Source organism: Eucyclogobius newberryi, unplaced genomic scaffold (assembly GCF_026437365.1).
Source record: "Eucyclogobius newberryi isolate DKJ021-1_F unplaced genomic scaffold, fEucNew1.0.hap1 SCAF_29, whole genome shotgun sequence".
Classification (NCBI taxonomy): domain Eukaryota; kingdom Metazoa; phylum Chordata; class Actinopteri; order Gobiiformes; family Gobiidae; genus Eucyclogobius; species Eucyclogobius newberryi.
In genome coordinates, this window is record NW_027315934.1 from 857,005 (window position 1) to 978,471 (window position 121,467).

The 121,467-nt window shown below is 49.6% G+C and overlaps 23 non-coding genes across 23 annotated transcripts; 20 read left to right on the plus strand and 3 right to left on the minus strand.

The window, feature by feature from the left end:
* Positions 1-12,082: 12,082 nt before the first annotated feature.
* Positions 12,083-12,155, plus strand: trnaf-gaa (transfer RNA phenylalanine (anticodon GAA)). Its single transcript has one exon. It is a non-coding gene; the product is annotated as a tRNA-Phe (tRNA).
* Positions 12,156-14,300: 2,145 nt separating this feature from the next.
* trnaf-gaa (transfer RNA phenylalanine (anticodon GAA)) lies at positions 14,301-14,373 on the plus strand. The gene has a single exon. It is a non-coding gene; the product is annotated as a tRNA-Phe (tRNA).
* A 2,023-nt stretch (positions 14,374-16,396) lies between these two features.
* Positions 16,397-16,469, plus strand: trnaf-gaa (transfer RNA phenylalanine (anticodon GAA)). Its single transcript has one exon. It is a non-coding gene; the product is annotated as a tRNA-Phe (tRNA).
* Positions 16,470-18,494: 2,025 nt separating this feature from the next.
* trnaf-gaa (transfer RNA phenylalanine (anticodon GAA)) lies at positions 18,495-18,567 on the plus strand. The gene has a single exon. It is a non-coding gene; the product is annotated as a tRNA-Phe (tRNA).
* Positions 18,568-20,590: 2,023 nt separating this feature from the next.
* trnaf-gaa (transfer RNA phenylalanine (anticodon GAA)) lies at positions 20,591-20,662 on the plus strand. Its single transcript has one exon. It is a non-coding gene; the product is annotated as a tRNA-Phe (tRNA).
* Positions 20,663-22,686: 2,024 nt separating this feature from the next.
* Positions 22,687-22,759, plus strand: trnaf-gaa (transfer RNA phenylalanine (anticodon GAA)). The gene has a single exon. It is a non-coding gene; the product is annotated as a tRNA-Phe (tRNA).
* A 2,025-nt stretch (positions 22,760-24,784) lies between these two features.
* Positions 24,785-24,857, plus strand: trnaf-gaa (transfer RNA phenylalanine (anticodon GAA)). The gene has a single exon. It is a non-coding gene; the product is annotated as a tRNA-Phe (tRNA).
* A 2,025-nt stretch (positions 24,858-26,882) lies between these two features.
* trnaf-gaa (transfer RNA phenylalanine (anticodon GAA)) lies at positions 26,883-26,955 on the plus strand. Its single transcript has one exon. It is a non-coding gene; the product is annotated as a tRNA-Phe (tRNA).
* Positions 26,956-29,086: 2,131 nt separating this feature from the next.
* trnaf-gaa (transfer RNA phenylalanine (anticodon GAA)) lies at positions 29,087-29,159 on the plus strand. The gene has a single exon. It is a non-coding gene; the product is annotated as a tRNA-Phe (tRNA).
* A 2,023-nt stretch (positions 29,160-31,182) lies between these two features.
* trnaf-gaa (transfer RNA phenylalanine (anticodon GAA)) lies at positions 31,183-31,255 on the plus strand. The gene has a single exon. It is a non-coding gene; the product is annotated as a tRNA-Phe (tRNA).
* Positions 31,256-31,698: 443 nt separating this feature from the next.
* trnan-guu (transfer RNA asparagine (anticodon GUU)) lies at positions 31,699-31,772 on the plus strand. Its single transcript has one exon. It is a non-coding gene; the product is annotated as a tRNA-Asn (tRNA).
* A 359-nt stretch (positions 31,773-32,131) lies between these two features.
* Positions 32,132-32,203, plus strand: trnaq-cug (transfer RNA glutamine (anticodon CUG)). The gene has a single exon. It is a non-coding gene; the product is annotated as a tRNA-Gln (tRNA).
* A 10,146-nt stretch (positions 32,204-42,349) lies between these two features.
* trnak-cuu (transfer RNA lysine (anticodon CUU)) lies at positions 42,350-42,422 on the plus strand. Its single transcript has one exon. It is a non-coding gene; the product is annotated as a tRNA-Lys (tRNA).
* A 17,070-nt stretch (positions 42,423-59,492) lies between these two features.
* Positions 59,493-59,583, minus strand: trnar-ucu (transfer RNA arginine (anticodon UCU)). The gene is given in 2 exon segments: positions 59,493-59,528; positions 59,547-59,583. It is a non-coding gene; the product is annotated as a tRNA-Arg (tRNA).
* Positions 59,584-69,163: 9,580 nt separating this feature from the next.
* On the plus strand, positions 69,164-69,237 carry trnat-agu (transfer RNA threonine (anticodon AGU)). Its single transcript has one exon. It is a non-coding gene; the product is annotated as a tRNA-Thr (tRNA).
* Positions 69,238-74,727: 5,490 nt separating this feature from the next.
* Positions 74,728-74,799, minus strand: trnaa-agc (transfer RNA alanine (anticodon AGC)). Its single transcript has one exon. It is a non-coding gene; the product is annotated as a tRNA-Ala (tRNA).
* A 6,094-nt stretch (positions 74,800-80,893) lies between these two features.
* On the minus strand, positions 80,894-80,976 carry trnal-caa (transfer RNA leucine (anticodon CAA)). Its single transcript has one exon. It is a non-coding gene; the product is annotated as a tRNA-Leu (tRNA).
* A 2,961-nt stretch (positions 80,977-83,937) lies between these two features.
* On the plus strand, positions 83,938-84,047 carry trnal-caa (transfer RNA leucine (anticodon CAA)). Its single transcript has 2 exons — positions 83,938-83,975; positions 84,002-84,047. It is a non-coding gene; the product is annotated as a tRNA-Leu (tRNA).
* A 325-nt stretch (positions 84,048-84,372) lies between these two features.
* trnak-cuu (transfer RNA lysine (anticodon CUU)) lies at positions 84,373-84,445 on the plus strand. Its single transcript has one exon. It is a non-coding gene; the product is annotated as a tRNA-Lys (tRNA).
* A 2,193-nt stretch (positions 84,446-86,638) lies between these two features.
* Positions 86,639-86,748, plus strand: trnal-caa (transfer RNA leucine (anticodon CAA)). Its single transcript has 2 exons — positions 86,639-86,676; positions 86,703-86,748. It is a non-coding gene; the product is annotated as a tRNA-Leu (tRNA).
* A 331-nt stretch (positions 86,749-87,079) lies between these two features.
* trnak-cuu (transfer RNA lysine (anticodon CUU)) lies at positions 87,080-87,152 on the plus strand. The gene has a single exon. It is a non-coding gene; the product is annotated as a tRNA-Lys (tRNA).
* A 3,750-nt stretch (positions 87,153-90,902) lies between these two features.
* On the plus strand, positions 90,903-90,993 carry trnar-ucu (transfer RNA arginine (anticodon UCU)). Its single transcript is given in 2 exon segments — positions 90,903-90,939; positions 90,958-90,993. It is a non-coding gene; the product is annotated as a tRNA-Arg (tRNA).
* Positions 90,994-91,566: 573 nt separating this feature from the next.
* trnat-agu (transfer RNA threonine (anticodon AGU)) lies at positions 91,567-91,640 on the plus strand. Its single transcript has one exon. It is a non-coding gene; the product is annotated as a tRNA-Thr (tRNA).
* The last annotated feature ends 29,827 nt before the right edge of the window (positions 91,641-121,467 follow it).

The following is a 121,467-nucleotide window of genomic DNA, read 5'->3' on the forward strand; positions in this document are numbered from 1 at the left end:
GCCCGAAGGAGCGCGGAGCGCGGGGCTACATTCAGAGGCTCCGTGATCCGCCTTACAACCAGCTCTCACCTCCGCGTACAGCCCGTGGTCAGCGTGACAACGTGCTCTGCCCCGAGCAATCAGAGCAAACAGGAAGCTTCTGGAAGTGCCCGGGAGTCTGGTAAAATCAAGCCGAAAATAGACCCTCTCATGCAGGGTCTGAGCGGCGCTTAGAGCCCGGAGGAGCGCGGAGCGCGGGGCTCCATTCAGAGGCTCCGTGATCCGACGCTCACCTCCGCACCTCCGAACCATGACTTGACATTACGGCTGTGAAGGAGCCTTGGAAGCTGGATAAAACCAGAACGGGGCCCATCGATCGCGGTTCTCGTGTGCCCGTCAAACGAGCTCCTTGCCCGGTAGCCGCACAACCAGGAAATGTACCTGTTTCGATTGCGAAAAACGTCATTCTCAAAAACCGCCCGCCCCTCCCTCCCAGCATTAGCATTTTGCACATTCCGCGTGAGAGCTGCGTAAGAATTTCTCGGGAGCAGCGTGATTTAGCCCGGGAATCTTGAGCTGAACGCTTATTCCCACGAGCCCAAAAAACGACTAAGTCCAACGGTATATAGTGTACTATTGCCGAAAAACGACAGAGTCGCTCGGGTATAGTGTACTATTGCCGAAAAATGACAGAGTCTTTTCAGGTATAGTGTACTATTTCGGTTTTTACTCTAAGTCCCTCAGGGGCATATGGTGCTATACTCTGATGGTCAGATCACCTCCAGGCCCCAGGGGAGTGCTTTTCTGGGGGCAAACAGTGCACTGATGATGGGGGATTATTTCATTTTGCTCATTTTGGTGTTTTTTCACATTTTAACCCATTTTCACCCCTTTTGCTCACAACTTCATACTACGGCCCGGAAAAACGACAGAGTCCCTCGGGTATAGTGTACTATTGCCGAAAAACGACAGAGTCTTTTCAGGCATAGTGTACTATTTCGTTTTTTACTCTAAGTCCCTCAGGGGCATATGGTGCTATACTCTGATGGTCAGATCACCTCCAGGCCCCAGGGGAGTGCTTTTCTGGGGGCAAACAGTGCACTGATGATGGGGGATTATTTCATTTTGCTCATTTTGGTGTTTTTTCACATTTTAACCCATTTTCACCCCTTTTGCTCACAACTTCATACTACGGCCCGGAAAAACGACAGAGTCCCTCGGGTATAGTGTACTATTGCCGAAAAACGACAGAGTCTTATCAGGCATAGTGTACTATTTCGGTTTTTACTCTAAGTCCCTCAGGGGCATATGGTGCTATACTCTGATGGTCAGATCACCTCCAGGCCCCAGGGGAGTGCTTTTCTGGGGGCAAACAGTGCACTGATGATGGGGGATTATTTCATTTTGCTCATTTTGGTGTTTTTTCACATTTTAACCCATTTTCACCCCTTTTGCTCACAACTTCATACTACGGCCCGGAAAAACGACAGAGTCCCTCGGGTATAGTGTACTATTGCCGAAAAACGACAGAGTCTTTTCAGGCATAGTGTACTATTTCGGTTTTTACTCTAAGTCCCTCAGGGGCATATGGTGCTATACTCTGATGGTCAGATCACCTCCAGGCCCCAGGGGAGTGCTTTTCTGGGGGCAAACAGTGCACTGATGATGGGGGATTATTTCATTTTGCTCATTTTGGTGTTTTTTCACATTTTAACCCATTTTCACCCCTTTTGCTCACAACTTCATACTACGGCCCGGAAAAACGACAGAGTCGCTCGGGTATAGTGTACTATTGCCGAAAAACGACAGAGTCCCTCGGGTATAGTGTACTATCTCGTTTTTTACTCTAAGTCCCTCAGGGGCATATGGTGCTATACTCTGATGGTCAGATCACCTCCAGGCCCCAGGGGAGTGCTTTTCTGGGGGCAAACAGTGCACTGATGATGGGGGATTATTTCATTTTGCTCATTTTGGTGTTTTTTCACATTTTAACCCATTTTCACCCCTTTTGCTCACAACTTCATACTACGGCCCGGAAAAACGACAGAGTCCCTCGGGTATAGTGTACTATTGCCGAAAAACGACAGAGTCTTTTCAGGCATAGTGTACTATTTCGGTTTTTACTCTAAGTCCCTCAGGGGCATATGGTGCTATACTCTGATGGTCAGATCACCTCCAGGCCCCAGGGGAGTGCTTTTCTGGGGGCAAACAGTGCACTGATGATGGGGGATTATTTCATTTTGCTCATTTTGGTGTTTTTTCACATTTTAACCCATTTTCACCCCTTTTGCTCACAACTTCATACTACGGCCCGGAAAAACGACAGAGTCGCTCGGGTATAGTGTACTATTGCCGAAAAACGACAGAGTCCCTCGGGTATAGTGTACTATTTCGTTTTTTACTCTAAGTCCCTCAGGGGCATATGGTGCTATACTCTGATGGTCAGATCACCTCCAGGCCCCAGGGGAGTGCTTTTCTGGGGGCAAACAGTGCACTGATGATGGGGGATTATTTCATTTTGCTCATTTTGGTGTTTTTTCACATTTTAACCCATTTTCACCCCTTTTGCTCACAACTTCATACTACGGCCCGGAAAAACGACAGAGTCCCTCGGGTATAGTGTACTATTGCCGAAAAACGACAGAGTCTTTTCAGGCATAGTGTACTATTTCGGTTTTTACTCTAAGTCCCTCAGGGGCATATGGTGCTATACTCTGATGGTCAGATCACCTCCAGGCCCCAGGGGAGTGCTTTTCTGGGGGCAAACAGTGCACTGATGATGGGGGATTATTTCATTTTGCTCATTTTGGTGTTTTTTCACATTTTAACCCATTTTCACCCCTTTTGCTCACAACTTCATACTACGGCCCGGAAAAACGACAGAGTCCCTCGGGTATAGTGTACTATTGCCGAAAAACGACAGAGTCTTTTCAGGCATAGTGTACTATTTCGGTTTTTACTCTAAGTCCCTCAGGGGCATATGGTGCTATACTCTGATGGTCAGATCACCTCCAGGCCCCAGGGGAGTGCTTTTCTGGGGGCAAACAGTGCACTGATGATGGGGGATTATTTCATTTTGCTCATTTTGGTGTTTTTTCACATTTTAACCCATTTTCACCCCTTTTGCTCACAACTTCATACTACGGCCCGGAAAAACGACAGAGTCCCTCGGGTATAGTGTACTATTGCCGAAAAACGACAAAGTCTTTTCAGGCATAGTGTACTATTTCGGTTTTTACTCTAAGTCCCTCAGGGGCATATGGTGCTATACTCTGATGGTCAGATCACCTCCAGGCCCCAGGGGAGTGCTTTTCTGGGGGCAAACAGTGCACTGATGATGGGGGATTATTTCATTTTGCTCATTTTGGTGTTTTTTCACATTTTAACCCATTTTCACCCCTTTTGCTCACAACTTCATACTACGGCCCGGAAAAACGACAGAGTCCCTCGGGTATAGTGTACTATTGCCGAAAAACGACAGAGTCTTTTCAGGCATAGTGTACTATTTCGGTTTTTACTCTAAGTCCCTCAGGGGCATATGGTGCTATACTCTGATGGTCAGATCACCTCCAGGCCCCAGGGGAGTGCTTTTCTGGGGGCAAACAGTGCACTGATGATGGGGGATTATTTCATTTTGCTCATTTTGGTGTTTTTTCACATTTTAACCCATTTTCACCCCTTTTGCTCACAACTTCATACTACGGCCCGGAAAAACGACAGAGTCGCTCGGGTATAGTGTACTATTGCCGAAAAACGACAGAGTCCCTCGGGTATAGTGTACTATTTCGTTTTTTACTCTAAGTCCCTCAGGGGCATATGGTGCTATACTCTGATGGTCAGATCACCTCCAGGCCCCAGGGGAGTGCTTTTCTGGGGGCAAACAGTGCACTGATGATGGGGGATTATTTCATTTTGCTCATTTTGGTGTTTTTTCACATTTTAACCCATTTTCACCCCTTTTGCTCACAACTTCATACTACGGCCCGGAAAAACGACAGAGTCCCTCGGGTATAGTGTACTATTGCCGAAAAACGACAGAGTCTTTTCAGGCATAGTGTACTATTTCGGTTTTTACTCTAAGTCCCTCAGGGGCATATGGTGCTATACTCTGATGGTCAGATCACCTCCAGGCCCCAGGGGAGTGCTTTTCTGGGGGCAAACAGTGCACTGATGATGGGGGATTATTTCATTTTGCTCATTTTGGTGTTTTTTCACATTTTAACCCATTTTCACCCCTTTTGCTCACAACTTCATACTACGGCCCGGAAAAACGACAGAGTCGCTCGGGTATAGTGTACTATTGCCGAAAAACGACAGAGTCCCTCGGGTATAGTGTACTATTTCGTTTTTTACTCTAAGTCCCTCAGGGGCATATGGTGCTATACTCTGATGGTCAGATCACCTCCAGGCCCCAGGGGAGTGCTTTTCTGGGGGCAAACAGTGCACTGATGATGGGGGATTATTTCATTTTGCTCATTTTGGTGTTTTTTCACATTTTAACCCATTTTCACCCCTTTTGCTCACAACTTCATACTACGGTCCGGAAAAACGACAGAGTCCCTCGGGTATAGTGTACTATTGCCGAAAAACGACAGAGTCTTTTCAGGCATAGTGTACTATTTCGGTTTTTACTCTAAGTCCCTCAGGGGCATATGGTGCTATACTCTGATGGTCAGATCACCTCCAGGCCCCAGGGGAGTGCTTTTCTGGGGGCAAACAGTGCACTGATGATGGGGGATTATTTCATTTTGCTCATTTTGGTGTTTTTTCACATTTTAACCCATTTTCACCCCTTTTGCTCACAACTTCATACTACGGCCCGGAAAAACGACAGAGTCCCTCGGGTATAGTGTACTATTGCCGAAAAACGACAGAGTCCCTCGGGTATAGTGTACTATTTCGGTTTTTACTCTAAGTCCCTCAGGGGCATATGGTGCTATACTCTGATCGTCAGATCACCTCCAGGCCCCAGGGGAGTGCTTTTCTGGGGGCAAACAGTGCACTGATGATGGGGGATTATTTCATTTTGCTCATTTTGGTGTTTTTTCACATTTTAACCCATTTTCACCCCTTTTGCTCACAACTTCATACTACGGCCCGGAAAAACGACAGAGTCCCTCGGGTATAGTGTACTATTGCCGAAAAACGACAGAGTCCCTCGGGTATAGTGTACTATTTCGGTTTTTACTCTAAGTCCCTCAGGGGCATATGGTGCTATACTCTGATGGTCAGATCACCTCCAGGCCCCAGGGGAGTGCTTTTCTGGGGGCAAACAGTGCACTGATGATGGGGGATTATTTCATTTTGCTCATTTTGGTGTTTTTTCACATTTTAACCCATTTTCACCCCTTTTGCTCACAACTTCATACTACGGCCCGGAAAAACGACAGAGTCCCTCGGGTATAGTGTACTATTGCCGAAAAACGACAGAGTCTTTTCAGGCATAGTGTACTATTTCGGTTTTTACTCTAAGTCCCTCAGGGGCATATGGTGCTATACTCTGATGGTCAGATCACCTCCAGGCCCCAGGGGAGTGCTTTTCTGGGGGCAAACAGTGCACTGATGATGGGGGATTATTTCATTTTGCTCATTTTGGTGTTTTTTCACATTTTAACCCATTTTCACCCCTTTTGCTCACAACTTCATACTACGGCCCGGAAAAACGACAGAGTCGCTCGGGTATAGTGTACTATTGCCGAAAAACGACAGAGTCCCTCGGGTATAGTGTACTATTTCGTTTTTTACTCTAAGTCCCTCAGGGGCATATGGTGCTATACTCTGATGGTCAGATCACCTCCAGGCCCCAGGGGAGTGCTTTTCTGGGGGCAAACAGTGCACTGATGATGGGGGATTATTTCATTTTGCTCATTTTGGTGTTTTTTCACATTTTAACCCATTTTCACCCCTTTTGCTCACAACTTCATACTACGGCCCGGAAAAACGACAGAGTCCCTCGGGTATAGTGTACTATTGCCGAAAAACGACAGAGTCTTTTCAGGCATAGTGTACTATTTCGGTTTTTACTCTAAGTCCCTCAGGGGCATATGGTGCTATACTCTGATGGTCAGATCACCTCCAGGCCCCAGGGGAGTGCTTTTCTGGGGGCAAACAGTGCACTGATGATGGGGGATTATTTCATTTTGCTCATTTTGGTGTTTTTTCACATTTTAACCCATTTTCACCCCTTTTGCTCACAACTTCATACTACGGCCCGGAAAAACGACAGAGTCGCTCGGGTATAGTGTACTATTGCCGAAAAACGACAGAGTCCCTCGGGTATAGTGTACTATTTCGTTTTTTACTCTAAGTCCCTCAGGGGCATATGGTGCTATACTCTGATGGTCAGATCACCTCCAGGCCCCAGGGGAGTGCTTTTCTGGGGGCAAACAGTGCACTGATGATGGGGGATTATTTCATTTTGCTCATTTTGGTGTTTTTTCACATTTTAACCCATTTTCACCCCTTTTGCTCACAACTTCATACTACGGCCCGGAAAAACGACAGAGTCCCTCGGGTATAGTGTACTATTGCCGAAAAACGACAGAGTCTTTTCAGGCATAGTGTACTATTTCGGTTTTTACTCTAAGTCCCTCAGGGGCATATGGTGCTATACTCTGATGGTCAGATCACCTCCAGGCCCCAGGGGAGTGCTTTTCTGGGGGCAAACAGTGCACTGATGATGGGGGATTATTTCATTTTGCTCATTTTGGTGTTTTTTCACATTTTAACCCATTTTCACCCCTTTTGCTCACAACTTCATACTACGGCCCGGAAAAACGACAGAGTCGCTCGGGTATAGTGTACTATTGCCGAAAAACGACAGAGTCCCTCGGGTATAGTGTACTATTTCGTTTTTTACTCTAAGTCCCTCAGGGGCATATGGTGCTATACTCTGATGGTCAGATCACCTCCAGGCCCCAGGGGAGTGCTTTTCTGGGGGCAAACAGTGCACTGATGATGGGGGATTATTTCATTTTGCTCATTTTGGTGTTTTTTCACATTTTAACCCATTTTCACCCCTTTTGCTCACAACTTCATACTACGGCCCGGAAAAACGACAGAGTCCCTCGGGTATAGTGTACTATTGCCGAAAAACGACAGAGTCTTTTCAGGCATAGTGTACTATTTCGGTTTTTACTCTAAGTCCCTCAGGGGCATATGGTGCTATACTCTGATGGTCAGATCACCTCCAGGCCCCAGGGGAGTGCTTTTCTGGGGGCAAACAGTGCACTGATGATGGGGGATTATTTCATTTTGCTCATTTTGGTGTTTTTTCACATTTTAACCCATTTTCACCCCTTTTGCTCACAACTTCATACTACGGCCCGGAAAAACGACAGAGTCGCTCGGGTATAGTGTACTATTGCCGAAAAACGACAGAGTCCCTCGGGTATAGTGTACTATTTCGTTTTTTACTCTAAGTCCCTCAGGGGCATATGGTGCTATACTCTGATGGTCAGATCACCTCCAGGCCCCAGGGGAGTGCTTTTCTGGGGGCAAACAGTGCACTGATGATGGGGGATTATTTCATTTTGCTCATTTTGGTGTTTTTTCACATTTTAACCCATTTTCACCCCTTTTGCTCACAACTTCATACTACGGTCCGGAAAAACGACAGAGTCCCTCGGGTATAGTGTACTATTGCCGAAAAACGACAGAGTCTTTTCAGGCATAGTGTACTATTTCGGTTTTTACTCTAAGTCCCTCAGGGGCATATGGTGCTATACTCTGATGGTCAGATCACCTCCAGGCCCCAGGGGAGTGCTTTTCTGGGGGCAAACAGTGCACTGATGATGGGGGATTATTTCATTTTGCTCATTTTGGTGTTTTTTCACATTTTAACCCATTTTCACCCCTTTTGCTCACAACTTCATACTACGGCCCGGAAAAACGACAGAGTCGCTCGGGTATAGTGTACTATTGCCGAAAAACGACAGAGTCCCTCGGGTATAGTGTACTATTTCGTTTTTTACTCTAAGTCCCTCAGGGGCATATGGTGCTATACTCTGATGGTCAGATCACCTCCAGGCCCCAGGGGAGTGCTTTTCTGGGGGCAAACAGTGCACTGATGATGGGGGATTATTTCATTTTGCTCATTTTGGTGTTTTTTCACATTTTAACCCATTTTCACCCCTTTTGCTCACAACTTCATACTACGGTCCGGAAAAACGACAGAGTCCCTCGGGTATAGTGTACTATTGCCGAAAAACGACAGAGTCTTTTCAGGCATAGTGTACTATTTCGGTTTTTACTCTAAGTCCCTCAGGGGCATATGGTGCTATACTCTGATGGTCAGATCACCTCCAGGCCCCAGGGGAGTGCTTTTCTGGGGGCAAACAGTGCACTGATGATGGGGGATTATTTCATTTTGCTCATTTTGGTGTTTTTTCACATTTTAACCCATTTTCACCCCTTTTGCTCACAACTTCATACTACGGCCCGGAAAAACGACAGAGTCCCTCGGGTATAGTGTACTATTGCCGAAAAACGACAGAGTCCCTCGGGTATAGTGTACTATTTCGGTTTTTACTCTAAGTCCCTCAGGGGCATATGGTGCTATACTCTGATCGTCAGATCACCTCCAGGCCCCAGGGGAGTGCTTTTCTGGGGGCAAACAGTGCACTGATGATGGGGGATTATTTCATTTTGCTCATTTTGGTGTTTTTTCACATTTTAACCCATTTTCACCCCTTTTGCTCACAACTTCATACTACGGCCCGGAAAAACGACAGAGTCCCTCGGGTATAGTGTACTATTGCCGAAAAACGACAGAGTCCCTCGGGTATAGTGTACTATTTCGGTTTTTACTCTAAGTCCCTCAGGGGCATATGGTGCTATACTCTGATGGTCAGATCACCTCCAGGCCCCAGGGGAGTGCTTTTCTGGGGGCAAACAGTGCACTGATGATGGGGGATTATTTCATTTTGCTCATTTTGGTGTTTTTTCACATTTTAACCCATTTTCACCCCTTTTGCTCACAACTTCATACTACGGCCCGGAAAAACGACAGAGTCCCTCGGGTATAGTGTACTATTGCCGAAAAACGACAGAGTCTTTTCAGGCATAGTGTACTATTTCGGTTTTTACTCTAAGTCCCTCAGGGGCATATGGTGCTATACTCTGATGGTCAGATCACCTCCAGGCCCCAGGGGAGTGCTTTTCTGGGGGCAAACAGTGCACTGATGATGGGGGATTATTTCATTTTGCTCATTTTGGTGTTTTTTCACATTTTAACCCATTTTCACCCCTTTTGCTCACAACTTCATACTACGGCCCGGAAAAACGACAGAGTCCCTCGGGTATAGTGTACTATTGCCGAAAAACGACAGAGTCCCTCGGGTATAGTGTACTATTGCCGAAAAACGACAGAGTCCCTCGGGTATAGTGTACTATTGCCGAAAAACGACAGAGTCCCTCGGGTATAGTGTACTATTGCCGAAAAACGACAGAGTCCCTCGGGTATAGTGTACTATTGCCGAAAAACGACAGAGTCCCTCGGGTATAGTGTACTATTGCCGAAAAACGACAGAGTCCCTCGGGTATAGTGTACTATTGGCTGGAAGCTCGGTTTTTTTTCTAAGTCCAGCAGGGGTATATGGTACTATATTCTGGTGGTCAGATCACCTCCAGGCCCCAGGGGAGTGCTTTTCTGGGGGCAAACTGTGCACTGATGATGGGGGATTATTTCATTTTGCTCATTTTGGTGTTTTTTCACATTTTAACCCATTTTCACCCCTTTTGCTCACATCTTCAAACTCGGGCCCTGATTACAAGTTCTGACCAAATGATGACAAACACGGTATTTATTATGTATTTTTTTTTTCATTTTTTTATTTTTCCAACTTATACATCCATCATTGGTGCCAGGCAGGTTGTGGAGAAAGCAGTGAAGAAAGGAGAGAGCCATCACAGAAAAGATGTCCATCCAGGGTCAAGGTACCCTGCACTTTTACATATCCAAATGACAGCATTTAAAGTTTTTTAGCGTATGGTATCTCTCTTTGCATGGAACCGCACAGAGGCCAACGCCACACTGACGGCACCTGTACTTTGTTTGCCGCCTGCCTTTGGTACGAGAGCGGTCAGAGCACACGGCGCAGTCTGGACGTCCCTCTGCTTGACAAAGCCAATGACGCTCTGTGAGTCTCTGTGGCATTTCACCCTCCGGTCTTGAGCGCCTTTCTTGTTTTTTGGAGTGATCAGCCAGTAATGCATCAATAATGTTCTGAATGTAAACCTTTAAAGGTTTGTGTGGGCCTGGAGTGGATTTGGTGTATATGATGTGTGAGTTGACAATACTTATGCTTATAATGGCATTGAATATGCGATGATACCATTTCCGGGACCTGTGTGGAAAGAGGTATGTCTTCATCCTCTGGTCAGCAGTGTCCACTCCACCCATGTAGGCGTTGTACTGGTCGACACATACAGGTCTTTTGATGTCACGGAAGCCAGTGTCATCTGTCTTGGATCGGATCCTCCTCTGAACACAATCATTTCCATGGACTGTGGACAACATGGTGAGACGTTTAGTATCGTGCCAAGCACAAGCCAGGAGTTTTCCCTTTCTGCAAAAAACTGGGTCATCTCCTTTTTTCAGCTGTAAGACACTTTTACCAAGGCATTTTGGCATCCCCAACCTGGTAATCCTTACCGTCCCACACAGTCCAGTTTCCAAATCTGCTAATTCATTTGCAATTACAGGCGAGGTATAGTAACTGTCCATGTAAATCTCGTGTCCTTTGCCCGTAAAGGGAGAAACCAACTCACGGACAACTGCGTGTGTTGCACTGATGTTGCTTGCATTATTTTTGTACTGTCCAGTGTGCATTGACCAGCGCAAAACATACCCTGAACAGCTTTCACTCAGGGCATACACTCTATAGCCATATTTGTCAGGTTTATTCGGAGAGTAACATTTTAGTGAAGATCTCCCCTTGAAAGCTATTGTCATTTCATCTAAAGAAAGCTCCTTGATTGGACTGTAAACTGCTGCAAATTTGGGAATAATCAAATCTATTATTGGGCGGACTTTGAACAGTTTATCATGCCCGGGCTCGCCTGTTCTCACATAATCATTATTGTTGACAAAATGAAAGAACGAAAGAATGATTTCAAATCTGTTTCTTGACATTACATTTCCAAATCCAGGCGTTTGTGTAAGCCAAAATGTTCCCCAGTAATCCTCGATTTCAGGTTTCTCAACAAGGCCCATGGAGAGATGCAAAGCGAAGAAAGCTTTCATTTCGGTGACTGATACATCATACCACTCAAGAAATCTTGAATGTGGCTTCAGAATCATAGGTGCCATACACTGATGTGCATATCTATTTGTCTCATCAGTAATGAAAGTCCAAAACTGATCGGTCAGAAAGAGTGACAGAATATCAAATGGATTAGCATCCGTCAGATCCATCTCTCCTGTGTAGCCAACTGGGTCTTCAAAAGGTTTGATCCATGCCTCAAATACCTCGACCTCTCTCAGCATGTCCCAGCTCTCATCCACCGGGCAAGTTTTACTGCAGCCACTGGTTCCACTGGTTCCTCGCCTCCGTCTGTCCTTTGCACCTGTCCGTTGTTTCGAAGTCCCTTCATCTCCACTTGGAAATCCATAGTCACTCTCGGGGAGATAATTTCCTTCAGAGTCAGAATCTGCTGTAAATTGCATGCCACGTGTACTTCCTCCAGCCATTTTTTTCCTTACCGGATCTGCCCTGGATCATACCTGGCTAATAAAGGGAAGTTGCACCGAACCGACCAATGACTGAAGTGATTCATTTTCTACTATTATTTCATTAATTTCCTTGTACGGTAAAGTTGCATTTCTGCGACTTTGGCGCTTAAAGGGTTAGTTTGGATAAGCACTAATTTGATCGACTTTGGACCAAGTAGGACCCCTATTTTCATTTAAATGTGATTTTGTTTTTATTTTATGTTCAGTGCTATTTATGTTCTTTTTATTTCGATTTTTGCTCCCTGGTCGTGTCCTGTATTGTTTTATGTTTCATCGAAAGAAAAGAAAAAAGGACACACAGAACTAGTTCATTTTCTCGCTACGTTATGCCACACGTTTCGCTCCCTTGCCTAATTTGCTGAAAAAGTAGCCGAAATAGCTCAGTAGGGAGAGCGTTAGACTGAAGATCTAAAGGTCCCTGGTTCAATCCCGGGTTTCGGCAGGTGTACCTGAATGTTAGTCTTTGCTCAAAAATACAATGAATAGGAATGCTGGGTCTATTGGATATTTTGCGAGATCAGGACATAAATGGCCTGGAAAGGATCTATAAAACATAAACAGCATGCTTTCGTTGGAACATTGTTAGCATGAACATGTTTGGTAACATGTTTGGTTTTGCTGAATGTTGTACCCAAGACCTTCTGCGTGTAGGGCAGATGTGATGACCACCACACAATGAAACCATGAAGCAGAAGTTTGCCTACTTCAATGCTGCTCTCTTTGATATAGCCCAATGATCAAATGTCATACTTATTTTCAAAACAGGACATCCTGTAGAAAGGTGTGGTTCAACAGTATAGCGGTTAGCGCTCTGAATCCAGAGTTTTTCTTCATTTCTAATTGCAATTAGAGGGGTAACCCTTTTACGGGTATGTCAAGATTCTCGCCTCTGTGGCGCAATCGGCTAGCGCGTTCTGCTGGTAGGCGAAAAGTTGGTGGTTAGAGCCCACCCAGGGACGACTGCTCACCTTGCCAGAGCAAGCAAGAAATACAATCCCACAAGTAACCACAGTATGTAATTATGTAAGGAAACCAGGAAATCATTACGGCGCTGGGGCTTCCTTGGTCAAAGGGCCTGTTTAGTTAACAGGAAATGCCTACTTTTTGTCTATGAAAAAGATTTACAAGGACAGTAAAGCCCACAAGAAGAGCCCTCAAACCCATACCTTTCTCCCTCAAGTTCACTGCTGCTACACTTTGCATTAAGAGAGGGAAAAGTATTGCTGCACATCAAGATTCTTTGCACTGTTTGCACTCCTTGTTTCTCATTTTTTGGGCAAGGGATGATTGATGTAAAGACTTGTAGCTTTGGATCACCGTTATCCTTCCAAGGAGCAGTCTGCGGTTCCATGGTGTAATGGTTAGCACACTTTGAATCCAGCGATCCGAGTTCAAATCTCAGTGGAACCTTGAGTGCCCCGAGAGTAGCGTTACTCTTTTGAAAAAGTGCAGAAACATGAAGAATCTTTGGGTAAAATCTGTGCTTACCCCCTGAAAGGAGCTAACCAAAGCATACAAACTAAACAAAGCTGTTAAAATCTGGAGCTGGTTTTCTTATGACCAAGCTTATGATTCAACGCCTGGATTACAAAAGGCGTAAACGTTTCACCGCATTGCAAAAGAAACTCAAATGAAAAGCATTGATGTGTTGAAGGAATCCTTTGACTTGGAGAGACAGGACTTTAATAGGACTTATTATAAGCAAGAAATGAAACAAAGAAATGACCACTATAATCCTCTGACAGTAATCTTCGTTGAAGCCAATCAATCAGAACTTGCGAGGGGAATCATTTCTAAATGATCTCAATGCATTGGTAATCTGGACAACGTTCTGCTAAGTATATTCTAAACCAATGGGAACGAGAAGTGAACCTGGTTTTGTCTGACCAAGAGTGTGGAAATGTAGGAACAGCCCTGAGGAAGACCACAAAATCACATGCCTGAAGGGGAAAAATATGTTTTTTTCACCACACCATGTCAAAGTGCCCATTATTCACAAGGAAATGCTAACTGCTGGAGAACCCAGCAGGCAAACCACTATCAGGTGTTTTGGGGCTGTGCTGTTGCTCAAAAATAATGGACTGAAATTCACAGGGCACTGCAGACTGTTTTTGACTTTGCCATCCCACTCAAATTTAAAACTATGTACTTGGGCCTCAACACTCCTGCCATGGACACAATAAATGGATACCCTTGGAACATACTTTTGGCTGTAGAGAAAAAGGCCATCACAAAGAAATGCTCGACACCAACCACGCCAACGATCAAAGACTTGACTGACATAGTAACAGACATTAGACATTGGATGAATGGAAAACAGTGACATTCAGGCTTAATTTGGATAAGCACTAATTTGATCGACTTTGGACCAAGTAGGACCCCTATTTTCATTTAAATGTGATTTTGTTTTTATTTTATGTTTAGTGCTATTTATGTTCTTTTTATTTCGATTTTTGCTCCCTGGTCGCGTCCTGTATTGTTTTATGTTTAATCAAAAGAAAAGAAAAAAGGACACACGGAACTAGTTCATTTTCTCGCTACGTTATGCCACACGTTTCGCTCCCTTGCCTAATTTGCTGAAAAAGTAGCCGAAATAGCTCAGTTGGGAGAGCGTTAGACTGAAGATCTAAAGGTCCCTGGTTCAATCCCAGGTTTCGGCAGGTGTACATGATTGTTAGTCTTTGCTCAAAAATACAATGAATAGGAATCCTGGGTCTATTGGATATTTTGCGAGATCAGGACATAAATGGCCTGGAAAGGATCTATAAAACATAAACAGCATGCTTTCGTTGGAACATTGTTAGCATGAACATGTTTGGTAACATGTTTGGTTTTGCTGAATGTTGTACCCAAGACCTTCTGCGTGTAGGGCAGATGTGATGACCACCACACAATGAAACCATGAAGCAGAAGTTTGCCTACTTCAATGCTGCTCTCTTTGATATAGCCCAATGATCAAATGTCATACTTATTTTCAAAACAGGACATCCTGTAGAAAGGTGTGGTTCAACGGTATAGCGGTTAGCGCTCTGAATCCAGAGTTTTTCTTCATTTCTAATTGCAATTAGAGGGGTAACCCTTTTATGGGTATGTCAAGATTCTCGCCTCTGTGGCGCAATCGGCTAGTGCGTTCTGCTGGTAGGCGAAAGGTTGGTGGTTCGTTTAGGGCCTGTTTAGTAAAAAGGAAATGCCTACTCTATTGTCCATGAAAAATATTTACAAGGACAGTAAAGCCCACAAGAAGAGCCCTCAAACCCATACCTTTCTCCCTCAAGTTTACTGCTGCTACACTTTGCATTAAGAGAGGGAAAAGTATTGCTGCACATCAAGATTGTTTGCACTGTTTGCACAGCCTTGTTTCTCATTTTTTGGGCAAGGGATGATTGATGTAAAGACTTGTAGCTTTGGATCACCGTTATCCTTCCAAGGAGCAGTCTGCGGTTCCATGGTGTAATGGTTAGCACACTTTGAATCCAGCGATCCGAGTTCAAATCTCAGTGGAACCTTGAGTGCCCCGAGAGTAGCGTTACTCTTTTGAAAAAGTGCAGAAACATGAAGAATCTTTGGGTAAAATCTGTGCTTACCCCCTGAAAGGAGCTAACCAAAGCATACAAACTAAACAAAGCTGTTAAAATCTGGAGCTGGTTTTCTTATGACCAAGCTTATGATTCAACGCCTGGATTACAAAAGGCGTAAACGTTTCACCGCATTGCAAAAGAAAATCAAATGAAAAGCATTGACGTTTTGAAGGAATCCTTTGACTTGGAGAGACAGGACTTTTATAGGACTTATTATGAGCAAGAAATGAAACAAAGAAATGACCACTATAATCCTCTGACAGTAATCTTCGTTGAAACCAATCAATCAGAACTTGCGAGGGGAATCATTTCTAAATGATCTCAATGCATTGGTAATCTGGACGACGTTCTGCTAATTATATTCTAAACCAATGGGAACGAGAAGTGAACCTGGTTTAGTCTGACCAAGAGTGTGGAAATGTAGGAACAGCCCTGAGGAAGACCACAAAATCACATGCCTGAAGGGGAAAAATATGTTTTTTTCACCACACCATGTCAAAGTGCCCATTATTCACAAGGAAATGCTAACTGCTGGAGAACCCAGCAGGCAAACCACTATCAGGTGTTTTGGGGCTGTGCTGTTGCTCAAAAATAATGGACTGAAATTCACAGGGCACTGCAGACTGTTTTTGACTTTGCCATCCCACTCAAATTTAAAACTATGTACTTGGGCCTCAACACTCCTGCCATGGACACAATAAATGGATACCCTTGGAACATACTTTTGGCTGTAGAGAAAAAGGCCATCACAAAGAAATGCTCGACACCAACCACGCCAACGATCAAAGACTTGACTGACATAGTAACAGACATTAGACATTGGATGAATGGAAAACAGTGACATTCAGACTTAATTTGGATAAGCACTAATTTGATCGACTTTGGACCAAGTAGGACCCCTATTTTCATTTAAATGTGATTTTGTTTTTATTTTATGTTTAGTGCTATTTATGTTCTTTTTATTTCGATTTTTGCTCCCTGGTCGCGTCCTGTATTGTTTTATGTTTAATCAAAAGAAAAGAAAAAAGGACACACAGAACTAGTTCATTTTCTCGCTACGTTATGCCACACGTTTCCCTCCCTTGCCTAATTTGCTGAAAAAGTAGCCGAAATAGCTCAGTTGGGAGAGCGTTAGACTGAAGGTCTAAAGGTCCCTGGTTCAATCCCGGGTTTCGGCAGGTGTACATGATTGTTAGTCTTTGCTCAAAAATACAATGAATAGGAATGCTGGGTCTATTAGATATTTTGCGAGATCAGGACATAAATGGCCTGGAAAGGATCTATAAAACATAAACAGCATGCTTTCGTTGGAACATTGTTAGCATGAACATGTTTGGTAACATGTTTGGTTTTGCTGAATGTTGTACCCAAGACCTTCTGCGTGTAGGGCAGATGTGATGACCACCACACAATGAAACCATGAAGCAGAAGTTTGCCTACTTCAATGCTGCTCTCTTTGATATAGCCCAATGATCAAATGTCATACTTATTTTCAAAACAGGACATCCTGTAGAAAGGTGTGGTTCAACGGTATAGCGGTTAGCGCTCTGAATCCAGAGTTTTTCTTCATTTCTAATTGCAATTAGAGGGGTAACCCTTTTATGGGTATGTCAAGATTCTCGCCTCCGTGGCGCAATCGGCTAGCGCGTTCTGCTGGTAGGCGAAAGGTTGGTGGTTCGTTTAGGGCCTGTTTAGTAAAAAGGAAATGCCTACTCTATTGTCTATGAAAAAGATTTACAAGGACAGTAAAGCCCACAAGAAGAGCCCTCAAACCCATACCTTTCTCCCTCAAGTTTACTGCTGCTACACTTTGCATTAAGAGAGGGAAAAGTATTGCTGCACATCAAGATTGTTTGCACTGTTTGCACAGCCTTGTTTCTCATTTTTTGGGCAAGGGATGATTGATGTAAAGACTTGTAGCTTTGGATCACCGTTATCCTTCCAAGGAGCAGTCTGCGGTTCCATGGTGTAATGGTTAGCACACTTTGAATCCAGCGATCCAAGTTCAAATCTCAGTGGAACCTTGAGTGCCCCGAGAGTAGCGTTACTCTTTTGAAAAAGTGCAGAAACAAGAAGAATCTTTGGGTAAAATCTGTGCTTACGCCCTGAAAGGAGCTAACCAAAGCATACAAACTAAACAAAGCTGTTAAAATCTGGAGCTGGTTTTCTTATGACCAAGCTTATGATTCAACGCCTGGATTACAAAAGGCGTAAACGTTTCACCGCATTGCAAAAGAAAATCAAATGAAAAGCATTGACGTTTTGAAGGAATCCTTTGACTTGGAGAGACAGGACTTTTATAGGACTTATTATGAGCAAGAAATGAAACAAAGAAATGACCACTATAATCCTCTGACAGTAATCTTCGTTGAAACCAATCAATCAGAACTTGCGAGGGGAATCATTTCTAAATGATCTCAATGCATTGGTAATCTGGACAACGTTCTGCTAATTATATTCTAAACCAATGGGAACGAGAAGTGAACCTGGTTTAGTCTGACCAAGAGTGTGGAAATGTAGGAACAGCCCTGAGGAAGACCACAAAATCACATGCCTGAAGGGGAAAAATATGTTTTTTTCACCACACCATGTCAAAGTGCCCATTATTCACAAGGAAATGCTAACTGCTGGAGAACCCAGCAGGCAAACCACTATCAGGTGTTTTGGGGCTATGCTGTTGCTCAAAAATAATGGACTGAAATTCACAGGGCACTGCAGACTGTTTTTGACTTTGCCATCCCACTCAAATTTAAAACTATGTACTTGGGCCTCAACACTCCTGCCATGGACACAATAAATGGATACCCTTGGAACATACTTTTGGCTATAGAGAAAAAGGCCATCACAAAGAAATGCTCGACACCAACCACGCCAACGATCAAAGACTTGACTGACATAGTAACAGACATTAGACATTGGATGAATGGAAAACAGTGACATTCAGACTTAATTTGGTTAAGCACTAATTTGATCGACTTTGGACCAAGTAGGACCCCTATTTTCATTTAAATGTGATTTTGTTTTTATTTTATGTTTAGTGCTATTTATGTTCTTTTTATTTCGATTTTTGCTCCCTGGTCGTGTCCTGTATTGTTTTATGTTTAATCGAAAGAAAAGAAAAAAGGACACACAGAACTAGTTCATTTTCTCGCTACGTTATGCCACACGTTTCGCCGCTCCCTTGCCTAATTCACTAAAAAGTAGCCGAAATAGCTCAGTTGGGAGAGCGTTAGACTGAAGGTCTAAAGGTCCCTGGTTCAATCCCGGGTTTCGGCAGGTGTACATGATTGTTAGTCTTTGCTCAAAAATACAATGAATAGGAATGCTGGGTCTATTGGATATTTTGCGAGATCAGGACATAAATGGCCTGGAAAGGATCTATAAAACATAAACAGCATGCTTTCGTTGGAACATTGTTAGCATGAACATGTTTGGTAACATGTTTGGTTTTGCTGAATGTTGTACCCAAGACCTTCTGCGTGTAGGGCAGATGTGATGACCACCACACAATGAAACCATGAAGCAGAAGTTTGCCTACTTCAATGCTGCTCTCTTTGATATAGCCCAATGATCAAATGTCATACTTATTTTCAAAACAGGACATCCTGTAGAAAGGTGTGGTTCAACGGTATAGCGGTTAGCGCTCTGAATCCAGAGTTTTTCTTCATTTCTAATTGCAATTAGAGGGGTAACCCTTTTATGGGTATGTCAAGATTCTCGCCTCTGTGGCGCAATCGGCTAGCGCGTTCTGCATGTAGGCGAAAGGTTTGTGGTTCGTTTAGGGCCTGTTTAGTAAAAAGGAAATGCCTACTCTATTGTCTATGAAAAAGATTTACAAGGACAGTAAAGCCCACAAGAAGAGCCCTCAAACCCATACCTTTCTCCCTCAAGTTCACTGCTGCTACACTTTGCATTAAGAGAGGGAAAAGTATTGCTGCACATCAAGATTGTTTGCACTGTTTGCACAGCCTTGTTTCTCATTTTTTGGGCAAGGGATGATTGATGTAAAGACTTGTAGCTTTGGATCACCGTTATCCTTCCAAGGAGCAGTCTGCGGTTCCATGGTGTAATGGTTAGCACACTTTGAATCCAGCGATCCAAGTTCAAATCTCAGTGGAACCTTGAGTGCCCCGAGAGTAGCGTTACTCTTTTGAAAAAGTGCAGAAACAAGAAGAATCTTTGGGTAAAATCTGTGCTTACCCCCTGAAAGGAGCTAACCAAAGCATACAAACTAAACAAAGCTGTTAAAATCTGGAGCTGGTTTTCTTATGACCAAGCTTATGATTCAACGCCTGGATTACAAAAGGCGTAAACGTTTCACCGCATTGCAAAAGAAAATCAAATGAAAAGCATTGACGTTTTGAAGGAATCCTTTGACTTGGAGAGACAGGACTTTTATAGGACTTATTATGAGCAAGAAATGAAACAAAGAAATGACCACTATAATCCTCTGACAGTAATCTTCGTTGAAACCAATCAATCAGAACTTGCGAGGGGAATCATTTCTAAATGATCTCAATGCATTGGTAATCTGGACGACGTTCTGCTAATTATATTCTAAACCAATGGGAACGAGAAGTGAACCTGGTTTAGTCTGACCAAGAGTGTGGAAATGTAGGAACAGCCCTGAGGAAGACCACAAAATCACATGCCTGAAGGGGAAAAATATGTTTTTTTCACCACACCATGTCAAAGTGCCCATTATTCACAAGGAAATGCTAACTGCTGGAGAACCCAGCAGGCAAACCACTATCAGGTGTTTTGGGGCTGTGCTGTTGCTCAAAAATAATGGACTGAAATTCACAGGGCACTGCAGACTGTTTTTGACTTTGCCATCCCACTCAAATTTAAAACTATGTACTTGGGCCTCAACACTCCTGCCATGGACACAATAAATGGATACCCTTGGAACATACTTTTGGCTGTAGAGAAAAAGGCCATCACAAAGAAATGCTCGACACCAACCACGCCAACGATCAAAGACTTGACTGACATAGTAACAGACATTAGACATTGGATGAATGGAAAACAGTGACATTCAGACTTAATTTGGATAAGCACTAATTTGATCGACTTTGGACCAAGTAGGACCCCTATTTTCATTTAAATGTGATTTTGTTTTTATTTTATGTTTAGTGCTATTTATGTTCTTTTTATTTCGATTTTTGCTCCCTGGTCGCGTCCTGTATTGTTTTATGTTTAATCAAAAGAAAAGAAAAAAGGACACACAGAACTAGTTCATTTTCTCGCTACGTTATGCCACACGTTTCCCTCCCTTGCCTAATTTGCTGAAAAAGTAGCCGAAATAGCTCAGTTGGGAGAGCGTTAGACTGAAGATCTAAAGGTCCCTGGTTCAATCTGGGTTTCGGCAGGTGTACATGATTGTTAGTCTTTGCTCAAAAATACAATGAATAGGAATGCTGGGTCTATTGGATATTTTGCGAGATCAGGACATAAATGGCCTGGAAAGGATCTATAAAACATAAACAGCATGCTTTCGTTGGAACATTGTTAGCATGAACATGTTTGGTAACATGTTTGGTTTTGCTGAATGTTGTACCCAAGACCTTCTGCGTGTAGGGCAGATGTGATGACCACCACACAATGAAACCATGAAGCAGAAGTTTGCCTACTTCAATGCTGCTCTCTTTGATATAGCCCAATGATCAAATGTCATACTTATTTTCAAAACAGGACATCCTGTAGAAAGGTGTGGTTCAACGGTATAGCGGTTAGCGCTCTGAATCCAGAGTTTTTCTTCATTTCTAATTGCAATTAGAGGGGTAACCCTTTTATGGGTATGTCAAGATTCTCGCCTCTGTGGCGCAATCGGCTAGCGCGTTCTGCTGGTAGGCGAAAGGTTGGTGGTTCGTTTAGGGCCTGTTTAGTAAAAAGGAAATGCCTACTCTATTGTCTATGAAAAAGATTTACAAGGACAGTAAAGCCCACAAGAAGAGCCCTCAAACCCATACCTTTCTCCCTCAAGTTTACTGCTGCTACACTTTGCATTAAGAGAGGGAAAAGTATTGCTGCACATCAAGATTGTTTGCACTGTTTGCACAGCCTTGTTTCTCATTTTTTGGGCAAGGGATGATTGATGTAAAGACTTGTAGCTTTGGATCACCGTTATCCTTCCAAGGAGCAGTCTGCGGTTCCATGGTGTAATGGTTAGCACACTTTGAATCCAGCGATCCGAGTTCAAATCTCAGTGGAACCTTGAGTGCCCCGAGAGTAGCGTTACTCTTTTGAAAAAGTGCAGAAACATGAAGAATCTTTGGGTAAAATCTGTGCTTACCCCCTGAAAGGAGCTAACCAAAGCATACAAACTAAACAAAGCTGTTAAAATCTGGAGCTGGTTTTCTTATGACCAAGCTTATGATTCAACGCCTGGATTACAAAAGGCGTAAACGTTTCACCGCATTGCAAAAGAAAATCAAATGAAAAGCATTGACGTTTTGAAGGAATCCTTTGACTTGGAGAGACAGGACTTTTATAGGACTTATTATGAGCAAGAAATGAAACAAAGAAATGACCACTATAATCCTCTGACAGTAATCTTCGTTGAAACCAATCAATCAGAACTTGCGAGGGGAATCATTTCTAAATGATCTCAATGCATTGGTAATCTGGACAACGTTCTGCTAATTATATTCTAAACCAATGGGAACGAGAAGTGAACCTGGTTTAGTCTGACCAAGAGTGTGGAAATGTAGGAACAGCCCTGAGGAAGACCACAAAATCACATGCCTGAAGGGGAAAAATATGTTTTTTTTCACCACACCATGTCAAAGTGCCCATTATTCACAAGGAAATGCTAACTGCTGGAGAACCCAGCAGGCAAACCACTATCAGGTGTTTTGGGGCTGTGCTGTTGCTCAAAAATAATGGACTGAAATTCACAGGGCACTGCAGACTGTTTTTGACTTTGCCATCCCACTCAAATTTAAAACTATGTACTTGGGCCTCAACACTCCTGCCATGGACACAATAAATGGATACCCTTGGAACATACTTTTGGCTGTAGAGAAAAAGGCCATCACAAAGAAATGCTCGACACCAACCACGCCAACGATCAAAGACTTGACTGACATAGTAACAGACATTAGACATTGGATGAATGGAAAACAGTGACATTCAGGCTTAATTTGGATAAGCACTAATTTGATCGACTTTGGACCAAGTAGGACCCCTATTTTCATTTAAATGTGATTTTGTTTTTATTTTATGTTTAGTGCTATTTATGTTCTTTTTATTTCGATTTTTGCTCCCTGGTCGCGTCCTGTATTGTTTTATGTTTAATCAAAAGAAAAGAAAAAAGGACATACAGAACTAGTTCATTTTCTCGCTACGTTATGCCACACGTTTCCCTCCCTTGCCTAATTTGCTGAAAAAGTAGCCGAAATAGCTCAGTTGGGAGAGCGTTAGACTGAAGGTCTAAAGGTCCCTGGTTCAATCCCGGGTTTTGGCAGGTGTACATGATTGTTAGTCTTTGCTCAAAAATACAATGAATAGGAATGCTGGGTCTATTGGATATTTTGCGAGATCAGGACATAAATGGCCTGGAAAGGATCTATAAAACATAAACAGCATGCTTTCGTTGGAACATTGTTAGCATGAACATGTTTGGAAACATGTTTGGTTTTGCTGAATGTTGTACCCAAGACCTTCTGCGTGTAGGGCAGATGTGATGACCACCACACAATGAAACCATGAAGCAGAAGTTTGCCTACTTCAATGCTGCTCTCTTTGATATAGCCCAATGATCAAATGTCATACTTATTTTCAAAACAGGACATCCTGTAGAAAGGTGTGGTTCAACGGTATAGCGGTTAGCGCTCTGAATCCAGAGTTTTTCTTCATTTCTAATTGCAATTAGAGGGGTAACCCTTTTATGGGTATGTCAAGATTCTCGCCTCTGTGGCGCAATCGGCTAGCGCGTTCAGCTGGTAGGTGAAAGGTTGGTGGTTCGTTTAGGGCCTGTTTAGTAAAAAGGAAATGCCTACTCTATTGTCTATGAAAAAGATTTACAAGGACAGTAAAGCCCACAAGAAGAGCCCTCAAACCCATACCTTTCTCCCTCAAGTTTACTGCTGCTACACTTTGCATTAAGAGAGGGAAAAGTATTGCTGCACATCAAGATTGTTTGCACTGTTTGCACAGCCTTGTTTCTCATTTTTTGGGCAAGGGATGATTGATGTAAAGACTTGTAGCTTTGGATCACCGTTATCCTTCCAAGGAGCAGTCTGCGGTTCCATGGTGTAATGGTTAGCACACTTTGAATCCAGCGATCCAAGTTCAAATCTCAGTGGAACCTTGAGTGCCCCGAGAGTAGCGTTACTCTTTTGAAAAAGTGCAGAAACAAGAAGAATCTTTGGGTAAAATCTGTGCTTACCCCCTGAAAGGAGCTAACCAAAGCATACAAACTAAACAAAGCTGTTAAAATCTGGAGCTGGTTTTCTTATGACCAAGCTTATGATTCAACGCCTGGATTACAAAAGGCGTAAACGTTTCACCGCATTGCAAAAGAAAATCAAATGAAAAGCATTGACGTTTTGAAGGAATCCTTTGACTTGGAGAGACAGGACTTTTATAGGACTTATTATGAGCAAGAAATGAAACAAAGAAATGACCACTATAATCCTCTGACAGTAATCTTCGTTGAAACCAATCAATCAGAACTTGCGAGGGGAATCATTTCTAAATGATCTCAATGCATTGGTAATCTGGACAACGTTCTGCTAATTATATTCTAAACCAATGGGAACGAGAAGTGAACCTGGTTTAGTCTGACCAAGAGTGTGGAAATGTAGGAACAGCCCTGAGGAAGACCACAAAATCACATGCCTGAAGGGGAAAAATATGTTTTTTTCACCACACCATGTCAAAGTGCCCATTATTCACAAGGAAATGCTAACTGCTGGAGAACCCAGCAGGCAAACCACTATCAGGTGTTTTGGGGCTATGCTGTTGCTCAAAAATAATGGACTGAAATTCACAGGGCACTGCAGACTGTTTTTGACTTTGCCATCCCACTCAAATTTAAAACTATGTACTTGGGCCTCAACACTCCTGCCATGGACACAATAAATGGATACCCTTGGAACATACTTTTGGCTATAGAGAAAAAGGCCATCACAAAGAAATGCTCGACACCAACCACGCCAACGATCAAAGACTTGACTGACATAGTAACAGACATTAGACATTGGATGAATGGAAAACAGTGACATTCAGACTTAATTTGGTTAAGCACTAATTTGATCGACTTTGGACCAAGTAGGACCCCTATTTTCATTTAAATGTGATTTTGTTTTTATTTTATGTTTAGTGCTATTTATGTTCTTTTTATTTCGATTTTTGCTCCCTGGTCGTGTCCTGTATTGTTTTATGTTTAATCGAAAGAAAAGAAAAAAGGACACACAGAACTAGTTCATTTTCTCGCTACGTTATGCCACACGTTTCGCCGCTCCCTTGCCTAATTCACTAAAAAGTAGCCGAAATAGCTCAGTTGGGAGAGCGTTAGACTGAAGGTCTAAAGGTCCCTGGTTCAATCCCGGGTTTCGGCAGGTGTACATGATTGTTAGTCTTTGCTCAAAAATACAATGAATAGGAATGCTGGGTCTATTGGATATTTTGCGAGATCAGGACATAAATGGCCTGGAAAGGATCTATAAAACATAAACAGCATGCTTTCGTTGGAACATTGTTAGCATGAACATGTTTGGTAACATGTTTGGTTTTGCTGAATGTTGTACCCAAGACCTTCTGCGTGTAGGGCAGATGTGATGACCACCACACAATGAAACCATGAAGCAGCAGAAGTTTGCCTACTTCAATGCTGCTCTCTTTGATATAGCCCAATGATCAAATGTCATACTTATTTTCAAAACAGGACATCCTGTAGAAAGGTGTGGTTCAACGGTATAGCGGTTAGCGCTCTGAATCCAGAGTTTTTCTTCATTTCTAATTGCAATTAGAGGGGTAACCCTTTTATGGGTATGTCAAGATTCTCGCCTCTGTGGCGCAATCGGCTAGCGCGTTCTGCTGGTAGGCGAAAGGTTTGTGGTTCGTTTAGGGCCTGTTTAGTAAAAAGGAAATGCCTACTCTATTGTCTATGAAAAAGATTTACAAGGACAGTAAAGCCCACAAGAAGAGCCCTCAAACCCATACCTTTCTCCCTCAAGTTTACTGCTGCTACACTTTGCATTAAGAGAGGGAAAAGTATTGCTGCACATCAAGATTGTTTGCACTGTTTGCACAGCCTTGTTTCTCATTTTTTGGGCAAGGGATGATTGATGTAAAGACTTGTAGCTTTGGATCACCGTTATCCTTCCAAGGAGCAGTCTGCGGTTCCATGGTGTAATGGTTAGCACACTTTGAATCCAGCGATCCAAGTTCAAATCTCAGTGGAACCTTGAGTGCCCCGAGAGTAGCGTTACTCTTTTGAAAAAGTGCAGAAACAAGAAGAATCTTTGGGTAAAATCTGTGCTTACCCCCTGAAAGGAGCTAACCAAAGCATACAAACTAAACAAAGCTGTTAAAATCTGGAGCTGGTTTTCTTATGACCAAGCTTATGATTCAACGCCTGGATTACAAAAGGCGTAAACGTTTCACCGCATTGCAAAAGAAAATCAAATGAAAAGCATTGACGTTTTGAAGGAATCCTTTGACTTGGAGAGACAGGACTTTTATAGGACTTATTATGAGCAAGAAATGAAACAAAGAAATGACCACTATAATCCTCTGACAGTAATCTTCGTTGAAACCAATCAATCAGAACTTGCGAGGGGAATCATTTCTAAATGATCTCAATGCATTGGTAATCTGGACAACGTTCTGCTAATTATATTCTAAACCAATGGGAACGAGAAGTGAACCTGGTTTAGTCTGACCAAGAGTGTGGAAATGTAGGAACAGCCCTGAGGAAGACCACAAAATCACATGCCTGAAGGGGAAAAATATGTTTTTTTCACCACACCATGTCAAAGTGCCCATTATTCACAAGGAAATGCTAACTGCTGGAGAACCCAGCAGGCAAACCACTATCAGGTGTTTTGGGGCTGTGCTGTTGCTCAAAAATAATGGACTGAAATTCACAGGGCACTGCAGACTGTTTTTGACTTTGCCATCCCACTCAAATTTAAAACTATGTACTTGGGCCTCAACACTCCTGCCATGGACACAATAAATGGATACCCTTGGAACATACTTTTGGCTATAGAGAAAAAGGCCATCACAAAGAAATGCTCGACACCAACCACGCCAACGATCAAAGACTTGACTGACATAGTAACAGACATTAGACATTGGATGAATGGAAAACAGTGACATTCAGACTTAATTTGGTTAAGCACTAATTTGATCGACTTTGGACCAAGTAGGACCCCTATTTTCATTTAAATGTGATTTTGTTTTTATTTTATGTTTAGTGCTATTTATGTTCTTTTTATTTCGATTTTTGCTCCCTGGTCGTGTCCTGTATTGTTTTATGTTTAATCGAAAGAAAAGAAAAAAGGACACACAGAACTAGTTCATTTTCTCGCTACGTTATGCCACACGTTTCGCTCCCTTGCCTAATTCACTAAAAAGTAGCCGAAATAGGTCATTTGGGAGAGCGTTAGACTGAAGATCTAAAGGTCCCTGGTTCAATCCCGGGTTTCGGCAGGTGTACCTGAATGTTAGTCTTTGCTCAAAAATACAATGAATAGGAATGCTGGGTCTATTGGATATTTTGCGAGATCAGGACATAAATGGCCTGGAAAGGATCTATAAAACATAAACAGCATGCTTTCGTTGGAACATTGTTAGCATGAACATGTTTGGTAACATGTTTGGTTTTGCTGAATGTTGTACCCAAGACCTTCTGCGTGTAGGGCAGATGTGATGACCACCACACAATGAAACCATGAAGCAGAAGTTTGCCTACTTCAATGCTGCTCTCTTTGATATAGCCCAATGATCAAATGTCATACTTATTTTCAAAACAGGACATCCTGTAGAAAGGTGTGGTTCAACGGTATAGCGGTTAGCGCTCTGAATCCAGAGTTTTTCTTCATTTATAATTGCAACCTTTTTACGAGTATGTCAAGATTCTCGCCTCTGTGGCGCAATCGGCTAGCGCGTTCTGCTGGTAGGCGAAAAGTTGGTGGTTCGAGCCCACCCAGGGACGACTGCTCACCTTGCCAGAGCAAGCAAGAAATACAATCCCAGAAGTAACCACTGAATGTAATTATGTAAGGAAACCAGGAAAGCATTACGGCGCTGGGGCTTCCTTGGTCAAAGGGCCTGTTTAGTTAACAGGAAATGCCTACTTTTTGTCTATGAAAAAGATTTACAAGGACAGTAAAGCCCACAAGAAGAGCCCTCAAACCCATACCTTTCTCCCTCAAGTTTACTGCTGCTACACTTTGCATTAAGAGAGGGAAAAGTATTGCTGCACATCAAGATTATTTGCACTGTTTGCACTCCTTGTTTCTCATTTTTTGGGCAAGGGATGATTGATGTAAGACTTGTAGCTTTGGATCACTGTTATCCTTCCAAGGAGCAGTCTGCGGTTCCATGGTGTAATGGTTAGCACACTTTGAATCCAGCGATCCGAGTTCAAATCTCAGTGGAACCTTGAGTGCCCCGAGAGTAGCGTTACTCTTTTGAAAAAGTGCAGAAACATGAAGAATCTTTGGGTAAAATCTGTGCTTACCCCCTGAAAGGAGCTAACCAAAGCATACAAACTAAACAAAGCTGTTAAAATCTGGAGCTGGTTTTCTTATGACCAAGCTTATGATTCAACGCCTGGATTACAAAAGGCGTAAACGTTTCACCGCATTGCAAAAGAAAATCAAATGAAAAGCATTGATGTGTTGAAGGAATCCTTTGACTTGGAGAGACAGGACTTTTATGGGACTTATTATAAGCAAGAAATGAAACAAAGAAATGACCACTATAATCCTCTGACAGTAATCTTCGTTGAAGCCAATCAATCAGAACTTGCGAGGGGAATCATTTCTAAATGATCTCAATGCATTGGTAATCTGGACAACGTTCTGCTAAGTATATTCTAAACCAATGGGAACGAGAAGTGAACCTGGTTTAGTCTGACCAAGAGTGTGGAAATGTAGGAACAGCCCTGAGGAAGACCACAAAATCACATGCCTGAAGGGGAAAAATATGTTTTTTTCACCACACCATGTCAAAGTGCCCATTATTCACAAGGAAATGCTAACTGCTGGAGAACCCAGCAGGCAAACCACTATTAGGTGTTGTGGGGCTGTGCTGTTGCTCAAAAATAATGGACTGAAATTCACAGGGCACTGCAGACTGTTTTTGACTTTGCCATCCCACTCAAATTTAAAACTATGTACTTGGGCCTCAACACTCCTGCCATGGACACAATAAATGGATACCCTTGGAACATACTTTTGGCTATAGAGAAAAAGGCCATCACAAAGAAATGCTCGACACCAACCACGCCAACGATCAAAGACTTGACTGACATAGTAACAGACATTAGACATTGGATGAATGGAAAACAGTGACATTCAGGCTTAATTTGGATAAGCACTAATTTGATCAACTTTGGACCAAGTAGGACCCCTATTTTCATTTAAATGTGATTTTGTTTTTATTTTATGTTTAGTGCTATTTATGTTCTTTTTATTTCGATTTTTGCTCCCTGGTCGTGTCCTGTATTGTTTTATGTTTAATCGAAAGAAAAGAAAAAAGGACACACAGAACTAGTTCATTTTCTCGCTACGTTATGCCACACGTTTCGCTCCCTTGCCTAATTGACTAAAAAGTAGCCGAAATAGCTCAGTTGGGAGAGCGTTAGACTGAAGATCTAAAGGTCCCTGGTTCAATCCCGGGTTTCGGCAGGTGTACCTGAATGTTAGTCTTTGCTCAAAAATACAATGAATAGGAATGCTGGGTCTATTGGATATTTTGCGAGATCAGGACATAAATGGCCTGGAAAGGATCTATAAAACATAAACAGCATGCTTTCGTTGGAACATTGTTAGCATGAACATGTTTGGTAACATGTTTGGTTTTGCTGAATGTTGTACCCAAGACCTTCTGCGTGTAGGGCAGATGTGATGACCACCACACAATGAAACCATGAAGCAGAAGTTTGCCTACTTCAATGCTGCTCTCTTTGATATAGCCCAATGATCAAATGTCATACTTATTTTCAAAACAGGACATCCTGTAGAAAGGTGTGGTTCAACGGTATAGCGGTTAGCGCTCTGAATCCAGAGTTTTTCTTCATTTCTAATTGCAATTAGAGGGGTAACCCTTTTATGGGTATGTCAAGATTCTCGCCTCTGTGGCGCAATCGGCTAGCGCGTTCTGCTGGTAGGCGAAAGGTTGGTGGTTCGTTTAGGGCCTGTTTAGTAAAAAGGAAATGCCTACTCTATTGTCTATGAAAAAGATTTACAAGGACAGTAAAGCCCACAAGAAGAGCCCTCAAACCCATACCTTTCTCCCTCAAGTTTACTGCTGCTACACTTTGCATTAAGAGAGGGAAAAGTATTGCTGCACATCAAGATTGTTTGCACTGTTTGCACAGCCTTGTTTCTCATTTTTTGGGCAAGGGATGATTGATGTAAAGACTTGTAGCTTTGGATCACCGTTATCCTTCCAAGGAGCAGTCTGCGGTTCCATGGTGTAATGGTTAGCACACTTTGAATCCAGCGATCCGAGTTCAAATCTCAGTGGAACCTTGAGTGCCCCGAGAGTAGCGTTACTCTTTTGAAAAAGTGCAGAAACATGAAGAATCTTTGGGTAAAATCTGTGCTTACCCCCTGAAAGGAGCTAACCAAAGCATACAAACTAAACAAAGCTGTTAAAATCTGGAGCTGGTTTTCTTATGACCAAGCTTATGATTCAACGCCTGGATTACAAAAGGCGTAAACGTTTCACCGCATTGCAAAAGAAAATCAAATGAAAAGCATTGATGTGTTGAAGGAATCCTTTGACTTGGAGAGACAGGACTTTTATAGGACTTATTATAAGCAAGAAATGAAACAAAGAAATGACCACTATAATCCTCTGACAGTAATCTTCGTTGAAGCCAATCAATCAGAACTTGCGAGGGGAATCATTTCTAAATGATCTCAATGCATTGGTAATCTGGACAACGTTCTGCTAAGTATATTCTAAACCAATGGGAACGAGAAGTGAACCTGGTTTTGTCTGACCAAGAGTGTGGAAATGTAGGAACAGCCCTGAGGAAGACCACAAAATCACATGCCTGAAGGGGAAAAATATGTTTTTTTCACCACACCATGTCAAAGTGCCCATTATTCACAAGGAAATGCTAACTGCTGGAGAACCCAGCAGGCAAACCACTATTAGGTGTTGTGGGGCTGTGCTGTTGCTCAAAAATAATGGACTGAAATTCACAGGGCACTGCAGACTGTTTTTGACTTTGCCATCCCACTCAAATTTAAAACTATGTACTTGGGCCTCAACACTCCTGCCATGGACACAATAAATGGATACCCTTGGAACATACTTTTGGCTGTAGAGAAAAAGGCCATCACAAAGAAATGCTCGACACCAACCACGCCAACGATCAAAGACTTGACTGACATAGTAACAGACATTAGACATTGGATGAATGGAAAACAGTGACATTCAGGCTTAATTTGGATAAGCACTAATTTGATCGACTTTGGACCAAGTAGGACCCCTATTTTCATTTAAATGTGATTTTGTTTTTATTTTATGTTTAGTGCTATTTATGTTCTTTTTATTTCGATTTTTGCTCCCTGGTCGCGTCCTGTATTGTTTTATGTTTAATCAAAAGAAAAGAAAAAAGGACACACAGAACTAGTTCATTTTCTCGCTACGTTATGCCACACGTTTCACTCCCTTGCCTAATTTGCTGGAAAAGTAGCCGAAATAGCTCAGTTGGGAGAGCGTTAGACTGAAGATCTAAAGGTCCCTGGTTCAATCCCGGGTTTCGGCAGGTGTACCTGAATGTTAGTCTTTGCTCAAAAATACAATGAATAGGAATGCTGGGTCTATTGGTTATTTTGCGAGATCAGGACATAAATGGCCTGGAAAGGATCTATAAAACATAAACAGCATGCTTTCGTTGGAACATTGTTAGCATGAACATGTTTGGTAACATGTTTGGTTTTGCTGAATGTTGTACCCAAGACCTTCTGCGTGTAGGGCAGATGTGATGACCACCACACAATGAAACCATGAAGCAGAAGTTTGCCTACTTCAATGCTGCTCTCTTTGATATAGCCCAATGATCAAATGTCATACTTATTTTCAAAACAGGACATCCTGTAGAAAGGTGTGGTTCAACGGTATAGCGGTTAGCGCTCTGAATCCAGAGTTTTTCTTCATTTCTTATTGCAATTAGATGTACAAGTCTTTTATGGATAAGCCTAGATTCTCGTCTCTGTGGCGCAATCGGCTAGCGCGTTCGGCTGTTAACCGAAAGGTTGGTGGTTCGAGCCCACCCAGGGACGACTGCTCACCTTGCCAGAGCAAGCAAGAAATACAATCCCAAAAGTAACCACTGTATGTAATTGTATAAGGAAACCAGGAAATCGTTATGGCGCTGCGGCTTCCTTGGTCAAAGGGCCTGTTTAGTAAACAGGGAATGCCTACTCTTTTGTCTATGAAAAATATTTACAAGGACAGAAAAGCCCACAAGAAGAGCCCTCAAACCCATACCTTTCTCCCTCAAGTTTACTGCTGCTACACTTTGTATTAAGAGAGGGAAAAGTATTGCTGCACATCAAGATTATTTGCACTGTTTGCACTCCTTGTTTCTCATTTTTTAGGCAAGGGATGATTGATGTAAAGACTCCAATGAGGAGTCTGCGGTTCCATGGTGTAATGGTTAGCACTCTGGACTCTGAATCCAGCGATCCAAGTTCAAATCTCGGGGGAACCTTGAGTGCCCTAAGAGCAGCGCTACTCTTTTGAAAAAGTGCAGAAACAAGAAGAATCTTTGGGTAAAATCTGTGCTTACCCTCTGAAAGGAGCCAACCAAAGCATACAAACTAAACAAAGCTGTTAAAATCTGGAGCTGGTTTTCTTATGACCAAGCTTATGATTCAACGCCTGGATTACAAAAGGCGTAAACGTTTCACCGCATTGCAAAAGAAAATCAAATGAAAAGCATTGATGTGTTGAAGGAATCCTTTGACTTGGAGAGACAGGACTTTTATAGGACTTATTATAAGCAAGAAATGAAACAAAGAAATGACCACTATAATCCTCTGACAGTAATCTTTGTTGAAACCAATCAATCAGAACTTGCGAGGGGAATCATTTCTAAATGATCTCAATGCATTGGTGATCTGGACAACGTTCTGCTAAGTATATTCTAAACCAATGGGAACGAGAAGTGAACCTGGTTTTGTCTGACCAAGAGTGTGGAAATGTAGGAACAGCCCTGAGGAAGACCACAAAATCACATGCCTGAAGGGGAAAAATATGTTTTTTTCACCACACCATGTCAAAGTGCCCATTATTCACAAGGAAATGCTAACTGCTGGAGAACCCAGCAGGCAAACCACTATCAGGTGTTTTGGGGCTGTGCTGTTGCTCAAAAATAATGGACTGAAATTCACAGGGCACTGCAGACTGTTTTTGACTTTGCCATCCCACTCAAATTTAAAACTATGTACTTGGGCCTCAACACTCCTGCCATGGACACAATAAATGGATACCCTTGGAACATACTTTTGGCTGTAGAGAAAAAGGCCATCACAAAGAAATGCTCGACACCAACCACGCCAACGATCAAAGACTTGACTGACATAGTAACAGACATTAGACATTAGATGAATGGAAAACAGTGACATTCAGGCTTAACTTGGATAAGCACTAATTTGATTGACTTGGACCAAGTAGGACCCTTATTTTCATTTAAATGTGATTTTGTTTTATTTTATTTTATGTTATGTTTTATGTAACTATTAAGTTCTTTTAATTACGATTTTTTCTCCCTGGTCGTGTCCTGTATTGTTTTATGTTTAATCAAAAGAAAAGAAAAAAGGACACACAGAACTAGTTCATTTTCTCGCTACGTTATTCCTGGTTCAATCACGGGTTTCGGCATGTGTACCTGAATGTTAGTCTTTGCTCAAAAATACAATGAATAGGAATGCTGGGTCTATTGGATATTTTTGCGAGATCAGGACATAAATGGCCTGGAAAGGATCTATAAAACATAAACAGCATGCTTTCGTTGGAACATTGTTAGCATGAACATGTTTGGTAACATGTTTGGTTTTGCTGAATGTTGTACCCAAGACCTTCTGCGTGTAGGGCAGATGTGATGACCACCACACAATGAAACCATGAAGCAGAAGTTTGCCTCCTTCAATGCTGCTCTCTTTGATATAGCCCAATGATCAAATGTCATACTTATTTTCAAAACAGGACATCCTGTAGAAAGGTGTGGTTCAACGGTATAGCCGTTAGCGCTCTGAATCCAGAGTTTTTCTTCATTTCTTATTGCAATTAGAGGCACAAGTCTTTTATGGATACGCCTATATTCTCGTCTCTGTGGCGCAATCGGCTAGCGCCTTCGGCTGTTCGAGCCCACCCAGGGACGACTGCTCACCTTGCCAGAGCAAGCAAGAAATACAATCCCAGAAGTAACCACTGTGTGTAATTATGTAAGGAAACCAGGAAATCGTTATCGGCATGAGAGGGTCTATTTTCGGCTTGATTTTACCAGACTCCCGGGCACTTCCAGAAGCTTGCTGTTTGCTCTGATTGCTCGGGGCAGAGCACAGTGTCACGCTGACCACGGGCTGTACGCGGAGGTGAGAGCTGGTTGTAAGGCGGATCACGGAGCCTCTGAATGGAGCCCCGCGCTCCGCGCTCCTCCGGGCTCTAAGCGCCGCTCAGACCCGGCATGAGAGGGTCTATTTTCGGCTTGATTTTACCAGACTCCCGGGCACTTCCAGAAGCTTGCTGTTTGCTCTGATTGCTCGGGGCAGAGCACAGTGTCACGCTGACCACAGGCTGTACGCGGAGGTGACCCGCTCCGTGATCTTAGCGCCGCCCAGACCCAGGGCCATCCACCCCGCACACGGCCAGACTTTGCCCGGCCAGGGAGCACCTTCTGCGGGTCGGAGGCTCCGGGTCGGAGCCCCTGGAGCCTGGAGCCCTCACCGGGCCCCGAACTCGGCTGCCGGAGGCAGTGCAGTGCCTCATGGATAAAAGTGCACCCAGCCGGTCTCGAACTCGCGTGAGGCGGAGCAGGGATCCATGAATCAACCATGAAAATGGTACAAATCATGGTTCTATGTATACCAGACAAGGAGCTTGGTCTATTGGCACTCAAGACCCGCCATCGTAGGGCCCCGTTCTGGTTTTATCCAGCTTCGAAGGCTCCTGCGCACTGCGGGTTTGTTTACATTTTGCGGCTGTGGTTTGCTCCGGCTAACCTCACGCCGGACACGTTGGAAGCGAGGCCGAGACAGAGGTCCCACCAGGCGCGGGGCGTCAGTCTGACTGGCTTCCCCCGCGCCTGGCCCCTCGTCTCCGGAGATGGGACCGTCACTCACCCCCGCACTGAAGGACGCGCGGCTTGAAGGATGATGGCTGCGCTTAGCCCCTGTGCCAGGGGCTCTGAGCCAGTCCCCTTCAGCCTCAACGCGTCCAGTGGGAACACAGTCCGGGTCCATTGTCACTCACCCCTGCGCAGAAGGACGCGCGGCTTGGAGGATGATGGCTGCGCTTAGCCCCTGGCACAGGGGCTCTGCACCAGTCCCCTTCAGCCTCAACGCGTCCGGTGGAACAACAGTCCAGGCCCTCTGTCACTCACCCCCGCACTGAAGGACGCGCGGCTTGAAGGATGATGGCTGTGCTTAGCCCCTGTGCCAGGGGCTCTGAGCCAGTCCCCTTCAGCCTCAACGCGTCCGGTGGGAACACAGTCCGGGTCCACTGTCACTCACCCCTGCGCAGAAGGATGCGCGGCTTGGAGGATGATGGCTGCGCTTAGCCCCTGGCACAGGGGCTCTGCACCAGTCCCCTTCAGCCTCAACGCGTCCGGTGGAACAACAGTCCAGGCCCACTGTCACTCACCCCCGCACTGAAGGACGCGCGGCTTGGAGGATGATGGCTGCGCTTAGCCCCTGTTACAGGGGCTCTGCGCCAGTCTCCTTCAGCCTCAACGCGTCCGACGGAACCACAGTCCGAGCCCATTGTCACTCACCCCCGCGCAGCAGGAGGCGCGGCTTGAAGGATGATGGCTGCGCTTAGCCCCTGGGCCCAAGGGCTCTGCGCCAGTCCCCTTCAGCCTCAACGTGTCCGATGGCTCTGCGCGGGGCGGGGGGCAGGGCCGGCGCATATTTTTGGTCCGACTCCGGTCCCTTCCTCGTCTCTGAGTTTGTCAAATGCAGCGCCTGTCCAGGGCTCACTTTGCTATCAACTGGCTGGTCACCGCCATCGTAGGGCCCCGTTCTGGTTTCATCCAGCTTCGAAGGCTCCTGCGCACTGCGGGGTTGTTGGCATTTGTGGTCCTGATTTGCGCTGGCTCACCCTCACGCTGGACACAGCGCCAGATGATATATTTGGTCCGACTCCGGTCCCTTCCTCGTCTCTGAGTTTGTCAAATGCAGCGCCTGTCCAGGGCTCACTTTGCTATCAACTGGCTGGTCACCGCCATCGTAGGGCCCCGTTCTGGTTTCATCCAGCTTCGAAGGCTCCTGCGCACTGCGGGGTTGTTGGCATTGGTGGTCCAGAGCCCCGGCTCTAAATTAAACCTGTTACCCTAGTAGGCCGGCCTCCGGGTCCCCCTCTCTTCTTCGGTTATGGAGTACATTGGGCGCGGGGGCAGCCAGTGGAGGGCAAGGAATCTGCCTCCAAGTGTGATGTAGGGGACAGGGGAGCCAGGGCCTTGGGGTCCTGGTGCTTTTTATCTTTTAAAGTGGCTCAGAGTACCAAGGGCACGGACTTCCAGGGGGCTGCACCAAGGGTGTGTAGCTCGTGTGGGGGTGCTTAAGTGTGGGTACCCGGGGACGAAAGGTGGGCCGGCGCGAGCCTCTGTGGTGAGTGCTGGGCCGTTCCCTTGGTACTCCAGTCAGAGTACCAAGGGCACGGACCTCCAGGGGGCTGAACCAAGGGTGTGTAGCCCGTGTGGGGGTGCTTAAGTGTGGGTCCCCGGGTTCGAAGGGAGGGCCTGGTCCCCGGTGGTCATCCCCGGAGTCCCAGAGCCTGCAACCCGGGGAAGAGTGGCCCGTCCCCAGACTGAGTTTGGGGGAATGCGGGGTGGCTCTGGAGGTGCTCCGTGGGTTCCAGGGGGTGTTCAGTGGAGGCCATGCCCAGCCAGAGTGGCCCGTCCCCAGACTGAGTTTGGGGGAATGTGGGGTGGCTCTGGAGGGGCTCCAGGGGTTCCAGGGGGTGCTCGGCGGAGGCCATGCCCAGCCAGAGTGGCCCTTCCCCGGGCAGAATCTGGGGAGAGTGGGGGGTGGCTCTGGAGGTGCTCCGGGGGCTCCAGGGGTTCCAGGGGGTGTTCAGTTGAGGCAATGCCCAGCCAGAGTGGCCCGTCCCCAGACTGAGTTTGGGGGAATGCGGGGTGGCTCTGGAGGGGCTCCAGGGGTTCCAGGGGGTGCTCGGCGGAGGCCATGCCCAGCCAGAGTGGCCCTTCCCCGGTTAGAATCTGGGGAGAGTGGGGGGGTGGCTCTGGAGGTGCTCCGGGGGCTCCAGGGCGTGCTCAGTGGAGGCCATGCCCAGCCAGAGTGGCCCTTCCCCGGGCAGAATCTGGGGAGAGTGGGGGGTGGCTCTGGAGGTGCTCCGGGGGCTCCAGGGGTTCCAGGGGGTGCTCAGTGGGGGCCATGCCCAGCCAGAGTGGCCCTTCCCCGGGGTGAGTCTGGAGGAGTGGGGGGTGGCTCTGGAGGGGCTCCAGGGGTTCCAGGGGGTGCTCGGCGGAGGCCATGCCCAGCCAGAGTGGCCCTTCCCCGGGCAGAGTCTGGGGAGAGTGGGGGGTGGCTCTGGAGGTGCTCCGGGGGCTCCAGGGGGTGCTCAGTGGAGGCCATGCCCAGCCAGAGTGGCCCTTCCCCGGGCAGAATCTGGGGAGAGTGGGGGGTGGCTCTGGAGGTGCTCCGGGGGCTCCAGGGGTTCCAGGGGGTGCTCAGTGGGGGCCATGCCCAGCCAGAGTGGCCCTTCCCCGGGGTGAGTCTGGAGGAGTGGGGGGTGGCTCTGGAGGGGCTCCAGGGGTTCCAGGGGGTGCTCGGCGGAGGCCATGCCCAGCCAGAGTGGCCCTTACCCGGGCAGAGTCTGGGGAGAGTGGGGGGTGGCTCTGGAGGTGCTCCGGGGGCTCCAGGGGGTGCTCAGTGGAGGCCATGCCCAGCCAGAGTGTCCCTTCCCCGGGCAGAGTCTGGAGGAGTGGGGGGTGGCTCTGGAGGTGCTCCGGGGGCTCCAGGGGTTCCAGGGGGTGCTCAGCGGAGGCCATGCCCAGCCAGAGTGGCCCTTCCCCGGGGTGAGTCTGGGGAGAGTGGGGGGTGGCTCTGGAGGTGCTCCGGGGGCTCCAGGGGTTGCTCAGTGGAGGCCATGCCCAGCCAGAGTGTCCCTTCCCCGGGGTGAGTCTGGGGAGAGTGGGGGGTGGCTCTGGAGGGGCTCCGGGGGTTCCAGGGGTTCCAGGGGGTGCTCAGCGGAGGCCATGCCCGGCCAGAGTGGCCCGTCCCCAGACTGAGTTTGGGGGAATGCGGGGTGGCTCTGGAGGGGCTCCAGGGGTTCCAGGGGGTGCTCGGCGGAGGCCATGCCCAGCCAGAGTGGCCCTTCCCCGGGCAGAATCTGGGGAGAGTGGGGGGGTGGCTCTGGAGGTGCTCCGGGGGCTCCAGGGGTTCCAGGGGGTGCTCAGTGGGGGCCATGCCCAGCCAGAGTGGCCCTTCCCCGGGGTGAGTCTGGGGAGAGTGGGGGGTGGCTCTGGAGGGGCTCCGGGGGTTCCAGGGGGTGCTCAGTGGAGGCCATGCCCAGCCAGAGTGGCCCTTCCCCGGGCAGAATCTGGGGAGAGTGGGGGGTGGCTCTGGAGGTGCTCCGGGGGCTCCAGGGGTTCCAGGGGGTGCTCAGTGGGGGCCATGCCCAGCCAGAGTGGCCCTTCCCCGGGGTGAGTCTGGAGGAGTGGGGGGTGGCTCTGGAGGGGCTCCAGGGGTTCCAGGGGGTGCTCAGCGGAGGCCATGCCCAGCCAGAGTGGCCCTTCCCCGGGCAGAGTCTGGGGAGAGTGGGGGGTGGCTCTGGAGGTGCTCCGAGGGCTCCAGGGGGTGCTCAGTTGAGGCCATGCCCAGCCAGAGTGGCCCTTCCCCGGGCAGAATCTGGAGGAGTGGGGGGTGGCTCTGGAGGTGCTCCGGGGGCTCCAGGGGTTCCAGGTGGTGCTCGGCGGAGGCCATGCCCAGCCAGAGTGGCCCTTCCCCGGGCAGAGTCTGGGGAGAGTGGGGGGTGGCTCTGGAGGTGCTCCGGGGGCTCCAGGGGGTGCTCAGTGGAGGCCATGCCCAGCCAGAGTGTCCCTTCCCCGGGCAGAGTCTGTAGGAGTGGGGGGTGGCTCTGGAGGTGCTCCGGGGGCTCCAGGGGTTCCAGGGGGTGCTCAGCGGAGGCCATGCCCAGCCAGTGTGGCCCTTCCCCGGGCAGAATCTGGGGAGAGTGGGGGGGTGGCTCTGGAGGTGCTCTGGGGGCTCCAGGGGTTCCAGGGGGTGCTCAGTGGGGGCCATGCCCAGCCAGAGTGGCCCTTCCCCGGGGTGAGTCTGGGGAGAGTGGGGGGTGGCTCTGGAGGGGCTCCGGGGGTTCCAGGGGTTCCAGGGGGTGCTCAGCGGAGGCCATGCCCGGCCAGAGTGGCCCTTCCCCGGGCAGAGTCTGGGGAGAGTGGGGGGTGGCTCTGGAGGTGCTCCGGGGGCTCCAGGGGTTCCAGGGGGTGCTCAGTGGGGGCCATGCCCAGCCAGAGTGGCCCTTCCCCGGGGTGAGTCTGGGGAGAGTGGGGGGTGGCTCTGGAGGTGCTCCGGGGGCTCCAGGGGGTGCTCAGTGGAGGCCATGCCCAGCCAGAGTGGCCCTTCCCCGGGGTGAGTCTGGAGGAGTGGGGGGTGGCTCTGGAGGGGCTCCAGGGGTTCCAGGGGGTGCTCGGCGGAGGCCATGCCCAGCCAGAGTGGCCCTTCCCCGGGCAGAGTCTGGGGAGAGTGGGGGGTGGCTCTGGAGGTGCTCCGGGGGCTCCAGGGGGTGCTCAGTGGAGGCCATGCCCAGCCAGAGTGTCCCTTCCCCGGGCAGAGTCTGGAGGAGTGGGGGGTGGCTCTGGAGGTGCTCCGGGGGCTCCAGGGGTTCCAGGGGGTGCTCAGCGGAGGCCATGCCCAGCCAGAGTGGCCCTTCCCCGTGGTGAGTCTGGGGAGAGTGGGGGGTGGCTCTGGAGGTGCTCCGGGGGCTCCAGGGGGTGCTCAGTGGAGGCCATGCCCAGCCAGAGTGTCCCTTCCCCGGGGTGAGTCTGGGGAGAGTGGGGGGTGGCTCTGGAGGGGCTCCGGGGGTTCCAGGGGTTCCAGGGGGTGCTCAGCGGAGGCCATGCCCAGCCAGAGTGGCCCTTCCCCGGGCAGAGTCTGGGGAGAGTGGGGGGTGGCTCTGGAGGTGCTCCGGGGGCTCCAGGGGTTCCAGGGGGTGTTCAGTGGAGGCCATGCCCAGCCAGAGTGGCCCGTCCCCAGACTGAGTTTGGGGGAATGCGGGGTGGCTCTGGAGGAGCTCCAGGGGTTCCAGGGGTTCCAGGGGGTGCTCAGTGGGGGCCATGACCAGCCAGAGTGGCCCTTCCCCGGGGTGAGTCTGGAGGAGTGGGGGGTGGCTCTGGAGGGGCTCCAGGGGTTCCAGGGGGTGCTCGGCGGAGGCCATGCCCAGCCAGAGTGGCCCTTCCCCGGGCAGAGTCTGGGTAGAGTGGGGGGTGGCTCTGGAGGTGCTCCGGGGGCTCCAGGGGGTGCTCAGTCGAGGCCATGCCCAGCCAGAGTGGCCCTTCCCCGGGCAGAATCTGGGGAGAGTGGGGGGTGGCTCTGGAGGTGCTCCGGGGGCTCCAGGGGTTCCAGGGGGTGCTCAGTGGGGGCCATGCCCAGCCAGAGTGGCCCTTCCCCGGGCAAAGTCTGGCCGTGTGCGGGGTGGATGATCCCTGCTCCGCCTCACGCGAGTTCGAGACCGGCTGGGTGCCCTTTTATCCATGAGGCACTGCACTGCCTCCGGCAGCCGAGTTCGGGGCCCGGTGAGGGCTCCAGGCTCCAGGGGCTCCGACCCGGAGCCTCCGACCCGCAGAAGGTGCTCCCTGGCCGGGCAAAGTCTGGCCGTGTGCGGGGTGGATGATCCCTGCTCCGCCTCACGCGAGTTCGAGACCGGCTGGGTGCCCTTTTATCCATGAGGCACTGCACTGCCTCCGGCAGCCGAGTTCGGGGCCCGGTGAGGGCTCCAGGCTCCAGGGGCTCCGACCCGGAGCCTCCGACCCGCAGAAGGTACTCCCTGGCCGGGCAAAGTCTGGCCGTGTGCGGGGTGGATGATCCCTGCTCCGCCTCACGCGAGTTCGAGACCGGCTGGCTGCCCTTTTATCCATGAGGCACTGCACTGCCTCCGGTAGCCGAGTTCGGGGACCGGTGAGGGCTCCAGGCTCCAGGGGCTCCGACCCGGAGCCTCCGACCCGCAGAAGGTGCTCCCTGGCCGGGCAAAGTCTGGCCGTGTGCGGGGTGGATGATCCCTGCTCCGCCTCACGTGAGTTCGAGACCGGCTGGGTGCCCTTTTATCCATGAGGCACTGCACTGCCTCCGGCAGCCGAGTTCAGGGCCCGGTGAGGGCTCCAGGCTCCAGGGGCTCCGACCCGGAGCCTCCGACCCGCAGAAGGTGCTCCCTGGCCGGGCAAAGTCTGGCCGTGTGCGGGGTGGATGATCCCTGCTCCGCCTCACGCGAGTTCGAGACCGGCTGGGTGCCCTTTTATCCATGAGGCACTGCACTGCCTCCGGCAGCCGAGTTCGGGGCCCGGTGAGGGCTCCAGGCTCCAGGGGCTCCGACCCGGAGCCTCCGACCCGCAGAAGGTGCTCCCTGGCCGGGCAAAGTCTGGCCGTGTGCGGGGTGGATGATCCCTGCTCCGCCTCACGCGAGTTCGAGACCGGCTGGGTGCCCTTTTATCCATGAGGCACTGCACTGCCTCCGGCAGCCGAGTTCGGGGCCCGGTGAGGGCTCCAGGCTCCAGGGGCTCCGACCCGGAGCCTCCAACCCGCAGAAGGTGCTCCCTGGCCGGGCATAGTCTGGCCTTGTGCGGGGTGGATGATCCCTGCTCCGCCTCACGCGAGTTCGAGACCGGCTGGGTGCCCTTTTATCCATGAGGCACTGCACTGCCTCCGGCAGCCGAGTTCGGGGCCCGGTGAGGGCTCCAGGCTCCAGGGGCTCCGACCCGGACCCTCCGATCCGCAGAAGGTGCTCCCTGGCCGGGCAAAGTCTGGCCGTGTGCGGGGTGGATGATCCCTGCTCCGCCTCACGCGAGTTCGAGACCGGCTGAGTGCCCTTTTATCCATGAGGCACTGCACTGCCTCCGGCAGCCGAGTTCGGGGCCCGGTGAGGGCTCCAGGCTCCAGGGGCTCCGACCCGGAGCCTCCGACCCGCAGAAGGTGCTCCCTGGCCGGGCAAAGTCTGGCCGTGTGCGGGGTGGATGATCCCTGCTCCGCCTCACGCGAGTTCGAGACCGGCTGGGTGCCCTTTTATCCAAGAATCAACTGGAGTGTGGAGCTTCTACGGGCCTCCAGGGGCACTGCCGACCCAGAGCTGTGCCCCGTCTTCAGTTCTCTGTATCTCAGGAAGTTTTTTATTTATACATTTATTTCATCCATAATCTCTGGCGCCTAAAGGGTTAAGATTTCAAATGAAGTGTTACTTCCAATGATGAATTGTGATGTGATGGCCAATCTACTACGTAGATGCTGTACTGTCAAAGCATTGAGTACATTCAGAGTGAACTGTATCATATGTCTTATACTGTAATTGTGACCACTCACTGAGAAATTAAAGTGACAGATTAATTTACCAGACTTAGAACTGAAAAATTCTGGGTTTTCATGATGACCTTTTCTTGACTTTTGGACAGCCAGCCTGGCTAGCTCAGTCGGTAGAGCATGAGACTCTTAATCTCAGGGTCGTGGGTTCGAGGCCCACATTGGGGGGAGTTGATTTTAAGCTTTATGGACTGCTTGCCATTACAACCCGTGAAATCTTGGTCATAAATTTTCTTCTGTTGGAACCGAAAGAAGAATAATTAAACCCTCTGTAACAATGAGATTTCAACTATTTCACTCAATTCTCATCACCTGTTAAAGTCATCTCTTTATATGGACTGTACATAATTGGAAAGACTTCATCTAGTGTAAGGTTGCCAAAGCATTTACTTTGTACTGATTTTTGTAACGTTATCTTCGAGATAAGGGAGCTCAATGTCAGCATCGCTGAAATGTCCAAGGTGTCAGGGTCAAGGTAAACTCCTACCTAAGCGTAAGCAAATTTGGTCACCAAGTGGAGGAATGGGTTCTAATCCCACTCCTGACAATGGGTTTGTCCTATATTTGAACTCATTGCAAGTGTAGGGGAATGGAGATGGACATTCCACGGCCAGATAACGGAAAATCTCTCTTTGAACATTGGGGGGTTTTCTTTCTCCCTCTCTCCCTCACCGCAGGGAGCCGCTGTGACTTTGGCGATAACAGACCTTCTCCCCCACAGTCTTACAGGAGGACGCCCCGATGAAAACTATGTTTTATGTGATTATGCCATGAATGTTTGTCCGAATCAACTCCGTACACCGCATGTTTCACCTTGTGTTACGTATTTTCCCACTGTTTAAGGTTTTATATTCCCAATGCTTTAACTCGAGTGCCCATCACAGGTGAAAGAAGATGTAAAATGTATCTACCTCAAGAAATAATGTGCACAAACTGCCAAAAGTGTTTAACGTGTCGTCGCAGTAGCGCCCGCCCCTTTCGCTCCCAGCGTGCCCTGCTGCGCTAGGTGACAAAAAGACGCTCCGAGCTTGGAACGCTCTCTTCTCCTCTCTTCTCTTCTTGCTCTCTTCTTCTTTTTTTTTTGTTCAAGCCTTTGTCTATCTCTTTGAAGCCGTCTCCACGGACGAGCCTGTTTTCTTTTCCTTTGTCTCAACAAAGCGTCCGCCACGTGGGTCGACAAGACTTGGCCAGCCTCATCGCCCTCCTGAACTCTGAAAACACCTGGAAACACCTGGAACTAAGCTTAAGCGCTAAACCGGACAGAGACTTTTAGGCCATAGGCTGTAGCCTGTATCGTTCAAGTTCGCTACACCTGTCACAAGACTAAAAAAATACTTCAAATATAAAATTATCATTGTACCATTAGCTCATGACCAAAAGTTCTCCACTCGGATCGCGCCAGTTTTTTTACGGCGATAACTTAAATGCGGAACTATATTCTCAGCATGATAGCGCAATATCCCTACGCCTGAATCATTCCGCCTCTGAATCAGCCAATCAGGTGAGAGTTACAACAACAACATAAAAGATGGCTGCTCACGTGTACCGGCATGTTGTCACTCGAGCCGATAGAAAACACTATGAAAATATGGATAACACGTGCATCACACACATTTCAGCGGTAGAAAAAGAACAAACACAGCCACTGACTGATGACTTGTGCTCAGAAGTGGATAGAAATCGATGGAATAGACCGCGCGTTAGCGGCAGCTGTTTGTGTACACAATGATGACTTCGCCAAACAAAACTATCCTACGTCTTCTGTGGCTTCTTCGGACGGAAATCTTTCAAATTTTCTGGAAAGTAACAAGCCAGGCTTTCACCCTACATGCTATAGACGTTTCACCCTACATGCTATAGACGTTTCACCCTACATGCTATAGACGTTTCACCCTACATGCTATAGACGTTTCACCCTACATGCTATAGACGTTTCACCCTACATGCTATAGACGTTTCACATCAACTCTGCCACCTTCTCCCAAACCACTGAGATCTACCACAGATGTAAAGACAAAATCATCTAAAAAGTCAAGCGATGTACTTCCTGCAGTTTGCATCATTTGCAGAAGGTTGATCGCTGTATCAAAGAGGCTCACAAGACAAAGAAAGATAAATTGGTCCAAGCTGAAACTTTAACTGCTGGTGAGTAGATTATATATTGATTCTTGCATGTGTGTTTTCTCTTGCTCGTGGTAAATAGGACTAATCACAGTGAAATAAGTTGGCCAAAATATACATAGATAAGATAAGATAAGATAATCCTTTATTGTCCCACATGGGGAAATTTCATTGATGCAACGCAGGAAGATCCAGAGGTAGATACAGAAGAAAAGAACAGATCACTATAGGAATATGTGCCTAGTTTATTACATGTAGGTGTAGATGTAATGTACGTAAGACTGTATGATGATGTGAGTTGAATAAAAAGGCAATACAACTTTTGCGATTGTTTACTGATTGTGCTCACCCTTGATTGAAATTCTTTTACTTATCCTTTACTAGGAAGTTTGGTCAAAGCAGCTGAATCAAGAGCAGATGAATCCATCCTGATGTGTACCAGAGGTAAAGATTGTGTTGCCATTGAAGGCACCTCTATCACAAGAGGTGTTACAAAGAATTCACAAGCTTTCTGACAAAGAAGACAAGTGATGAAAGGTAACATTTTGGTAATCAAATAAAATATATATATTTCCATATATTTAGATAAATTCATAATTTAATTGAAAATTATTGTAATGACTACACGATAATTTTAAAGACGTTTGAATCAAAGCAAATTTCTGTTTGTAGTGAGCTAGTATATTTCAATCACTGACCAATCACTGCATTTCCTTGCTTTATACAGGTGACCTAAAGTCTGGGAGTATGGTGATGCATATACAGCATTCTGTGACACAGTCATCCGGACACGACTGATTGAAAATCAGGAAATCCTCAGAATGAAGAAGCTCTTGTCCCTGTTCCAGAAATTCATCAAAAAACACCCTGGTCATGGAAGTTACCGGTAATTAAATTATTCTTATTGTTTATGAAAGAAAACAATAGAAGATCGGATAAACATCACAGCTATGTTTATTCATGAAATTTCATTCAAGATCAGACCAATCCAGTTAGCTACAAGAGTCTACATATTTCCATTCATTTTGTTTATTTATACAGGGAAAACCCAGTGAGAAAAGTGGTTACCCTGTTAAAACACAACCCAAAATAAACAACAAACATAGGATACTAAAACACAAATAAAATAATAATTCTAAAACTAAAACACAAATAAAATAGTAATCTATCAATACTTATGAATTTCTATTCCTTGTCTAATTTTTACAGATCCGATCTTCTGAAGAAGAGATTACAGCGAGACTTCCCACAGCTGAATTTTCACAAACCACCAAGAAGAAACCTGAGTGAAATGGTTTCCACAGAGACGACAGGACTTCTCCACCAGGATTTTTCAACTGAAACTGATATGTCAGTTTCTGAGATGTCATGTAGTGATGGAGAAATGGTGCCAGAAAGTGGTAAAGATGCAGCACTTCGAGAGCTCTCAAGGACAGTTTACAGTGCAGGTGTATTACTGAAACAAGCGGTCAAAAGTGCCCCTAGTATGGATGAAACAAGCGGTCAAAAGTGCCCCTAGTATGGATGAAACAAGCGGTCAAAAGTGCCCCTAGTATGGATGAAACAAGCGGTCAAGAGTGCCCCTAGTATCACTGAAACAAGCGGTCAAGAGTGCCCCTAGTATGGATGTAAATTGGCCTCCTACATCAGAGGATCTAAATGTTTCCTCTGCCAGAAAGATTGTGCCAATTGAACTTTATAACTTACTAGCTTGGTGTGTAGGTGCTAGTGATAAATTGACATTGTCTAACATGGTAAATGTATCCGAGGAGGTTGATCTTTGTTTACTGTCAATTTGCCAAGATATATATTTGTCCTCAAAAGGTAAAAATCAAACCAGTTGTACTTACACATTTTGACATCAATCATACTTATATCATTCCTCTGTTTGTATGTATATCTTATTCTGCAGAAAGTTTGCCTTATACTAGATCGAAAGATACACATGTTAATTAGCCTGTTCATCACGATGTAAATACTGCTTTTATGATTGTAATTATTCATATTGTTCATATTGTAAATACATTACATAAAATTATATCCGTTCTATAGAATAAAACCTTTACCAATAGCCTATGTTTTCTTTCTTCAAATGGGCAACTGGTGTTGAAAGGGTTAAAATACTACTTTTAGATTATGTTTTTATAGTGTAGTATTAATCAAGACTAGAGAATTTGTAATTGTTGAAGCATTCAGTTGAATACTAAATGTGGAGTAAGAGTTTAAGTGCGTAACGATAACATGCAAAATTGTTAAAACTGTTTTTTTAACTTACATTTTCACATAAACTAAAGCACCCAGAGTCTCACCACTTTACATCCTTCAAGAAAGTAGTTATGTCTCTGAGAATCTGAATTTCTGAAGTAATCAATCAAAGAATGAAAAAAATAAGAAGGTATGAAGATGGGTGTACAGCCCAATTTGTCACATATTTGGGTAAACTGGCAACTTCAACACCTATTTTCTCAAATACTGGCAGAAATCATGCGGAGAACTTTTTCCCCCAGCTCAAGTACATCTTTGAGATTGGAAAACCACTTTTGAAAAGTAGTCTTGATGTGGTGGAGCGAAATTCATTTTCTAGCCACATTCTGAGTTACAGCCTATGGCCTATTTCTTTTCTACTTCGCTTCTCCTATTTTTGAAGTAATCTACGCCGTTTACGTGGATCAGCGCTACGTTCTCATCTGAGTAAAGGCCGCGTGAGGAGCTAACACGCCGCTAAAGCGTTCTACCGCCAGACTCAAGGTAAACTCCTTCCTCGCCACAGGGGATTCTGGTCTCTGAATGGAGGCGTGGGTTCAAATCCCACTCCTGACAAAAAAAAAATATTTCCTTTGGAAAGGAAGCCATTTGTACACCCTAAATTACAAGCACATATGTGTGACATATGTGCGGCACGCACCGCCACGAGCCGCACGCGGCACCGCTTCTCCTCCGCTGCACCGGCGTTTCCACGTCCAATCACCGGCTCCACCACGAGCGGCAAGCACCGCCACGAGCCGCACGCGGCTCCGCTTCTCCTCCGCTGCACCGGCGTTTCCAAGCCCGAACACCGGCTCCGCGCTCCCGCACCCGCCGCCCCGGAGGTCTGTACCTGGGCGAAGGTGTGGCCCCAGCCCGCCACAGGAGCAGACACGGAGAGCGGGGCACCGGCTCTACCCGGAGAAAAGCAGCCCCATACAACCAAGGTACAGCCCCGTTTCTCTGCTTTCCCCGCTCCACAGACGGGGCGATCTGGTCACAAAACTGGACTCAAATGCGTCTTGATTGGGCTAGAGCAACGCCGGCGTCTGGTATGTGGACTGCCGCTTCTGTCCTAACGTCTTTGTTTTGTTAGTCGTTTCCATTGTTTTGTTTTGTTCCCGCGTCTCTGTGTTGTGTTCTGTCTACATCCCTCTTCCTTAACTTCATCGGACATTACTGCACCGTCCATCACTCATCTCCTCCCTCACTCCTGGACTATCTACTGCCCTAGCCGCCAGCTAACAGCTGGCTTAACACCTGCTGAGGTCCGTCATGGTATCGCGGGGCCTCCCTGCCGTGCAGACAAGGTCTGGGGCAACCAACGCCACTCACTCCACCAGCTTCAACACCCGGTCCACTGCTGCTTTTTCACAACTCTCTGCCCACCAGCTTCTAGTTAACCAGCTTCTAGCCACCGCCAACATACTAACTGGATTACTCTCATCTGCTGCTACGTTCCATCTCCTCCTCGGACTTTCACTCCCGTGCCTCCAGGCCACCGCTCCACCAACTTCTCGCCTACTCACCTACACCGCTGCTGACCTTCACCTCCTCAACCATAACCACCGTCTCCCAGCTGCTGCTGCCTCTGCAGCTAGCTCAGCTGGGATCCTTCGCCGGCCCCGCTACATCCACCGGGGCTCTGGTCTCTCCCATAACCAACACTCCAACGACGGCTCACCTATCCCCTCACTCTGGACTAGTTTTCGCCCCCCCCGTCACCCCCACCTGCCGCACTGCCAACCTCAGCAACCTCCGCCCCCCCACCCCTGCGCCCCCATCCATCTCCGCTTCCCCATCCATCTCCGCGCCCCCATCCATCTCCCTTGCACTGCTGAACTGCCGCTCCCTCTCCAACAAATCACCTGTTATATCTGAACTGCTGCTGGACAATAACATTGATCTGCTTCTCCTCTGTGAAACATGGCAACAGCCCCTGGACTTCTATGCTCTCAACCAAGCCACTCCCTCCAACTACACTTACACTGCCAAACCCCGCCTCTCCGGGCGTGGGGGAGGTCTTGCTGTTATTCATAAAAAATCTACATCCATCACTGAACTGAACCTCAACCTTCCATCCATCTCATCATTTGAATACCTCGCCTTCTCCCTCCCCAACTCTATCACCGCTATCCTGATCTATTGTCCCCCAAAGCCCCACCCCTCTTTCCTCACTGAATTGTCTGAACTCCTCACCATCGCATCCTCTCTCTCTGCCCGCCTCCTACTCACTGGTGACTTCAACATCCACATTGACTGCCCCAACGCCCCACTGACATCCGACTTCCTCTCTCTCCTGGACTGCTTCCATCTCACCCAACACATTGACTTCCCCACCCATACCAAAGGCCACACTCTGGACTTAGTCTGTTCCTCTCTCCTACCCATATCTAAGCCCCACCCCCTCCCTTTCCCTCTCTCTGATCATCTCTGCATCCTTTTCTCCGCCCCCCTACCCTCGCCCCACAACCCCAAAAAACGCACCATCACCTACCGCAATATCAAGTCAGTCAACCCCCTCACGCTCTCCCAGCTCATATCCTCTGCTTTCCCCCCTGACTCCCCCCCCTCTTCCCCCGACGACTATGCTGTCATGCTCAACACCACCCTCTCCGACTCCCTTGACTCCCTAGCCCCCTGGAAAACCTCCTCCGTCTCATACATCAACCCCGCCCCCTGGTACACCTCTGAACTCCGCACCATGAAGCAGACTGGCCGCCAACTCGAACGACTCCTCAAAAGAACCCGCCTCACCGTCCACGCCGAAGCTTTCAAATTACACATCTCCTCCTACCGTGACGCTCTCCAAGCCGCCAAATCTGCCCACCTCTCCACCCTCATCAACAGCTCCCACCGGAGCCCCTGCACCCTGTTCTCCACCTCTCCACCCTCATCAACAGCTCCCACCGGAGCCCTCGCACCCTGTTCTCCACCGTCAACAAGCTGCTCCAGCCACCGGACATCACTCCACCCTCCTCCCCTGACCTCTGCAACTCTTTCCTCCTTGCCTTCAATGACAAAATTTCCAAAATCAACAGCTCCATGACTGCCGTCTCCATTAACTCCATCACCCCCCCCCCCCCCCCCTGCCCCCCCCCCTCTCCCTGACCACCCACCCTTCCCTCCCCTCACCACCTTCCCCTCTGTTAACTCCTCTCATATCATAGACCTCATCACCGCTTACAAAACCACCACCTGCTCTCTCGACCCCCTCCCAACGACTCTAACCAAGGCTTGCCTCCCTGCTCTCATCCCCCATCTCACCACCCTCTTCAACCAGTCTTTATCCCTTGGCCATGTTCCTTCCATCTACAAACTGGCCTCCATCACCCCCATCCTCAAAAAACCCACCCTAGACTCCGCCAACCTCTCCAACTACCGCCCCATCTCCAACCTGCCGTTCCTCTCAAAAACGCTGGAACGCATCGTCGCCGCCCAACTTCACACCCACCTCCAGTCAAACAACCTCTATGAACCCCTCCAATCTGGCTTCCGCCCACTTCACAGCACTGAAACAGCCCTGGTCAAAGTACTCAACGATCTCCTCACCTCTGCAGACTCCGGGGCCCTCAACATCCTGTTACTACTAGACCTCAGCGCAGCCTTTGACACTATAAACCATTCCATCCTCCTACAAAGGCTGCGCCAACTGGGTGTTGAGGGCTCTGCACTTGACTGGCTTACATCCTACCTCACCAACAGGCAAGAGTTCATTTCCCTCTCCGGTCACTCATCCACCCTCTCCCCAGTAACGCAGGGGGTCCCCCAGGGCTCAGTCCTCGGCCCCCTCCTCTTCATCTGCTACATCTTCCCCCTTGGTCACATCCTCCGCCAACTCAACCTGGACTTTCACTGCTACGCTGACGACACCCAGATATACCGCACCACCAAATCCACCCAAACCCCTCCCCTCAGCCACATCGAAACCTGCATCTCTACAATAAAATCATGGCTCACTCTCAACTTCCTCAAACTGAACAGTGACAAAACAGAGCTCCTCCTCATTGGCACCAAATCCACTCTCAATAAAACTGGTCCCTTTTCACTCAGCATCGACACCTCGACCATCGCCCCCTCTACCCTGGTACGCAATCTCGGTGTCATCATGGACCCCACCCTCTCCTTCACTCCCCATGTCAGCCACATCGTCAAGACCTCATACTTCCACCTCCGCCGCATCGCCAAAATCCGACACTGCCTCACCCTCCCCGCTGCTGAATCCCTCATCCATGTCTTCATCTCCTCCCGCCTTGACTACTGCAACTCCCTCCTCACTGGCATCTCCTCCCATTCCCTCCATAGACTCCAAATGGTCCAAAACTCCGCTGCCCGCCTCCTCACCCACACCCGGTCCCGTGATCACATCACTCCCGTTCTCCGCTCTCTCCATTGGCTCCCAATCAAGCAGCGCATAAACTTTAAAATACTCCTCCTCACCTTCAAAGCTCTTCACCACCTTGCCCCCCCCTACCTGTCTGACCTCCTCATCCCCCACCGCCCCTCCCGAGCTCTCCGATCCTCCTCCTCTCTCACCCTGACTGCACCAACATCCCGACTCAAAACATTTGGCGACAGAGCATTCTCCCGAACAGCACCCCGACTCTGGAACTCCCTCCCCCAACCTGTCCGCCACTCTCCCTCACTCACAACATTCAAATCCCGCCTAAAAACATACCTCTTCACCCAAGCTTATGACCTCCCCTACCCCTAGCCTCCTCTACCCCATTGCCTACTCTTCTACCCCCTGTTACATCCCCATCTTTTTCTCTCTGCTTCTTCTGTCTTGTTCATTTTATCTGTATATTAATGTGTATTGTACGTGTTGTCCCCCCCTGTCTGTAAATACCCCCCCCCCTTTTTTATATACGTGACTCGCCACAGCAATTGTCGGACCATGTCGGCCTCGGTGAAACTGAGAAAAACAGCATTTTACTTTTTTCCCCCCAAATTTGTGATTTTCGTTTTTTTGCAGAATGTGCTAGTTGAAGTTATGAATAAGCCCTGTGTGCTTCAGATAACACTATTGGTTGTCTTAAACGTATACATTAAGCTGTTAAAAATGTGGAGTTTTCGGGTCTTTTTCCTGCTCTCCTGGGGGGTGTCACCTTTTTCTAGCCAACGTGTTGTTTACATTTTCCACCAATCAGCTGTGATCCGCATGGCTACAGCTGCGTGATCTGCGTGCTTTCCGTGTTTTTCTCTCATTACTCCAGACCGTCTGCAGAGCACAGTCTTCAGAGCTTACATTTCCTGGACTACATTGCAACGGAACTGTTTACTCAGGTACACTTTTACTTTACTACTAAATTATTGCTTTAACGCTGTGTTTTAAGGCAGTCTCGTGATCACTTTAGAATCTTACTTGTCTGCTCCGGTGGAGCTAATGCTAAGCTAACATGTTGCTTCAGTGCACTCTGCAATACGGGCTTAATGTGACTACTTGCTGTTATCACCATGTTATCGGGTTATTTTTCGGCGTGGGTTAGCCCGTGGGTTGTGTGGGTCGTGCTTTGTGTCTGTTTTATCGTGCTAAACCGGTTGTTACCCCCACAGCCCGGAGCTAAACGCAGCTATTCGGAGCTAAGTTGTAAGCTAAACTTTGCTATGTTATCGGGTTATTTTTCGGCGCGGGTTGGCCCGTGGGTTGTGTGGGTCGTGCTTTGTGTGTGTTTTATGGTGCTAAACCGGCTGTTGGCGCCACAGCCTGGAGCTAAACGCAGCTTTTCGGAGCTAAGTTGTAAGCTAAACTTTGCTATATTATCTGGTTATTTTTCGACGAGGGAAGAGAAAAAAACTACAACTCCCGATACCACTTCTGGTCACGTGGCTTACGTAAGTTGCACGTCACGCACGCACTGCGTCACTCGAACCAATCACGCGCTTGCCTGGCCATTATCAGCTTCCTGTGTGTCTCTCTGTGCACTGTGTTGGAAGAGACAACAGGACGGCTGAACCAGTGAAGCTTTGCGACTAAAACACCCGCTTTTAATCACTTTAATGTGCGCCGGTTTTAAAGTCAAGTTTATGTTTCTGGTGTGCTGTTCTGCAAGTGTTTTGCTTTTACGAGCAGTGTTATCTCAAGTGAGCTAGCTAGCATCGCTAGCCGAGGGCAGATGTCCCAATATCTCCGCGTTTTGCATCTTAAATACACCGTTAACGTCACAATGTGAACTGTTATCTGTGAAGCGTGTTATTCCCATATTACTGTTAACCCTAATCCTTTTATCCCCCTTTTCAGAATTGGCAAAGACACCCTGACTGACATGACCTGTCTCTACGTGAAGTCTGCTAAGGAGCGTGGTAAGTGTAAAACATTATTTTGGTGATTTTCGTGTTTTAATGATTAGAGTATAATTAACCATAAGCAACATCTGTTTTTCAGGTGAGCCTGCAGTTTGTACATCAAGCTTCAGATCACTGTGGAAACAGCTTCTCCCACACATCAGAAGCTGCAGGCCACGCACAGATCTCTACAACAGAATCTAATGTGCTGTCTTTCGGACCCTCACCGCCAGCAAGCAAAGACATCAGGATGCATTACAGCTTTGACTTTGCACAGCAGGTACTAATGATAGTGCAAATGCAGAATAGCAATTATAGAGACATATACGTCTTAATCAAATGTCATATGTATTAATCTAATCTCCTTTTCTCTCTCTGTCTACTACCCTCTGCAGACGGGGCCAAGCTTCACTACACAATGGACATCCACTTCCTCATTGCTGGCCACACCAAATTCTCCCCTGATTGCGGCTTTGGACTTATCAAGCGAGCATACATGAAGACCAGGGTTGACACTTTGGAAGACATCGCTGAGGTTAGTTTTTATTATTTGACTACTTTAATGTGTAAACATTAGCCTGGCAAAACTTCAGTGCTGCTCTCTGCTTAAGATATGTTTCTTCTGTTCTCATTTTTTTACATTGTCGCCCTTGTCATCAGGTAGCGGAAAACAGCTCTCCTGAGTCTCACCTCAATATCCCACAGCTTGTTGGAACGGCGGATGGCAAAGTGTTTGTCAAGAACTTGGACTGGCAGAAGCATCTGAGTCCCTTCTTCAGACGGCTTCCAAAGATCAAGAGTTATCAGCACTTCAGGTATTTATATTGAAACTCTCACATTGTGTTAAAAAAAAAAAAAATAGTTAATGAGTGTTTTATGTGAAATAGTTAGCCATTTCTTAAATGTCCTGTTATTTGTTTACAGCTTTGATGCCAAGAGCCGAGAGTCACAGCACAGAAGAGTGCACAGACGAAGAAGAGGATGAGGATGTGATCTCTGATGTAATTGGACTCTGGTGGTGTACATATCATATCTATTATCTCATATCTCATATATTCAAAGCCATGAACCCGTTGCAGTTCGTATACCTGGCCCTGGCATCTGTTTATAAGAGTTCTTCTATTAAGAGTGTTTTTTAAACTTCCTATAAGTTACTGTCTAGGGATGAGCCCCAGGTGCAGGTGCAGAGCAGCAGTTCAAGACGCTCCTCTGTCGCTGAACTCTCGCCCGTTCTGTTACATGTGAAGTGTTCAGATTCAAGACAGATAGAGACTGTGTGTGTTCCTCGTGTTCCTCGTACAAATAATGCCAAAAAGTCACATCTCAGAAAAAATATTTCAGGCGTCAGACCAAATAACTTAAGGAAAATAACAATCACAAATGACACAAATATACAACATTAGAGCAATTTCCTCCAAATCGCTCTTAGTTAATGAATTAATTAGTGACTATAATATAGATCTTCTAGCTCTAACTGAAACGTGGCTTCAACAAGACGACTACGTCAGACTAAATGAGTCCACCCCACCCACCCATGTTAACTTTCAGACTGCCAGGAGCACAGGCCGAGGTGGTGGCGTGGCAGTGATCTCCCACTCAAGCCTACTCATGAGCCCTAAAACTAACAATGCATTTCACTCATTTGAAAGCCTTATGCTGTCGATCACATGTCCAAATATGAAAAACCTAAAAGGAGTTTTGTTCATAGTTATCTACCGACCTCCTGGTCCCTACTCAGAGTTTTTAACAGAGTTTTCTGACTTTATATCAAACTTAGTGTTAGCCTGGGATAAAATAGTTATAGCTGGAGACTTTAATATCCACGTGAACATGAGTGATGACGCTCTCAGTAATGCCTTCAGCGCCTTGTTAGACAGCATTGGTTTCACTCAGAATGTAAATAAACCGACTCACACCCACAAGAACACTCTGGATCTTATCCTAACGTATGGAACAGAGATTAGTGACCTCATTGTCCTCCCTCAAAACCCTATATTGTCAGACCATTTCCTTATTACCTTTCAGTTTATTCTTAAAGATCATCCAGTCCCACAAAATAAAGTTACAATGAAAAGGACAATATCTGAAAAATCTATCTCAAAATTCAAATAAATAATAGAGCCAATATTCAGTGACATGTCATGTGATCCTGCTGAGAACAGCTTTAGTCCCAGTTTAAGTGATCAATTTGTCGACTTGACCATGAATTCTCTGAAGTCTGCTCTTGACGTTGTCGCGCCGTTAAAACAGAAGGTCATTAGGCCAAAGCGCGCCTCCCCATGGTACAACCAAGAACTGCGTTCACATAAACAAAGAGTTAGAAAGTTAGAGGGATTATTTCGTCGCTCTCGCACCGAAGAATCCCTAAAAGCATGGAAAAGTTGCCTGCTGTCCTATAAGCAGGCTCTGCGTAAGGCCCAAACCAGATATTATTCAAATCTAATAGAAGTCAACAAAAGTAACACTAAATTCCTTTTCAGCACTGTAGCTAGGCTAACAAACTGTCACAGTGCAGTAGAGCCCTCACTCCCAGCTACACTTAGCTCTGATGATTTCCTCCTATTTTTTAACAATAAAATAAAAACAATCAGAGACAAATTAGATGAAATTACCCCCGCTATTAGCCCTGAACTAGCCCAAAATGTAAATCTAACGTCCCATATAAATCCAGCTGTAAACTTAGAAAGGTTCACAGCTGTTGATCAAGCAGAGATAACTTCAGCCATTATGTCCTCTAAAAGCTCAACTTGTGTCCTAGACCCCATTCCAATCAGACTCCTCAAAGACATTCTCCCCCTAATTATAGACCCTATTATTAATATAATAAATACTTCACTCGAAAGTGGCTATGTTCCACAGTCCTTCAAACATGCAGTCATTAAACCTCTTCTGAAAAAGCCTAATCTAGATCCCGACCTATTGGTAAACTACAGACCTATTTCAAATCTTCCCTTCGTCTCTAAAATCCTTGAAAAAGTCGTAGTAAAACAGCTTTGTCGCCACCTGCAGGACAATAACTTATTTGAAGTTTTCCAGTCAGGGTTCAGAGCCCACCACAGCACTGAAACTGCACTAGTTAAAGTCACAAATGATTTGTTATTAGCCGCTGACGATGGACTGGTCTCAGTCCTGGTTCTGTTGGACCTCAGCGCAGCGTTTGACACCATTGACCACAACATTCTACTGCAGAGGTTAGAATGTGATGTAGGTGTTGGAGGAACAGCCCTCAGCTGGTTTAAATGCTGGTTTAAATCCTATCTATCTGATAGGTTCCAATTTGTTAATGTAAACCAGAGCTCCTCACCTTGCTCTAAAGTAATTTACGGTGTGCCACAGGGTTCGGTACTCGGTCCAATTCTGTTTACTCTTTATATGCTGCCATTAGGCAACATTATCAGAAAGCATGACATTAACTTCCACTGCTATGCAGACGACACTCAGCTGTATTTATCAATGAAACCTGATCAGAGCGATCAAGTAGACAGACTTAGTACTTGTGTGAAGGAGATAAAAACCTGGATGACACTAAACTACCTGCTTCTTAACCCTGAAAAAACCGAGGTCATTGTGCTTGGCCCTAAGCATCTACAAGATGCTCTATCTGAGCAGATAGTCACACTGGACAATGTCAGTGTAGCCTCCAGTTCTACTGTAAGAAACCTTGGAGTCTTATTTGACCAGGAGCTCTCATTTAAAGCTCATATAAATCAAGCTTGTAAAACAGCCTATTTCCATTTGCGCAACATCGCCAAAATCAGAAGAATCCTGCCTAAAAGTGATGCCGAAAAACTTATCCATGCATTTGTAACGACTAGATTAGACTACTGTAACTCCCTGCTTGCAGCGTGTCCTAAAAGCTCCATAAAAAGCTTTCAACTGGTTCAAAATGCAGCAGCAAGATTACTAACAGGAACAAAAAGAAGAGAGCACATTACGCCAGTGCTGAAGTCTCTTCACTGGCTCCCTGTCGAGTTTAGAATTAAATTCAAAATTCTACTCTTGACCTACAAAGCCATAAATGACGTGGCCCCATCCTACCTCAAAGATGCTATAGAACCATATCATCCAAACAGAGCTCTTCGCTCTCAGAATGCCGGCCTTCTGGTGGTGCCAAGAGTCTCTAAAAGTACTGTAGGAGGTAGCGCGTTTAGCTACCAAGCTCCTGTGTTATGGAATCAGCTCCCGACCCATGTTAAATATGCTGACACAGTCTCTTCATTTAAGTCCAGGCTTAAAACGTTCCTCTTCGAAATCGCTTATGGTCAGACTAGTTAGGAACAGAAACATAAACCCACAGCTTTAGCTACGCTGCCCTAGGAGTAACTATGCTGGGGGAAGTATGACAGCTTGAGCACTATCCTCTTCTTCTTCTGACTACTTATGCTATCAAACAATATTTATTTTTTGATTCCACTTGCAAACTGTTAACCGCCTTATTTTTCTTTCTCTCACTCCTGAGGACCTGTGGACCCAGATGCCCCTCCCCTGGTGAAGTGGTCCCTGCCCTGTGTGGACGGTCCCTCATCTGCCTGAGGGGTGGGTCCAGCTCGCCCCCGACGGTCCCTCATCTGCCTGACGAGTGGGTCCAGCTCGCCTCCGACGGTCCCTCATCTGCCTGAAGAGTGGGTCCAGTTCGCCTCAGTCGGTCCCTCAGCTGCCTGAAGAGTGGGTCCAGTTCGCCTCAGTCGGTCCCTCATCTGCCTGAAGAGTGGGTCCAGTTCGCCTCAGTCGGTCCCTCATCTGCCTGAAGAGTGGGTCCAGTTCGCCTCAGTCGGTCCCTCATCTGCCTGAAGAGTGGGTCCAGTTTGCCTCAGTCGGTCCCTCATCTGCCTGAAGAGTGGGTCCAGCTCCAGTCTCCTCGTGTCCGTCTGTCTGTCTGTGAGAGTCGGATCTTTCCTTCACTGGAACTCCTCCAAGTTTCTACGCTTTTTTTCCAAAGAGGTTTTTTTTGTAGTTTTTCCTGGCCGAGAAGGAGAGTCTAAGGACAGAGGACCCTGGGACATCGTCCCTCGCCACCACAGACATTGTCTGACTCCCTCGCCACCACAGACATTGTCTGACTTCATCGCCACCACAGACATTGTTGATTCATTTCTCCCTGTGGTCCTCAGAGGCAACTGTTGTTGTGATTTTGGGCCTTACAAAAATAAATTTATTTGATTTGATTTGATGTAGTGGAACTCAGACTTGTGGTGATCTCTTGGACACTTTTGTCAGCCACAAATGCAAAATGGGTTAACTCCAGTTGTCTAGCTGGCTGCGTGCTTGTTATCTGCAAATAATGGTATTTTTAATGTTCTGAACTGAGTCTTGCAAAGAAGACTGCAAACTCATTGCACCTGGAGAAATACAGAAACCATCAGACAAAGTAACATTTACCACACTGTAATTTGAAATATTAACCCGCTTTGTCATTAGCAGGTCCAGAGTGTGCCCTTTGCCCTTGGTGGGGCCACTCAGGTGCTGAGTAAGACCAAAGCTTCTGAGGACAGCGCCAAGCTCTTTAGAAGAAGACGAGGTTGAGCGGGGCGTGAAGGAAGGAAGGAACAGTCACTAACGTACGGGAAACTCCTACCAAGCAGTGGCCAGCCTATAGCACACTGGGATTCTGTGGTAATTGAACCAAGTTTACCAGTTCCTTTCATCAGTTAATAACACAAGCAGGCTTTCCTATTTACCAATGTAGATAACAGGGGTTACAACAGTAACTCTGGTGGGTCTCGAACTCACAGCCTTTGAATGCCTTTGCAACTTTTGTCTGATTCCCCTTTTTCACAAAAGCAAAACAGTCATCCGAAAACGGTCTACATTAATCAATCAATCAATCAATCAATCAATCCTTACCATCAAACTGAGAAACAAGGAGTGAAAAGAGTGCATTTACTCTGTTTAATCAGGGATACTTTTCAATCTCTAATTGCAAAATGTAAAAGAGCTCTTTCGGGTGATAAGTTTTTCTGTACATGTAAACAACTGATTTGCTTGAAAGGCTATCATGAAGGCACTGTTAGGATTTGAACCCAGGATCTCCTGTTTCAGGTAGATATTCAGTGACCAATGTTACCTCATAGATTTTGCCTGCGATATCTCTTTCAATCGTCCCTGGGTGGGCTCGAACTACCAACCTCCAGGTTAACAGCAGAGCGCGCTGGCCAATTGCGCCACAGAGCCAAACAGCCCGCTCCATTAAATATTGGCGACTCGACAAGCCGCAATATCTTTTTTTTTAAAGCGAGCCAGCAACATTCGAAAGTTCAGCCCCTGTCCAATCAACTGTGTTTAATGGAGAGCGAGGGCATCAATCTTTCTACCTTTGAGCTAAATCCCCTGTACCAATGTAGCTATAAAAAAACTGGAAGTCTTTCAATCAATCGACTCTCGCCAATTTATTGCGCACTCAATATACTGCAGTTAATCTGGATATTGAGGAAAAATTGCAAGATAATGTTATTTGACATAATGCCGATGTATTTGCTTACTTTTTCAAGCACACTTGGCAATTGAACCTCGTTCAGCAGTGCCTTTCATCAGATAGTAAAGCGAGCAGATTTTCCATTGTAAAAAACTAATATGTTCTCTCACCATTAGCGACTCTGGTGGGACTCGAGCCCACAACCTTTGAATGCCCTTGCAATTTATGCTTAGAAGTCCAAAGCGCTATCCATTGCGCCACAGAGTCCATGCATCCTTCCATGGTGCTCATTTCCACAAACGCAAAACACGTTTTTCATCCAAAATGAGTCCACATCAGTCATTCCTTGCCAACAAACTGAGAATCAAAAAGTGAAAAGAGTGCAGTTAATCTGTGTGTGCAGGGATACTTTTCCATCTTATTCCAATTTGTAACAGCAGCGCATTTTCTGTCGTTGTAAATAATTTGCATGCTTGAATGGACAACTGAGTAGTAGTAGGTTTGAGATGGGCCAGTAATTATTTAGCACTGTGGCATCAAGACTGCTCTTCTTTAAGAGAGGCTTAATGACTGCAGTTTTAAGGATCTTGGGAAAATTCCAGATCCAAGCAACATGTTGACTTTTTGATTGATTGGAGCCAACAGACTGCTCACCATAGACTTTAAAAATCTAGTCGGCAATGCATAAAGACAGCATGTAGTGGAACTCAGACTTGTGGTGATCTCTTGGACACTTTTGTCAGCCACAAATGCAAAATGGGTTAACTCCAGTTGTCTAGCTGGCTGCGTGCTTGTTATCTGCAAATAATGGTATTTTTAATGTTCTGAACTGAGTCTTGGAAAGAAGACTGCAAACTCATTGCACCTGGAGAAATACAGAAACCATCAGACAAAGTAACATTTACCAGACTGGAATTTGAAATATTAACCCGCTTTGTCATTAGCAGGTCCAGAGTGTGCCCTTTGCCCTTGGTGGGGCCACTCAGGTGCTGAGTAAGACCAAAGCTTCTGAGGACAGTGCCAAACTCTTTAGAAGAAGACGAGGTTAAGCGGGGCGTGAAGGAAGGAAGGAACAGTCACTCACGTACGGGAAACTCCTACCAAGCAGTGGCCAGCCTATAGCACACTGGGATTCTGTGGTAATTGAACCAAGTTTAGCAGTTCCTTTCATCAGTTAATAACACAAGCAGGCTTTCCTATTTACCAATGTAGATAACAGGGGTTACAACAGTGACTCTGGTGGGTCTCGAACTCACAGCCTTTGAATGCCTTTGCAACTTTTGTCTGATTACCCTTTTTCACAAAAGCAAAACAGTCATCCGAAAACGGTCTACATCAATCAATCAATCAATCCTTACCATCAAACTGAGAAACAAGGAGTGAAAAGAGTGCATTTACTCTGTTTATTCAGGGATACTTTTCAATCTCTAATTGCAAAATGTAAGAGCCCTTTCGGGTGATAATTTTGTCTTTACATATAAACAACTGATTTGCTTGAACGGCTATCATCAAGGCACTGCTGGGATTTGAACCCTGTTTACTAGACAGGCACTTGGACCATCTAAGCCACAGCGCCTCTTAAATGCTACTTTAACCTGTTTCAGCTAGATATTCAGTGACCAATGTTACCTCATAGATTTTGCCTGCGATAGCTCTTTCAATGTTCCCTGGGTGGGCTCGAACCACCAACCTCCCGGTTAACAGCAGAGCGCGCTGGCCAATTGCGCCACAGAGACAAACAGCCCGCTCAATTAAATATTTGCGACTCGACAAGCCGCAATATCTTTTTTTCTAACCCTTTAAGCGCCAAAGTCGCAGAAATGCAACTTTACCGTACAAGGAAATTAATGAAATAATAGTAGAAAATGAATCACTTCAGTCATTGGTCGGTTCCGTGCAACTTCCCTTTATTAGCCAGGTATGATCCAGGGCAGATTCGGTAAGGAAAAAAATGGCTGGAGGAAGTACACGTGGCATGCAATTTACAGCAGATTCTGACTCTGAAGGGTATTATCTCCCCGAGAGTGACGATGGATTTCCAAGTGGAGATGAAGGGACTTCGAAACAACGGACAGGTGCAAAGGACAGACGGAGGCGAGGAACCAGTGGAACCAGTGGCTGCAGTAAAACTTGCCCGGTGGATGAGAGCTGGGACATGCTGAGAGAGGTCGAGGTATTTGAGGCATGGATCAAACCTTTTGAAGACCCAGTTGGCTACACAGGAGAGATGGATCTGACGGATGCTAATCCATTTGATATTCTGTCACTCTTTCTGACCGATCAGTTTTGGACTTTCATTACTGATGAGACAAATAGATATGCACATCAGTGTATGGCACCTATGATTCTGAAGCCACATTCAAGATTTCTTGAGTGGTATGATGTATCAGTCACCGAAATGAAAGCTTTTTTCGCTTTGCATCTCTCCATGGGCCTTGTTGAGAAACCTGAAATCGAGGATTACTGGGGAACATTTTGGCCTACACAAACGCCTGGATTTGGAAATGTAATGTCAAGAAACAGATTTGAAATCATTCTTTCGTTCTTTCATTTTGTCAACAATAATGATTATGTGAGAACAGGCGAGCCCGGGCACGATAAACTGTTCAAAGTCCGCCCAATAATAGATTTGATTATTCCCAAATTTGCAGCAGTTTACAGTCCAATCAAGGAGCTTTCTTTAGATGAAATGACAATAGCTTTCAAGGGGAGATCTTCACTAAAATGTTACTCTCCGAATAAACCTGACAAATATGGCTATAGAGTGTATGCCCTGAGTGAAAGCTGTTCAGGGTATGTTTTGCGCTGGTCAATGCACACTGGACAGTACAAAAATAATGCAAGCAACATCAGTGCAACACACGCAGTTGTCCGTGAGTTGGTTTCTCCCTTTACGGGCAAAGGACACGAGATTTACATGGACAGTTACTATACCTCGCCTGTAATTGCAAATGAATTAGCAGATTTGGAAACTGGACTGTGTGGGACGGTAAGGATTACCAGGTTGGGGATGCCAACCAGTGATACATAATCAAACATGCCAGCAACGCCAAGCTCCTCGGCGTTGGCCTCTGTGCGGTTCCATGCAACGAGAGATACGCTAAAAAACTTTAAATGCTGTCATTTGGATATGTAAAAGTGCAGGGTACCTTGACCCTGGATGGACATCTTTTCTGTGATGGCTCTCTCCTTTCTTCACTGCTTTCTCCACAACCTGCCTGGCACCAATGATGGATGTATAAGTTGGAAAAATAAAAAAAATGAAAAAAATACATAATAAATACCGTGTTTGTCATCATTTGGTCAGAACTTGTAATCAGGGCCCGAGTTTGAAGATGTGAGCAAAAGGGGTGAAAATGGGTTAAAATGTGAAAAAACACCAAAATGAGCAAAATGAAATAATCCCCCATCATCAGTGCACAGTTTGCCCCCAGAAAAGCACTCCCCTGGTGCCTGGAGGTGATCTGACCACCAGAATATAGTACCATATACCCCTGCTGGACTAAGAAAAAAAAACGAGCTTCCAGCCAATAGTACACTATACCCGAGGGACTCTGTCGTTTTTCGGCAATAGTACACTATACCCGAGGGACTCTGTCGTTTTTCGGCAATAGTACACAATACCTGAAAAGACTCTGTCATTTTTCGGCAATAGTACACTATATACCGTTGGACTTAGTCGTTTTTTGGGCTCGTGGGAATAAGCGTTCAGCTCAAGAATCCCGGGCTAAATCACGCTGCTCCCGAGAAATTCTTACGCTGCTCTCACGCGGAATATGCAAAATGGTAATGCTGGGAGGGACGGGCGGGCGGTTTTTGAGAATGACGTTTTTCGCAATCGAAACAGGTACATTTCCTGGTTGTGCGGCTACCGGGCAAGGAGCTCGTTTGACGGGCACACGAGAACCGCGACCGATGGGCCCCGTTCTGGTTTTATCCAGCTTCCAAGGCTCCTTCACAGCCGTAATGTCAAGTCATGGTTCGGAGGTGCGGAGGTGAGCGTCGGATCACGGAGCCTCTGAATGGAGCCCCGCGCTCCGCGCTCCTCCGCGCTCTAAGCGCCGCTCAGACCCGGCATGAGAGGGTCTATTTTCGGCTTGATTTTACCAGACTCCCGGGCACTTCCAGAAGCTTGCTGTTTGCTCTGATTGCTCGGGGCAGAGCACAGTGTCACGCTGAGAACGGGCTGTACGCGGAGGTGAGAGCTGGTTGTAAGGCGGATCACGGAGCCTCTGAATGGAACCCCGCGCTCCGCGCTCCTCCGCGCTCTAAGCACCGCTCAGACCCGGCATGAGAGGGTCTATTTTCGGCTTGATTTTACCAGACTCCCGGGCACTTCCAGAAGCTTCCTGTTTGCTCTGATTGCTCGGGGCAGAGCACGGTGTCACGCTGACCACGGGCTGTACGCGGAGGTGACCGCTGGTTGTAAGGCGAATCACGGAGCCTCTGAATGAACCACCGCGCTCCCGCCCTCCTCCGCGCTCTAAGCGCCGCTCAGACCCGGCATGAGAGGGTCTATTTTCGGCTTGATTTTACCAGACTCCCGGGCACTTCCAGAAGCTTCCTGTTTGCTCTGATTGCTCGGGGCAGAGCACGATGTCACGCTGACCACGGGCTGTACGCGGAGGTGACCCGCTCCGTGATCTTAGCGCCGCCCAGACCCAGGGCCATCCACCCCGCACACGGCCAGACTTTGCCCGGCCAGGGAGCACCTTCTGCGGGTCGGAGGCTCCGGGTCGGAGCCCCTGGAGCCTGGAGCCCTCACCGGGCCCCGAACTCGGCTGCCGGAGGCAGTGCAGTGCCTCATGGATAAAAGGGCACCCAGCCGGTCTCGAACTCGCGTGAGGCGGAGCAGGGATCATCCATGAATCAACCATGAAAATGGTACAAATCATGGTTCTATGTATACCAGACAAGGAGCTTGGTCTATTGGCACTCAAGACCCGCCATCGTAGGGCCCCGTTCTGGTTTTATCCAGCTTCGAAGGCTCCTGCACACTGCGGGTTTGTTTACATTTTGCGGCTGTGGTTTGCTCCGGCTAACCTCACGCCGGACACGTTGGAAGCGAGGCCGAGACAGAGGTCCCACCAGGCGCGGGGCGTCAGTCTGACTGGCTTCCCCCGCGCCTGGCCCCTTGTCTCCGGAGATGGGACCGTCACTCACCCCCGCACTGAAGGACGCGCGGCTTGAAGGATGATGGCTGCGCTTAGCCCCTGTGCCAGGGGCTCTGAGCCAGTCCCCTTCAGCCTCAACGCGTCCCGTGGAAACACAGTCCGGGTCCATTGTCACTCACCCCTGCGCAGAAGGACGCGCGGCTTGGAGGATGATGGCTGCGCTTGGCCCCTGGCACAGGGGCTCTGCACCAGTCCCCTTCAGCCTCAACGCGTCCGGTGGAACAACAGTCCAGGCCCTCTGTCACTCACCCCCGCACTGAAGGACGCGCGGCTTGAAGGATGATGGCTGTGCTTAGCCCCTGTGCCAGGGGCTCTGAGCCAGTCCCCTTCAGCCTCAACGCGTCCGGTGGGAACACAGTCCGGGTCCACTGTCACTCACCCCTGCGCAGAAGGACGCGCGGCTTGGAGGATGATGGCTGCGCTTAGCCCCTGGCACAGGGGCTCTGCACCAGTCCCCTTCAGCCTCAACGCGTCCGGTGGAACAACAGTCCAGGCCCACTGTCACTCACCCCCGCACTGAAGGACGCGCGGCTTGGAGGATGATGGCTGCGCTTAGCCCCTGTTACAGGGGCTCTGCGCCAGTCTCCTTCAGCCTCAACGCGTCCGACGGAACCACAGTCCGGGTCCATTGTCACTCACCCCTGCGGAGAAGGACGCGCGGCTTGAAGGATGATGGCTGTGCTTAGCCCCTGTGCCAGGGGCTCTGAGCCAGTCCCCTTCAGCCTCAACGCGTCCGGTGGGAACACAGTCCGGGTCCACTGTCACTCACCCCTGCGCAGAAGGACGCGCGGCTTGGAGGATGATGGCTGCGCTTAGCCCCTGGCACAGGGGCTCTGCACCAGTCTCCTTCAGCCTCAACGCGTCCGGTGGAACAACAGTCCAGGCCCACTGTCACTCACCCCCGCACTGAAGGACGTGCGGCTTGGAGGATGATGGCTGCGCTTAGCCCCTGTTACAGGGGCTCTGCGCCAGTCTCCTTCAGCCTCAACGCGTCCGACGGAACCACAGTCCGAGCCCATTGTCACTCACCCCCGCGCAGCAGGAGGCGCGGCTTGAAGGATGATGGCTGCGCTTAGCCCCTGGGCCCAAGGGCTCTGCGCCAGTCCCCTTCAGCCTCAACTTGTCCGATGGCTCTGCGCGGGGCGGGGGGCAGGGCCGGCGCATATTTTTGGTCCGACTCCGGTCCCTTCCTCGTCTCTGAGTTTGTCAAATGCAGCGCCTGTCCAGGGCTCACTTTGCTATCAACTGGCTGGTCACCGCCATCGTAGGGCCCCGTTCTGGTTTCATCCAGCTTCGAAGGCTCCTGCGCACTGCGGGGTTGTTGGCATTTGTGGTCCTGATTTGCGCTGGCTCACCCTCACGCTGGACACAGCGCCAGATGATATATTTGGTCCGACTCCGGTCCCTTCCTCGTCTCTGAGTTTGTCAAATGCAGCGCCTGTCCAGGGCTCACTTTGCTATCAACTGGCTGGTCACCGCCATCGTAGGGCCCCGTTCTGGTTTCATCCAGCTTCGAAGGCTCCTGCGCACTGCGGGGTTGTAGGCATTTGTGGTCCTGATTTGCGCTGGCTCACCCTCACGCTGGACACAGCGCCAGATGATATATTTGGTCCGACTCCGGTCCCTTCCTCGTCTCTGAGTTTGTCAAATGCAGCGCCTGTCCAGGGCTCACTTTGCTATCAACTGGCTGGTCACCGCCATCGTAGGGCCCCGTTCTGGTTTCATCCAGCTTCGAAGGCTCCTGCGCACTGCGGGGTTGTAGGCATTTGTGGTCCAGAGCCCCGGCTCTAAATTAAACCTGTTACCCTAGTAGGCCGGCCTCCGGGTCCCCCTCTCTTCTTCGGTTATGGAGTACATTGGGCGCGGGGGCAGCCAGTGGAGGGCAAGGGCCCTGCCTCCAAGTGTGGTGTAGGGGACAGGGGAGCCAGGGCCTTGGGGCCCTGGTTCTTTTTATCTTTTAAAGTGGCTCAGAGTACCAAGGGCACGGACTTCCAGGGGGCTGCACCAAGGGTGTGTAGCTCGTGTGGGGGTGCTTAAGTGTGGGTACCCGGGGACGAAAGGTGGGCCGGGGCCGGCGCGAGCCTCTGTGGTGAGTGCTGGGCCGTTCCCTTGGTACTCCAGTCAGAGTACCAAGGGCACGGACTTCCATGGTATAGTACCAAGGGCACGGACCTCCAGGGGGCTGAACCAAGGGTGTGTAGCCCGTGTGGGGGTGCTTAAGTGTGGGTCCCCGGGTTCGAAGGGAGAGCCTGGTCCCCGGTGGTCATCCCCGGAGTCCCAGAGCCTGCAACCCGGGGAAGAGTGGCCCGTCCCCAGACTGAGTTTGGGGGAATGCGGGGTGGCTCTGGAGGTGCTCCGTGGGTTCCAGGGGGTGTTCAGTGGAGGCCATGCCCAGCCAGAGTGGCCCGTCCCCAGACTGAGTTTGGGGGAATGCGGGGTGGCTCTGGAGGGGCTCCAGGGGTTCCAGGGGGTGCTCGGCGGAGGCCATGCCCAGCCAGAGTGGCCCTTCCCCGGGCAGAATCTGGGGAGAGTGGGGGGTGGCTCTGGAGGTGCTCCGGGGGCTCCAGGGGTTCCAGGGGGTGCTCAGTGGGGGCCATGCCCAGCCAGAGTGGCCCTTCCCCGGGGTGAGTCTGGAGGAGTGGGGGGTGGCTCTGGAGGGGCTCCAGGGGTTCCAGGGGGTGCTCGGCGGAGGCCATGCCCAGCCAGAGTGGCCCTTCCCCGGGCAGAGTCTGGGGAGAGTGGGGGGTGGCTCTGGAGGTGCTCCGGGGGCTCCAGGGGGTGCTCAGTGGAGGCCATGCCCAGCCAGAGTGGCCCTTCCCCGGGCAGAATCTGGGGAGAGTGGGGGTGGCTCTGGAGGTGCTCCGGGGGCTCCAGGGGTTCCAGGGGGTGCTCAGTGGGGGCCATGCCCAGCCAGAGTGGCCCTTCCCCGGGGTGAGTCTGGAGGAGTGGGGGGTGGCTCTGGAGGGGCTCCAGGGGTTCCAGGGGGTGCTCGGCGGAGGCCATGCCCAGCCAGAGTGGCCCTTCCCCGGGCAGAGTCTGGGGAGAGTGGGGGGTGGCTCTGGAGGTGCTCCGGGGGCTCCAGGGGGTGCTCAGTGGAGGCCATGCCCAGCCAGAGTGGCCCTTCCCCGGGCAGAATCTGGGGAGAGTGGGGGGTGGCTCTGGAGGTGCTCCGGGGGCTCCAGGGGTTCCAGGGGGTGCTCAGTGGGGGCCATGCCCAGCCAGAGTGGCCCTTCCCCGGGGTGAGTCTGGAGGGTTGGGGGGTGGCTCTGGAGGGAATCCAGGGGTTCCAGGGGGTGCTCGGCGGAGGCCATGCCCAGCCAGAGTGGCCCTTCCCCGGGCAGAGTCTGGGGAGAGTGGGGGGTGGCTCTGGAGGTGGTCCGGGGGCTCCAGGGGGTGCTCAGTGGAGGCCATGCCCAGCCAGAGTGGCCCTTCCCCGGGCAGAATCTGGGGAGAGTGGGGGGTGGCTCTGGAGGTGCTCCGGGGGCTCCAGGGGTCCCAGGGGGTGCTCAGTGGGGGCCATGCCCAGCCAGAGTGGCCCTTCCCCGGGGTGAGTCTGGAGGAGTGGGGGGTGGCTCTGGAGGGGCTCCAGGGGTTCCAGGGGGTGCTCGGCGGAGGCCATGCCCAGCCAGAGTGGCCCTTCCCCGGGCAGAGTCTGGGGAGAGTGGGGGGTGGCTCTGGAGGTGCTCCGGGGGCTCCAGGGGGTGCTCAGTGGAGGCCATGCCCAGCCAGAGTGGCCCTTCCCCGGGCAAAGGCTGGCTGGTGGATGATCCCTGCTCCGCCTCACGCGAGTTCGAGACCGGCTGGGTGCACTTTTATCCATGAGACACTGCACTGCCTCCGGCAGCCGAGTTCGGGGCCCGGTGAGGGCTCCAGGCTCCAGGGGCTCCGACCCGGAGCCTCCGACCCGCAGAAGGTGCTCCCTGGCCGGGCAAAGTCTGGCCGTGTGCGGGGTGGATGATCCCTGCTCCGCCTCACGCGAGTTCGAGACCGGCTGGGTGCACCTTTATCCATGAGGCACTGCACTGCCTCCGGCAGCCGAGTTCGGGGCCCGGTGAGGGCTCCAGGCTCCAGGGGCTCCGACCCGGAGCCTCCGACCCGGAGCCTCCGACCCGCAGAAGGTGCTCCCTGGCCGGGCAAAGTCTGGCCGTGTGCGGGGTGGATGATCCCTGCTCCGCCTCACGCGAGTTCGAGACCGGCTGGGTGCACCTTTATCCATGAGGCACTGCACTGCCTCCGGCAGCCGAGTTCGGGGCCCGGTGAGGGCTCCAGGCTCCAGGGGCTCCGACCCGGAGCCTCCGACCCGCAGAAGGTGCTCCCTGGCCGGGCAAAGTCTGGCCGTGTGCGGGGTGGGTGATCCCTGCTCCGCCTCACGCGAGTTCGAGACCGGCTGGGTGCACTTTTATCCAAGAATCAACTGGAGTGTGGAGCTTCTACGGGCCTCCAGGGGCACTGCCGACCCAGAGCTGTGCCCCGGCTTCAGTTCTCTGTATCTCAGGAAGTTTTTTATTTATACATTTATTTCATCCATAATCTCTGGCGCCTAAAGGGTTAACCGGGAGGTTGGTGGTTCGAGCCCACCCAGGGACGATTGGAAGAGCTATCGCAGGCGAAATCTACAAGGTAACATTGGTCACTGAATATCTAGCTGAAACAGGTCGAAGTTGCATTTAAGAGGTGCTGTGGCTTAGATGGTCAAAGTGCCTGTCCAGTAAACAGGAGATCCTGGGTTCAAATCCCAGCAGTGCTTTCATGATAGCCTTTCAAGCAAATCAGTTGTTTACAAGTACAGAAGAACGTATGACCCTAAAGAGCTCTTTTACATTTTGCAATTAGAGATTGAAAAGTATCCCTGAATAAACAGAGTAAATGCACTCTTTTCACTCCTTGTTTCTCAGTTTGATGGTAAGGATTGATTGATGTAGACCGTTTTCGGATGACTGTTTTGCTTTTGTGAAAAAGGGGAATCAGACAAAAGTTGCAAAGGCATTCAAAGGCTGTGAGTTCGAGACCCACCAGAGTCCCTGTTGTAACCCCTGTTATCTACATTGGTAAATAGGAAAGCCTGCTTGTGTTATTAACTGATGAAAGGAACTGCTAAACTTGGTTCAATTACCACAGAATCCCAGTGTGCTATAGGCTGGCCACTGCTTGGTAGGAGTTTCCCGTACGTGAGTGACTGTTCCTTCCTTCCTTCACGCCCCGCTCAACCTCGTCTTCTTCTAAAGAGCTTGGCGCTGTCCTCAGAAGCTTTGGTCTTACTCAGCACCTGAGTGGCCCCACCAAGGGCAAAGGGCACACTCTGGACCTGCTAATGACAAAGCGGGTTAATATTTCAAATTACAGTGTGGTAAATGTTACTTTGTCTGATGGTTTCTGTATTTCTCCAGGTGCAATGAGTTTGCAGTCTTCTTTGCAAGACTCAGTTCAGAACATTAAAAATACCATTATTTGCAGATAACAAGGGTTTGAGTCCAATGATCATAGCCATTCAGCAGAGTGGCGCAGCGGAAGCGTGCTGGGCCCATAACCCAGAGGTCGATGAATCGAAACCATCCTCTGCTAGAATGTTTTTACTTGCATTATTGCGATTGTCAATCCAAATTAACCCTTTAAGCGCCAAATTCGCAGAAATGCGACTTTACCGTACAAGGAAATTTATGAAATAATAGTAGAAAATGAATCACTTCAGTCATTGGTCGGTTCGGTGCAACTTCCTCTTATTAGCCAGGTATGATCTAGGGTAGATCCGGTAAGGAAAAAAATGGCTGGAGGAAGTACACGTGGCATGCAATTTACAGCAGATTCTGACTCTGAAGGAATTTATCTCCCCGAGAGTGACGATGGATTTCCAAGTGGAGATGAAGGGACTTCGAAACAACGGACAGGTGCAAAGGACGAGGCGAGGAACCAGTGGAACCAGTGGCTGCAGTAAAACTTGCCTGGTGGATGAGAGCTGGGACATGCTGAGAGAGGTCGAGGTATTTGAGGCATGGATCAAACCTTTTGAAGACCCAGTTGGCTAAACAGGAGAGATGGATCTGACGGATGCTAATCCATTTGATATTCTGGCACTCTTTCTGACCGATCAGTTTTGGACTTTCATTACTGATGAGACAAATAGATATGCACATCAGTGTATGGCACCTATGATTCTGAAGCCACATTCAAGATTTCTTGAGTGGTATGATGTATCAGTCACCGAAATGAAAGCTTTCTTCGCTTTGCATCTCTCCATGGGCCTTGTTGAGAAACCTGAAATCGAGGATTACTGGGGAACATTTTGGCTTACACAAACGCCTGGATTTGGAAATGTAATGTCAAGAAACAGATTTGAAATCATTCTTTCGTTCTTTCATTTTGTCAACAATAATGATTATGTGAGAACAGGCGAGCCCGGGCACGATAAACTGTTTAAAGTCCACCCAATAATAGATTTGATTATTCCCAAATTTGCAGCAGTTTACAGTCCAATCAAGGAGCTTTCTTTAGATGAAATGACAATTGCTTTCAAGGGGAGATTTTCACTAAAATGTTACTCTCCGAATAAACCTGACAAATATGGCTATAGAGTGTATGCCCTGAGTGAAAGCTGTTCAGGGTATGTTTTGCGCTGGTCAATGCACACTGGACAGTAAAAAAATAATGCAAGCAACATCAGTGCAACACACGCAGTTGTCCGTGAGTTGGTTTCTCCCTTTACGGGCAAAGGACACGAGATTTACATGGACAGTTACTATACCTCGCCTGTAATTACAAATTAATTAGCAGATTTGGAAACTGGACTGTGTGGGGCGGTAAGGATTACCAGGTTGGGGATGCCAAAATGCCTTGGTAAAAGTGTCTTACAGCTGAAAAAAGGAGATGACCCAGTTTTTTGCAGAAAGGGAAAACTCCTGGCTTGTGCTTGGCACGATACTAAACGTCTCACCATGTTGTCCACAGTCCATGGAAATGATTGTGTTCAGAGGAGGATCCGGTCCAAGACAGATGACACTGGCTTCCGTGACATCAAAAGACCTGTATGTGTCGACCAGTACAACGCCTACATGGGTGGAGTGGACACTGCTGACCAGAGGATGAAGACATACCTCTTTCCACAAAGGTCCCGGAAATGGTATCATCGCATACATCATTTACACCAAATCCACTCCAGGCCCACACAAACCTTTAAAGGTTTACATTCAGAACATTATTGATGCATTACTGGCTGATCACTCCAAAAAACAAGAGAGGCGCTCAAGACCGGAGGGTGAAATGCCACAGAGACTCACAGAGCGTCATTGGCTTTTTCAAGCAGAGGGACGTCCAGACTGCGCCGTGTGCTCTGACTGCTCTCGTACCAAAGGCAGGCGGCAAACAAAGTACAGGTGCCGTCAGTGTGGCGTTGGCCTCTGTGCGGTTCCATGCAACGAGAGATACCATACGCTAAAAAACTTTAAATGCTGTCATTTGGATATGTAAAAGTGCAGGGTACCTTGACCCTGGATGGACATCTTTTCTGGGATGGTTCTCTCCTTTCTTTACTGCTTTCTCCACAACCTGCCTGGCACCAATGATGGATGTATAAGTTGGAAAAATAAAAAAATGAAAAAAATACATAATAAATACCGTGTTTGTCATCATGTGGTCAGAACTTGTAATTAGGGCCCGAGTTTGAAGTTGTGAGCAAAAGAGGTGAAAATGGGTTAAAATGTGAAAAAACACCAAAATGAGCAAAATGAAATAATCCCCCATCATCAGTGCACTGTTTGCCCCCAGAAAAGCACTCCCCTGGGGCCTGGAGGTGAACTGACCATCAGAGTATAGTACCATATACCCCTGCTGGACTTAGAAAAAAAAACGAGTTTCAAATCAATAGTACACTATACCCGAGGGACTCTGTCGTTTTTTGGCTCGTGCGAATAAGCGTTCGGGGGAAGATTCCCGGGCTGAATCACGCTGCTCCCGCGAAATTCTTGACGCTGCTCTCAGGCGGAATGTGCAAAATGGTAATGCTGGGAGGGAGGGGCGGGCGGTTTTTGAGAATGACGTTTTTCGGAATCGAAACAGGTACATTTCCTGGTTGTGCGGCTACCGGACAAGGAGCTCGTTTGACGGGCACACGAGAACCGCGATCGATGGGCCCCGTTCTGGTTTTATCCAGCTTCCAAGGCTCCTTCACAACCGTAATGTCAAGTTATTTAGGCGTCATAGTTCGGTTCAACTCCGGATCAACTGGTGGAGCCCCGCTCCGTGATTTTAGCGCCGCCCAGACCCGGCAAGAGAGGTGCTATTCTAGGCTTCATTTTACCAGACTCCGAGGCACTTCCAGAAGCTTCCTGGTTGCTCCGATTGCTCGGGGCTGAACACAGTGTCACAGTCCCGGCTTTACAGCGACATAATCATTTGAGCTGACATTCATAGTATCAAATGCTCAGACCAGACAATCCAGATCAGCGTAGCGGCTGACCACGGGCTGTACGCGGAGATGAGCGCTGGTTGTGACAGGGATCACGGATCCACTGGTGGAGCCCCGCTCCGTGATTTTAGCGCCGCCCTGACCCGGCAAGAGAGGCGCTATTCTCGGCTTCATTTTACCAGACTCCGGGGCACCTCCAGAAGCTTCCTGGTTGCTCCGATTGCTCGGGGCACAACACAATGTCACGGTCCCGGCTTTACAGCGACATAATCATTTGAGCTGACATTCATAGTATCAAATGCTCAGACCAACGGGCTGTACGGGGAGATGAGCGCTGGTTGTGACACGGATCACGGATCCTCTGGTTGTCCGGCTCCGTGGTTTTGGAGGTGCCCAGACCCGGCCAGGGCCGCGCAGTTTCCCCCCGGCTTCATATGCGCCTCCCACGGCAATCAGAGTAGCGGAGTGCGGGCTGACACTTAGCTCCAGCCTGGGTCCTGGGTCTGGATCCTCTGCTGGAGCCCGGCTCCATGGCTCAGAGCGGCCCAGACCCGGCCAGGGTCTGGTTTTTTGCGATTGAAAATGGTACAAATAATGGTTCTATGTATACCGGACAAGGAGCTTGGTCTATTGGCACTCAAGACCCGCCATCGTAGGGCCCCGTTCTGGTTTTATCCAGCTTCAAAGGCTCCTGCGCACTGCGGGTTTGTTTACATTTTGCGGCTGTGGTTTGCTCCGGCTAACCTCACGCCGGACACTTTGGAAGCGAGGCCGAGACGCCCCGTCTGACCCAGGTTTTCTCCCACGGATGTCCCACCAGGCGCGGGGCGTCAGTCTGACTGGCTTCCCCCGCGCCTGGCCCCTTGTCACCGGAGATGGGACCGTCACTCACCCCCGTGCAGTAGGACGCGCGGCTTGGAGGATGATGGCTGCGCTTAGCCCCTGGCACAGGGGCTCTGCACCAGTCCCCTTCAGCCTCAACGCGTCTGGTGGAACAACAGTCAAGGCCCACTGTCACTCACCCCCGCACAGAAGGACGCGCGGCTTGAAGGATGATGGCTGCGCTTAGCCCCTGTGCCAGGGGCTCTGAGCCAGTCCCCTTCAGCCTCAACGCGTCCGGTGGAAACACAGTCCGGGTCCACTGTCACTCACCCCTGCGCAGAAGGACGCGCGGCTTGGAGGATGATGGCTGCGCTTAGCCCCTGGCACAGGGGCTCTGCACCAGTCCCCTTCAGCCTCAACGCGTCTGGTGGAACAACAGTCCAGGCCCACTGTCACTCACCCCCGCACAGAAAGACGCGCGGCTTGAAGGATGATGGCTGCGCTTAGCCCCTGTGCCAGGGGCTCTGAGCCAGTCCCCTTCAGCCTCAACGCGTCAGGTGGAAACACAGTCCGGGTCCACTGTCACTCACCCCCGCGCAGGGATGCTTTCAAGTACAACCGCTGCTACGTTGCATGGAACAGCTAAAGGTTGATTACTGCATATTGCACGCTGCATCCTAAATGGATGGGATTTTTCAATGTCTCTCTTAACAACCCACAGCGTGTCTTATTCATACTGTGGATTCAAGTCTTCCAAAAGGCTGACCACGATATTCCCATGCCAGGAGTTGAACCCAGGCCACCTGAATGGGCCACTTTGTCTCACCTTCCTGCAGGTAGTGTGGATGGATGAAATAATATTGTTTGAGTTTTTATAAGTGCTGCAAGGTTCAAAGGTAATGCGGGACTGGGAGCTTGCACTGAATCACCACATGTGCTGATTTGAAATATTTAAGTGAAGGTCTCTAAAATTCACTGCAGTGTAATCTGGTCATTAGCAAAGACTACAGAGTCGCCTGGAGATGCTGGTGATTAAACCCAGGACCTCGTACATGCTAAGCATGCGCTCTACCACTGAGCTACATCCCCTTCCTTATCAAACCCTTAAAATGATAGAATGGACAAAAACAGAACAGATAGAATAGAAACAACAGAAACAGTGACCAGAAAGACAATTCAATTCTTCATTTTTTTTTTTATTCCAATTTGACTGGTTGTGACACAAAGATTTGTCCCATTGTTACTTTACTTACATGTGCGTCACTTTTTGTGTGTTACAGTAACTTTTTTGGCCTGATCACCCAGTCCACAAGTGTTCCTGTACCTATATATTTACAAATCAAGCACTGTTAAGCAGTTGGCATCCTTTGCTGGTCAGGGGGAAGAGGAAGGTATGTTTCCAGCAGGGTTCTAAGAAATATGAAGCAATGCCAATGGATTTCTTGCCCATCAGCTTGACCACCTGGCCACCACAATACTGCATCTTTGGAAAATTACAGTGAAAGCTTGAGACCAATAAAAAAATCAGGGGAAGTATTGTTAGGAATAAATGTGCAGCAATCAGTACCAAACATCGAGCAAATACCAGATTTCTCAGCTAAGAGCAGGTCAAGAGCAACGCGATTCTGCCAAGCCATAAGTGAGGTCGGAGCCAATTGTTCTGTAATTCCCTCTAATGCGTCTATTGTAAAGTTCAAGAATCTTTGCTGATTATAATAAATGTAATTTATCCATTGAACATTAATATTAGATGTTGCCCAACTAAATAAAATAGACTTAAACCCAGCCGCTACTTCATTCTGTGCCTGAAACCCATATGGAACGCCAACCGGGGCTCCCACAGAATTTATATAAACACCTGGGTCAAATGATCCCAGGGGGCTGGCGAGGGAGCGTCTAAACACTCTAGAGTGAGGATGCCTAGGTAGGTTGTACTTGAAATATTCTGTAGTAACGGGGACAATAGTGAATGGTAAAATCATCACTACTAGAGCACATTCACCTGTCCAACGTGGTGGAAGGATAGCTCGGAGTTTTAGGTCACCACAGAGCCACCATAAGTCAGCTCTGGGTAAGGTCTGTCTTAAAAAAACATGATGAAATGAGGGGAAAGCAGAAATGTCAGTTGATGTGTTGCAATACGTTGGAGGAAAATGACCAAGCCTAGTCCTGCTAAGAGTAGCGTTGAAATAGAAACAGTTAAAGCCATGTTCAGCAGTAGAGAATATCACAGGTACGTCTTTGGATGTTGTAACGGGGTATCTTAAATGTAAATGAGTACAGTCCTTGAAATTGTCCGAAGAATTAGAAAACAGAGAATGCACACAACTGTCACGCTGTGAGTCCAGAGGGAAAGGGGCAGCTATAAGCTGGGGTCTTGCAGCCGCACAAGCTAAACACGATTCTTTCTTATTTGTTTTAACAGTGTACTGTACGTCGGTGTAATCCCTCATTCGTCCAGGCGTGTTCCATAGTAGAAAAAGCTTCAGTTGTAGTCATCTGGACTCAGTTTGAAAAAGTAGACGTTTCGACTCTCATCCAAGAGTCATTGTCAATAACAGAATTTAGGTCGAGAACTCCGATATTAATTCTGTTCTGTGGTAAGACCCGCCCATTGGGAGGAGCCTTCCTGAAGTAGAAAGAGTTGTTGGTTTCAACAGAAACTCCCCCCTTGTATCTACCGAGCTAGCCTATTCAGAATCTTAATGGGCTGTTAAAACCTCTTTGTCTTAGTGAGACCCTGGCTCAACCACCCTGAGTACCTGATTAGCATTTGAATTCCCTGGTCCTTTACCTTTCCAGGGGTTCAGTAACCCATTATAGATAACAGGAAGATTAAACCTAAGCCCTCTATTTCTGTCTAAAGAAGGTCTTTCTTTTTTAACAAAAATAGCTTCCTTGACTCCTCTTTCAAACCATCTTTTCTCCCTGCTTAAAACCTTCACCTCACCGTCTTCAAACGAGTGATTAGAGGCTTCAAGATGGAGATGCACGGCACTCTGTGGACCTGAACTAGTATTTCTTCTGTGCTGATAAAGCCTCTTGTGTAGAGGCTGTTTCGTCTCACCTATGTAACGTTCTTTACAGCTTTCTTCACTGCATTGGATCGAATAAACTACATTGCTCTGTTTTTGAGTCGGCAATTTGTCCTTTGGGTGAACCAGTTTTTGTCTTAAAGTGTTGCCTGGTTTAAAATAAACAGGGACTTCGTGTTGTCTAAAAATTCTCTGCAGTTTTTCCGACAGGCCAGACACATAAGGGATAGAGACACCCTTCCTTCTCTGTTCAGTTTCCCTTTTGTCCTGCTTCTTGGTTCTCTTCACTCTGTTGAGAGCCCAAGCGGGGTAACCACAGGCTGAGAGGGCATTACGGACATGTTTTTCCTCTTTCTTCTTGCCCTCTGAGCTGGTGGGCACACCTTGAACTCTGTGTTGTAAGGTTCTGATCACACCCAGCTTGTGCTGTAGTGGGTGGTTGGAACCAAAGAGCAGATACTGGTCCGTGTGTGTAGGTTTCCTATATACTTCTATTTGGAGTTTCCCGTCCTCTCCTCTGATCGTGGCACAATCAAGAAAGGCCAAGCGATTCTCCTTAGCGTCTTCTCTTGTAAACCTGATATGTGGGTCCACAGCATTGATGTGATCAGAGAAGGTTTCCAGCTCTTGTTTCTTGATTGTTACAAAAGTATCATCGACATAGCGGAGCCACAGTTTTGGGGCTATGCCTGAGAATGAGGACAGTGCCTTCTTCTCAAAGTGCTCCATGAACAGGTTGGCCACTATGGGAGAGACGGGCGAGCCCATGGCACAGCCATGAATCTGTCTGTAAAATTGTCCCCGGAATTGAAAGTAAGTGGTGTTCAGACAGATGTCCAACAGTTTACATATGTGTTCAGGGTCCTTTCCTGTAGGGTGGTGTCTTCCTGCAGTCTGGTCCTCACCGCTGCTACTGCATCAGAGGTCGGGATGCAGGTGAACAGGGACACAACATCATATGAAACCATGAGGTCATCTGGGTCCAGTTGGAGATGTTTCATGACTGGTTCAATCTCGGGTTTCGGCAGGCGTACCTGAATGTTAGTCTTTGCTCAAAAATACAATGAATAGGAACGCTGGGTCTATTGGAAATTTTGCGAGATCAGGACATGAATGGCCTGGAAAGGATCTATAAAACATAAACAGCAAGCTTTCGTTGGAACATTGTTAGCATGAACATGTTTGGTAACATGTTTGGTTTTGCTGAATGTTGTACCCAAGACCTTCTGCGTGTAGGGCAGATGTGATGACCACCACACAATGAAACCATGAAGCAGAAGTTTGCCTACTTCAATTCTGCTCTCTTTGATATAGCCCAATGATCAAATGTCATACTTATTTTCAAAACAGGACATCCTGTAGAAAGGTGTGGTTCAACGGTATAGCGGTTAGCGCTCTGAATCCAGAGTTTTTCTTCATTTCTAATTGCAATTAGAGGGGTTACCCTTTTATGGATATGTCAAGATTCTCGCCTCTGTGGCGCAATCGGCTAGGGCGATCTGCTGATAGGCAAAAGGTTGGTGGTTCGAGCCCACCCAGGGACGACTGCTCACCTTGCCAGAGCAAGCAAGAAATACAATCCCACAAGTAATTATGTAAGGAAACCAGGAAATCATTACGGCGCTGGGGCTTCCTTGGTCAAAGGGCCTGTTTAGTTAACAGGAAATGCCTACTTTTTGTCTATGAAAAATATTTACAAGGACAGTAAAGCCCACAAGAAGAGCCCTCAAACCCATACCTTTCTCCCTCAAGTTTACTGCTGCTACAGTTTGCATTAAGAGAGGGAAAAGTATTGCTGCACATCAAGATTGTTTGCACTGTTTGCACTCCTTGTTTCTCATTTTTTGGGCAAGGGATGATTGATGTAAGACTTGTAGCTTTGGATCACCGTTATCCTTCCAAAGAGCAGTCTGCGGTTCCATGGTGTAATGGTTAGCACACTTTGAATCCAGCGATCCGAGTTCAAATCTCAGTGGAACCTTGAGTGCCCCGAGAGTAGCGTTACTCTTTTGAAAAAGTGCAGAAACATGAAGAATCTTTGGGTAAAATCTGTGCTTTCCCCCTGAAAGGAGCTAACCAAAGCATACAAACTAAACAAAGCTGTTAAAATCTGGAGCTGGTTTTCTTATGACCAAGCTTATGATTCAACGCCTGGATTACAAAAGGCGTAAACGTTTCACCGCATTGCAAAAGAAAATCAAATGAAAAGCATTGATGTGTTGAAGGAATCCTTTGACTTGGAGAGACAGGACTTTTATAGGACTTATTATAAGCAAGAAATGAAACAAAGAAATGACCACTATAATCCTCTGACAGTAATCTTCGTTGAAGCCAATCAATCAGAACTTGCGAGGGGAAGAAGAAGAAGAAGAAGAAGAAGAAGAAGAAGAAGAAGAAGAAGAAGAAGAAGAAGAAGAAGAAGAAGAAGAAGAAGAAGAAGGCGGTGGCGGCGACGACGAACACCTTATGCTCTCTAAACGCGGGGGAATCGCGTGGACCTCCAAGCCGCCGCTTGAGAGGCGAGGCGAGGAGGAGGAGAAGGAGGAGTAGACAAGTTGGCGCCCATCAGGGAGCTGTGGGACTTGTGGTGCAAGCGACTGCCGCTCATGTACAATCCGGGATCCGAGGTCACCGTAGACGAGAGGCTGGTTTTGTTTAGAGGTGATTTTTTTTATTTAAAAAAATGGAGAGAAAAAAAAAGAGAAAATAATAATAATAAATAAATTAATAAATTAATAAATTAATAAATTAATAAATTAATAAATCAATAAATCAATAAATCAATAAATCATGAAAAGTAAATTCAAATTAAATAATATTTGTTGTTCTTGTGTTCTTGTTTTTCCTTCATTATTTTTTTTATTTTTTTTTCCCTTCTTCTTCTTCTTCTTCTTCCTTCTTCTTCCTTCTTCTTTCTTCTTCTTTCTTCGTTCTTCTTTCTTCTTCGACAGGTCACTGCCCCTTCCCTCAAAGCCGGCGAAGTACGGAATCAAGCTGTGGGTCGCGTGCGACTCGCTGTCCAGTTACGCCTGGAAGATGCAGGTCTACACCGGGAAATCCGATAAGCGCGCGCCTCCGGAGAAGAACCTGGCCACGCGGGTCGTGCTCGATCTCACCGAGGGACTGGGACTGGGAAGGGGGGCCGGGGGGGGGCGCAACGTCACGTGCGACAACTTCTTCACCTCGTACGAGCTCGCCCGCAGGCTATTCTTCGAGAGGGACGGCCTCACCCTGCTGGGGACGCTGCGCGCCAACAGGAGCTAGTTCCCGCGGGAACTGGTCGACACGAAGCGCAGGGCGATCGCGTCTTCCGTCTCGTGTTCACGTTGGGCGAGACCGCGCCGGGGACCTCTTCCAACGGCTACGGCAACAAACGGAGTCCCCTCGGTCGCCTTGGTCTCCTACCTGGCGAAGAAGAGCAAGAACTTGCAGATCCTCACCACGGTGCGGCGCCACCTACGGAGACGGCAATCGCGGCGGCGGCGAGCCTCCTCCTCCGAGCAAACCGGCGGCCGTGCTGCATTACAATCGCACCAAGGGAGGCGTGGACAACCTGGACAAGGTGACAGGTACCTACAGCTGCAGGAGGAAAACCTGCCGCTGGGCCCTTGTCCTGTTCCACAACATGATCGACGTGTCCGCGTACAATGCTTTCGTCCTGTGGCGGGAGCTGAACCTGATGTGGATGGTCGGCAAACGCCACAGACGCAGGCTGTTCATGGAGCAGCTGGGGAGCGCGCTCGTCGCGCCTCGTATACGCGGGAGGGAGGAGGAAGGGAGGGGGAGGGGGAGGAGGACCTGATGACCTGGCGTCATCGGGGACATCTCGGGAGAGGGGAGAAGAGAGGGGAGAGGAGAGGGGAGAGAGGGGGGGAGGAGGAGGAGGAAGAGAACCCGCTGCTGTACCCGCGAAGAGGAAGTGGGGCCGAATATGCCCCAGGAGCAAGGACACTAAAACGACGAACGTGTACCGAGGGTGCCTCGTACACGTGTGTGGCGAGTGCGCCCCCAGCTACTGCCCGCGCTGCGCTCGGACCTAAGTATCTGTCGACCTTACGATCGCTGCCGTTGCCGCCGTTGCCTTGCCGCCGCCAAAAATTTCCTGTGTTGTGTTTTTTTTTATTTTTTATATTTGTCCAAGAAGCTAATACCAGGAATGGGATCCGAACCCACGAGGGCCACCGCCCGTCGGATCTTGAGTCCGAAGCCTTAACCGCTCGGCCATCCTGGTGAAAGCCTATAATGGCGTTGCTCGCTTGTAAAAGGGGTGTCGGTCGGTCGGTCGGTCGCCGCCGCCGCCACGCTACTATTTTGAATAAAGAATGCGACAACGCCGAAAAGAGAAAAATAATATATAGATATTTTTTTAAATGCTATTGTGTCAATTTTTATTTTATTTTAAATAATAAGGATGAAAAAAAAATTAAACAATTATGTCCTTATGATGAAGAAGTAGAGAGAAAGAGAGAGAAAGAGAAAGAGAGAGAGAGAAAGAGAGAGAGAGAGAGAGAGAGAAAGAGAGAGAGAGAAAGAGAGAGAGAAAGAGAGAGAGAGTAAAACGGGCGCGTGCGCAATTCCGACACCTGCAGGTCAAGCCGGGGAGGTGGCATGGCTTACTAATGATAATACTTACAGGGGGCGGTGTATCAGCGTATCGTTGTGGCCGAGCGGTTAAGGCGACGGACTCCATATCCATTGGGAGTTTACCATGCGTTTCAAAAATGCTACTCAAACCTGTTAGTCGATATTCATTGACCAATTTTACCTCGTAGACTTTGCCTGCAATTGCTCTTCCAATCGTCCCTGGGTGGGCTCGAACCACCAACCTCCCAGTTAACAGCCGAGTGCGCTGCCCAATTGCGCCACAGAGTCATACAGCCCACATCGTATAATAATTGCGAATTTACAAGCCGCAATATCTTTTTTTTTTTTAAAGCGAGCCAGCAACATTCGAAAGTTCAGCCCCTGTCCAATCAACTGTGTTTAATGGAGAGCGAGGGCATCAATCTTTCTACCTTTAAGCTAAATCCCCTGTACCAATGTAGCTATAAAAAAACTGGAAGTTTTTCAATCAATCGACTCTCGCCAATTTATTGCGCACTCAATATACTGCAGTTAATCTGGATATTGAGGAAAAATTGCAAGATAATGTTATTTGACATAATGCCGATGTATTTGCTTACTTTTTCAAGCACACTTGGCAATTGAACCTCGTTCAGCAGTGCCTTTCATCAGATAGTAAAGCGAGCAGACTTTCCATTGTAAAAAACAAATATGTTCTCTCACCATTAGCGACTCATTGCGCCACAGAGCCCATACATCCTTCCATGATGCTCATTTCCACAAACGCAAAACACAGTTTTCATCCAAAATGGGTCCACATCAGTCATTCCTTGCCAACAAACTGAGAATCAAAAAGTGAAAAGAGTGCAGTGTAGGGGAATGGAGATGGACATTCCACGGCCAGATAACAGAAAATCTCTCTTTGAACATTGGGGGGTTTTCTTTCTCCCTCTCTCCCTCACCGCAGGGAGCCGCTGTGACTTTGGCGATAACAGACCTTCTCCCCCACAGTCTTACAGGAGGACGCCCCGATGAAAACTATGTTTTATGTGATTATGCCATGAATGTTTGTCCGAATCAACTCCGTACACCGCATGTTTCACCTTGTGTTACGTATTTTTCCACTGTTTAAGGTTTTATATTCCCAATGCTTTAACTCGAGTGCCCATCACAGGTGAAAGAAGATGTAAAATGTATCTACCTCAAGAAATAATGTGCACAAACTGCCAAAAGTGTTTAACTTGTCGTCGCAGTAGCGCCCGCCCCTTTCGCTCCCAGCGTGCCCTGCGGCGCTAGGTGACAAAAAGACGCTCCGAGCTTGAAAGCTCTCTTCTCCTCTCTTCTCTTCTTGCTCTCTTCTTCTTTTTTTTTTGTTCAAGCCTTTGTCTATCTCTTTGAAGCCGTCTCCACGGACGAGCCTGTTTACTTTTCCTTTGTCTCAACAAAGCGTCCGCCACGTGGGTCGACAAGACTAGGCCAGCCTCATCGCCCCCCTGAACTCTGAAAACACCTGGAAACACCTGGAACTAAGCTTAAGCGCTAAACCGGACAGAGACTTTCTTTTCTACTTCGCTTCTCCTATTTTTGAAGTAATCTACGCCGTTTACGTGGATCAGCGCTACGTTCTCATCTGAGTAAAGGCCGCGTGAGGAGCTAACACGCCGCTAAAGCGTTCTACCGCTAAGGAACTCCCGGACATCGCCACGCGCCGCCTCGCGCCACCGCTGCCGCCCCGCGTCACGGACATCGCGGCACGCCACTGCCTTCGCCCGCCACACCGCTCCACGCCGCTGCCTCGCCACGGATCTCGTCCGCGGACAAGGACCAGCCGGACCGAGTTCTACAAAATCGTAAGCCGACTTCAGTGTGCGGTTCTTTTGTGGCGTGATTTGGGTAGAACTCAGCTGTTCCTCCTCCCTTAGCTTCTCACTTTCCCTCTTTTTGATATAGATTAGCATAGACACGTTTGATTATCAAAGGCAAAACCCTGGTTTAACATTATCTGCATGAAATCTGCTGTTAAATCTGATATAACATCACCTGTGATTTACCTGTGCGCATTTCTGCTCCGGTGCCCTTTTTGATTGCCCTTTTGATAAATAAACTACACGAAAGAGTTATTGACTATTGTTTGTTTGATTAGACTATGCGTAAGTCCCTGAATCGTGAAACACCCTTCAGACCTTTTAACGAGCGCGATTAAGGACCGTATCTTAGCTTTTTGGGTTTTACCCTGGTGCCCCGTCTTGTCTCGTTTCTGCTAAGAAATCTTCCTTAATCATAAACTGAATACCTGTAGTTTGAGACCCTACACAAGGATGTGAATAGCCTGTTGGCTCCTGCTTCACTAAAGGTTCTATATCCATTCACTACACAGCTTTCTTGGATGCACTACTGCTGTTACTGCTCTCGACTGACATCTCAATTGCAATAGACTTTAAAAAGAAGCATTAGCTTGATGTGGACTTTTAAAGGACGCAGTAGTTTGATGTGACAACAACCACATCAAACTCCTTTAAAAAGAGACAGCAGTTTGATGTGTTTTTTTTACCAAAGTATAGGTACGGTTATTTGTGCTACTGTAATAACGGATATGATTCTGTATACTCACAGTTCACATAGATAAAGTGTCAGGATGGCCGAGTGGTCTAAGGCGCCAGACTCAAGGTAAACTCCTTCCTCGCCACTGGGGATTCTGGTCTCTGACTGGAGGCGTGGGTTCAAATCCCACTCCTGACAAAAAAAACCTTTGGAAAGGAAGCCATTTTTACACCCTAAATTACAAGCACATATGTGTGACAATGGACTGAAAACTTGTCGTATTGGCTTAAGATTTCAAATGAAGTGTTACTTCCAATGATGAATTGTGATGTGATGGCCAATCTACTACGTAGATGCTGTACTGTCAAAGCATTGAGTACATTCAGAGTGAACTGTATCATATGTCTTATACTGTAATTGTGACCACTCACTGAGAAATTAAAGTGACAGATTAATTTACCAGACTTAGAACTGAAAAATTCTGGGTTTTCATTATGACCTTTTTTTGCCTTTTGGACAGCCAGCCTGGCTAGCTCAGTCGGTAGAGCATGAGACTCTTAATCTCAGGGTCGTGGGTTCGAGCCCCACGTTAGGTGGAGTTAATTTTAAGCTTTATGGACTGCTTGCCATTACAACCCGTGAAATCTTGGTCATAAATTTTCTTCTGTTGGAACCGAAAGAAGAAGAATTAAACCCTCTGTAACAATGAGATTGCAACTATTTCACTCAATTCTCATCACCTGTTAAATTCCATCTCTTTATATGGACTGTACATAATTGGAAAGACTTCATCTAGTGTAAGGTTGCCAAAGCATTTACTTTGTACTGATTTTTGGAACTTTATCTTTGAGATAAGGGAGCTCAATGTCAGCATCGCTGAAATGTCCAAGGTGTCAGGGTCAAGGTAAACTCCTACCTAAGCGTAAGCAAATTTGGTCTACAAGTGGAGGAATGGGTTCTAATCCCACTCCTGACAATGGGTTTGTCCTATATTTGAACTCATTGCAAGTGTAGGGGAATGGAGATGGACATTCCACGGCCAGATAACAGAAAATCTCTCTTTGAACATTGGGGGGTTTTCTTTCTCCCTCTCTCCCTCACCGCAGGGAGCCGCTGTGACTTTGGCGATAACAGACCTTCTCCCCCACAGTCTTACAGGAGGACGCCCCGATGAAAACTATGTTTTAGGTGATTATGCCATGAATGTTTGTCCGAATCAACTCCGTACACCTCATGTTTCACCTTGTGTTACGTATTTTTCCACTGTTTAAGGTTTTATATTCCCAATGCTTTAACTCGAGTGCCCATCACAGGTGAAAGAAGATGTAAAATGTATCTACCTCAAGGAATAATGTGCACAAACTGCCAAAAGTGTTTAACGTGTCGTCGCAGTAGCGCCCGCCCCTTTCGCTCCCAGCGTGCCCTGCGGCGCTAGGTGACAAAAAGACGCTCCGAGCTTGGAACGCTCTCTTCTCCTCTCTTCTCTTCTTGCTCTCTTCTTCCTTTTTTTTTGTTCAAGCCTTTGTCTATCTCTTTGAAGCCGTCTCCACGGACGAGCCTGTTTACTTTTCCTTTGTCTCAACAAAGCGTCCGCCACATGGGTCGACAAGACTAGGCCAGCCTCATCGCCCCCCTGAACTCTGAAAACACCTGGAAACACCTGGAACTAAGCTTAAGCGCTAAACCGGACAGAGACTTTCTTTTCTACTTCGCTTCTACTATTTTTGAAGTAATCTACGCTGTTTACGTGGATCAGCGCTACGTTCTCATCTGAGTAAAGGCCGCGTGAGGAGCTAACACGCAGCTAAAGCGTTCTACCGCTAAGGAACTCCCGGACATCGCCACGCGCCACCTCGCGCCACCGCTGCCGCCCCGCGTCACGAACATCGCGGCATGCCACTGCCTTCGCCCGCCACACCGCTCCACGGGCTGCCTCGCGCCACCGCTGCCGCTGCCTCGCCACGGATCTCGTCCGCGGACAAGGACCAGCCGGACAGAGTTCTACAAAATCGTAAGCCGACTTCAGTGTGCGGTTCTTTTGTGGCGTGATTTGGGTAGAACTCAGCTGTTCCTCCTCCCTTAGCTTCTCACTTTCCCTCTTTTTGATATAGATTAGCATAGACACGTTTGATTATCAAAGGCAAAACCCTGGTTTAACATTATCTGCATGAAATCTGCTGTTAAATCTGATATAACATCACCTGTGATTTACCTGTGCGCATTTCTGCTCCGGTGCCCTTTTTGATTGCCCTTTTGATAAATAAACTACACGAAAGAGTTATTGACTATTGTTTGTTTGATTAGACTATGCGTAAGTCCCTGAATCGTGAAACACCCTTCAGACCTTTTAACGAGCGCGATTAAGGACCGTATCTTAGCTTTTTGGGATTTACCCTGGTGCCCCGTCTTGTCTCGTTTCTGCTAAGAAATCTTCCTTAATCGTAAACTGAATACCTGTAGTTTGAGACCCTACACAAGGATGTGAATAGCCTGTTGGCTCCTGCTTCACTAAAGGTTCTATATCCATTCACTACACAGCTTTCTTGGATGCACTACTGCTGTTACGGCTCTCGACTGACATCTCAATTGCAATAGACTTTAAAAAGAAGCATTAGCTTGATGTGGACTTTTAAAGGACGCAGTAGTTTGATGTGACAACAACCACATCAAACTCCTTTAAAAAGAGACAGCAGTTTGATGTGTTTTTTTACCAAAGTATAGGTACGGTCATTTGTGCTACTGTAATAACGGATCTGATTCTGTATACTCACAGTTCACATAAATAAAGTGTCAGGATGGCCGAGCGGTCTAAGGCGCCAGACTCAAGGTAAACTCCTTCCTCGCCACAGGGGATTCTGGTCTCTGAATGGAGGCGTGGGTTCAAATCCCACTCCTGACAAAAAAAAAATATTTCCTTTGGAAAGGAAGCCATTTTTACACCCTAATTTACAAGCACATATGTGTGACAATGGATAAAAAATTGTCGTATTGGCTTAAGATTTCAAATGAAGTGTTACTTCCAATGATGAATTGTGATGTGATGGCCAATCTACTACGTAGATGCTGTACTGTCAAAGCATTGAGTACATTCAGAGTGAACTGTATCATATGTCTTATACTGTAATTGTGACCACTCACTGAGAAATTAAAGTGACAGATTAATTTACCAGACTTACTACTGAAAAATTCTGGGTTTTCATTCTGACCTTTTTTTGCCTTTTGGACAGCCAGCCTGGCTAGCTCAGTCGGTAGAGCATGAGACTCTTAATCTCAGGGTCGTGGGTTCGAGCCCCACGTTTGGCGGAGCTGATTTTAAGCTTTATGGACTGCTTGCCATTACAACCCGTGAAATCTTGGTCATAAATTTGGGGAATGGAGATGGACATTCCACGGCCAGATAACAGAAAATCTCTCTTTGAACACTGGGGGGTTTTCTTTCTCCCTCTCTCCCTCACCGCAGGGAGCCGCTGTGACTTTGGCGATAACAGACCTTCTCCCCCACAGTCTTACAGGAGGACGCCCCGATGAAAACTATGTTTTATGTGATTATGCCATGAATGTTTGTCCGAATCAACTCCGTACACCTCATGTTTCACCTTGTGTTACGTATTTTTCCACTGTTTAAGGTTTTATATTCCCAATGCTTTAACTTGAGTGCCCATCACAGGTGAAAGAAGATGTAAAATGTATCTACCTCAAGGAATAATGTGCACAAACTGCCAAAAGTGTTTAACGTGTCGTCGCAGTAGCGCCCGCCCCTTTCGCTCCCAGCGTGCCCTGCGGCGCTAGGTGACAAAAAGACGCTCCGAGCTTGGAACGCTCTCTTCTCCTCTCTTCTCTTCTTGCTCTCTTCTTCCTTTTTTTTGTTCAAGCCTTTGTCTATCTCTTTGAAGCCGTCTCCACGGACGAGCCTGTTTACTTTTCCTTTGTCTCAACAAAGCGTCCGCCACGTGGGTCGACAAGACTAGGCCAGCCTCATCGCCCCCCTGAACTCTGAAAACACCTGGAAACACCTGGAACTAAGCTTAAGCGCTAAACCGGACAGAGACTTTCTTTTCTACTTCGCTTCTACTATTTTTGAAGTAATCTATGCCGTTTACGTGGATCAGCGCTACGTTCTCATCTGAGTAAAGGCCGCGTGAGGAGCTAACACGCAGCTAAAGCGTTCTACCGCTAAGGAACTCCCGGACATCGCCACGCGCCACCTCGCGCCACCGCTGCCGCCCCGCATCACGGACATCGCGGCACGCCACTGCCTTCGCCCGCCACACCGCTCCACGCGCCGCCTCGCGCCACCGCTGCCGCCCCGCGTCACGGACATCGCGGCACGCCACAGCCTTCGCCCGCCACACCGCTCCACGCCGCTGCCTCGCCACGGATCTCGTCCGCGGACAAGGACCAGCCGGACAGAGTTCTACAAAATCGTAAGCCGACTTCAGTGTGCGGTTCTTTTGTGGCGTGATTTGGGTAGAACTCAGCTGTTCCTCCTCCCTTAGCTTCTCACTTTCCCTCTTTTTGATATAGATTAGCATAGACACGTTTGATTATCAAAGGCAAAACCCTGGTTTAACATTATCTGCATGAAATCTGCTGTTAAATCTGATATAACATCACCTGTGATTTACCTGTGCGCATTTTGCTCCGGCGCCCTTTTTGATTGCCCTTTTGATAAATAAACTACACGAAAGAGTTATTGACTATTGTTTGTTTGATTAGACTATGCGTAAGTCCCTGAATCGTGAAACACCCTTCAGACCTTTTAACGAGCGCGATTAAGGACCGTATCTTAGCTTTTTGGGTTTTACCCTGGTGCCCCGTCTTGTCTCGTTTCTGCTAAGAAATCTTCCTTAATCGTAAACTGAATACCTGTAGTTTGAGACCCTACACAAGGATGTGAATAGCCTGTTGGCTCCTGCTTCACTAAAGGTTCTATATCCATTCACTACACAGCTTTCTTGGATGCACTACTGCTGTTACTGCTCTCGACTGACATCTCAATTGCAATAGACTTTAAAAAGAAGCATTAGCTTGATGTGGACTTTTAAAGGACGCAGTAGTTTGATGTGACAACAACCACATCAAACTCCTTTAAAAAGAGACAGCAGTTTGATGTGTTTTTTTACCAAAGTATAGGTACGGTCATTTGTGCTACTGTAATAACGGATCTGATTCTGTATACTCACAGTTCACACAAATAAAGTGTCAGGATGGCCGAGCGGATAAGATAAGATAAGATAAGATAAGATAAGATAAGATAAGATAAGATATTCCTTTATTGTCCCACATGGGCACGATGGGTTCATACACAGGCCCCAGATGTACAAGGTTGTGGTCCGAGCTGCCCAGGGGAGGGAGGGGGAAAGAGGAATAAGCATCCTTGGTGTTGGCAAAAAACAAATCCAATGTTCTATTGTTTCTGGTGGGGCAGCAAATGTGGAACTGGGAGCTTGCGCTGAAGATCGGCTTCCATCATCCAACACATTACTGACTAGCTTGGTTCATTTGGATTGACAATCGCAATAATGCAAGTAATGGATTTCAAGTCCATCGCCTTAACCTCTCGGCCACAACAACAATACACATTTAAACTGTGTTTAAGAAAGTGGAAATTATCCACATTATTTTCTGAAACTAGCGCAATTACATTACCAGATTTAACTCTCCTTCCGTAACAATGCCTTAAATGATAGAATGGACAAAAACAGAACAGATAGAATAGAAATAGAAAGGCGCAAGACTCAAGGTAAACTCCTTCCTCGCCACAGGGGATTCTGGTCTCTGAATGGAGGCGTGTCCAGCAGTGCCTTCATGATAGCCTTTCAAGCAAATCAGTTGTTTACATGTACAGAAAAACTTATCACCCGAAAGAGCTCTTGCAATTAGAGATTGAAAAGTATCCCTGAATAAACACAGTAAATGCACTCTTTTCACTCCTTGTTTCTCAGTTTGATGGTAAGGATTGATTGATTGATTGATTGATTGATTGATGTAGACCGTTTTCAGATGACTGTTTTGCTTTTGTGAAAAAGGGGAATCAGACAAAAGTTGGAAAGGCATTCAAAGGCTGTGAGTTCGAGACCCACCAGTCACTGTTGTAACCCCTGTTATCTACATTGGTAAATAGGAAAGCCTGCTTGTGTTATTAACTGATGAAAGGAACTGCTAAACTTGGTTCAATTACCACAGAATCCCAGTGTGCTATAGGCTGGCCACTGCTTGGTAGGAGTTTCCCGTACGTGAGTGACTGTTCCTTCCTTCCTTCACGCCCCGCTCAACCTCGTCTTCTTCTAAAGAGTTTGGCGCTGTCCTCAGAAGCTTTGGTCTTACTCAGCACCTGAGTGGCCCCACCAAGGGCAAAGGGCACACTCTGGACCTGCTAATGACAAAGCGGGTTAATATTTCAAATTACAGTGTGGTAAATGTTACTTTGTCTGATGGTTTCTGTATTTCTCCAGGTGCAATGAGTTTGCAGTCTTCTTTGCAATACTCAGTTCAGAACATTAAAAATACCATTATTTGCAGATAACAAGCACGCAGCCAGCTAGACAACTGGAGTTAACCCATTTTGCATTTGTGGCTGACAAAACTTTCCAAGAGATCACCACAAGTCTGAGTTCCACAACATGCTGCCTTTATGCATTGCCTACTAGATTTTTAAAGTCTATGGTGAGCAGTCTGTTGGCTCCAATCAATCAAAAAGTCAACATATTGCTTGGATCTGGAATTTTCCCAAGATCCTTAAAACTGCAGTCATTAAGCCTCTCTTAAAGAAGAGCAGTCTTGATGCCACAGTGCTAAATAATTACCGGCCCATCTCAAACCTACTACTACTCAGTTGTCCATTCAAGCAATCAAATTATTTACAATGACAGAAAATGCGCTGCTGTTACAAATTGGAATGAGATGGAAAAGTATCCCTGCACACACAGATTAACTGCACTCTTTTCACTTTTTGATTCTCAGTTTGTTGGCAAGGAATGACTGATGTGGACCCATTTTGGATGAAAACCGTGTTTTGCGTTTGTGAAAATGAGCATCATGGAAAAATGTTTGGGCTCTGTGGCGCAATGGATAGCGCATTGGACTTCTAGGCAGAATTTGTAAGGGCATTCAAAGATTGTGGGTTTGAGTCCCACCAGAGTCGCTAATTGTGAGAGAACATATTATTTTTTTACAATGGAAAATCTGCTCGCTTTACTATCTGATGAAAGGCACCGCTGAACGAGGTTCAATTGCCAAGTGTGCTTGAAAAAGTAAGAAAATACATCGGCATTATGTCAAATAACATTATCTTGCAATTTTTCCTCAATATCCAGATTAACTGCAGTATATTGAGTGCGCAATAAATTGGCGAGAGTCGATTGATTGAAAGACTTCCAGTTTTTTTATAGCTACATTGGTACAGGGGATTCAGCTCAAAGGTAGAAAGATTGATGCCCTCGCTCTCCATTAAACACAGTTGATTGGACAGGGGCTGAACTTTCGAATGTTGCTGGCTCGCTTTAAAAAAAAAGATATTGCGGCTTGTAGAGTCGCAAATATTTTCTTGAGGGGGCTGTTTGTCTCTGTGGCGCAATTGGCCAGTGCGCTCGGCTGTTAACCGGGAGGTTGGTGGTTCGAACCCAGGGAAGATTGAAAGAGCTATCGCAGGCAAAATCTATGAGGTAACATAGGTCACTGAATATCTAACTGAAACAGGTTAAAGCAGCATTTAAGAGGCGCTGTGGCTTAGAAGTTCAAAGTGCCTGTCTAGTAAACAGGAGATCCTGGGTTCAAATCCCAGCAGTGCCTTCATGATAGCCTTTCAAGCAAATCAGTTGTTTACATGTACAGAAAAACTTATCACACAAAAGAGCTTTTACATTTTGCATTAGAGATTGAAAAGTATCCCTGAATAAACAGAGTAAATGCACTCTTTTCACTCCTTGTTTCTCAGTTTGATGGTAAGGATTGATTGATTGATTGATTGATGTAGACCGTTTTCGGATGACTGTTTTCCTTTTGTGAAAAAGGGGACAAAAGTTGGAAAGGTATTCAAAGGCTGTGAGTTCGAGACCCACCAGAGTCACTGTTGTAACCCCTGTTATCTACATTGGTAAATAGGAAAGCCTGCTTGTGTTATTAACTGATGAAAGGAACTGCTAAACTTGGTTCAATTACCACAGAATCCCAGTGTGCTATAGGCTGGCCACTACTTGGTAGGAGTTTCCCGTACGTGAGTGACTGTTCCTTCCTTCCTTCACGCCCCGCTCAACCTCGTCTTCTTCTAAAGAGCTTGGCGCTGTCCTCAGAAGCTTTGGTCTTACTCAGCACCTGAGTGGCCCCACAGAGGGCAAATGGCACACTCTGGACCTGCTAATGACAAAGCGGGTTAATATTCGGCAGGAGTTATTAAAAGTTGGTTTAATAACTGTAAAGAGACTAAAAATCTTGGGAGATATACAAGATAAGCATTTGTAAAGAAACTTGGAAAGACCTTTTTTCCACATCAAATTTTACAGTTCTTCAACCACACATGAAGAGTCACCTGAACAGGGACTTGAACCCTGGACCCTCAGATTAAAAGTCTGATGCTCTACCGACTGATGGACGCATCATATGGCAATGGCATACAGTACATACATTGGCCATTCACTCACCTTAGCCAGCACAACAGCCCAGAGGCAGCCATGAAGACATGTGAAGAGGATCCATTGCGTTGTCAGCGCAGGCAAATAAATGAACCATTTTATTGTCACTACTTGTGCTTCTTCATGTTCCTCATTTGGTTTGTCTTGTCAAAAATAGGAATTGTACTGCAGCAATCATGACTCTTGTTCCAAGTTTTATTTCCAATTAGACCTCAACCAGAGCCACTGTCTGTCTGCAATTCACAGAAAGTGCTTCATAGTTGGATTGTAGTTTTAGCTTCGCCCCCACTTGAATTGAATATTTTTGTATGGGTTCTTTCTTTGTGTGTGAGTATTTTTCATTCTGATCATTTTTGCCAGAGTTCATTTCTATACAGCTACTTTTTGCTAAGGTAACATTTTGATCCAAGTCGTGTCTACCCTTGCCCTCATGTGCTATGTCTGTGTGCATTTAATAGTGCAATTATTTGTAAAATTGCTTATGATTTTCATATTTTGGCTAATAAATAAAAGTAGATACTGATTACCTAGTCTTGATCAATGTTCGTGTAGTTCTGCACCTTTATAATGTAGCTCCAATTTGAGCTATGTGAAAGACAGTTACACAAAAGACTGTCAAAACAAATAGTAGATTTACTCAACAGGGCAAATCAAAGAGAGCAGCCATGTAGAATGCAGGCACATGCTCTGTGGTTTCATTGTGTAGAGGTCATCACATCTTCTGTACACGCCGAAGGTCCTGGGTTCGATCCCCAGTGAAACCAGCTGTGTGTTTCATGCAAACTCTCATTGACTTTGAGCATGCTGTTGGTGCTTTAAAGCTCCATGACTTTACTGTGCCCCTCTTGCTTACTGAAATAAAAGCTTCATCTGTTGAGCTAATATTGTGTTCAATAGCTACAGCGTACCTATCATCTTGTATCTTTCATTCAGTCCTCTAATTCTTTCAACAAGGTTTAAAGAAATGCGCTTTCTATGTTCACATGCAGAAATCTGGGGATGAACCAGGGACTTCTAGATCTTCAGTCTATCGCTCTGCCAAATGAGTTATTTTGGTAAGGACAGCTGGTGGGTTCATGTCTTAAACAGGAACCTACTTATACACCCCAAGCATTTGATATTTGCTGGATGCCAATGGAAATGCGTGTGCACAATCTCTCTAGGTAACTTTGCTGTGGGTTGGTTATCAATCTGATATGATTTAAAACACACGTTCAAGGGTGTTTTTTAACGTAGGGGGACAATGTGAAGATTGTTGCGTCATTCCACCCCAAATTCTGTCAACAAGTCGGCAGGAGTTATTAAAAGTTGGTTTAAAACCCTTTAAGCGCCAAAGTCGCAGAAATGCGACTTTACCGTACAAGGAAATTTATGAAATAATAGTAGAAAATGAATCACTTCAGTCATTGGTCGGTTCGGTGCAGCCAGGTATGATCTAGGGCAGATCCGGTAAGGAAAAAAATGGCTGGAGGAAGTACACGTGGCATGCAATTTACAGCAGATTCTGACTCTGAAGGGTATTATCTCCCCGAGAGTGACGATGGATTTCCAAGTGGAGATGAAGGGACTTCGAAACAACGGACAGGTGCAAAGGACAGACGGAGGCGAGGAACCAGTGGAACCAGTGGCTGCAGTAAAACTTGCCCGGTGGATGAGAGCTGGGACATGCTGAGAGAGGTCGAGGTATTTGAGGCATGGATCAAACCTTTTGAAGACCCAGTTGGCTACACAGGAGAGATGGATCTGATGGATGCTAATCCATTTGATATTCTGTCACTCTTTCTGACCGATCAGTTTTGGACTTTCATTACTGATGAGACAAATAGATATGCACATCAGTGTATGGCACCTATGATTCTGAAGCCACATTCAAGATTTCTTGAGTGGTATGATGTATCAGTCACCGAAATGAAAGCTTTCTTCGCTTTGCATCTCTCCATGGGCCTTGTTGAGAAACCTGAAATTGAGGATTACTGGGGAACATTTTGGCTTACACAAACGCCTGGATTTGGAAATGTAATGTCAAGAAACAGATTTGAAATCATTCTTTCGTTCTTTCATTTTGTCAACAATAATGATTATGTGAGAACAGGCGAGCCCGGGCACGATAAACTGTTCAAAGTCCGCCCAATAATAGATTTGATTATTCCCAAATTTGCGGCAGTTTACAGTCCAATCAAGGAGCTTTCTTTAGATGAAATGACAATAGCTTTCAAGGGGAGATCTTCACTAAAATGTTACTCTCCGAATAAACCTGACAAATATGGCTATAGAGTGTATGCCCTGAGTGAAAGCTGTTCAGGGTATGTTTTGCGCTGGTCAATGCACACTGGACAGTACAAAAATAATGCAAGCAACATCAGTGCAACACACGCAGTTGTCCGTGAGTTGGTTTCTCCCTTTACGGGCAAAGGACACGAGATTTACATGGACAGTTACTATACCTCGCCTGTAATTGCAAATGAATTAGCAGATTTGGAAACTGGACTGTGTGGGATGGTAAGGATTACCAGGTTGGGGATGCCAAAATGCCTTGGTAAAAGTGTCTTACAGCTGAAAAAAGGAGATGACCCAGTTTTTTGCAGAAAGGGAAAACTCCTGGCTTGTGCTTGGCACGATACTAAACGTCTCACCATGTTGTCCACAGTCCATGGAAATGATTGTGTTCAGAGGAGGATCCGATCCAAGACAGATGACACTGGCTTCCGTGACATCAAAAGACCTGTATGTGTCGACCAGTACAACGCCTACATGGGTGGAGTGGACACTGCTGACCAGAGGATGAAGACATACCTCTTTCCACACAGGTCCCGGAAATGGTATCATCGCATATTCAATGCCATTATAAGCATAAGTATTGTCAACTCACACATCATATACACCAAATCCACTCCAGGCCCACACAAACCTTTAAAGGTTTACATTCAGAACATTATTGATGCATTACTGGCTGATCACTCCAAAAAACAAGAGATGCGCTCAAGACCGGAGGGTGAAATGCCACAGAGACTCACAGAGCGTCATTGGCTTTGTCAAGCAGAGGGACGTCCAGACTGCGCCGTGTGCTCTGACCGCTCTCGTACCAAAGGCAGGCGGCAAACAAAGTACAGGTGCCGTCAGTGTGGCGTTGGCCTCTGTGCGGTTCCATGCAACGAGAGATACCATACGCTAAAAAACTTTAAATGCTGTCATTTGGATATGTAAAAGTGCAGGGTACCTTGACCCTGGATGGACATCTTTTCTGGGATGGCTCTCTCCTTTCTTCACTGCTTTCTCCACAACCTGCCTGGCACCAATGATGGATGTATAAGTTGGAAAAATTAAAAAAAATTAAAAAATACATAATAAATACCGTGTTTGTCATCATTTGGTCAGAACTTGTAATCAGGGCCCGAGTTTGAAGATGTGAGCAAAAGGGGTGAAAATGGGTTAAAATGTGAAAAAACACCAAAATGAGCAAAATGAAATAATCCCCCATCATCAGTGCACTGTTGGCCCCCAGAAAAGCACTCCCCTGGGGACTGGAGGTGATCTGACCACCAGAATATAGTACCATATACCCCTGCTGGACTTAGAAAAAAAACCGAGCTTCCAGCCAATAGTACACTATACCCGAGGGACTCTGTCGTTTTTCCGGGCCGTAGTATGAAGTTGTGAGCAAAAGGGGTGAAAATGGGTTAAAATGTGAAAAAACACCAAAATGAGCAAAATGAAATAATCCCCCATCATCAGTGCACTGTTTGCCCCCAGAAAAGCACTCCCCTGGGGCCTGGAGGTGATCTGACCATCATAGTATAGCACCATATGCCCCTGAGGGACTTAGAGTAAAAACCGAAATAGTACACTATACCTGAAAAGACTCTGTCGTTTTTCGGCAATAGTACACTATATACCGTTGGACTTAGTCCTTTTTTGGGCTCGTGGGAAAAAGCGTTCAGCTCAAGAATCCCGGGCTAAATCACGCTGCTCCCGAGAAATTCTTACGCTGCTCTCACACGGAATGTGCAAAATGGTAATGCTGGGAGGGACGGGCGGGCGGTTTTTGAGAATGACGTTTTTCGCAATCGAAACAGGTACATTTCCTGGTTGTGCGGCTACCGGGCAAGGAGCTCGTTTGACGGGCACACGAGAACCGCGATCGATGGGCCCCGTTCTGGTTTTATCCAGCTTCCAAGGCTCCTTCACAGCCGTAATGTCAAGTCATGGTTCGGAGGTGCGGAGGTGAGCGTCGGATCACGGAGCCTCTGAAGGAGCCCCGCGCTCCCGCGCTCCTCCGCGCTCTAAGCGCCGCTCAGACCCGGCATGAGAGGGTCTATTTTCGGCTTGATTTTACCAGACTCCCGGGCACTTCCAGAAGCTTCCTGGTTGCTCTGATTGCTCGGGGCAGAGCACAGTGTCACGCTGACCACGGGCTGTACGCGGAGGTGACCGCTGGTTGTAAGGCGAATCACGGAGCCTCTGATGGAGCCCCGTGCTCCCGCGCTCCTCTGCGCTCTAAGCGCCGCTCAGACCCGGCATGAGAGGGTCTATTTTCGGCTTGATTTTACCAGACTCCCGGGCACTTCCAGAAGCTTCCTGGTTGCTCTGATTGCTCGGGGCAGAGCACAGTGTCACGCTGACCACGGGCTGTACGCGGAGGTGACCGCTGGTTGTAAGGCGAATCACGGAGCCTCTGAATGGAGCCCCGCGCTCCCGCGCTCCTCCGCGCTCTAAGCGCCGCTCAGACCCGGCATGAGAGGGTCTATTTTCGGCTTGATTTTACCAGACTCCCGGGCACTTCCAGAAGCTTCCTGGTTGCTCTGATTGCTCGGGGCAGAGCACAGTGTCACGCTGACCACGGGCTGTACGCGGAGGTGACCGCTGGTTGTAAGGCGAATCACGGAGCCTCTGATGGAGCCCCGTGCTCCCGCGCTCCTCTGCGCTCTAAGCGCCGCTCAGACCCGGCATGAGAGGGTCTATTTTCGGCTTGATTTTACCAGACTCCCGGGCACTTCCAGAAGCTTCCTGGTGTCGAAGTTTAGTCTATACAGACTGCGAGAGGCGAAGATCGTTCTCAAGTTCTTTATTTGAAGAAAACATGGAAAAACAGGCAAAACAGCAGCGTGTTGTTCGTCTTGCAGCTGAGATTCGACCCGTCACAAGAATTAGCTGTGTTTTATATCGCTGTTGCTTGGGTCTGATAAACATGGCCTGACCTTCGCTATGACGTCCGCTTTAAGATTGTTTAGACTAGTCCACAGATGATTAGAAAATACACAGAATAGTTAAAATACACAGAATAGTTCATTGTGACCCATATGCAGCAAGATCGTCTTGACTCATGATAAATAGGACACAGACTTGACAATAATTTGATCAATATCCACAATTCCCCCTTTTGATCACATCCACATGTGATCACACTCAAGAGACGCCAGACGCAACCTCACAAAATAATAGAACGTAAAGCCCCCAAAAACATACTAACTGTTTAAAAATCATATTAAATCATTGTATAATATCGCAACTCAATAAAAGAAAACATTTATTAAACATAACCCATCATGGACATAAAACGGTGTGAGACAAGGAGCATCCCCAGTTAGTGTAAACACATGGTGGGATGTAGCAATCAGATTCTGGAAAAAGTCTAGGAGTCTTGTCACTATCAGAGTTAGATTTGTGTTTGAGTTATAGCGTGTGTAATCAGGGTCAAAAGATGAGCAGGTTGTCTAGTAAGAGCAGATGCAATCAAGCGTTCTATACGTGATCTAAGACAGCACAGAATCCAATCATAATCAATACACAGGCAATAACAATAATATTGGTGAAAAACAGAAACAGTGCCAGCCCAAGGCCCAAAGATGTGGTATAATAACCACAAGGGGCAAGGGTGGTGGTAGATGATTCTGGCTTGACATGTGTTGGCTCATATTCATCATTTGAGGTCTTTGAAATTGGCCAGGTTGGTTTGGGGCCATTTGGTGTTGACCTCTTTGTGTCTGCCCTATGGGGCAGTCTCGAGCCCAATGTCCAGTTCCAAAGCAGTTTAAGCATTGATCAGGAGTCACGCTGAACCTGTTTTGTCCTCTTCCAGCTCCTGCCCCACGTCCTCTTCCATGAGAGAATGTGTTACGTTCACGTCCTTGATTGTAGATGATTTCTGAAGCAGGTGTGTTGTTCTTTGGGCCTGTGGCGGATGGGACTGCCTGTGGTTGTGTCATAGTGGGTTGTACTTGTCCCAGGACCATTTTAACCGCCATAGCAATCTGTTGGGCACTGTCTGACACTGGATTATCTTCTGTTGCCACAGCCATTACCTTGGCAGACTTATTTTGCTTCTTTTTATCATTCACCTCTTCTTGGAGCTTTTTGAGTTGTAATTTGATCTTTGCCATTTTCATTTTTTCCATATCCTCATTTCGTCCCTTTTTTCCCTTCAGGTACTTAGCAACGTGATGTTGGCAATTGGCATCAAACTCCTTTTCTGTCTTGGAGTAAAGACCCACAACATCAGCCAACTGATCCTGGACCCCTTTAGGTAGTCCTTTCACCAGAGTAGAAAAGAACATGATAGTGTTGCCAGTACCAGGTTGTATGGGCTCTCCAGTTGCATCATCGAACTGTGCTTTAGCTCTTTGCTTATATGTAAAGTAGTCTTCACCATTTTTCATTTCCAGAGCCAACAGTGCGTCAGGAAGGCAGGTGGGATACATTCCTTTAAGTACCTGAGTTAACTGAGGCTTTATGGTGGCAAATGATGTGGATGCTCTAACTGGAGCATGAATCTGTTTGGATACTTCAGAACGGATCCTGGTCGCCGTATTCTCATCTGTGGCTCTTATAAGAATTGCAGACACATCTCCCCAGCAAAGTGTTTCTCCTGCAGTATTCGTGGTCAATGCTCGGAGGAAGGCCGGCGCACCTTGTGTCAGTTCGGGCAGTTTTAACATCAGCCCTTCTAGATCTTTCAGTGTGAATGGTTGGTACACTTCTTGGTTACTTGCAGTCATTCGGAGAGGTGCAATGAGAGGAGGAGCCTCTTCAGTGCTAGAAACCTCATCCTCTTCTTCCTTGGTACCTTTGTGGACGGGGAGCGGGTGAAGTTCTCCACTCAAGATAGCGTTGTCGTATCCATGCTCATCCACCATTCCTGTGAATGCTCCCACCACATATTGATTTGGTGTTGACACAAATGGGTCTGAACCCGTTTTCTTCTGTTATTCCACTCCTCTTTGAATGTGGAGTTTCTGCTGTACTTGCTTCTTACTTTCAGCTTCTATTAGCCCAGTTCCTAAGACTGTTTCCCCCTTTTGTCCAAGTTTTTTTTCTTTTTGTTTCCTGCGTAGATCAGCCGCCACTTCCCGTTCCTTTTCTTCCAGTAGTCGTTGTAATCTTCTTTCTTCATCTGTGTCTGAAGCCAACCCAGGTGGGGACCATGCATTGGTGGCAAGTTGTTCTTTTTGAGCCACTGTTTGCTCGAGCATGAATTTGGAGATGTGATTTTGGCTGGAAACCAATGTTGTCAGAGCTAACACCTGTTCCTTCAAATCCTGCATCTGTCTTTGTTCTTGAGTGGGTTCTGACGGGACCATAGTCAGAGTACCCAAGACTACAGCATGTTTCGTTGGCAGCTGTGGTATGGTGCTGATTGTATCTTTTATCATAGATGAATCCATGGATGAGTACTGCAGGGGAGGAGCCGCTGGAGTAGAAGTGTGGGGAGCTGGTTTTTCTTGTTCCGTGTCTGTCATAATTTTCTTCAGTTCTTTCGCCAGTTGTGCATATGCGCTATGATGTTTGTTTTCAGAGGAGGGGCACTGCAGTTCTCCTTTGGCCAGAGGTGGGGGGGCACTATAGCTGTGAAATCAACCTTGTACCCCAGTCTGCTCGCTCTCTTCCTCTGTTCTAGAGTCTTCATCTTTGTTATTCACTCCAAAAGGGATGCGCTTATCGGCTCTGTTTTTCTGTTTAATTTTGTTTTTTCTGATTGTTTGATGCTCTTCTGGTTTCACCTGAATATTGGCCAAAAATAGTCTCTCTCTTCTGATTAAAATGTCTTTTGCCATTGTATGTAGTTTCACTGAAAAGGATAATTTTTCTTCATGTTCTTTCAGTTTCTTTTTGTCAACAGTTTTTCCTTTCACTGTCCAAATCTGATGTGTTTTGTAATGCAGGACCTTAGATTGATGATATTCATGAATACAATTCCATTGTTGTTCTGTGGGAGCCACTGCTTCATCACCGTGATTAATCAATCTTTTCTCTGCATATTTTTGGAAGAGGTTTTTCATTTGTGTAGTTTGCTTTTTTGCTTCCTTTGGGATTTGTTCATTTGCACGGATTGTGTTTTCGAGATCCTTCAAAAATGTAATAATTTTGAATGGAATAAGGTCCATTTTATTTAATTTATCTATATCTTAATTTTTAATTTTTGATTATTATTATTATTTGATAATAAAAAAGTGTGGCAGTCAGTGGTATTTCAAAAACAAACAAAACAAATAAATAATTTGAACAATAATTATAACAATAATAATGAAATAAAATAAGTTTAGGGAAAAAATATATTTTTGAAATTTAAAATTAAAGATTCAAGATTAAAATTTTAATTTAAATTTAAAAATGTAAATAGAATACAAACTTGAAAAAATAAAATTAATTAAATAAATACAAATTTCACCTAGCCACAGAGGGTAGTTAATCTTGTCAGTAGAGTGCTTTAAGCCAAGTAGTAGCTTTCTTAGTTCCACGTTTTATTTTATTTTTATTTATTTTTTCCGGAGTCCAACTCCCTTTTAAATCAGTCCAACTGATTGTACATACTTTTACATGTCCAACGTGTTTTGGAGTCCAACTCCTCTTTAAATCAGTCCAACTGATTGTCTAAACTAATGAGCTAATATTCACTAAATTCATACTTGTGCAATGTGGAAAATTTAGATCAAGTTTTGGCAAACTTCAACAATTTAGCATTTTCAATGTGCAGATTTTCGTAATAAATACAAGAGGTTTCTGCCTTACTTTTGTTGAATGTCCCAGTCAAAATGGTAGGTCAAAAATAAACTGGCAATTGACTCCTCTTGTCTCTCTCTCGGCTCGGTGTCCTTGTTCTCCCATCATTCCCAGCTGAACCGTTACTGGACGCTCTGCGTCGTCAGCCGACATCCAGAAGGGAATCGTTTAGAGCAAAATTCAGATGTTTCCTTTCCAAGCACGATGAGAGACCCGCATCCTCCACCAATTCTGTCGAAGTTTAGTCTATACAGACTGCGAGAGGCGAAGATCGTTCTCAAGTTCTTTATTTGATGAAAACATGGAAAAACAGGCAAAACAGTAGCGTGTTGTTCGTCTTGCAGCTGAGATTCGACCCGTCACAAGAATTAGCTGTGTTTTATATCGCTGTTGCTTGGGTCTGATAAACATGGCCTGACCTTCGCTATGACGTCCGCTTTAAGATTGTTTAGACTAGTCCACAGATGATTAGAAAATACACAGAATAGTTAAAATACACAGAATAGTTCATTGTGACCCATATGCAGCAAGATCGTCTTGACTCATGATAAATAGGACACAGACTTGACAATAATTTGATCAATATCCACACTGGTTGCTCTGATTGCTCGGGGCAGAGCACAGTGTCACGCTGACCACGGGCTGTACGCGGAGGTGACCCGCTCCGTGATCTTAGCGCCACCCAGACCCAGGGCCATCCACCCCGCACACGGCCAGACTTTGCCCGGCCAGGGAGCACCTTCTGCGGGTCGGAGGCTCCGGGTCGGAGCCCCTGGAGCCTGGAGCCCTCACCGGGCCCCGAACTCGGCTGCCGGAGGCAGTGCAGTGCCTCATGGATAAAAGGGCACCCAGCCGGTCTCGAACTCGCGTGAGGCGGAGCAGGGATCATCCACCCCGCACACGGCCAGACTTTGCCCGGCCAGGGAGCACCTTCTGCGGGTCGGAGGCTCCGGGTCGGAGCCCCTGGAGCCTGGAGCCCTCACCGGGCCCCGAACTCGGCTGCCGGAGGCAGTGCAGTGCCTCATGGATAAAAGGGCACCCAGCCGGTCTCGAACTCGCGTGAGGCGGAGCAGGGATCATCCACCCCGCACACGGCCAGACTTTGCCCGGCCAGGGAGCACCTTCTGCGGGTCGGAGGCTCCGGGTCGGAGCCCCTGGAGCCTGGAGCCCTCACCGGGCTCCGAACTCGGCTGCCGGAGGCAGTGCAGTGCCTCATGGATAAAAGGGCACCCAGCCGGTCTCGAACTCGCGTGAGGTGGAGCAGGGATCATCCACCCCGCACACGGCCAGACTTTGCCCGGCCAGGGAGCACCTTCTGCGGGTCGGAGGCTCCGGGTCGGAGCCCCTGGAGCCTGGAGCCCTCACCGGGCCCCGAACTCGGCTGCCGGAGGCAGTGCAGTGCCTCATGGATAAAAGGGCACCCAGCCGGTCTCGAACTCGCGTGAGGCGGAGCAGGGATCATCCACCCCGCACACGACCAGACTTTGCCCGGGGAAGGGCCACTCTGGCTGGGCATGGCCCCCACTGAGCACCCCCTGGAACCCCTGGAGCCCCCGGAGCACCTCCAGAGCCACCCCCCACTCCTCCAGACTCTGCCCGGGGAAGGGCCACTCTGGCTGGGCATGGCCTCCACTGAGCACCCCCTGGAGCCCCCGGAGCACCTCCAGAGCCACCCCCCACTCTCCCCAGACTATGCCCGGGGAAGGGCCACTCTGGCTGGGCATGGCCTCCGCCGAGCACCCCCTGGAACCCCTGGAGCTCCTCCAGAGCCACCCCCCACTCCTCCAGACTCACCCCGGGGAAGGGCCACTCTGGCTGGGCATGGCCTCCACTGAGCACCCCCTGGAGCCCCCGGAGCACCTCCAGAGCCACCCCCCACTCTCCCCAGACTATGCCCGGGGAAGGGCCACTCTGGCTGGGCATGGCCTCCGCCGAGCACCCCCTGGAACCCCTCCAGAGCCACCCCCCACTCCTCCAGACTTTGCCCGGGGAAGGGCCACTCTGGCTGGGCATGGCCCCCACTGAGCACCCCCTGGAACCCCTGGAGCCCCCGGAGCACCTCCAGAGCCACCCCCCACTCCTCCAGACTCTGCCCGGGGAAGGGCCACTCTGGCTGGGCATGGCCTCCGCTGAGCACCCCCTGGAACCCCTGGAGCCCCCGGAGCACCTCCAGAGCCACCCCCCACTCCTCCAGACTCTGCCCGGGGAAGGGACACTCTGGCTGGGCATGGCCTCCACTGAGCACCCCCTGGAGCCCCCGGAGCACCTCCAGAGCCACCCCCCACTCTCCCCAGATTCTGCCCGGGGAAGGGCCACTCTGGCTGGGCATGGCCTCCACTGAGCACCCCCTGGAGCCCCCGGAGCACCTCCAGAGCCACCCCCCACTCTCCCCAGACTCACCCCGGGGAAGGGCCACTCTGGCTGGGCATGGCCTCCGCTGAGCACCCCCTGGAACCCCTGGAGCCCCCGGAGCACCTCCAGAGCCACCCCCCACTCCTCCAGACTCTGCCCGGGGAAGGGACACTCTGGCTGGGCATGGCCTCCACTGAGCACCCCCTGGAGCCCCCGGAGCACCTCCAGAGCCACCCCCCACTCTCCCCAGACTATGCCCGGGGAAGGGCCACTCTGGCTGGGCATGGCCTCCGCCGAGCACCCCCTGGAGCCCCCGGAGCACCTCCAGAGCCACCCCCCACTCCTCCAGACTCTGCCCGGGGAAGGGACACTCTGGCTGGGCATGGCCTCCACTGAGCACCCCCTGGAGCCCCCGGAGCACCTCCAGAGCCACCCCCCACTCTCCCCAGACTATGCCCGGGGAAGGGCCACTCTGGCTGGGCATGGCCTCCGCCGAGCACCCCCTGGAACCCCTGGAGCCCCTTCAGAGCCACCCCCCACTCCTCCAGACTCACCCCGGGGAAGGGCCACTCTGGCTGGGCATGGCCCCCACTGAGCACCCCCTGGAACCCCTGGAGCCCCCGGAGCACCTCCAGAGCCACCCCCCACTCTCCCCAGATTCTGCCCGGGGAAGGGCCACTCTGGCTGGGCATGGCCTCCGCCGAGCACCCCCTGGAACCCCTGGAGCCCCTCCAGAGCCACCCCGCATTCCCCCAAACTCAGTCTGGGGACGGGCCACTCTTCCCCGGGTTGCAGGCTCTGGGACTCCGGGGATGACCACCGGGGACCAGGCCCTCCCTTCGAACCCGGGGACCCACACTTAAGCACCCCCACACGGGCTACACACCCTTGTTTCAGCCCCCTGGAGGTCCGTGCCCTTGGTACTATACCATGGAAGTCCGTGCCCTTGGTACTCCGACTGGAGTACCAAGGGAACGGCCCAGCACTCACCACAGAGGCTCGCGCCGGCCCCGGCCCACCTTTCGTCCCCGGGTACCCACACTTAAGCACCCCAACACGAGCTACACACCCTTGGTGCAGCCCCCTGGAAGTCCGTGCCCTTGGTACTCTGAGCCACTTTAAAAGATAAAAAGCACCAGGACCCCAAGGCCCTGGCTCCCCTGTCCCCTACACCACACTTGGAGGCAGGGCCCTTGCCCTCCACTGGCTGCCCCCGCGCCCAATGTACTCCATAACCGAAGAAGAGAGGGGGACCCGGAGGCCGGCCTACTAGGGTAACAGGTTTAATTTAGAGCCGGGGCTCTGGACCACAAATGCCAACAACCCCGCAGTGCGCAGGAGCCTTCGAAGCTGGATGAAACCAGAACGGGGCCCTACGATGGCGGTGACCAGCCAGTTGATAGCAAAGTGAGCCCTGGACAGGAGCTGCATTTGACAAACTCAGAGACGAGGAAGGGACCGGAGTCGGACCAAATATATCATCTGGCGCTGTGTCCAGCGTGAGGGTGAGCCAGCGCAAATCAGGACCACAAATGCCAACAACCCCGCAAGTGCGCAGGAGCCTTCGAAGCTGGATGAAACCAGAACGGGGCCCTACGATGGCGGTGACCAGCCAGTTGATAGCAAAGTGAGCCCTGGACAGGCGCTGCATTTGACAAACTCAGAGACGAGGAAGGGACCGGAGTCGGACCAAATATATCATCTGGCGCTGTGTCCAGCGTAAGGGTGAGCCAGCGCAAATCAGGACCACAAATGCCAACAACCCCGCAGTGCGCAGGAGCCTTCGAAGCTGGATGAAACCAGAACGGGGCCCTACGATGGCGGTGACCAGCCAGTTGATAGCAAAGTGAGCCCTGGACAGGCGCTGCATTTGACAAACTCAGAGACGAGGAAGGGACCGGAGTCGGACCAAAAATATGCGCCGGCCCTGCCCCCCGCCCCGCGCAGAGCCATCGGACACGTTGAGGCTGAAGGGGACTGGCACAGAGCCCTTGGGCCCAGGGGCTAAGCGCAGCCATCATCCTTCAAGCCGCGCCTCCTGCTGCGCGGGGGTGAGTGACAATGGGCTCGGACTGTGGTTCCGTCGGACGCGTTGAGGCTGAAGGAGACTGGCGCAGAGCCCCTGTAACAGGGGCTAAGCGCAGCCATCATCCTCCAAGCCGCGCGTCCTTCAGTGCGGGGGTGAGTGACAGTGGGCCTGGACTGTTGTTCCACCGGACGCGTTGAGGCTGAAGGGGACTGGTGCAGAGCCCCTGTGCCAGGGGCTAAGCGCAGCCATCATCCTCCAAGCCGCGCGTCCTTCTGCGCAGGGGTGAGTGACAGTGGACCCGGACTGTGTTCCCACCGGACGGGTTGAGGCTGAAGGGGACTGGCTCAGAGCCCCTGGCACAGGGGCTAAGCACAGCCATCATCCTTCAAGCCGCGCGTCCTTCAGTGCGGGGGTGAGTGACAGAGGGCCTGGACTGTTGTTCCACCGGACGCGTTGAGGCTGAAGGGGACTGGTGCAGAGCCCCTGTGCCAGGGGCTAAGCGCAGCCATCATCCTCCAAGCCGCGCGTCCTTCTGCGCAGGGGTGAGTGACAATGGACCCGGACTGTGTTCCCACCGGACGCGTTGAGGCTGAAGGGGACTGGCTCAGAGCCCCTGGCACAGGGGCTAAGCGCAGCCATCATCCTCCAAGCCGCGCGTCCTTCAGTGCGGGGGTGAGTGACAGTGGGCCTGGACTGTTGTTCCACCGGACGCGTTGAGGCTGAAGGGGACTGGTGCAGAGCCCCTGTGCCAGGGGCTAAGCGCAGCCATCATCCTCCAAGCCGCGCGTCCTTCTGCGCAGGGGTGAGTGACAGTGGACCCGGACTGTGTTCCCACCGGACGCGTTGAGGCTGAAGGGGACTGGCTCAGAGCCCCTGGCACAGGGGCTAAGCACAGCCATCATCCTTCAAGCCGCGCGTCCTTCAGTGCGGGGGTGAGTGACAGAGGGCCTGGACTGTTGTTCCACCGGACGCGTTGAGGCTGAAGGGGACTGGTGCAGAGCCCCTGTGCCAGGGGCTAAGCGCAGCCATCATCCTCCAAGCCGCGCGTCCTTCTGCGCAGGGGTGAGTGACAATGGACCCGGACTGTGTTCCCGCCGGACGCGTTGAGGCTGAAGGGGACTGGCTCAGAGCCCCTGGCACAGGGGCTAAGCGCAGCCATCATCCTTCAAGCCGCGCGTCCTTCAGTGCGGGGGTGAGTGACGGTCCCATCTCCGGTGACAAGGGGCCAGGCGCGGGGGAAGCCAGTCAGACTGAAGCCCCGCGCCTGGTGGGACCTCTGTCTCGGCCTCGCTTCCAACGTGTCCGGCGTGAGGTTAGCCGGAGCAAACCACAGCCGCAAAATGTAAACAAACCCGCAGTGCGCAGGAGCCTTCGAAGCTGGATAAAACCAGAACGGGGCCCTACGATGGCGGGTCTTGAGTGCCAATAGACCAAGCTCCTTGTCTGGTATACATAGAACCATGATTTGTACCATTTTCATGGTTGATTCATGGATGATCCCTGCTCCGCCTCACGCGAGTTGGACGGCTGGGTGCCTTTTATCCATGAGGCACTGCACTGCCTCCGGCAGCCGAGTTCGGGGCCCGGTGAGGGCTCCAGGCTCCAGGGGCTCCGACCCGGAGCCTCCGACCCGCAGAAGGTGCTCCCTGGCCGGGCAAAGTCTGGCCGTGTGCGGGGTGGATGGCCCTGGGTCTGGGCGGCGCTAAGATCACGGAGCGGGTCACCTCCGCGTACAGCCCGTGGTCAGCGTGACACCGTGCTCTGCCCCGAGCAATCAGAGCAAACAGGAAGCTTCTGGAATTTCCCGGGAGTCTGGTAAAATCAAGCCGAAAATAGACCCTCTCATGCCGGGTCTGAGCGGCGCTTAGAGCCCGGAGGAGCGCGGAGCGCGGGGCTCCATTCAGAGCCTCCGTGATCCGACGCTCACCTCCGCACCTCCGAACCATGACTTGACATTACGGCTGTGAAGGAGCCTTGGAAGCTGGATAAAACCAGAACGGGGCCCATCGATCGCGGTTCTCGTGTGCCCGTCAAACGAGCTCCTTGCCCGGTAGCCGCACAACCAGGAAATGTACCTGTTTCGATTGCGAAAAACGTCATTCTCAAAAACCGCCCGCCCCTCCCTCCCAGCATTACCATTTTGCACATTCCGCGTGAGAGCAGCGTAAGAATTTCTCGGGAGCAGCGTGATTTAGCCCGGGAATCTTGAGCTGAACGCTTATTCCCACGAGCCCAAAAAACGACTAAGTCCAACGGTATATAGTGTACTATTGCCGAAAAACGACAGAGTCGCTCGGGTATAGTGTACTATTGCCGAAAAATGACAGAGTCTTTTCAGGTATAGTGTACTATTTCGGTTTTTACTCTAAGTCCCTCAGGGGCATATGGTGCTATACTATGATGGTCAGATCACCTCCAGGCCCCAGGGGAGTGCTTTTCTGGGGGCAAACAGTGCACTGATGATGGGGGATTATTTCATTTTGCTCATTTTGGTGTTTTTTCACATTTTAACCCATTTTCACCCCTTTTGCTCACAACTTCATTCTACGGCCCGGAAAAACGACAGAGTCGCTCGGGTATAGTGTACTATTGCCGAAAAATGACAGAGTCTTTTCGGGTATAGTGTACTATTTCGGTTTTTACTCTAAGTCCCTCAGGGGCATATGGTGCTATACTCTGATGGTCAGATCACCTCCAGGCCCCAGGGGAGTGCTTTTCTGGGGGCTAACAGTGCACTGATGATGGGGGATTATTTCATTTAGCTCATTTTGGTGTTTTTTCACATTTTAACCCATTTTCACCCCTTTTGCTCACAACTTCATACTACGGCCCGGAAAAACGACAGAGTCCCTCGGGTATAGTGTACTATTGCCGAAAAACGACAGAGTCCCTCGGGTATAGTGTACTATTGCCGAAAAACGACAGAGTCCCTCGGGTATAGTGTACTATTGCCGAAAAACGACAGAGTCCCTCGGGTATAGTGTACTATTGCCGAAAAACGACAGAGTCCCTCGGGTATAGTGTACTATTGGCTGGAAGCTCGGTTTTTTTTCTAAGTCCAGCAGGGGTATATGGTACTATATTCTGGTGGTCAGATCACCTCCAGGCCCCAGGGGAGTGCTTTTCTGGGGGCAAACTGTGCACTGATGATGGGGGATTATTTCATTTTGCTCATTTTGGTGTTTTTTCACATTTTAACCCATTTTCACCCCTTTTGCTCACATCTTCAAACTCGGGCCCTGATTACAAGTTCTGACCAAATGATGACAAACACGGTATTTATTATGTATTTTTTTCATTTTTTTTATTTTTCCAACTTATACATCCATCATTGGTGCCAGGCAGGTTGTGGAGAAAGCAGTGAAGAAAGGAGAGAGCCATCACAGAAAAGATGTCCATCCAGGGTCAAGGTACCCTGCACTTTTACATATCCAAATGACAGCATTTAAAGTTTTTTAGCGTATGGTATCTCTCGTTGCATGGAACCGCACAGAGGCCAACGCCACACTGACGGCACCTGTACTTTGTTTGCCGCCTGCCTTTGGTACGAGAGCGGTCAGAGCACACGGCGCAGTCTGGACGTCCCTCTGCTTGACAAAGCCAATGACGCTCTGTGAGTCTCTGTGGCATTTCACCCTCCGGTCTTGAGCGCCTCTCTTGTTTTTTGGAGTGATCAGCCAGTAATGCATCAATAATGTTCTGAATGTAAACCTTTAAAGGTTTGTGTGGGCCTGGAGTGGATTTGGTGTATATGATGTGTGAGTTGACAATACTTATGCTTATAATGGCATTGAATATGCGATGATACCATTTCCGGGACCTGTGTGGAAAGAGGTATGTCTTCATCCTCTGGTCAGCAGTGTCCACTCCACCCATGTAGGCGTTGTACTGGTCGACACATACAGGTCTTTTGATGTCACGGAAGCCAGTGTCATCTGTCTCTGAACACAATCATTTCCATGGACTGTGGACAACATGGTGAGACGTTTAGTATCGTGCCAAGCACAAGCCAGGAGTTTTCCCTTTCTGCAAAAAACTGGGTCATCTCCTTTTTTCAGCTGTAAGACACTTTTACCAAGGCATTTTGGCATCCCCAACCTGGTAATCCTTACCGTCCCACACAGTCCAGTTTCCAAATCTGCTAATTCATTTGCAATTACAGGCGAGGTATAGTAACTGTCCATGTAAATCTCGTGTCCTTTGCCCGTAAAGGGAGAAACCAACTCACGGACAACTGCGTGTGTTGCACTGATGTTGCTTGCATTATTTTTGTACTGTCCAGTGTGCATTGACCAGCGCAAAACATACCCTGAACAGCTTTCACTCAGGGCATACACTCTATAGCCATATTTGTCAGGTTTATTCGGAGAGTAACATTTTAGTGAAGATCTCCCCTTGAAAGCTATTGTCATTTCATCTAAAGAAAGCTCCTTGATTGGACTGTAAACTGCTGCAAATTTGGCAATAATCAAATCTATTATTGGGCGGACTTTGAACAGTTTATCGTGCCCGGGCTCGCCTGTTCTCACATAATCATTATTGTTGACAAAATGAAAGAACGAAAGAATGATTTCAAATCTGTTTCTTGACATTACATTTCCAAATCCAGGCGTTTGTGTAAGCCAAAATGTTCCCCAGTAATCCTCGATTTCAGGTTTCTCAACAAGGCCCATGGAGAGATGCAAAGCGAAGAAAGCTTTCATTTCGGTGACTGATACATCATACCACTCAAGAAATCTTGAATGTGGCTTCAGAATCATAGGTGCCATACACTGATGTGCATATCTATTTGTCTCATCAGTAATGAAAGTCCAAAACTGATCGGTCAGAAAGAGTGACAGAATATCAAATGGATTAGCATCCGTCAGATCCATCTCTCCTGTGTAGCCAACTGGGTCTTCAAAAGGTTTGATCCATGCCTCAAATACCTCGACCTCTCTCAGCATGTCCCAGCTCTCATCCACCGGGCAAGTTTTACTGCAGCCACTGGTTCCACTGGTTCCTCGCCTCCGTCTGTCCTTTGCACCTGTCCGTTGTTTCGAAGTCCCTTCATCTCCACTTGGAAATCCATCGTCACTCTCGGGGAGATAATACCCTTCAGAGTCAGAATCTGCTGTAAATTGCATGCCACGTGTACTTCCTCCAGCCATTTTTTTCCTTACCGGATCTGCCCTGGATCATACCTGGCTAATAAAGGGAAGTTGCACCGAACCGACCAATGACTGAAGTGATTCATTTTCTACTATTATTTCATTAATTTCCTTGTACGGTAAAGTTGCATTTCTGCGACTTTGGCGCTTAAAGGGTTAGAATACAGAGTTTTTGGTTTCAATACCTTATCATCTGCTGCCATCTTCTGTATTTTTTGTAAATAAAGGTGGACAGAAATAAATAAATATTTGACAAACGCCAAGCCTAGCCCCAAGCCCCAAGGACTGATAACCCTTTAGGCGCCAGAGATTATGGATGAAATAAATGTATAAATAAAAAACTTCCTGAGATACAGAGAACTGAAGCCGGGGCACAGCTCTGGGTCGGCAGTGCCCCTGGAGGCCCGTAGAAGCTCCACACTCCAGTTGATTCTTGGATAAAAGGGCACCCAGCCGGTCTCGAACTCGCGTGAGGCGGAGCAGGGATCATCCACCCCGCACACGGCCAGACTTTGCCCGGCCAGGGAGCACCTTCTGCGGGTCGGAGGCTCCGGGTCGGAGCCCCTGGAGCCTGGAGCCCTCACCGGGCCCCGAACTCGGCTGCCGGAGGCAGTGCAGTGCCTCATGGATAAAAGGGCACCCAGCCGGTCTCGAACTCGCGTGAGGCGGAGCAGGGATCATCCACCCCGCACACGGCCAGACTTTGCCCGGCCAGGGAGCACCTTCTGCGGGTCGGAGGCTCCGGGTCGGAGCCCCTGGAGCCTGGAGCCCTCACCGGGCCCCGAACTCGGCTGCCGGAGGCAGTGCAGTGCCTCATGGATAAAAGGGCACCCAGCCGGTCTGGAACTCGCGTGAGGCGGAGCAGGGATCATCCACCCCGCACACGGCCAGACTTTGCCCGGCCAGGGAGCACCTTCTGCGGGTCGGAGGCTCCGGGTCGGAGCCCCTGGAGCCTGGAGCCCTCACCGGGCCCCGAACTCGGCTGCCGGAGGCAGTGCAGTGCCTCATGGATAAAAGGGCACCCAGCCGGTCTCGAACTCGCGTGAGGCGGAGCAGGGATCATCCACCCCGCACACGGCCAGACTTTGCCCGGCCAGGGAGCACCTTCTGCGGGTCGGAGGCTCCGGGTCGGAGCCCCTGGAGCCTGGAGCCCTCACCGGGCCCCGAACTCGGCTGCCGGAGGCAGTGCAGTGCCTCATGGATAAAAGGGCACCCAGCCGGTCTCGAACTCGCGTGAGGCGGAGCAGGGATCATCCACCCCGCACACGGCCAGACTTTGCCCGGCCAGGGAGCACCTTCTGCGGGTCGGAGGCTCCGGGTCGGAGCCCCTGGAGCCTGGAGCCCTCACCGGGCCCCGAACTCGGCTGCCGGAGGCAGTGCAGTGCCTCATGGATAAAAGGGCACCCAGCCGGTCTCGAACTCGCGTGAGGCGGAGCAGGGATCATCCACCCCGCACACGGCCAGACTTTGCCCGGCCAGGGAGCACCTTCTGCGGGTCGGAGGCTCCGGGTCGGAGCCCCTGGAGCCTGGAGCCCTCACCGGGCCCCGAACTCGGCTGCCGGAGGCAGTGCAGTGCCTCATGGATAAAAGGGCACCCAGCCGGTCTCGAACTCGCGTGAGGCGGAGCAGGGATCATCCACCCCGCACACGGCCAGACTTTGCCCGGCCAGGGAGCACCTTCTGCGGGTCGGAGGCTCCGGGTCGGAGCCCCTGGAGCCTGGAGCCCTCACCGGGCCCCGAACTCGGCTGCCGGAGGCAGTGCAGTGCCTCATGGATAAAAGGGCACCCAGCCGGTCTCGAACTCGCGTGAGGCGGAGCAGGGATCATCCACCCCGCACACGAACAGACTTTGCCCGGGGAAGGGCCACTCTGGCTGGGCATGGCCCCCACTGAGCACCCCCTGGAACCCCTGGAGCCCCCGGAGCACCTCCAGAGCCACCCCCCACTCTCCCCAGATTCTGCCCGGGGAAGGGCCACTCTGGCTGTGCATGGCCTCCGCTGAGCACCCCCTGGAGCCCCCGGAGCACCTCCAGAGCCACCCCCCACTCTCCCCAGACTCACCCCGGGGAAGGGCCACTCTGGCTGGGCATGGCCTCCGCTGAGCACCCCCTGGAACCCCTGGAGCCCCCGGAGCACCTCCAGAGCCACCCCCCACTCCTCCAGACTCTGCCCGGGGAAGGGCCACTCCGGCTGGGCATGGCCTCCACTGAGCACCCCCTGGAGCCCCCGGAGCACCTCCAGAGCCACCCCCCACTCTCCCCAGACTATTCCCGGGGAAGGGCCACTCTGGCTGGGCATGGCCTCCGCCGAGCACCCCCTGGAACCCCTGGAGCTCCTCCAGAGCCACCCCCCACTCCTCCAGACTCACCCCGGGGAAGGGCCACTCTGGCTGGGCATGGCCTCCACTGAGCACCCCCTGGAGCCCCCGGAGCACCTCCAGAGCCACCCCCCACTCTCCCCAGACTATGCCCGGGGAAGGGCCACTCTGGCTGGGCATGGCCTCCGCCGAGCACCCCCTGGAACCCCTCCAGAGCCACCCCCCACTCCTCCAGACTTTGCCCGGGGAAGGGCCACTCTGGCTGGGCATGGCCCCCACTGAGCACCCCCTGGAACCCCTGGAGCCCCCGGAGCACCTCCAGAGCCACCCCCCACTCTCCCCAGATTCTGCCCGGGGAAGGGCCACTCTGGCTGGGCATGGCCTCCACTGAGCACCCCCTGGAGCCCCCGGAGCACCTCCAGAGCCACCCCCCACTCTCCCCAGACTCACCCCGGGGAAGGGCCACTCTGGCTGGGCATGGCCTCCACTGAGCACCCCCTGTAGCCCCCGGAGTACCTCCAGAGCCACCCCCCACTCTCCCCAGACTCACCCCGGGGAAGGGCCACTCTGGCTGGGCATGGCCTCCGCTGAGCACCCCCTGGAACCCCTGGAGCCCCCGGAGCACCTCCAGAGCCACCCCCCACTCCTCCAGACTCACCCCGGGGAAGGGCCACTCTGGCTGGGCATGGCCCCCACTGAGCACCCCCTGGAACCCCTGGAGCCCCCGGAGCACCTCCAGAGCCACCCCCCACTCTCCCCAGATTCTGCCCGGGGAAGGGCCACTCTGGCTGGGCATGGCCTCCACTGAGCACCCCCTGGAGCCCCCGGAGCACCTCCAGAGCCACCCCCCACTCTCCCCAGACTCACCCCGGGGAAGGGCCACTCTGGCTGGGCATGGCCTCCGCTGAGCACCCCCTGGAACCCCTGGAGCCCCCGGAGCACCTCCAGAGCCACCCCCCACTCCTCCAGACTCTGCCCGGGGAAGGGACACTCTGGCTGGGCATGGCCTCCACTGAGCACCCCCTGGAGCCCCCGGAGCACCTCCAGAGCCACCCCCCACTCTCCCCAGACTATGCCCGGGGAAGGGCCACTCTGGCTGGGCATGGCCTCCGCCAAGCACCCCCTGGAGCCCCCGGAGCACCTCCAGAGCCACCCCCCACTCCTCCAGACTCTGCCCGGGGAAGGGACACTCTGGCTGCGCATGGCCTCCACTGAGCACCCCCTGGAGCCCCCGGAGCACCTCCAGAGCCACCCCCCACTCTCCCCAGACTATGCCCGGGGAAGGGCCACTCTGGCTGGACATGGCCTCCGCCGAGCACCCCCTGGAACCCCTGGAGCTCCTCCAGAGCCACCCCCCACTCCTCCAGACTCACCCCGGGGAAGGGCCACTCTGGCTGGGCATGGCCTCCACTGAGCACCCCCTGGAGCCCCCGGAGCACCTCCAGAGCCACCCCCCACTCTCCCCAGACTATGCCCGGGGAAGGGCCACTCTGGCTGGGCATGGCCTCCGCCGAGCACCCCCTGGAACCCCTCCAGAGCCACCCCCCACTCCTCCAGACTTTGCCCGGGGAAGGGCCACTCTGGCTGGGCATGGCCCCCACTGAGCACCCCCTGGAACCCCTGGAGCCCCCGGAGCACCTCCAGAGCCACCCCCCACTCCTCCAGACTCTGCCCGGGGAAGGGCCACTCTGGCTGGGCATGGCCTCCGCTGAGCACCCCCTGGAACCCCTGGAGCCCCCGGAGCACCTCCAGAGCCACACCCCACTCTCCCCAGACTCAGCCCGGGGAAGGGCCACTCTGGCTGGGCATGGCCTCCGCTGAGCACCCCCTGGAACCCCTGGAGCCCCCGGAGCACCTCCAGAGCCACCCCCCACTCCTCCAGACTCACCCCGGGGAAGGGCCACTCTGGCTGGGCATGGCCTCCGCTGAGCACCCCCTGGAACCCCTGGAACCCCTGGAGCCCCCGGAGCACCTCCAGAGCCACCCCCCACTCCTCCAGACTCTGCCCGGGGAAGGGACACTCTGGCTGGGCATGGCCTCCACTGAGCACCCCCTGGAGCCCCCGGAGCACCTCCAGAGCCACCCCCCACTCTCCCCAGACTATGCCCGGGGAAGGGCCACTCTGGCTGGGCATGGCCTCCGCCGAGCACCCCCTGGAGCCCCCGGAGCACCTCCAGAGCCACCCCCCACTCCTCCAGACTCTGCCCGGGGAAGGGACACTCTGGCTGGGCATGGCCTCCACTGAGCACCCCCTGGAGCCCCCGGAGCACCTCCAGAGCCACCCCCCACTCTCCCCAGACTATGCCCGGGGAAGGGCCACTCTGGCTGGGCATGGCCTCAACCGAGCACCCCCTGGAACCCCTGGAGCTCCTCCAGAGCCACCCCCCACTCCTCCAGACTCACCGCGGGGAAGGGCCACTCTGGCTGGGCATGGCCTCCACTGAGCACCCCCTGGAGCCCCCGGAGCACCTCCAGAGCCACCCCCCACTCTCCCCAGACTATGCCCGGGGAAGGGCCACTCTGGCTGGGCATGGCCTCCGCCGAGCACCCCCTGGAACCCCTCCAGAGCCACCCCCCACTCCTCCAGACTTTGCGCGGGGAAGGGCCACTCTGGCTGGGCATGGCCCCCACTGAGCACCCCCTGGAACCCCTGGAGCCCCCGGAGCACCTCCAGAGCCACCCCCCACTCCTCCAGACTCTGCCCGGGGAAGGGCCACTCTGGCTGGGCATGGCCTCCGCTGAGCACCCCCTGGAACCCCTGGAGCCCCCGGAGCACCTCCAGAGCCACCCCCCACTCTCCCCAGACTCACCCCGGGGAAGGGCCACTCTGGCTTGGCATGGCCTCCGCTGAGCACCCCCTGGAACCCCTGGAGCCCCCGGAGCACCTCCAGAGCCACCCCCCACTCCTCCAGACTCACCCCGGGGAAGGGCCACTCTGGCTGGGCATGGCCTCCGCTGAGCACCCCCTGGAACCCCTGGAGCCCCCGGAGCACCTCCAGAGCCACCCCCCACTCCTCCAGACTCTGCCCGGGGAAGGGACACTCTGGCTGGGCATGGCCTCCACTGAGCACCCCCTGGAGCCCCCGGAGCACCTCCAGAGCCACCCCCCACTCTCCCCAGACTATGCCCGGGGAAGGGCCACTCTGGCTGGGCATGGCCTCCGCCGAGCACCCCCTGGAGCCCCCGGAGCACCTCCAGAGCCACCCCCCACTCCTCCAGACTCTGCCCGGGGAAGGGACACTCTGGCTGGGCATGGCCTCCACTGAGCACCCCCTGGAGCCCCCGGAGCACTTCCAGAGCCACCCCCCACTCTCCCCAGACTATGCCCGGGGAAGGGCCACTCTGGCTGGGCATGGCCTCCGCCGAGCACCCCCTGGAACCCCTGGAGCCCCTCCAGAGCCACCCCCCACTCCTCCAGACTCACCCCGGGGAAGGGCCACTCTGGCTGGGCATGGCCCCCACTGAGCACCCCCTGGAACCCCTGGAGCACCTCCAGAGCCACCCCCCACTCTCCCCAGACTATGCTCGGGGAAGGGCCACTCTGGCTGGGCATGGCCTCCGCCGAGCACCCCCCTGGAACCCCTGGAGCCCCTCCAGAGCCACCCCCCACTCCTCCAGACTCACCCCGGGGAAGGGCAACTCTGGCTGGGCATGGCCCCCACTGAGCACCCCCTGGAACCCCTGGAGCCCCCGGAGCACCTCCAGAGCCACCCCCCACTCTCCCCAGATTCTGCCCGGGGAAGGGCCACTCTGGCTGGGCATGGCCTCCGCCGAGCACCCCCTGGAACCCCTGGAGCCCCTCCAGAGCCACCCCGCATTCCCCCAAACTCAGTCTGGGGACGGGCCACTCTTCCCCGGGTTGCAGGCTCTGGGACTCCGGGGATGACCACCGGGGACCAGGCCCTCCCTTCGAACCCGGGGACCCACACTTAAGCACCCCCACACGGGCTACCCACCCTTGTTTTAGCCCCCTGGAGGTCCGTGCCCTTGGTACTATACCATGGAAGTCCGTGCCCTTGGTACTCCGACTGGAGTACCAAGGGAACGGCCCAGCACTCACCACAGAGGCTCGCGCCGGCCCCGGCCCACCTTTCGTCCCCGGGTACCCACACTTAAGCACCCCAACACGAGCTACACACCCTTGGTGCAGCCCCCTGGAAGTCCGTGCCCTTGGTACTCTGAGCCACTTTAAAAGATAAAAAGCACCAGGACCCCAAGGCCCTGGCTCCCCTGTCCCCTACACCACACTTGGAGGCAGGGCCCTTGCCCTCCACTGGCTGCCCCCGCGCCCAATGTACTCCATAACCGAAGAAGAGAGGGGGACCCGGAGGCCGGCCTACTAGGGTAACAGGTTTAATTTAGAGCCGGGGCTCTGGACCACAAATGCCAACAACCCCGCAGTGCGCAGGAGCCTTCGAAGCTGGATGAAACCAGAACGGGGCCCTACGATGGCGGTGACCAGCCAGTTGATAGCAAAGTGAGCCCTGGACAGGCGCTGCATTTGACAAACTCAGAGACGAGGAAGGGACCGGAGTCGGACCAAATATATCATCTGGCGCTGTGTCCAGCGTAAGGGTGAGCCAGCGCAAATCAGGACCACAAATGCCAACAACCCCGCAGTGCGCAGGAGCCTTCGAAGCTGGATGAAACCAGAACGGGGCCCTACGATGGCGGTGACCAGCCAGTTGATAGCAAAGTGAGCCCTGGACAGGCGCTGCATTTGACAAACTCAGAGACGAGGAAGGGACCGGAGTCGGACCAAATATATGATCTGGCGCTGTGTCCAGCGTAAGAGTGAGCCAGCGCAAATCAGGACCACAAATGCCAACAACCCCGCAGTGCGCAGGAGCCTTCGAAGCTGGATGAAACCAGAACGGGGCCCTACGATGGCGGTGACCAGCCAGTTGATAGCAAAGTGAGCCCTGGACAGGCGCTGCATTTGACAAACTCAGAGACGAGGAAGGGACCGGAGTCGGACCAAAAATATGCGCCGGCCCTGCCCCCCGCCCCGCGCAGAGCCATCGGACACGTTGAGGCTGAAGGGGACTGGCGCAGAGCCCTTGGGCCCAGGGGCTAAGCGCAGCCATCATCCTTCAAGCCGCGCCTCCTGCTGCGCGGGGGTGAGTGACAATGGGCTCGGACTGTGGTTCCGTCGGACGCGTTGAGGCTGAAGGAGACTGGCGCAGAGCCCCTGTAACAGGGGCTAAGCGCAGCCATCATCCTCCAAGCCGCGCGTCCTTCAGTGCGGGGGTGAGTGACAGTGGGCCTGGACTGTTGTTCCACCGGACGCGTTGAGGCTGAAGGGGACTGGTGCAGAGCCCCTGTGCCAGGGGCTAAGCGCAGCCATCATCCTCCAAGCCGCGCGTCCTTCTGCGCAGGGGTGAGTGACAGTGGACCCGGACTGTGTTCCCACCGGACGCGTTGAGGCTGAAGGGGACTGGCTCAGAGCCCCTGGCACAGGGGCTAAGCACAGCCATCATCCTTCAAGCCGCGCGTCCTTCAGTGCGGGGGTGAGTGACAGAGGGCCTGGACTCTTGTTCCACCGGACGCGTTGAGGCTGAAGGGGACTGGTGCAGAGCCCCTGTGCCAGGGGCTAAGCGCAGCCATCATCCTCCAAGCCGCGCGTCCTTCTGCGCAGGGGTGAGTGACAATGGACCCGGACTGTGTTCCCACCGGACGCGTTGAGGCTGAAGGGGACTGGCTCAGAGCCCCTGGCACAGGGGCTAAGCGCAGCCATCATCCTCCAAGCCGCGCGTCCTTCAGTGCGGGGGTGAGTGACAGTGGGCCTGGACTGTTGTTCCACCGGACGCGTTGAGGCTGAAGGGGACTGGTGCAGAGCCCCTGTGCCAGGGGCTAAGCGCAGCCATCATCCTCCAAGCCGCGCGTCCTTCTGCGCAGGGGTGAGTGACAGTGGACCCGGACTGTGTTCCCACCGGACGCGTTGAGGCTGAAGGGGACTGGCTCAGAGCCCCTGGCACAGGGGCTAAGCACAGCCATCATCCTTCAAGCCGCGCGTCCTTCAGTGCGGGGGTGAGTGACAGAGGGCCTGGACTGTTGTTCCACCGGACGCGTTGAGGCTGAAGGGGACTGGTGCAGAGCCCCTGTGCCAGGGGCTAAGCGCAGCCATCATCCTCCAAGCCGCGCGTCCTTCTGCGCAGGGGTGAGTGACAATGGACCCGGACTGTGTTCCCGCCGGACGCGTTGAGGCTGAAGGGAACTGGCTCAGAGCCCCTGGCACAGGGGCTAAGCGCAGCCATCATCCTTCAAGCCGCGCGTCCTTCAGTGCGGGGGTGAGTGACGGTCCCATCTCCGGTGACAAGGGGCCAGGCGCGGGGGAAGCCAGTCAGACTGAAGCCCCGCGCCTGGTGGGACCTCTGTCTCAGCCTCGCTTCCAACGTGTCCGGCGTGAGGTTAGCCGGAGCAAACCACAGCCGCAAAATGTAAACAAACCCGCAGTGCGCAGGAGCCTTCGAAGCTGGATAAAACCAGAACGGGGCCCTACGATGGCGGGTCTTGAGTGCCAATAGACCAAGCTCCTTGTCTGGTATACATAGAACCATGATTTGTACCATTTTCATGGTTGATTCATGGATGATCCCTGCTCCGCCTCACGCGAGTTGGACGGCTGGGTGCCTTTTATCCATGAGGCACTGCACTGCCTCCGGCAGCCGAGTTCGGGGCCCGGTGAGGGCTCCAGGCTCCAGGGGCTCCGACCCGGAGCCTCCGACCCGCAGAAGGTGCTCCCTGGCCGGGCAAAGTCTGGCCGTGTGCGGGGTGGATGGCCCTGGGTCTGGGCGGCGCTAAGATCACGGAGCGGGTCACCTCCGCGTACAGCCCGTGGTCAGCGTGACACCGTGCTCTGCCCCGAGCAATCAGAGCAAACAGGAAGCTTCTGGAATTTCCCGGGAGTCTGGTAAAATCAAGCCGAAAATAGACCCTCTCATGCCGGGTCTGAGCGGCGCTTAGAGCCCGGAGGAGCGCGGAGCGCGGGGCTCCATTCAGAGCCTCCGTGATCCGACGCTCACCTCCGCACCTCCGAACCATGACTTGACATTACGGCTGTGAAGGAGCCTTGGAAGCTGGATAAAACCAGAACGGGGCCCATCGATCGCGGTTCTCGTGTGCCCGTCAAACGAGCTCCTCCCCCGGTAGCCGCACAACCAGGAAATGTACCTGTTTCGATTGCGAAAAACGTCATTCTCAAAAACCGCCCGCCCCTCCCTCCCAGCATTACCATTTTGCACATTCCGCGTGAGAGCAGCGTAAGAATTTCTCGGGAGCAGCGTGATTTAGCCCGGGAATCTTGAGCTGAACGCTTATTCCCACGAGCCCAAAAAACGACTAAGTCCAACGGTATATAGTGTACTATTGCCGAAAAACGACAGAGTCGCTCGGGTATAGTGTACTATTGCCGAAAAATGACAGAGTCTTTTCAGGTATAGTGTACTATTTCGGTTTTTACTCTAAGTCCCTCAGGGGCATATGGTGCTATACTATGATGGTCAGATCACCTCCAGGCCCCAGGGGAGTGCTTTTCTGGGGGCAAACAGTGCACTGATGATGGGGGATTATTTCATTTTGCTCATTTTGGTGTTTTTTCACATTTTAACCCATTTTCACCCCTTTTGCTCACAACTTCATACTACGGCCCGGAAAAACGACAGAGTCGCTCGGGTATAGTGTACTATTGCCGAAAAATGACAGAGTCTTTTCAGGTATAGTGTACTATTTCGGTTTTTACTCTAAGTCCCTCAGGGGCATATGGTGCTATACTCTGATGGTCAGATCACCTCCAGGCCCCAGGGGAGTCCTTTTCTGGGGGCAAACAGTGCACTGATGATGGGGGATTATTTCATTTTGCTCATTTTGGTGTTTTTTCACATTTTAACCCATTTTCACCCCTTTTGCTCACATCTTCAAACTCGGGCCCTGATTACAAGTTCTGACCAAATGATGACAAACACGGTATTTATTATGTATTTTTTTTCCATTTTTTTTATTTTTCCAACTTATACATCCATCATTGGTGCCAGGCAGGTTGTGGAGAAAGCAGTGAAGAAAGGAGAGAGCCATCACAGAAAAGATGTCCATCCAGGGTCAAGGTACCCTGCACTTTTACATATCCAAATGACAGCATTTAAAGTTT